The sequence below is a fragment of the Ranitomeya variabilis genome, chromosome 5 (genome assembly GCF_051348905.1).
Source record: "Ranitomeya variabilis isolate aRanVar5 chromosome 5, aRanVar5.hap1, whole genome shotgun sequence".
Lineage (NCBI taxonomy): Eukaryota > Metazoa > Chordata > Amphibia > Anura > Dendrobatidae > Ranitomeya > Ranitomeya variabilis.
The window spans coordinates 8,237,162-8,381,340 of record NC_135236.1 but is presented as its reverse complement, the minus strand read 5'-3'; the positions used below and the strand labels follow the sequence as shown (position 1 = coordinate 8,381,340).

The 144,179-nt window shown below is 45.0% G+C and overlaps 1 protein-coding gene across 2 annotated transcripts; it reads right to left on the bottom strand.

Annotated features, from left to right (window-relative positions):
* Window positions 1–46,290: 46,290 nt before the first annotated feature.
* LOC143774178 (N-acetyllactosaminide beta-1,3-N-acetylglucosaminyltransferase 3-like) lies at window positions 46,291–138,124 on the bottom strand. Of its 2 annotated transcripts, none has more exons than XM_077261537.1 (3): window positions 137,951–138,124; window positions 51,384–51,947; window positions 46,291–47,001 (listed from the first exon to the last, which is right to left on the bottom strand). In XM_077261537.1, exons 2-3 carry the CDS (start codon window positions 51,940–51,942, stop codon window positions 46,544–46,546), a joined length of 1,017 nt encoding a protein of 338 aa, XP_077117652.1. In that variant the 5' UTR covers window positions 51,943–51,947; window positions 137,951–138,124; the 3' UTR covers window positions 46,291–46,543. The 2 variants fall into 2 exon arrangements, with proteins under 2 accessions (XP_077117652.1, XP_077117651.1); XM_077261536.1 differs by having other exon boundaries at window positions 137,838–138,040.
* Between the last annotated feature and the right edge of the window lie 6,055 nt (window positions 138,125–144,179).

Sequence of the window (144,179 nt, the reverse complement as noted above, 5' to 3'; positions counted from 1 at the left end):
TGTGTGTCATCTCCTCCTGTATATAGTATATACCTGTATGTCATCTCCTCCTATACATAGCATATACCTGTATGTCATCTCCTCCTGTATATACTATATACCTGTAGGTAATCTGTTCCTGTATATAGTATATACCTGTGTGTAATCTCCTCCTGTATATAGTATATACCTGTATGTCATCTCCTCCTGTATGTAGTATGTACCTGTATGTCATCTCCTCCTCTATATAGTATATACCTGTGTGTCATCTCTCCTGTATATAGTATATATCTGTGTGTCATCTCCTCCTGTATATAGTATATACCTGTGTGTCATCTCCCCTGTAAACAGTATATACCTGTGTGTCATCTCCTCCTGTATATAGTATATACCTGTATGTCATCTAGTCCTGTATATACTTTATACCTGTGTTTCATCTCTCCTGTATATAGTATATACCTGTGTGTCATCTCTCCTGTATATAGTATATATCTGTGTGTCATCTCCTCCTGTATATAGTATATACCTGTGTGTCATCTCCCCTGTAAACAGTATATACCTGTGTGTCATCTCCTCCTGTATATAGTATATACCTGTATGTCATCTCATCCTGTATATACTTTATACCTGTGTGTCATCTCTCCTGTATATAGTATATGCCTGTGTGTCATCTCCCCTGTATATAGTATATACCTGTGTGTCATCTCTCCTGTATATAGTATATATCTGTGTGTCATCTCCTCCTGTATATAGTATATACCTGTATGTCATCTCCCCTGTATATAGTATATACCTGTATGTCATCTCCTCCTGTATATAGTATATATCTGTATGTCATCTCCTCCTGTATTAGACCTCGTTCACACGTTATTTGGTCAGTATTTTTACCTCAGTATTTGTAAGCTAAATTGGCAGCCTGATAAATCCCCAGCCAACAGTAAGCCCACCCCCTGGCAGTATATATTAGCTCACACATACACATAATAGACTGGTCATGTGACTGACAGCTGCCGGATTCCTATATGGTACATTTGTTGCTCTTGTAGTTTGTCTGCTTACTAATCAGATTTTTATTTTTGAAGGATAATACCAGACTTGTGTGTGTTTTAGGGCGAGTTTCGTGTGTCAAGTTGTGTGTGTTGAGTTGCGTGTGGCGACATGCATGTAGGGACTTTTGTGAGATGAGTTTTGTGTGGCGACATGCGTGTAGCAATTTTGTGTGTCGAGTTGCATGTGACAGGTTAGTGTAGCAAGTTGTGTGCAGCAAGTTTTGCGCATGGCGAGTTTTGCGCGTGGCGAGTTTTATGTGTGGTGCGTTTTGAGTATGTGCAAGTTTTGTGTGAGGCAACTTTTGCATGTGTTGCAACTTTTGTGCATGTGGCATTTTTTCTGCGTGTGCAAGTTTTGCGTGTGGCGAGTTTTCCATGTGGTGAGTTTTGCACGTGTGGCGAGTTTTGCATGTGGAGAGTTTTGCGCGTGGCGAGTTTTGAGCGGCGACTTTTGTGTTTCGACTTTTATGTGGCGAGGTTGGTGTATGTGTGGGGAAATGTGCGCTGAGGGTGGTATATGTGTTCGAGCACGTGGTAGTGTGTGGCGCATTTTGTGTGTGTGTTCATATCCCCGTGGTGGTGTGGTGATTATCCCATGTCGCGGCCCCACCTTAGCAACTGTACAGTATATACTCTTTGGCGCCATCGCTCTCATTCTTTAAGTCCTCATTGTTCACATCTGGCAGCTGTTAATTTGCCTCCAACACTTTTCCTTTCATTTTTTCCCCATTATGTAGATAGGGGCAAAATTGTTTGGTGAATTGGAAAGCGCGGGGTTAAAATTTCACCTCACAATATAGCCTATGACGCTCTCGGGGTCCAGACGTGTGACTGTGCAAAATTTTGTGGCTGTAGCTGCGACGGTTCAGATGCCAATCCCGGACATACACACACACATACATACACACATACATACACACATTCAGCTTTATATATTAGATGTATCTTAGTTATTGTCATGTAAAGTATTTTCATTTTATTTAATAAAAGACCTGGAGGATAAGACACAATGTAACAGCAGAATAGTGAGTGCAGCTCTGGAGGTGACTGGAGGATAAGACACGATGTAACAGCAGAATAGTGACTGCAGCTTGATGACGAGGGACCAGTAGTAGGATGAGCGTACCTATAATGCATATTGATGAGTATACGGCTGCGATGTTGATGATAACAACTACAGATATAAAAGGGCCGTGTGAAATAACTAATGCTAGAATCGTGGAATGAGGCATTGTCTGGTGCTGGTGATACAGTGTACTGGGGATATCAGTGTGAATAAGGAGTAAGAGCTGTACTGTATGAGAATATTGTTGTAAGGTAGACAAACTAAAGAGCAGCCGGGTAAGGAAAAGAGGGATGAGGGGAGTCCAAGGGGAGCGAGGGACCGGGAGGTGATTTGCAAGAAGATATCAATACAGGCGACTCTGTAAAAAGAGACAAATACAATAATATCATATCATAAGCACAAGGGATAGTGCTTTGCAGGAATACACATCTATAAGCGAGAGTACGAAAGGCACACATCTGTATATAACACTGTACATCATAGATCCATGATATATATATAGTAGTAATGGAGCATCGTAGAGCAGCCTAGAAGTAGGTAAAGACAGGAACCCTAATGAGGGTATATATTCATGAAATAATACATCATTGTTGTGAAATTGGATTCTGGGCTCCCCCGGTGGCCACTTGTGGAATTGTACTTGTGTGCATCATCCCCTCTGTTCACCTGCTCCTATCAGGATGTGGGAGTCGCTATATAACCTTGCTCCTCTGTCAGTTTCATGCCGGTCAACAATGTAATCAGAAGCCTTCTGTGCATGTTCCTGCTACTAGACAACTCCTAGCTAAGTTGGACTTTTGTCCTTGTGTGTTTTTGCATTTTGTTCCTGTTCACAGCTGTTTTTTCGTTACTGTGTCTGGAAAGCTCTTGTGAGCGGAAATTGCCACTCTGGTGTTATGAGTTAATGCTAGAGTCTTAAAGTAATTTCTGGATGGTGTTTTGATAGGGTTTTCTGCTGACCATGAAAGTGCCCTTTCTGTCTTCATGCTATCTAGTAAGCGGACCTCGATTTTGCTAAACCTATTTTCATACTACGTTTGTCATTTCATCTAAAATCACCGCCAATATATGTGGGGGCCTCTGTCTGCCTTTTGGGAAAATTTCTCTAGAGGTGAGCCAGGACTGTCTTTTCCTCTGCTAGGATTAGGTAGTTCTCCGGCTGGCGCTGGGCATCTAGGGATAAAAAACGTAGGCATGCTACCCGGCCACTTCTAGTTGTGCGGCAGGTTTAGTTCATGGTCAGTATAGTTTCCATCTTCCAAGAGCTAGTTCTCATATATGCTGGGCTATGTTCTCTCGCCATTGAGAATCATGACAGTTTGACCGGCCCAAAAAAGGGTTAAATTACTGGCTGAGAAAGGAGAGAAAAAAGAAGTCTGCTACAATTTTTTTTTTTTTTTTTTTTTTCCTCTAGTTCTGAGTGTGCTCTTAATTGAATCACTTGCTAGTCTGCCTATACTGCAGCCTTCCTCTCTTTCTCTCCTTCTAATCCTTGAATGGCTCTGTGTTCACCTGTTTCAAATGGATCTTCAGAGTGTAGCTACAGGTTTGAATAATCTCGCCACAAAGGTACAAAATTTGCAAGATTTTGTTGTTCATGCACCTATGTCTGAGCCTAGAATTCCTTTGCCTGAATTCTTCTCGGGGAATAGATCTCACTTTCAAAATTTTAAAAATAATTGCAAATTGTTTTTGTCCCTGAAGTCTCGCTCTGCCGGAGACCCTGCACAGCAGGTCAGGATTGTAATTTCCTTGCTCCGGGGCGACCCTCAGGACTGGGCTTTTGCATTGGCACCAGGGGATCCTGCGTTGCTCAATGTGGATGCGTTTTTTCTGGCCTTGGGGTTGCTTTATGAGGAACCTCATTTAGAGCTTCAGGCGGAAAAGGCCTTGATGTCCTTGTCTCAGGGGCAAGATGAAGCTGAAATATACTGCCAAAAATTCCGCAAATGGTCTGTGCTTACTCAGTGGAATGAGTGCGCCCTGGTGGCGATTTTCAGAGAAGGTCTCTCTGATGCCATTAAGGATGTTATGGTGGGGTTCCCTGTGCCTGCGAGTCTGAATGAGTCCATGACGATGGCTATTCAGATCGATAGGCGTCTGCGGGAGCGCAAACCTGTGCACCATTTGGCGGTGTCTACTGAGAAAACGCCAGAAAATATGCAATGTGATAGAATTCTGTCCAGAAGCGAGCGGCAGAATTTTAGACGAAAAAATGGGTTGTGCTTCTATTGTGGTGATTCAACTCATGTTATATCAGCATGCTTTAAGCGTACTAAGAAGCCTGACAAGTCTGTTTCAATTAGCACTTTACAGTCTAAGTTTATTCTATCTGTGACCCTGATTTGTTCTTTGTCATCTATTACCGCGGACGCCTATGTCGACTCTGGCGCTGCTTTGAGTCTTATGGATTGGTCCTTTGCCAAACGCTGTGGGTATGATTTGGAGCCATTGGAGGCTCCGATACCTCTGAAAGGGATTGACTCCACCCCATTGGCTAGTAATAAACCACAATACTGGACACAAGTGACTATGCGTGTTAATCCGGATCACCAGGAGGTTATTCGCTTTCTGGTGCTGTATAATCTACATGATGTTTTGGTGCTGGGATTGCCATGGCTGCAATCTCATAACCCAGTCCTCGACTGGAGAGCTATGTCTGTGTTAAGCTGGGGATGTAAAGGAACTCATGGGGACGTACCTTTGGTTTCCATTTCATCATCTATTCCCTCTGAGATTCCTGAATTCTTGTCTGACTTTCGTGACGTTTTTGAAGAACCCAAGGTTGGTTCACTACCTCCGCACCGGGAGTGCGATTGTGCCATAGATTTGATTCCGGGTAGTAAATACCCTAAGGGTCGTTTATTTAATCTGTCTGTGCCTGAACACGCTGCTATGCGAGAATATATAAAGGAGTCCTTGGAAAAGGGACATATTCGTCCTTCGTCATCTCCCTTAAGAGCCGGTTTTTTCTTTGTGTCTAAGAAAGACGGCTCTTTGAGGCCGTGTATTGATTATCGACTTTTGAATAAAATCACGGTTAAATATCAATATCCGTTACCACTGCTTACTGATTTGTTTGCTCGTATAAAGGGGGCCAAGTGGTTCTCTAAGATTGATCTCCGTGGGGCGTATAATTTGGTGCGAATCAAGCAGGGGGATGAGTGGAAAACCGCATTTAATACGCCCGAGGGCCATTTTGAGTATTTGGTGATGCCTTTTGGTCTTTCAAATGCCCCTTCAGTCTTCCAGTCCTTTATGCATGACATTTTCCGCGATTATTTGGATAAATTTATGATTGTGTATCTGGATGATATTCTGATTTTTTCGGATGACTGGGACTCTCATGTCCAGCAGGTCAGGAGGGTTTTTCAGGTTTTGCAGTCTAATTCCTTGTGTGTGAAGGGTTCTAAGTGTGTTTTTGGGGTTCAAAAGATTTCCTTCTTGGGATACATTTTTTCCCCCTCTTCCATCGAGATGGATCCTGTCAAGGTTCAGGCTATTGGTGATTGGACGCAACCCTCTTCTCTTAAGAGTCTTCAGAAATTTTTGGGCTTTGCTAACTTTTATCGTCGATTTATTGCTGGTTTTTCTGATGTTGTTAAACCATTGACTGATTTGACTAAGAAGGGTGCTGATGTTGCTGATTGGTCCCCTGATGCTGTGGAGGCCTTTCGGGAGCTCAAGCGCCGCTTTTCTTCCGCCCCAGTGTTGCGTCAGCCTGATGTTGCTCTTCCTTTTCAGGTTGAGGTCGACGCTTCTGAAATCGGAGCTGGGGCGGTGTTGTCGCAGAGAAGTTCCGACTGCTCCGTGATGAGACCTTGTGCCTTTTTTTCCCGTAAATTTTCGCCCGCCGAGCGGAATTATGATATTGGGAATCGGGAGCTTTTGGCCATGAAGTGGGCTTTTGAGGAGTGGCGTCACTGGCTTGAGGGGGCCAGACATCAGGTGGTGGTATTGACTGACCACAAAAATTTAATTTACCTTGAGTCTGCCAGGCGCCTGAATCCTAGACAGGCGCGCTGGTCGTTGTTTTTCTCTCGGTTTAATTTTGTGGTGTCTTACCTACCGGGTTCTAAGAATGTTAAGGCGGATGCCCTTTCTAGGAGTTTTGAGCCTGACTCCCCTGGTAATTCTGAGCCCACAGGTATCCTTAAAGATGGAGTGATATTGTCTGCCGTTTCTCCAGACCTGCGGCGGGCCTTGCAGGAGTTTCAGGCGGATAGACCTGATCGTTGCCCACCTGGTAGACTGTTTGTTCCTGATGATTGGACCAGTAGAGTCATCTCTGAGGTTCATTCTTCTGCGTTGGCAGGTCATCCTGGAATCTTTGGTACCAGGGATTTGGTGGCAAGGTCCTTCTGGTGGCCTTCCCTGTCACGAGATGTGCAAGGCTTTGTGCAGTCTTGTGACGTTTGTGCTCGGGCCAAGCCTTGTTGTTCTCGGGCTAGTGGATTGTTGTTACCCTTGCCTATCCCGAAGAGGCCTTGGACGCACATCTCGATGGATTTTATTTCGGATCTGCCTGTTTCTCAGAAGATGTCTGTCATCTGGGTGGTGTGTGACCGTTTCTCTAACATGGTCCATCTGGTTCCCTTGCCTAAGTTGCCTTCTTCTTCCGAGTTGGTTCCTCTGTTTTTTCAAAATGTTGTTCGTTTGCATGGTATTCCGGAGAATATCGTTTCTGACAGAGGGACCCAATTCGTGTCTAGATTTTGGCGGGCATTCTGTGCTAGGATGGGCATAGATTTGTCTTTTTCGTCTGCTTTCCATCCTCAGACTAATGGCCAGACCGAGCGGACTAATCAGACCTTGGAGACATATTTGAGGTGTTTTGTGTCTGCGGATCAGGATGATTGGGTTGCTTTTTTGCCTTTGGCGAAGTTCGCCCTCAATAATCGGGCCAGCTCTGCCACCTTGGTGTCCCCGTTTTTCTGTAATTCGGGGTTTCATCCTCGATTTTCCTCCGGTCAAGTGGAATCTTCGGATTGTCCTGGAGTGGATGCTGTGGTGGAGAGGTTGCATCAGATTTGGGGGCAGGTGGTGGACAATTTGAAGTTGTCCCAGGAGAAGACTCAGCTTTTTGCCAACCGCCGTCGTCGTGTTGGTCCTCGGCTTTGTGTTGGGGACTTGGTGTGGTTGTCTTCTCGTTTTGTCCCTATGAGGGTTTCTTCTCCTAAGTTTAAGCCTCGGTTCATCGGCCCGTACAAGATATTGGAGATTCTTAACCCTGTGTCCTTCCGTTTGGACCTCCCTGCATCCTTTTCGATTCATAATGTTTTTCATCGGTCATTGTTGCGCAGGTATGAGGTACCGGCTGTGCCTTCCGTTGAGCCTCCTGCTCCGGTGTTGGTTGAGGGTGAGTTGGAGTACGTTGTGGAAAAGATCTTAGACTCTCGTGTTTCCAGACGGAAACTCCAGTATCTGGTCAAATGGAAGGGATACGGTCAGGAGGATAATTCTTGGGTCACTGCCTCTGATGTTCATGCCTCCGATCTTGTCCGTGCCTTTCATAGGGCTCATCCTGATCGCCCTGGTGGTTCTGGTGAGGGTTCGGTGCCCCCTCCTTGAGGGGGGGGTACTGTTGTGAAATTGGATTCTGGGCTCCCCCGGTGGCCACTTGTGGAATTGTACTTGTGTGCATCATCCCCTCTGTTCACCTGCTCCTATCAGGATGTGGGAGTCGCTATATAACCTTGCTCCTCTGTCAGTTTCATGCCGGTCAACAATGTAATCAGAAGCCTTCTGTGCATGTTCCTGCTACTAGACAACTCCTAGCTAAGTTGGACTTTTGTCCTTGTGTGTTTTTGCATTTTGTTCCTGTTCACAGCTGTTTTTTCGTTACTGTGTCTGGAAAGCTCTTGTGAGCGGAAATTGCCACTCTGGTGTTATGAGTTAATGCTAGAGTCTTAAAGTAATTTCTGGATGGTGTTTTGATAGGGTTTTCTGCTGACCATGAAAGTGCCCTTTCTGTCTTCATGCTATCTAGTAAGCGGACCTCGATTTTGCTAAACCTATTTTCATACTACGTTTGTCATTTCATCTAAAATCACCGCCAATATATGTGGGGGCCTCTGTCTGCCTTTTGGGAAAATTTCTCTAGAGGTGAGCCAGGACTGTCTTTTCCTCTGCTAGGATTAGGTAGTTCTCCGGCTGGCGCTGGGCATCTAGGGATAAAAAACGTAGGCATGCTACCCGGCCACTTCTAGTTGTGCGGCAGGTTTAGTTCATGGTCAGTATAGTTTCCATCTTCCAAGAGCTAGTTCTCATATATGCTGGGCTATGTTCTCTCGCCATTGAGAATCATGACACATCATATTATCAGGTGAAAGCTAGTGGATCATATTCCCTATTTAAACCTCTCGGTGCAAGGGTCTGTAGCTCGTGGATCCAAAAAGCTTCCCTTTTCTTCAGAAGGTGAATCCTATCGCCCCCCGTCTAGGAATAGAGATGTATGCTATCACCTGAAATTTGAGTTGTGATATACCATGTCCTAGAGAAATGAAATGGTGTGGGAGTGGTAGCAGCATGTTCTTACAACAGATAGTGGACTTGTGTTTGGCGATGCGGTCCTTAATGGATTGGGTAGTTTCCCCAATATAAAGAAGGCCGCAGGGACACTTAATTAGGTAAACAACGAATGTGGTGTCGCAAGTTGAAAATTTCTAATCTTGCATTTTTTACCCGTGTGGATGAAACAAGGAATCACCCCTGATAACATTATTACACTGATTACAGTGTAAGCACGGAAAAGTGCCGTGCTTTGGTTTGCTAAGAAATCGTTGAGTAGAATCGCGACTCTTACCGCCAAAGTCAGCTTTGACCAGGGAATCCCGAATATTGGGGGACGTTTATAGCACGGTAAGAAATGTTCTTGAAATTCAGGGATGTCAGGATGAGCTGTCTGGAGCATATTCCAATGTCGCCTAATTGTGTGATGTAGAATATGTACGTATGGATGATACACATGGACAAATGGAATTCTCTTGTTTACTGGTGAACGTGGTGTTGACATGGGATTGATGGCATCAGACAGTAAATTAGGAGGGTAACCACGTTCCCTGAACTTGTACATTTCATCAGTTCTGGTCCTGATGAGAGTGGGTTCTGTCATGATCCTTTGAATTCTTTTGAATTGGGACCGGGGAATAGATTTCTTAGTAGAGAAGGGGTGGAGACTTTGGAAATGTAGAAGGCTGTTTTTGTCAGTAGGTTTCGTGTATAAATCCATTTTTAGGGCTCCTGATGCATTTTTCATGACTAGAGTGTCTAGGATGTTAACCTGTTGTGTACTACTAGTGATCGTAAATGTTAAGTTAGGCCATGCTGTATTAAGATTGTGAAAGAAGAGATCAAGTGTATCTGAAGTACTCATCCATATGCAAAATACATCATCATTGTACCGTGTCCAGACTGGACAGTAGGCTTTGGAATAATGGATCTGGATATACTACTTCCTCTTCAAAAAGGGCCATATAACTGTTTGCATAAGGTGGGGCTACATTAGAGCCCATCGCGGTGCCTTTTGTCTGCAAAAGAAACGATCTTCAAACATGAAGAAGTTTTTAGTAAGTACCAGTGTCAATAAATCTAGACAAAGATCTATGATGTCAGGGTTAACCTGTGAGTTTATCAATAAGTGTCTCACACTAGAGATACCTCGAGAATTTGGAATCGAGGTATAGAGGTCTTTAACATCAAGGGAGACTAGTATGGAGTCCCCAGGAATGGACTCCAATTTCCGTAGTTCGTGTAAGAACTCACCTGTGTGGAGTAAAAATGAAGGTATCTTCCGTATAATAGGAGTTAGGATTTTCTCCAAGAAAATCGCTAAAGGTGCAAGGATTGACTCCGTTAATATGATGTATTATTTCATGAATATATACCCTCATTAGGGTTCCTGTCTTTACTTCTAGGCTGCTCTACGATGCTCCATTACTACTATATATGTCATGGATCTATGATGTACAGTGTTATATACAGATGTGTGCCTTTTGTACTCTTGCTTATAGATGTGTATTCCTGCAAAGTACTATTCCTTTTGCTTATGATATGATATTATTGTATTTGTCTCTTTTTACAGAGTCGCCTGTATTGATATCTTCTTGCAAATGGGCTGGTGAGGACCCAGCAGTCATGGTGCACATTGGCACAAATGACAAAGTTAGAGGTAGGTGGAAGGTCCTTAAAGATGATTTCAGGGAATTAGGCTGCAAGCTGAAAGCAAGGACCTCCAACGTGGTATTTTCCGAAATACTGCCTGTACCACGTGCCACGCCAGAGAGGCAACGGGAGATTAGGGAGGTTAATAAGTGGCTCAAGAATTGGTGTAGGAAGGAGGGGTTTGGGTTCCTGCAGAACTGGGCCGACTTCTCAGTGGGCTACAGGCTCTACGCTAGGGATGGGCTGCACCTCAATGGGGAAGGGGCAGCTGTGCTGGGGGAGAAAATGGTTAGAAGGTTGGAGGAGTGTTTAAACTAGGGATTGGGGGGGAGGGTATTCATTTTATAGGAGGGGAAGATAGTGCAGATAGAGAGCTGGGCACAAATAAGGAAGTTGGGGGTGGCGGTGGCATGGGGGGTGGGGTTAGAACAGTTAATAATTTAAGAAAGAATAGAGGTACAGAGAGGAACATCAAGTGCATGTATACTAATGCCAGAAGCCTCGCCAACAAAATGGACGAATTAGAACTAATGTTGTTGGAGCATAATTATGACATGGTGGGGATATCTGAGACGTGGCTGGATGAGAGCCATGACTGGGCTGTTAACTTGCAGGGCTATAGCCTGTTCAGAAATGACCGTACAGATAAGCGAGGGGGAGGGGTGTGTCTATATGTAAAATCTTCCTTAAAACCCATCCTGCGTGATAATATAGGTGAATCTAATGAAAATGTGGAGTCGCTGTGGGTGGAGATAAGGGGAGGGGGAAAAAATAATAAATTACTGATAGGGGTTTGTTATAAATCTCCAAAAATAATGGAAGCAATGGAGAATATCCTCGTAAAGCAAATAGATGAAGCTGCGACTCAAGGAGAAGTCATTATTATGGGGGACTTCAACTACCCTGAAATAGATTGGGGAACAGAAACCTGCAGTTCCAGCAAAGGTAATCGGTTTTTGACAACTATGAGAGACAATTACCTTTCACAGCTGGTTCAGGACCCAACAAGGAGGGGGGCACTGCTAGACCTAATATTAACCAACAGGCCAGACCGCATATCAAATATAAGGGTTGGGGGTCACTTGGGGAATAGTGATCATAAAATAATAAGTTTTCATGTAACCTTTAATAAGATGGGTAGTAGGGGGGTGACAAGGACACTAAACTTCAGGAGGGCAAATTTCCAACGGATGAGAGAGGATCTTGGTGCAATTAACTGGGACGATATCCTGAGACACAAAAATACACAAAGAAAATGGGAGACGTTCATTAGCATCCTGGATAGGACCTGTGCACAGTATATACCGTATGGGAATAAACATACTAGAAATAGGAGGAAACCAATATGGCTAAATAGAGCTGTTAGGGGTGCAATAAGGAACAAAAAGAAAGCATTTAGAGAATTAAAGGAAGTAGGTAGTGAGGAGGCATTAAATAAATACAGAAAATTAAATAAATTCTGTAAAAAGCAAATCAAGGCAGCAAAGATTGAGACAGAGAGACTCATTGCCAGAGAGAGTAAAAATAATCCCAAAATATTCTTTAACTATATAAATAGTAAGAAACTAAAAAATGACAGTGTTGGCCCCCTTAAAAATATTCTGGGGGAAATGGTGGATGAGGATGAGGAAAAAGCCAATATGCTAAATGACTTTTTTTCATCAGTATTTACAAAAGAAAATCCCATGGCAGACAATATGACTAGTGATAAAAATTCCCCATTAAATGTCACCTGCTTAACCCAGCAGGAAGTACAGCGGCGTCTAAAAATCACTAAAATTGACAAATCTCCGGGCCCGGATGGGATCCACCCCCGAGTACTGCAGGAACTAAGTACAGTCATTGATAGACCGTTATTATTAATCTTTAAAGACTCCATAATAACAGGGTCTGTATCACAGGACTGGCGTATAGCAAATGTGGTGCCAATATTCAAAAAAGGGGCAAAAACTGAACTCGGTAATTATAGGCCAGTAAGTTTAACCTCTACTGTGGGTAAAATCCTGGAGGGCATTCTAAGGGATGCTATACTGGAGTATCTGAAGAGGAATAACCTCATGACCCAGTATCAGCACGGGTTTACTAGGGACCGATCATGTCAGACTTATTTGATCAGCTTCTATGAAGAGGTAAGTTCCGGACTGGACCAAGGGAACCCAGTGGACGTAGTGTATATGGACTTTTCCAAAGCTTTTGATACGGTGCCACACAAAAGGTTGTTACATAAAATGAGAGTAATGGGGATAGGGGAAAATATGTGTAAGTGGGTTGAGAGCTGGCTCAGGGATAGGAAACAAAGGGTGGTTATTAATGGAGCACACTCGGACTGGGTCGCGGTTAGCAGTGGGGTACCACAGGGGTCAGTATTGGGCCCTCTTCTTTTTAACATATTTATTAATGACCTTGTAGGGGGCATTCAGAGTAGAATTTCAATATTTGCAGATGACACTAAACTCTGTAGGGTAATCAATACAGGGGAGGACAATTTTATATTACAGGATGATTTATGTAAACTAGAAGCTTGGGCTGATAAATGGCAAATGAGCTTTAATGGGGATAAATGTAAGGTCATGCACTTGGGTAGAAGTAATAAGATGTATAACTATGTGCTTAATTCTAAAACTCTGGGCAAAACCATCAATGAAAAAGACCTGGGTGTATGGGTGGATGACAGACTCATATTCAGTGGCCAGTGTCAGGCAGCTGCTACAAAGGCAAATAAAATAATGGGATGTATTAAAAGAGGCATAGATGCTCATGAGGAGAACATAATTTTACCTCTATACAAGTCACTAGTGCGACCACACTTAGAATACTGTGCACAGTTCTGGTCTCCGGTGTATAAGAAAGACATAGCTGAACTAGAGCGGGTGCAGAGAAGAGCGACCAAGGTTATTAGAGGACTGGGGGGTCTGCAATACCAAGATAGGTTATTACACTTGGGGCTATTTAGTTTGGAAAAACAAAGACTAAGGGGTGATCTTATCTTAATGTATAAATATATGAGGGGACAGTACAAAGACCTTTCTGATGATCTTTTTGATCATAGACCTGAGACAGGGACAAGGGGGCATCCTCTACGTCTGGAGGAAAGAAGGTTTAAGCATAATAACAGACGCGGATTCTTTACTGTAAGAGCAGTGAGACTATGGAACTCTCTGCCGTATGATGTTGTAATGAGTGATTCATTAATTAAATTTAAGAGGGGACTGGATACCTTTCTGGAAAAGTATAATATTACAGGGTATATACACTAGATTCCTTGATAAGGCGTTGATCCAGGGAACTAGTCTGATTGCCGTATGTGGAGTCGGGAAGGAATTTTTTTCCCCATGGTGGAGTTACTCTTTGCCACATGGGTTTTTTTTGCCTTCCTCTGGATCAACATGTTAGGGCATGTTAGGTTAGGCTATGGGTTGAACTAGATGGACTTAAAGTCTTCCTTCAACCTCAATAACTATGTAACTATGTAACTATGTAACTAAATCACCTCCCGGTCCCTCGCTCCCCTTGGACTCCCCTCATCCCTCTTTTCCTTACCCGGCTTGTTATGGTTCTCAATGGCAAGAGAACATAGCCCAGCAAACATAAGAACTAGCTCTTGGAAGGATGGAAACTAAACTGACCATGAACTAAACCTGCCGCACAACTAACAGTAGCCGGGTAGCGTAGCCTGCGTTTTATCCCTAGACGCCCAGCGCCGGCCGGAGGACTAACTAATCCTGGCAGAGGAAAATATAGTCCTGGCTCACCTCTAGAGAAATTTCCCCGAAAGGCAGACAGAGGCCCCCACAAATATTGGCGGTGATTTTAGATGAAATGACAAACGTAGTATGAAAATAGGTTTAGCAAAATTGAGGTCCGCTTACTAGATAGCAGGAAGACAGAAAGGGCACTTTCATGGTCAGCTGAAAACCCTATCAAAACATCATCCTGAAATTACTTTAAGACTCTAGTATTAACTCATAACATCAGAGTGGCAATTTCAGATCACAAGAGCTTTCCAGACACAGAAACGAAACTACAGCTGTGAACTGGAACAAAATGCAAAAACAAACAAGGACAAAAGTCCAACTTAGCTGGGAGTTGTCTAGCAGCAGGAACATGCACAGAAAGGCTTCTGATTACAATGTTGACCGGCATGGAAGTGACAGAGGAGCAAGGTTAAATAGCGACTCCCACATCCTGATGGAAACAGGTGAACAGAGAGGATGATGCACACCAGTTCAATTCCACCAGTGGCCACAGGGGGAGCCCAAAATCCAATTTCACAACACCGGCTGCTCTTTAGTTTGTCTACCTTACAACAATATTCTCATACAGTACAGCTCTTACTCCTTATTCACACTGATATCCCCAGTACACCGTATCACCAGCACCAGACAATGCCTCATTCCACGATTCTATCATTAGTTTTTTCACACGGCCCTTTTATATCTGTAGTTGTTATCATCCACATCGCAGCACATAGCGATCATGTGACCACGTTTGGTCACGTGCCTTGTTCCTCCCTGCACCGCAATCCCTAGTCACTATGACTACGACGCACTTCCGTTTTCGGCTAATTCCACGGCCCCGCCCCCAGCTCACATAAGCGCGCTGTAAGATTGCGCTTACTGAGTGTATTGGGGGACACTCGCTTGGCACAGGATTCAAGCACACGGGCACGGGTTTTTCACACAAAAACAGTCTATTTGGTTTATTAAAGACTCATAAACCATATCATGAACAGTCCATTACACATTCCATCAGGACAGCACATTAAAGGGAACCTGTCACCTGAATTTGGCGGGACCAGTTTTGGGTCATATGGGTGGGGTTTTCGGGTGTTTGATTCACCCTTTCCTTACCCGCTGGCTGCATGCTGGCCGCAATATTGCCCTGCGCAGGCGTGTACTCCGGAGGACAGAGAATGAACTTCAATCCAATATTGCGGCCAGCATGCAGCCAGCGGGTAAGGAAAGGGTGAATCAAACACCTGAAAACCCCGCCCATATGACCCAAAACCGGTCCCGCCAAATTCAGGTGACAGGTTCCCTTTAAGTCTCAGATCCTTAGTCTGTGGCAACTAAGCATGCTGGTCCTCTCCTGACCAGTTGCCGTGGGTAACCACACAGTTCATAGAAACAATTAGCACCAACAGACTATGGTACCTTATGGGAGCTCCTGCCCCACCTGCTGACTCCTTGTCAGTCCTGTCTCTTCGGAAAGCTGCCTCACGGGGATCACCAACTTGCCTGGTTGGCACACATTAGTCAGTCCAGACCCACCGAAGGACTGTAGCTTCCCCACACAGTTTCACTGTGCGCTTCTCAGGGATCCGGTCCTACTCCCAGGACCTCCCAGCACACAAGAATGTGGCCTGTCCAGGTGCTATTCAGGACTTCATCCAACACCCCAGGCACCAAGTCCAAAGCCCCACCACGTGCTGTTCAGGAATCCTACTCCCTGGACTTCCAACATGGGCTTCCAGGACCTTGTACTTGGACCCTTCAGCTCCAAACACTGGAACCACAGAGGAACCATGTGACCCACACCCTGGTCACATTATATACCTTTTAACCACTCCCCTGGGTGGGAGTGTGGGTGTGTGTGGCTAGTTTGTCCCGCCCATCTCACATAACTAGCCCTGCCAGCCTCCCATGATAAACATACAACACTATAACTATAGGACTACAGGTCCCAGAACACCACATCGCTTCAGGCTGGCAGTGCAGAGTCTTCTCCTCTGCGACACACGTATCGGCCATTCACAATACTGCCGGACTTTATCACATTACCACAGTCATGCCTGCGATTGCCATGCATTCCTATGGCCTCAATACGCCTCCGTGCGTATACTGGGGAGGCCATGCGGCGCCCCCTACCTGTTACAGGGGTCACTGCATCACAGCGCACATGGGAGACTAACACTGACTAACCAGCGGCGGACACGGCGTTAGATACGCTGCCCCCTGACTACATTTGGGTAAGGTATATTTCACCAGCATTTATCCCTTTTTAATATAAGCCGTCTACTCATCAATATGCATTATAGGTACGCTCATCCTACTACTGGTCCCTCCTCATCAAGCTGCAATCATTACGTGAGCTATATACTTTACTAATTACACTCACTAATTAACTCTTACTGTAGACTCTATTGTACTGTATAGATACGGTTTAGGGTGCACCCTCATATCTCCTCTGTGACGCCCACACTTGTAAGATTCCCAGTGCCCCATCTTCTCGGGATACTATACACACTATATGTGATAGGGTCCTTACGGGTCTCTATAGGTGTAATTACAGCCTTCTCTTCCAAGAATAAACTGAAGGTCTACTCCAAATGGTCTTTCTAGACGTAGAGTTACATCTGGTCAGTGCATTACCTTTTCTGTTACATCTTTATGTGATCTGTACCCTGGTACTTATCTCATACCCGTATCCTTATCTTTCAGGGGGATCACTCTCCCATGAGCTTCTACAGAGTGAGCCCTTCATATGCATTTTGGCTGTGATTGGGGTACAGTGACACCCATCTAGTGACACCACAAGAGCAGTCGGGTCTGTCATTACTTCCTTATTTGTTCCTACCCTCACTTCCACCACCATGCACCCATTTGCTATAACATTAGTTTGAGATTCATTCTGTATTGTTATTTGTACCTTTTCCACATACATTTTGATGTTTGTACAATATTTGATGCAGTTTACTGAGGAAGGTCGTGTTTAGACAGAAACGTCTACATGTATTTGGACTGCAATGAAAATACTACTTTCTAAGCAACAGACGCATATAAGCTGAGTGCCAATTTATTGTATTATATACTCATTAAATAGACCGACAGATGAGAACCTTCTTGCTGCACTACCTGCAACATGATCCTCATATAGTTGTGATTAGAAATAGTGCCGACTACAGGGTTTCCACTCTACTAGATCCACGATACAAAAGTAAATTTTGCAATATGTTTCCCGCCCTGGAATGGGACCCGCGAATGCTGGAGTATCGAAACACGCTTTTACACAACCTTAAGAGAGGTTCTCCCCAAGACAGCAGTGAGGCGCACAGTTCACCTCATAGCTCTAGACTTCCAACCCCGCGAACGTCAAGGATTCACCGCAAAAATATAGCAGAAGCAGCAGCAGTGTAAGCGGCATAAGCAAATTCTGTGAGTCGTTTCACACATTTTTTCGACCAGTCCGTGCACCAGCACAACAAAGTCCAAGTCTGAAATGTTGTGAAGGCTTGAAAGTATGGTGCAGGAGTATCTAGAACTGAATACAACACCATCAGGGAGGGCTTGGACCCTTTTGCATTTTGGTCTTCAAAAATAGATGAGTGGCCTGAGCTCGCTTCGCTCACCTTAGAGGTTTTATCGTGCCTGACAGCCAGCGTTCTCTCAGAACATGTCTTCAGCGCTGCTGGTGGTGTCCTGACGGATAAACGCAGCCGGCTGCCCCCTGAAAGTGTAGACCGCCTAGCTTTCATCAAGATGAACAAGACATGGATCTCCAAGGATGCACCCCAGACGCAGACTGTACAGACTAGGCCATGGTGCAGTTTTTAGTGTCATGCACTGATCTCATCTTTGTGGAGTCTTCTCTGCCATCTTTGTGGTGTCTTCTGTGCCATCTTTGTGGTGTCTTCTGTGCCATCTTTGTGCTGTCTTCTGTGCCATCTTTGTGGTGTCTTCTGTGCCATCTTTGTGGTGTCTTCTGTGACATCTTTGTGGTGTCTTCTGTGCCATCTTTGTGCTGTCTCCTGTGCCATCTTTGTGGTGTCTTCTGTGCCATCTTTGTGGTGTCTTCTGTGACATCTTTGTGCTGTCTTCTGTGCCATCTTTGTGGTGTCTTCTGTGCCATCTTTGTGGTGTCTTCTGTGCCATCTTTGTGCTGTCTTCTGTGCCATCTTTGTGATGTCTTCTGTGCCATCTTTGTGATGTCTTCTGTGCCATCTTTGTGGTGTCTTCTGTGCCATCTTTGTGGTGTCTTCTGTGCCATCTTTGTGGTGTCTTCTGTGCCATCTTTGTGGTGTCTTCTGTGCCATCTTTGTGGTGTCTTCTGTGCCATCTTTGTGGTGTCTTCTGTGCCATCTTTGTGGTGTCTTCTCTGCCATCTTTGTGGTGTCTTCTGTGCCATCTTTGTGGTGTCTTCTGTGCCATCTTTGTGGTGTCTTCTGTGCTATCTTTGTGGTGTCTTCTGTGCCATCTTTGTGGTGTCTTCTGTGCCATCTTTGTGGTGTCTTCTGTGCTATCTTTGTGGTGTCTTCTGTGCCATCTTTGTGATGTCTTCTGTGCCATCTTTGTGGTGTCTTCTGTGCCATCTTTGTGGTGTCTTCTGTGCCATCTTTGTGGTGTCTTCTGTGCCATCTTTGTGGTGTCTTCTGTGCCATCTTTGTGGTGTCTTCTGTGCCATCTTTGTGGTGTCTTCTGTGCTATCTTTGTGGTGTCTTCTGTGCCATCTTTGTGGTGTCTTCTGTGCCATCTTTGTGGTGTCTTCTGTGCCATCTTTGTGGTGTCTTCTGTGCTATCTTTGTGGTGTCTTCTGTGCCATCTTTGTGGTGTCTTCTGTGCTATCTTTGTGGTGTCTTCTGTGCCATCTTTGTGGTGTCTTCTGTGCCATCTTTGTGGTGTCTTCTGTGCCATCTTTGTGGTGTCTTCTCTGCCATCTTTGTGGTGTCTTCTGTGCCATCTTTGTGGTGTCTTCTGTGCCATCTTTGATGTGTCTTCTGTGCCTGCTGTTGCTCCTGCGGCCCCACATGTATCGCTGCGGTGCAGCTTTGTGTATGAATGGACTTCCCCTGATGAAGCTGCACTGCAGCGATACGCGTGGGGCTCTCCCACACTCCCAGCTTTCCACGCCGTCCATCTCCCTCCAGGGGCCCCCTGCTGCCATTATCTCTATTAGGGACCCTCTAGCTATTTACATGGGCTCTCCCCTGTGATGACCACCTGGCATATCTAATTGACATTGCAGGTATTTAATATTGGATAATAACTTTGTCCACTATAATACGTTTTTTCTTGTTGCAATCTGTATAGTGCGATCTTGCATGTATGAGGGTTTCAGGATGGCCTCCTGGCACAGTATGTGACCCCCTCTTCAGACACGGAGCTCACACCTGAGGGGACGCCCACATTCCAGGGTCCATGGTACGTGCACTCAGCAAACTAGATTGACTTGATTGTGATTTTATTATTTACGGCTGGATTGTTATGACCTGATGATGACCTTTTGGTGTTTCTATTATTCATACATATTGCACTTCCATTATGAGTGCCTGTGTGGCTACGGTATCATGTCCTAGGGTCACATAGATGTATTATTGTATGTGGATGGGGGTGTTATCATTGTTGTTTTTAATCATGTTTGTGCTTTGGTGATAATAAAGTCGTTTTTTCTGTACCTCGGGTGTGCACTTTCTACATACGCATTAGTCTTTCCTCCAGTTATTGCTGCTCCTTCCTATGCGTTAGTAGCACCCTGTGATTATTAGAATTGCATTTGAAATATATATTGTGGGGCACCCTGCCCTTTGTTGTGTAGCCATACTAAATGGGTATGTAGCACCCCAAGTAACCGGTTGTTACAGTGATGTTGCCTTCCTTTCGGGGAGGGTGATATCATGTTTGGAGGCAAGGAGGATTCTTTTTACCAGGTTAGCACCTACATTCAACACATTCTGAATCCAGGCCAGAAGGGGGAGCTCAGGACCCGCATTCAGGGGAGCTTCCTTAGCTGTATGTATTCTGGGCTGGAGGAGGAGTTAGCTAGTTGGTCCAGGGAGACCGAGAGAGAAGGAAGTCTGGAGAGACAGTGGAAGAGAGAGGAGAGACAGCAGACAGTGAAACCATGCAGCCAGGACTGAGCTGCAGCTCCTGGAAAGAGAGATAACCCGAGAGGTTGAACGTTAGTGAAGCATCAGAGGAAAGGAGTACAGAAGAAGGAAAGGGGCTCAGAGGGGAACTGTGACCGGGCACCCTCAGAGCCAAAGTGCACGAAGCGGGCATCAGGAGCCCGAGGTCGTGTTGTACTCCAGGTCACACGGCAGAACCGGAGGGCATAGAACTGTATGTGATTTGCCCACACCACACCTGGAGATGAAGCAGTACTTTATGAGCCCAGGTCGTGATAGAGACCCTATAAAAATGCTTGCATTGCCCACAATACAGGTACCTGTCCCAGGACAGGAGACAGAGGACTTTGCCAGCAAGCTACAGGCAGCAAGTTCCTCGCATACGAGCGTGAGTAGGAAGGCTTACGGACCTCACCTGAGAGAGGGATCCACTATTGCCTCCAAGCTGGATAGACCACATCACCACCTGTTCCTGGTACCCTGGACTGTGGCCTGCTACCACCAGTAAACCAGGACGCTATAACCTTGTGTCCTCCATTTATTTGCTGTCATCCACCACACCATCTGTGCCATACACCTTGGGAGCCCTGGGGACCCCGTTTCACCTGTGGGAAGCATCACCATCTTACTGCAGTAACATCACCCCAGAGGATCCCTTTAAGCAGTGTCGGTCACCTCTGACCGAGAACCACAGGTGGCGTCACGAACTTATACAAACTTTATAAAACCCATTAAAGACCTTTCCCCTTTAGCTTGAGTGCCCAGGGCCACAGACGGGGTCGGAGCCACCGTGACATCCCCTTTAATTGCGAATGGACCCAGTACCGAGTACCCCACTGCCTAGGCGGGCAACTCAGGTACACCGTCCGAGTACCGCACCAAGTGCACGGGGGATCCACACTGGGAAGGAGAGGGCGCAACTGAGGGGACCGGCCACCTCCTTACATTACTATCCTTACATTTTTCTAACAATAGTAGTCTACCAAGCTGATATTTGTGCCAGTTAAAATGCCAGTTGCAAGAAGCAGTACAGAGCAGAAAACCCATGCCTCTTGCACCAGGGTAAAACAAATGCTCAGAAAGCGGCCATTCATCATGTGGGACATTGTCCAGCAGTATCCTGATGTGTTGCTGTGAATCCAGCACTGAGGGGAAATAAACATTTACTAGAAGCATGGGAAAAGGGGTTGTACTTAGTAGTAGATGTATAAAGAAAAGCTCTGCTGCAAATATGACAACAACGACACCGTTGTCAAAATATATAGTGTATTATAATAAAAATGTATTTGCGCTAGAAAACCTTTTCCAAGCGGGTGTTAAATGAACCTAAGCAGGTACAGAGCCCACTAAAATCCTGTACAACAGTGGAATGTAATTCACGGATTGCCCAATGAAAGACCAGCATAGCAGCTGGATCTATGAGGCGCAAGAAATGTCTAAAGTGCACATAGGGCTCACATATATGATGAGGTACATTCAGTTAGAGGTCAGTAGAGGGGCAGTACAGTCCAAAAAATGTAGTATAGGGAAAGTCAATTACCGTTCCCGTAGTGGACTGATGTCCACAATGTGAGGTCCCAGACGGTGTTTAGATGCCATGTACGGAGGAAGACCAGGCTGCAAGTAACTGTATTGAGCCGGGTCTGGAACTGCTGAGGCTGCGTCTCTTGTTTCCTGGGGAAAGGCAAAAAGGACCGGACTGGGGCTCTGACCCGGAAGCTGAGGGCGCAGTTATAAGTGAAAGCACGCGCAGCGTTGGACAGTTTCCCGCCGGCAGTGAGAGAGGCAAGGTGAGTGCGCAGTGGGCTCCAAGGGGTGCGCAGCCAGGCCGCAACGACACGCGGCCGATCCAAAGCGGGGTGCTGACAGAGCCCACCACAGTAATAAAGAAAAGAGCCGGGTGCCCTGTTCAGCTAAGTGCCGCACACCAGCCTAAGAGCCAGGGCAGAGTTCAGGACTGTTCGATGTTGCCCTTGTTGTCAGACAATGGTCAACAACGCGCCAGTGGTTGTCAGCGCTTCAGTCTTGGTGGGAACAGGCAGCACGCATGTCTGGAAATAGGAAGAAGTTCTGATTACTTCAATTACACATACAGAGCTCTCGGCTGCAGTTTCCTCTGCCTGTCAGCACAGGCTGGAATTCTCAGCCATTCTTCCTCCCTCCCCCTTGCTATATAGCTGTAATGTGAGACCAGTGTGCTAGCAACATTCACTGAGGAATTTTTATGGCTTTGTGCTGGGAAAGACAGTTTTCTGTATAAACCCCTCATCCCCCCTCCCGCCTGATACCAGCTAGAACTGGTACAGCAACTTTAAAACTGCATGGGACTCTTTTGTTCTTGAAAAGTTATGTATAATGGCACCAATCAGGGATAGAAATATAAGGGTTACATATTACGAATGTCCATCGAGAAATCTATAACTCACTGAAATCGCTAGGATCTAAACCCAACGAGATGCAAGGAAAGGGTTTCTCCGTAAGTGGATCACATGTCTATGCCGTGTTTATAACCCCCATGATGTGGTGAGCATCCTGATCTTTGTGTCGTTCTTCTACAAGGTTCAAACAGCAAGTTATATATAGAAATAGCTTGTCATAACTCTAAGAAAGGGGAATATTCAGCCTCTGAGTGAGGTCACCACAGGGGGAGTGCCTTGGTTGTTGGGCATGGAGATAAGTGGGGGAGACATCAGTTTTCACGAGTCTTTTGTCCAAGGAACGAGCTGAGAGGCAGATCTGACATGCACTGGGATATATATCCATCCCCCACAGCACATGGTCTGCCATGAGATGAAATGACATAAGGAACTGTAAGTGTTTTTTCAAAGTTAATGCCATTTTATTTGTAATTGTACTGTACATACGATACTTGTCTTCACTTTATAATATCTTTTTACCCTTTTATAAACACTGCCTACCTTTTGGAGTAAAATATATAAAATTACTAGCTTCATTCCTCCTTGCTCTATAACGTACTGTCACGTCCTCTGAAGTGAATTACACTACTGGTTTGGGTTGGCTCCGGACCCGTTATTAATTAAGAAATCAGAGCTGGTGGCAGTGGATTTGTCCTGTGCATTTGGGAGACTCGGTAGTGATGGACGGCGTTGATAATTATTGTTCCCGCCTGAGTGGGAGTAGTTATATCGCCCTCGCTGCAGTGTGCCCACTAGCCAGTACAAAGTAAGGAAGCCTTTCTGGTGACTAATTATCCTAGGTGCAGTACCTAGTCTGACCTGAGGGTAAGGGGGCACCAGAGAGCTGCAAGTTCCAAACCGGAACTTGGAAGTGGGATATAGGTAAATCTCCTTCAGAAAAGAACTGGGCAACCAAACAACCCTGGTTTATGACATATTAGTGTGCGCGGTGGGGATGATAAAGTTATCCTCCCTGGGGTCCGTGACAGCATAGAGAGAAAAATGCTGCGCGCCCAGTATCTGACAGAGATCAAGGATCCGTGGGCTTCATGACCATGAGTACAGCGCACGTGCCGCAAAGAGAGAACCAAGTACTGGATAGACTTTTGTAACCCACCTTACCAGCATATACCGTATTTTTTGGACTATAACACGCACTTTTTCCCCCAAAAAAATGTGAGGAAAATGGGGGGTGCATCTTATAGTTGAAATGCAGGCTTACCGGCAGTGGTGTGGCGGCGGCAGAGGTGCGGCGCACTTATTCTACGGTGAGGAGATGAATAAAATCGTCGCTCTGTCCCGGCCGGTGACAGCTGCTCCGTGCGACTCCTCCAGCCGTCAGCGGGGATGCGGCCACTGTGTTCAGGTCCTGCGTGCTGGCAGCGTGTAGCTGGTGCAGGACCTGTGTGACGTGGATGCTCACGTGATGCCGCGTGACTGGCAAACGGTACGAGGCGCTGAGCGGACCACCTTCCTACGCGTTTCGGAGACTCCGGTTTCCTTCCTCGGGGATGGTCCTGCTCATGGTGGAAAGACTTTAAGTTAAGTCAACAGGTGTGTATTAGTAAAAGCGAAGCAGTTCTGCTTCACTGTTTAACCCCTTAGGTATCAAGGCATCCAACATACAGATCCACCGGATGAAGGCTCAGGACATCAGATTTCTATACTTCCCTTTTCTCCAATGTTGGTGGACAATTCATATTCCCATTCCCGCCATTTCCTGCACAGAGCCCCGCGGTGTTCCACAAAGTGTCGTGACCAGGGAGGACCTGTGAATTGTTTCTATTTCCGAAGTGTTCATTAATTCTCACATTCGTTGGACGTTTTCTGCGCTCTTGTGAATTCCGTTCTCGATCTCCCTCCTGTGGTCATGAATGGTACTTCGGTGAGTTCTGTCCGTGGACTCCCTCTGGTGGCTGTGAGTGGAGCTGCTGGTTCTGAGATTCCTTCCCCACCTGCCCTCGTTTAGGGCTAGGCTGGATTCTCTATTTAACTCCACTCAGATCATTACTCCATGCCAGCTGTCAATGTTCTAGTACTGGTTCAGATCTCTCCTGGATCTTTCTGAGGACCTGACTACTCCAGCAAAAGCTAAGTTCCGGCTTGTTCATTTGTTACTTATGGTTTTTCTTGCTAAGTTCTAGTCCAGCTTGCTATCATTAACCCCTTCCCGACCTTTGACGCCACGTAGGCGTCATGAAAACCCGTGCCAATCCGACCCATGACGCCTATGTGGCGTCATGGAAAGATCGCATCCCTGCAGATCGGGTGAAAGAGTTAACTCCATTTTCACCCGATCTGCAGAGACAGGGGGAGTGATACTTCAGCCCAGGGGGGGTGGCTTCACCCCCCCGTGGCTACGATCGCTCTGATTGGCTGTTGAAAGTGAAACAGCCAATCAGAGCGATTTGTAATATTTCACCTATGAAAATGGGGAAATATTACAATCCAGCCATGGCCGATGCTGCAATAGCATCTGCCATGGCTGGAGACCCCGATCTGCCCCCCCCACCCCACCAATCGCCCCCCCAGTCGTCCTTTCTGCCCCGATCTCCTGTCCGCTCCCCTCCTCCCTCCTGTCCGCTCCCCCGGTCCTCTTGTCCGCTCCCCCGGTCCTCCGATCCCCCCCCCCGTGTTCCGATCCCACCCCCCCCATACTTACCTAGCTTCGATGTCCCCCCCGGTGTCCGGCCGTCTTCTCCATGGGCGCCGCCGCAGATTCATTACAAGTACATTTTGATCGCTGTGGTAGGTTCTATCGCAGCGATCAAAATAAAAAAATAATAAATAAACCCCCCCCTTTATCACCCCCATAGGTAGGGACAGTAATAAAATAAAGAAATTTTTTTTTTTCTTTTTCCACTAGGGTTAGGGTTAGAACTAGGGTTAGAACTAGGGGTAGGGTTAGGGGTAGGGTTAGGGTTACGGGTAGGGTTAGGGTTAGGGGTAGGGTTATGGTATGTGTACACAGTGCGGATTTGGCCGCGGATCGGCCGCGGATCCGCAGCGGATCGGCAGCGGATCGGCCGCGGATCGGCAGCGGATCGGCAGCGGATCGGCAGCGGATCGGCCGCGGATCCGCAGCGGATCGGGGGTGGATCGGCCGCGGATCCGCAGCGGATCGGCCGCGGATCGGCAGCGGATCCGCAGCGGATCGGCAGCGGATCCGCAGCGGATCGGCCGCGGATCCGCAGCTGATCGGTCGCGGATCCGCAGCGGATCGGCCGCGGATCCGCAGCGGATCGGCCGCGGATCCGCAGCGGATCGGCCGCGGATCCGCAGCGGATCGGCCGCGGATCCGCAGCGGATTGGCCGCTGCGAATTCGAAGCAGTTTTCCATCAGGTTTACAGTACCATGTACACCTATGGAAAACCAAATCCGCTGTGTCCATGGTGCGGAAAATTCCGTGCAGAAACGCTGCATTGTATTTTCCGCAGCATGTCAATTCTTTGTGCGGATTCCGCAGCGTTTTACACCTGTTCCTCAATAGGAATCCGCAGGTGAAATCCACACAAAAAAACACTGGAAATCTGCTGTAAATCCGCAGGTAAAACGCAGTGCCTTTTACCTGCAGATTTTTCAAAAATCGTGCGGAAAAATCTCACACGAATCCGCAACGTGGACACATAGCCTTAGGGTTAGGGTTGGAATTAGAGTTAGGGTTGGAATTAGGGCTAGGGTTTGAAATAGGGTTAAGATTAGGCTTGTGGTTAGGGTTACGGATAGGGTTAGGGGTGTGTTGGGGTTACAGTTGTGGTTAGGGTTGGGATTAGGGTTACGGTTGGGATTAGGGTTAGGATTAGGGTTGGAATTAGGGTTACGGGTGTGTTGCGGTTAGGGTTGTGGTTAGGGGTGTGTTGGGGTTAGGGTTGTGATTAGGGTTATGGCTACAGTTGGGATTAGGATTAGGGGTGTGTTAGGGTTAGTGTTGAAGTAAGAATTGAGGGGTTTCCACTGTTTAGGCACATCAGGGGTCTCCAAACGCAACATGGCGCCACCATTGATTCCAGCCAATCTTGCGTTCAAAAAGTCAAATGGTGCTCCCGCCCTTCCAAGCCCCGACGTGCGCCCAAACAGTGGTTTACCCCCACATTTGGGGTACCAGCGTACTCAGGACAAACTGGGCAACAACTGTTGGGGTCCAATTTCTCCTGTTACCCTTGCAAAAATAAAAAATTACTTGCTAAAACATAATTTTTGAGGAAAGAACAATTATTTTTTATTTTCACGGCTCTGCGTTATAAACTTCTGTGAAGCACTTGTGGGTTCAAAGTGCTCACAACACATCTAGATAAGTTCCTTCGGGGGTCTAGTTTCCAAAATGGGGTCACTTGTGGGGGTTTCTACTGTTTAGGCACATCAGGGGCTCTGCAAATGCAATGTGACGCCCGCAGACCATTCCATCAAAGTCTGCATTTCAAATGTCACTACTTCCCTTCCGAGCCCTGATGTGTGCCCAAACAGTGGTTTACCCCCACATATGGGGTATCAGCGTACTCAGGAGAAACTGGACAACAACTTTTGGGGTCCAATTTCTCCTGTTACTCTTGCAAAAATAAAAAATTCTGGGCTAAAAAAATATTTTTGAGAAAAGGAAACACATTTATTATTTTCACGGCTCTGCGTTATAAACTTCTGTGAAGCACTTGGGGGTTCAAAGTGCTCACTACACATCTAGATAAGTTCCCTTGGGGGTCTAGTTTCCAAAATGGAGTCACTTGTGGGGAGTTCCTACTGTTTAGGCACATCAGGGGCTCTGCAAACGCAACCTGATGCCCGCAGAGCATTCCATCAAAGTCTGCATTTCAAAACGTCACTACTTCCCTTCCGAACCCCGACGTGTGCCAAAACAGTGGTTTACCCCCACATATGGGGTATCAGCGTACTCAGGAGAAACTGGACAACAACTTTTGTGGTCCAATTTCTCCTGTTACCCTTGGGAAAATAAAAAATTGTGGGCTAAAAAATCATTTTTGAGAAAAGAAAAATTATTTTTTATTTTCATGGCTCTGCGTTATAAACTTCTGTGAAGCACTTGGGGGTTCAAAGTGCTCACCACACATCTAGATTAGTTCCTTGGGAGGTCTAGTTTCCAAAATGGGGTCACTTGTGGGGGAGCTCCAATGTTTAGGCACACAGGGGCTCTCCAAACGCGACATGGTGTCCGCTAATGATTGGAGCTAATTTTCCATTCAAAAAGCCAAATGGCGTGCCTTCCCTTCCGAGCCCTGCCATGCGCCCAAACAGTGGTTTACCCCCACATATGGGGTATCATCGTACTCAGGACAAACTGGACAACAACATTTGGGGTCCAATTTCTCCTATTACCCTTGGGAAAATAAAAAATTCTGGGCTAAAAATCATTTTTGAGGAAAGAAAAATTATTTTTTTATTTTCACGGCTCTGCGTTATAAACTTCTGTGAAGCACCTGGTGGTTATAAGTGCTCACTATGCATCTACATAAGTTCCTTGGGGGGTCTAGTTTCCAAAATGGGGTCACTTGTAGGGGAGCTCCAATGTTTAGGCACACAGGGGCTCTCCAAACGCGACATGGTGTCCGCTAACGATTGGAGCTAATTTTCCATTCAAAAAGTCAAATGGCACGCCTCCCCTTCCGAGCCTTGCCGTGCACCCAAACAGTGGTTTACTCCCACATATGAGGTATCGGCATATTCAGGAGAAATTGCCCAACAAATTTTAGGATCCATTTTATCCTGTTGCCCATGTGAAAATGAAAGAATTGAGGCTAAAAGAAATTTTGTGTGAAAAAAAAGTACTTTTTCATTTTTGCGGATCAATTTGTGAAGCACCTGGGGGTTTAAAGTGCTCACTATGCCTCTAGATGAGTTCCTTGGGGGGTCTAGTTTCCAAAATGGGGTCACTTGTGGAGGAGCTCCAATGTTTAGGCACACAGGGGCTTTCCAAACGCGACATGGTGTCCGCTAACGATGGAGATAATTTTTCATTCAAAAAGTCAAATGGCGCTCCTTCCCTTCCGAGCCTTACCATGTGCCCAAACAGTGGTTTACCCCCACATGTGAGGTATCAGTGTACTCAGGAGAAATTGCCCAACAAAATTTAGGATCCATTTTATCCTGTTGCCCATGTGAAAATGAAAAAATTGAGGCTAAAATAATTTTTTTGTGAAAAAAAAGTACTTTTTCATTTTTACGGATCAATTTGTGAAGCACCTGGGGGTTTAAAGTGCTCACTATGCTTCTAGATAAGTTCCTTGGGGGGTCTATTTTCCAAAATGGGGTGACTTGTGGAGGAGCTCCAATGTTTAGGCACACAGGGGCTTTCCAAACGCGACATGGTGTCCGCTAACGATGGAGATAATTTTTCATTCAAAAAGTCAAATGGCGCTCCTTCCCTTCCGAGCCTTACCATGTGCCCAAACAGTGGTTTACCCCCACATGTGAGGTATCAGTGTACTCAGGAGAAATTGCCCAACAAAATTTAGGATCCATTTTATCCTGTTGCCCATGTGAAAATGAAAAAATTGAGGCTAAAATAATTTTTTTGTGAAAAAAAAGTACTTTTTCATTTTTACGGATCAATTTGTGAAGCACCTGGGGGTTTAAAGTGCTCACTATGCTTCTAGATAAGTTCCTTGGGGGGTCTAGTTTCCAAAATGGGGTCACTTGTGGGGGAGCTCCAATGTTTAGGCACACAGGGGCTCTCCAAACGCGACATGGTGTCCGCTAAAGATTGGAGCCAATTTTTCATTCAAAAAGTCAAATGGCACTCCTTCCCTACCGAGCCCTGCCGTGCGCCCAAACAGTGGTTTACCCCCACATATGAGGTATCAGCGTACTCAGGACAAATTGGACAACAACGTCCGTGGTCCAGTTTCTCCTTTTACCCTTGGGAAAATAAAAAAATTGTTGCTAAAAGATCATTTTTGTGACTAAAAAGTTAAATGTTCATTTTTTACTTCCATGTTGCTTCTGCTGCTGTGAAACACCTGAAGGGTTAATAAACTTCTTGAATGTGGTTTTGAGCACCTTGAGGGGTGCAGTTTTTAGAATGGTGTCACTTTTGGGTATTTTCAGATACATAGAACCCTCAAAATGACTTCAAATGTGAGGTGGTTCCTAAAAAAAATGGTTTTGTAAATTTTGTTGTAAAAATGAGAAATCACTGGTCAAATTTTAACCCTTATAACTTCCTAGCATAAAAAAAAATTGTTTCCAAAATTGTGCTGATGTAAAGTAGACATGTGGGAAACGTTATTTATTAACTATTTTGTGTCACATAACTCTCTGGTTTAACAGAATAAAAATTCAAAATGTGAAAATTGCGAAATTTTCAAAATTTTCGCCAAATTTCTGTTTTTTTCACAAATAAACTCAGAAATTATCGACCTAAATTTACCACTAACATGAAGCCCAATATGTCCCGAAAAAACAATCTCAGAATCGCTAGGATCCGTTGAAGCGTTCCTGAGTTATTACCTCATAAAGGGACACTGGTCAGAATTGCAAAAAACGGCAAGGTCATTAAGGCCAAAATAGGCTGGGTCATGAAGGGGTTAAACTGCCTGGCTACCTGGAAGCTCTGGGGGTGCAGAGTGGCACCACCGCACCGTGAGTCGGTGCGGGGGTATTTTTTGCACACTCTTCGTGGTTTTTGTAGTTTGTTGTGTTAACCGCAAAGATCCCTTTTCTATCCTCAATCTGTTTAGTTAGACTGGCCTCGCTTTGCTAAAGCCTATTTCATCCTGTGTTTGTGATTTCCTCTTAACTCACAGTCAATACTTGTGGGGGGCTGCTTTTACCTTTGGGGAAATTTCTCTGAGGCAAGTGAGGCTTTGTTTCCTTTCTTTAGGGGTAGTTAGCTCTTAGGCTGTGAAGAGGCGTCTAGGCAGAGTCAGGCACGCTCCACGGCTATTTCTAGTTGTGTTGATAGGAGTAGGGTTTGCGGTCAGCAGAGTTCCCATTTCCCCAGAGCTCGTCCCGATTCCGTGTTTAACTATCAGGTCATTCCTGGTGCACCTAACCACCAGGTCCATAACAGTACAGCTGGGCACAAAGTGTTAATGCATCTCAATAGAGGGAAAAGAGAAGTTCTGAGACCATTTTTTTTTTTCTCTGCAGTGTGTTTTGCCTTTCTTTTCCCCTTAAACTCTGGGTGGTTCAGAACTCAGGTGTGGATATGGACATTCAAGGTCTGTCCTCTAGTGTAGATCAACTCGCTGCAAGGGTACAAAACATTCAAGATTATGTAGTTCAGAATCCTATGTTGGAGCCTAGAATTCCAATTCCTGATTTGTTTTCTGGGGATAGATCTAAATTTGTGAGTTTCAAAAACAATTGTAAACTGTTTCTTGCTCTGAAACCCCGCTCTTCTGGTGACCCTATTCAGCATGTGAGAATCATTATTTCTTTGTTGCGTGGCGACCCTCAAGACTGGGCATTCGCCCTGGCGCCAGGAGATCCTGCATTGCGTAATGTAGATGCGTTTTTTCTGGCGCTGGGATTGCTTTATGATGAACCGAATTCTGTGGATCAGGCAGAGAAAATTTTGCTGGCTTTGTGTCAGGGTCAGGATGAAGCGGAGGTATATTGCCAGAAGTTCAGAAAGTGGTCTGTGCTTACTCAGTGGAATGAGTGTGCCCTGGCAGCAATTTTCAGAAAGGGTCTTTCTGAAGCCCTTAAGGATGTTATGGTGGGGTTCCCCACGCCTGCTGGTCTGAATGAATCAATGTCCTTGGCCATACAGATCGATCGGCGCTTACGTGAGAGCAAAACTGTGCACCATTTGGCGGTATCCTCTGAGCAGAGGCATGAGCCTATGCAATGTGATAGGACTTTGACCAGAGCTGAACGGCAAGAACATAGACGTCAGAAGGGGCTGTGTTTTTACTGTGGTGACTCCACTCATGCTATCTCTGATTGTCCTAAGCGCACTAAGCGGTTCGCTAGGTCTGTCACCATTGGTACTGTACAGCCTAAATTTCTTTTGTCCGTTACTCTGATTTGCTCTTTGTCATCCTATTCTGTTATGGCATTTGTGGATTCAGGCGCTGCCCTGAATTTGATGGACTTAGAGTTTGCCAGGCGCTGTGGTTTTTTCTTGGAGCCCTTGCAGCATCCCATTCCTTTGAGGGGAATTGATGCTACGCCTTTGGCCAAGAATAAGCCTCAGTACTGGACCTAGTTGACCATGTGCATGGCTCCTGCGCATCAGGAGGATATTCGCTTTTTGGTGTTGCATAATCTGCATGATGTGGTCGTGTTGGGTTTGCCATGGCTGCAGGTCCATAATCCAGTATTGGATTGGAAATCAATGTCGGTGTCCAGTTGGGGCTGTCAAGGGGTACATGGGGATGTTTCATTGTTGTCAATTTCTTCCTCCACTCCTTCTGAAGTCCCTGAGTTTTTGTCGGATTACCGGGATGTATTTGATGAGCCCAAGTCTAGTACCCTACCTCCTCATAGGGATTGTGATTGTGCTATTAATTTGATTCCTGGTAGCAAGTTCCCTAAGGGACGACTTTTCAATTTGTCTGTGCCAGAACACGCTGCTATGCGGAGTTATATAAAGGAGTCCTTGGAGAAAGGGCATATCCGCCCGTCGTCGTCACCATTGGGAGCAGGGTTCTTTTTTGTGGCCAAGAAAGATGGTTCTCCGAGACCTTGTATAGATTACCGCCTTCCTAATAAAATCACGGTCAAATTTCAGTACCCTTTGCCTCTACTGTCTGATTTATTTGCTCGGATTAAGGGGGCTAGTTGCTTCACCAAGATAGACCTTCGAGGGGCGTATAATCTCGTGCGTATTAAACAGGGCGATGAATGGAAAAAAGCATTTAATACGCCCGAGGGCCATTTTGAGTACCTGGTGATGCCATTCGGCCTTTCTAATGCTCCCTCTGTGTTCCAGTCCTTTATGCATGACATCTTCTGAAAGTATCTGGATAGATTCATGATCGTATATTTGGATGATATTTTGGTCTTTTCGGATGATTGGGAGTCCAATGTGAAGCAGGTCAGAATGGTGTTCCAGGTCCTTCGTGCTAATTCCTTGTTTGTGAAGGGATCTAAGTGTCTCTTTGGAGTTCAGAAGGTTTCCTTTTTGGGTTTCATTTTTTCCCCTTCTACTATCGAGATGGATCCTGTTAAAGTCCAAGCTATTTATGATTGGACTCGGCCTACATCTGTGAAGAGCCTTCAGAAATTTCTGGGCTTTGCCAATTTTTACCGTCGCTTCATCGCTAATTTTTCTGGTGTTGTTAAACCGTTGACTGATTTGACCAAGAAGGGTGCTGATGTGGTGAATTGGTCCTCTGTGGCCGTTGAGGCTTTTCAGGAGTTGAAACGTCGTTTCTCTTCGGCTCCTGTGTTGTGTCAGCCAGATGTTTCGCTCCCTTTTCAGGTCGAGGTTGATGCTTCTGAAATTGGAACAGGGGCTGTTTTGTCTCAGAGAAGTTCTGATTGCTCTGTAATGAAGCCATGCGCTTTCTTTTCAAGAAAGTTTTCGCCTGCTGAGCGTAATTATGATGTTGGCAATCGGGAGTTGTTGGCTATGAAGTGGGCATTCGAGGAGTGGCGACATTGGCTGGAAGGAGCCAAGCATCGCGTGGTGGTCTTGACAGATCACAAGAATCTGACTTATCTCGAGTCTGCCAAGCGGTTGAATCCTAGACAGGCTCGTTGGTCGCTGTTTTTCTCCCGTTTCAATTTTGTGGTTTCGTACCTTCCGGGTTCTAAGAATGTGAAGGCTGATGCCCTTTCAAGGAGTTTTGTGCCTGATTCTCCTGGGGTTCCTGAGCCAGCTGGTATTCTCAGAGAGGGGGTAGTTCTGTCTGCCATCTCCCCTGATTTGCGGCGGGTGCTGCAGGAGTTCCAGGCTGATAGACCTGACCGTTGTCCAGCAGAGAAACTGTTTGTCCCTGATAGATGGACTAATAGAGTTATCTCTGAGGTTCATTGTTCGGTGTTGGCTGGTCATCCTGGGATTTTTGGTACCAGAGATTTTGCGGGATGTGCGTTCTTTTGTGCAGTCTTGTGGGACTTGTGCTCGGGCTAAGCCCTGCTGTTCTCATGCCAGTGGGTTACTTTTGCCCTTGCCGGTCCCGAAAAGGCCCTGGACGCATGTTTCCATGGATTTTATTTCAGATCTTCCTGTTTCTCAAAGGATGTCGGTCATCTGGGTGGTTTGTGATCGCTTCTCTAAAATGGTCCATTTGGTACCCTTGCCTAAATTGCCTTCTTCCTCTGATTTGGTTCCATTATTTTTCCAACATGTGGTTCGTTTGCATGGCATTCCGGAGAACATCGTGTCTGACAGAGGTTCCCAGTTTGTTTCAAGGTTTTGGCGTTCCTTTTGTGCTAAGATGGGCATTGATTTGTTTTTTTCTTCGGCTTTCCATCCTCAGACAAATGGCCAAACCGAACGAACCAATCAGACTTTGGAAACCTATCTGAGATGCTTTGTTTCTGCGGATCAGGATGATTGGGTGACCTTCTTGCCGTTGGCTGAGTTCGCCCTTAATAATCGGGCCAGTTCGGCTACTTTGGTTTCGCCTTTTTTTTGTAATTCTGGTTTTCATCCTCGTTTTTCTTCAGGGCAGGTTGAGCCTTCGGACTGTCCTGGTGTGGATTCTGTGGTGGACAGGTTGCAGCAAATTTGGACTCATGTGGTGGACAATTTGACCTTGTCCCAAGAGAAGGCTCAACGTTTCGCTAACCGCCGTCGCCGTGTTGGTCCCCGACTTCGTGTTGGGGATTTGGTTTGGTTATCATCTCGTTATGTTCCTATGAAGGTTTCTTCTCCTAAGTTTAAGCCTCGTTTCATTGGTCCTTATAGGATTTCTGAAATTCTTAATCCTGTATCATTTGGTTTGGCCCTTCCTGCTTCTTTTGCCATCCATGTGTTCCATAGGTCGTTGCTGCAGAGATATGTGGCGGCTATGGTTCCCTCCGTTGATCCTCCTGCTCCGGTGTTGGTCGAGGGGGAGTTGGAGTATGTGGTGGAGAAGATTTTGGATTCTCGTATTTCGAGACGAAAACTTCAGTACTTGGTCAAATGGAAGGGCTATGGTCAGGAGGATAATTTCTGGGTTGTTGCCTCTGATGTCCATGCTGCCGATTTAGTTCGTGCCTTTCATTTGGCTCGTCCTGATCGGCCGGGGGGCTCTGGTGAGGGTTCGGTGACCCCTCCTCAAGGGGGGGTACTGTTGTGAATTCCGTTCTCGAACTCCCTCCTGTGGTCATGAATGGTACTTCGGTGAGTTCTGTCCATGGACTCCCTCTGGTGGCTGTGAGTGGAGCTGCTGGTTCTGAGATTCCTTCCCCACCTGCCCTCGTTTAGGGCTAGGCTGGATTCTCTATTTAACTCCACTCAGATCATTACTCCATGCCAGCTGTCAATGTTCTAGTACTGGTTCAGATCTCTCCTGGATCTTTCTGAGGACCTGACTACTCCAGCAAAAGCTAAGTTCCGGCTTGTTCATTTGTTACTTATGGTTTTTCTTGCTAAGTTCTAGTCCAGCTTGCTATCATTAAACTGCCTGGCTAGCTGGAAGCTCTGGGGGTGCAGAGTGGCACCACCGCACCGTGAGTCGGTGCGGGGGTATTTTTTGCACACTCTGCGTGGTTTTTGTAGTTTGTTGTGTTGACCGCAAAGATCCCTTTTCTATCCTCAATCTGTTTAGTTAGACTGGCCTCGCTTTGCTAAAGCCTATTACATCCTGTGTTTGTGATTTCCTCTTAACTCACAGTCAATACTTGTGGGGGGCTGCTTTTACCTTTGGGGAAATTTCTCTGAGGCAAGAGAGGCTTTGTTTCCTTTCTTTAGGGGTAGTTAGCTCTTAGGCTGTGAAGAGGCGTCTAGGCAGAGTCAGGCATGCTCCACGGCTATTTCTAGTTGTGTTGATAGGAGTAGGGTTTGCGGTCAGCAGAGTTCCCATTTCCCCAGAGCTCGTCCCGATTCCGTGTTTAACTATCAGGTCATTCCTGGTGCACCTAACCACCAGGTCCATAACACTGCGCCCTACGTACAGCTTATTACAGGGGTATGTGATTGTGTATATCACCCCAGGGGCGGCACACATAATGAAATCACCAATATTATATTCAGTAGATTGGCCTCCTTGTTCAGGTCTGGAGGTTTGGAGAAGTTCCGGTGAAGCCGCATAAATTGGCTTTTAGGGACGTTAATCGGCCAACATGGCAGATGGCAGCCGTCTATTGGAGTGAAGCCATGGGAGTCTGGGCTTGTGGAAGGTGCGGCTGTGAAGGGCGAGGTCCCCTATAAAGATCTTGATTGTTTCAACACTGATAGTGGATGTGAATCTAAAAAAAAACAAATCATTTTTATTAGCCTCAGTTAAAACTCTTTCAGTGATTCATGGCCTCCTTACCGTATAAATAAAACACCGTCTATAAAACGCTGGCAGAAGAGCAGGTTCGCGTGCAGCACGTCCCCAGGGTAGATGGTGTCATCTTCCCATCTCCCTACATATAGGTTAGCGTAACTGGGCGCGGACCTGGTCCCCATGGCTGTGCCATGCTGCTGGGTGTAGTAGTGCGCCTCAAATTTGATATAGTTGTGTGTTAAAGTAAAAAACATACAATCTCTTATAAAATTGATGCGATGCAAATTTGTAGAAAAAATGTATATGTGCCTAGAATGTAATGATCGCGCCACTGCATGTCCTTAGGTGGTTGTAGCACGAGTGTTGCCTTTTAGATAAGCTGGCAATAAAGGTACAAGTTTTTGAAGATGGCAATCTTCGAATCTTGACAAATTGGTTGTGAGGCATTGAGTACCGTATATTATTGGACGCCCCGGTGGATCCATCATATTTTTATGAATTTTAGGTAAATAATAAAAAATAACTGTCCTGGGAAATGTTGTATTAATAAATTCTTATTCATTTTTGTCAGCCCTCTGCTAGTTAATACTTTCATTTCCCCAATAAAACTGTCTGTGGGGTCTACATCTATTTTTTTTATAGGTGCGTGTATCGCTTAGGAGTATGGTACTGATCCTGGTCTAATAGTACGATCCCCCTTATCTGCTGGACGTATCACTATCTTTTGTTGTCTTGTAAAGATCTGACAGCTCTTTGTCCATGAAATGTTAGATTGTACTTGTATGTAGAGCATCTCTTATCACTGATTTTACGTATATCGTCCATTACGGGTTTTTTTAAGTTTCAAATGGTTCCGAGTATTCATTGAGGGGGTGAAAATGTGATTTATTTCGTAAGTTGGTATGTACGTAGGCATTGATTTGGGCTTGGTCATTGAATCCTTTATTAGTATTATTTTAAAAAGTTTTGAATATCCAGATTTCTCATAAAGAGTTTAATGCCTATGAAATCCTGGAATTTGTCGAATTGACTGGCAGGGACGCACTTGAGGCCTTTGTCCAGCGAGGCTACTTCACTCTGATCTAGAGTATGCTTCTCCAATTATAAATAGACTGTTCCTTCGAATTGGTTCTATTTCATTTCTTTTGGGTGAATTTCGCCCCTCGGCAGCCTCCTCCTACGTGTCTTCTTGGGCCGACTTAGTAATTTGTTTTTTTGCGGATCTGTTGGCTAGAGGTTGCATTTCCTGTACTTTTCGATTTCTCCCTAGTTGTATTTTGTGTAGGGTCTTTGTTTCTATTGATTCTTACAGTGGATGTGCCCTCATTTGATTCCAATGGTTGAATAACTGTAGGTGTGGACGGTGGTATTAGAGGGGGATTCTCCCTATCCATAGGACCGTCAGAGGGTAAGTTGTCAGTAATAGATGGAGTTTGGGTTCTTTGTGGTTAGAAGATCTGGAAGTAGATGGACGAGGGGAAAAGGAATTGTTCCCTTCTGAAGTAGGGTACACGGAAAATCTGTCTCCCGATGGAGTGTCAGTTATTGGACTTCCATCCACTTCGTCGATAACTTAAAATTTGTTCGGTTCTCAAAGTATTACGAAATTCACATTCTGGAATAGTCTCTCCCAAATTTCCTCCGTTTTTTAGTTGATAATGCCTCTTTATTTTGTATTATTCGGTAAGGGGCAAGGGTGGTAGTCGTGGCAACGAGCTTTAGTGTTCCCACACCCTGGGGCCCCACAGATGAAATACTATGTCCCTTCCGCTGCATGTGCAGCGGGCGCAGCAGAACACTCACATCAGTTGCTGACGTCCCCTCGTTCTCTGTCACTCCGGCTTTAGATCTACGGATCCCACAAATCACTCCAGGCTCTATGTTCATGCTGAACAGTACAACTTTACTTAAACATAGGGTTTTCGTCACTGATGATATACAATTCCTTTGCAGTGTCAATCCTGAGGCTTTCCCTGACAATCTCTGTTCTTCCTGTTGATCAGCTCAGTCCCCCTGGATAATCCCTGTCCCATCAGGCAATCTCTTGGTCTTCTTGCAATCTCTATTTCTCTCTCCCGGACAATCTCTGTCTCGTCTATGACACCCGCACCCCTAGGTCCACCATCTTCCTCTTATTCCCCTCATCCGGACTCTGAAGGAGAAGGTAGAAGGCTTGCCATCTCAGCTGTGCCCAATCCCTACCTTAGGCCCCGGATCCTCTTGCGGTGGGACCGTTAGCACATTCCTCAGCCGGGGGCCCCTTCCTGCCGTAGCAGCTTTATCCCCATGGCTGGCAGACTATCACTGTTCACTGCTACATCCTGACTGAGCTAAACCAGGAGGTGCTTCACTATATCCTCAATGCTCTGCACTGTACTGCATCATAACATCTCCCCACTGGAAAACCCCTATGCTGTCTATTCCTAAACTAATGTGCCTATTCCCTATCTCTAATGTGCCTATCCCTACTTCTATACATAACACACATCACATTACAGTACATAAAGTCTACAGCAACAATACATTAACATTAGTAAACGATAAGGTGCCGCACGTGATACATGTGTACAGTGTCCACGGGGGGGAAGACACCTGACGGACTCTGTCACCTCCTTACACTTTCCTCAATAATAGATAAAACAGTCTATTTGGGGAAAGTTCTGAACATTGAATCCCATTTTGACAATGTGTTTTGGTCTCCAATATCCCCGATAGAGATTTGTAAGCAATTAACCCTTTGGGATACAGTCATTGGCTATGTAGCGCTGTAACGAGGCAACTACCCACATTCTTTTTTTCTTTTAATAACAGTTGCTCCAATATTTGTAAAGATTCTTGTATTTTATTGATATTTTCTTTGTTGGGATCAGGAGCAGCTTGTCGGTCTTTTCTGTTTGATCATAAGTCGCCCATTGTAAGGTCAATACACCGCTGCCAAGTAAAATAGTGTTTTTGGTTAAAGTTTGTGAACAGGGGTTGCACTTAGTGGCGCTGATGTATTGTTGGAATAAGTTTAAATGCAACAACTCCATTCCTGTTGTAGTCTGCATTGAATGTCTATGAGTGTTCATTTGTCAGCTATGCTGTGATTGTTAAAGTTTGTAAAAAAAAAAAAAAAGGGTCAGAGGACACTCACTGATTGCATCAGTCTGCTGCTGTTTCCTTCACAGAGAGACATGTGTTACATGGACTAGATTATATCGGTAGTTACTGTCAAAGCTTTCTTATTTTGTTCCAGTTCAAGCTGCATATATTAAACACAGTTTGCCTTACGTTGGATTCTGCTGCTTATATGAAGTAACACGCGCTGCTGTGGTAATACTCCGGCTAACAGGTTATGGGCCCAGCCACCGGAAAGTAAATGGTAAAAAGCCCAGTCACCGGAATAAGCAGCGAGCCAAGCGCAGACAGCACAGAGGAACCCCCGGAATACAAGGACACCGGAACGCAAAGGTACCGCAGTGTACAGAGCACCGGACAGCGCAGCTTAAAGGGCCAGTAACAAACAAAAAAAAAAGAGGTACAAGAGACAAGAATGTCTACAGAAAGGAATGCAGTGAAGTACACAGTGCCAAGTCTCACAAATCACAATTACAGCTCCTGGAAATTCAAGGTAAAGATGTTACTTATAAGAGAGGGTACATGGAAATGTATTGAACAGCCTGTGCCTGACCCAGTACCGGGTGATTGGCTAGAGACTGATCAGAAAGCACAAAGCACTATTTCCCTCAGCATAGATGATAACCAGATTGTACATGTATGCAAATGTGATACTGCAAAGAAAATGTGGGAAGAATTACAGAAAGTGCATGAAAGGTCAAATCTCAGCAATAAGCTATATCTTATGAGAAAGCTGTATCAGTCTAAATTAAGTGATGGCCAGCATATGCAGGACTATATCAGAAACACCCTAGAGATTGTGGAACGCCTAAGGGGTATTGGTGAAGAAATTAAAGATTTTCATGTTGCTGCATTACTATTAAGTGGTCTTCCAGAAAGTTATGACACGCTTGTGACTGCATTAGATGCCAGACCAGATGATGAACTCACACTAGAATATGTGAAAGGGAAACTTGCAGATGAATACAAGAGAAAGTCAGAGACTATTAGCAATAATATATGCAAAGCAGAAACAGCATTAAAGACACAGTACTTTTCTAAAGCTCAGAGTCATTTAAAGGAAACTCGTGAATGTTTTGTCTGTAAAAAGCCTGGTCACCTTAAAGCAGACTGCAGAGTGTGGAAAGCAAGAATGAATCAGTTTAAAAAGCAGGACAGTCATCAAAAGGTTAAAACAGCTGTAAAGAAGGAAGATGCATGTATTGCGACTGCATTTGGGGTCAGCACAAGCCCATATGCAAACCATGTTTGGTGTATTGACTCTGGAGCGACTGCTCACATGACACGTGATAAGGATTTCTTCATTAATCTAGATGAAAGCAAGTCTGAAAAGGTAATTTTAGCTAATGGTCACTATATGACATCAGAAGGAATAGGAGATGGTTATTTCCATTGTCAAGTTCAATCCTCAGCACAAGTCAGAAAAATCCCAGTTAAAGACGTGCTGTATGTTCCCAAACTTGAAAGTAACCTTTTATCTGTAAAGAAGCTTGCACAACAAGGAAATATAGTTACATTTAAGGATGACAGATGCATCATTTCAAAGAAGGGTCATACCCTTGCCGAAGGAAAAATCAAAGATGAACTTTATCAGCTGAAATGCAATGAAACTGTTTACAGTGCTAGACAAGATTTTCATAAGGACTGTATTCATGTGTGGCACAGACGCCTAGGCCACAGAGATCCAGAAGCAGTAAAGAAACTAGCTCAACTTGCAAATGGTATTGCAATCAACCAGTGTAATCAAACAATGAAGTGCACAAGTTGCCTAAAAGGGAAAATGTCCAGAAAATCGTTTCCTAAAGTAAGCACTACTAAATCTGCACAGATACTGGATTTGATACATACAGATGTGTGTGGTCCAATGAGTGTTCTTACTCCCAGCAAGAAGAGATATTTTCTCACATTCATTGATGATTATTCCAGATATACTGTTACTTACCTACTTCAAAGTAAAGATGAAGTTCCACAGAAACTTGAAGAATATCTTGCTGCAGTTCTTAACAAATTTGGAAGAATACCAAAGGTACTGCGAGCAGATAATGGAACTGAATATACAAGTGGTAAAGTGCAAACCATCCTGAAAAAGAATGGAATCGTGTTCCAGACAACCGTTCCATACAACCCAGAGCAGAATGGCACAGCAGAGAGAAAGAACCGAACTCTTTGTGAAAGTGGAAGAAGTATGCTATTTGATGGAAACCTACCTACAACATATTGGGGAGAAGCCATCATGACTGCTACCTATCTTCAAAATCGACTGCCAAGTAAAGCTACAAGTAAAACTCCATATGAGCTATGGAACTGTGAGAAGCCCAACCTGAAGCATCTCAGGATATTCGGAAGCAAAACTTTTGTGCATGTTCCCAAAGAAAAACGTTCTAAGTGGGAATCTCATGCAAAGGAAGGAGTTCTTGTGGGGTACAGTGAAACTCAGAAAGGATACAGAATCCTGCATCCACAGACCAACACAGTAACAATCAGCAGAGATGTAGTGATTGATGAAAACTCAGTATCGCTCAAATTTCATGAGGTTACGCAAATAATTCAACCTAAGGAACAAGAATTTCAGTCAGTGATTCCAGACATTGAAGAGAATCTCAAAGAAAATACTGAAGTCTGGATATGCTCTGAAAGTACTGAAAAAGAAACAGAAGAACCAAGCCAACCTCAGGAGATCAGAAGATCAGAAAGATCAAATAAAGGAATTCCAGCTAAACGCCTTTCTTATATGGTCAGATCAATTCCAGAAGAAGAGCCACAGTCATGGCAGGAAATGCAAAAACTGCCTATTCATAAGAAGCAAAAATGGATAAAAGCTGCTGATGAAGAAATGGAATCCCTTCATAAGCTCAAAACATGGGAGCTCACAGAGCTACCTCAAGGCAAGAAAGCAATTGGATGTAAGTGGGTCTTTAAGAACAAATATGACTCCGAAGGTAATATTCACCGTTTTAAAGCAAGATTGGTCGCAAAAGGATATTCACAAAAATATGGTGAAGATTATGATGCTACTTTTGCTCCAGTTGCCAAGCAAACTACATTCAGAACTTTATTATCCATAGCTGCTGTTCAGCAGATGAAAGTAAGACATTTTGACATCAAAACAGCCTTTCTACATGGAGACATTGAAGAAGAGCTGTACATGACTCAACCAGAAGGCTATGTTAAAAGGGGTAAAGAGAACCTTGTTTGCAGAATGCAAAAATCTCTCTATGGCCTTAAGCAATCAGCAAGAGCATGGAACACTAAGATGAACAAAGTGTTAATCGACGAAGGATTTAAAAGGTCTCAAGCGGATCCATGTTTGTATACAAAAAGTGTATCACAAGATTGGATGTATGTTATTCTATATGTGGATGATGTAATAATAGCGCATCAAGAAGAGAGAGAAATTTCAAAACTAGGTCAAATTCTGAACAAGCATTTCGAGACCAAGGACCTTGGAGATGTGACATACTATTTGGGAATCCAAATCCAGAGAGAGGAAGATGGAAGTTTTCTTCTTAATCAAAATTCTAAAATCTCCACAGTTCTAAACCAGTTTGGAATGTCAGAAGCCAAAGGCATATCAACTCCAATGGATCCATCTTACCTAAAATTGGAAGGAGAAGAAGATCTGCTACCCACAAATGACAGTTACAGACAAGCAGTGGGGGCACTTCTATACATAGCAACCACAACCCGTCCAGATATCTCAGCCACAGTGGGAATTCTCTGCCGACGTGTAAGCAAGCCACGCCAAAGAGATTGGAATGCAATTAAGAGACTTCTTCAGTATCTTAAGGCAACCCAAGAGTTAAGTCTAAAGATTTCTGCATCAGGAGATCTAATTCTCAGAGGATATGTAGATGCAGATTGGGCTGGAGACTCAAGTGATCGAAGATCAACAAGTGGTTACTTGTTCAAGTTAGGACACACTTCAATCTCATGGTCGAGTAGAAAACAAGTGTCAGTTGCATTGTCTTCTACAGAAGCAGAATATACATCAGCTGCTCATGCAAGTCAAGAGTTAATTTGGTTGAAGCAACTTTTGGAAGAATTCGGCAAACCACTAGCTGAACCAACTGTTATCTATGAGGACAACCAAGGATGTATCAAGCTCGCCAGCAGTGAAAGGATAAGTGCAAGAACAAAGCACATTGATGTTAAACATCATCACTTGCGTGACTTAGTAGAGCGTGAAGTTCTAAAGTTTGTTTACTGTGAATCTGACAAGATGTTAGCAGATGTTTTGACAAAGCCATTGTCAAGAGCCAAGTTTGAAGAATTCAGAACTGCAATGGGACTAACAGGATAAGCAGTTGTTGAGTGGGGGTGTTGGAATAAGTTTAAATGCAACAACTCCATTCCTGTTGTAGTCTGCATTGAATGTCTATGAGTGTTCATTTGTCAGCTATGCTGTGATTGTTAAAGTTTGTAAAAAAAAAAAAAAAGGGTCAGAGGACACTCACTGATTGCATCAGTCTGCTGCTGTTTCCTTCACAGAGAGACATGTGTTACATGGACTAGATTATATCGGTAGTTACTGTCAAAGCTTTCTTATTTTGTTCCAGTTCAAGCTGCATATATTAAACACAGTTTGCCTTACGTTGGATTCTGCTGCTTATATGAAGTAACACGCGCTGCTGTGGTAATACTCCGGCTAACATGTATAAAGAAAGGTTCTGCTGCAAATATGACAACAACCACACCGTTATCAAAATAGATATTATAATAAGAAAATTCACATCCACTATCAGTGTTGAAACAATCAATTCTTTAGACCTGAAGATCGTTGTGGAGGACTTCGCCCTTCACAGCCGCACCTTCCACAAGCCCAGAGTCCCGTATCTTCACTCCAATAGATGGCTGCCATCTGCCATGTTGGCCGATTAACGTCCCTAAAAGCCAATTTATGCGTCTTCACCGGAACTGCTCCAAACCTTGGGACTTCAGCACGGAGGCCGATCTATTGAATATAATATTGGGGATTTCATTACGTGCCCCACCCCTGGGGCGATATACACAATCACATACCCCTGTAATAAGCTGTATGTAGGCCGCACAAAATGTCCGACGAATGTGAGATTTAATGAACACATCAGAAATAGAAAGAAAATATTCACAGGTCCTCCCTTGTCACAACTCTTTGTGGAACATCGCGGGGCTCAGTGCAGGACATGGCGGGAATGGGAATAGAAATTGTCCACCAACATTGGAGAAAAGGGAAGTATAGAAATCTGATGTCCCGAGCAGAGAGCCGGTGGATCTGTATGATGGACGCCTTGATACCTAAGGGGTTACACAGTGAAGCAGAACTGCTTGGCTTCTACTAATACACACCTGTTGATCATTAGCAAAGGAACTTAAAGTCTTTCCACCATGAGCAGGACCATCCATGAGGAAGGAAACCGGAGTTTCCGAAACGTGTAGGAAGGAGGTCCGCTCAGCGCCTCGTACCGTTTGCCAGTCACGCGGCATCACATGAGCATCCACGTCACACAGGTCCTGCACCAGCCACACACTGCCAGCACGCAGGACCTGAACACAGTGGCCGAATCCCCGCTGATGGCTGGAGGAGTCGCCGATTTTATTCATCTCCTCACTGTAGAATAAGTGTGAGGCCACAGCTTGGAAGATCAGCACCGCGTGTCGTTGCGGCCTGGCTGCGCACCCATTGGAGCTCGCTGCGCACTCACCTTGCCTCTCTCACTGCCATCTGGAAACTGCCCGACACTGCGCGTGCTTTCACTTATAACTGCACCCCCAGCTTTCGGGTCAGACCCCCAGTCCTTTTTGCCTTCCCCCAGGAAACAAGAGACGCAGCCTCAGCAGTTCCAGACCCGGTCCAATACAGGTACTTGCAGCCTGGTCTTCCTCCGTACATAGCATCTAAACACCGTCTGGGACCTCACATTGTGGACATCAGTCCACTACGGGAACGGTAAATGACTTTCCCTATACTACATTTTTTGGACTGTACTGCCCCTCTACTGACCTCTAACTGAATGTACCTCATCATATATGTGAACCCTATGTGCACTTTAGACATTTCTTGCGTCTCATAGATCCAGCAGCTATACTGGTCTTTCATTGGGCAATCCGTGAATTACATTCCCACTGTTGTACAGGTTTTTAGTGGGCTCTGTACCTGCTTAGGTTCATTTAACTCCCGCTTGGAAAAGATATGCTAGAAGCAGCATGAGGGACATTTGTATAGGAGTAGTATGGACAGTAGCTGTGAATCCAGCACCGGAGTGACATAAAACACATATTAAAAGCAGCAGTATTAAGTAGTGTAGCTGTGAATTCATCACTGAGTTGATATAAAACACTTAAAAGAAGCAGCATGGGGGGACATTGTACAGAAGTATTATGAACTGCAGCTGTGAATTCAGAACTAGAGTGCGATAAAACAATTGCTAGAAGCAGCATGGGGGGACATTGTACAGAAGTATTATGAACTGTAGCTGTGAATCCAGAACTGGGGTGAGATAAAACACTTACTAGAAGCAGCATGGGGGAACATTGTACAGAAGTATTATGAACTGTAACTGTGAATCCAGAACTGGAGTGAGATAAAACACTTAATAGAAGCAGCATGGAGGGACATTGTATAGAAGTATTATTAACTGTAGCTGTGAATCCAGCACTGGGGTGAGATAAAACACTTAATAGAAGCAGCATGGAGGGACATTGTACAGAAGTATTATGAACTGTAGCTGTGAACCCAGCACTGGAATGAGATAAAACACATATTAGAAGCAGCAGTATTAAGTAGTGTAGCTGCGAATACATCACTGGATACGATAAAACACCTAGTCGAAGCAGCACACAGTACAGCAATGTAACTGTGAACATAGGTTCAGTGTGAGATAAAACACTTACTAGAAAGCAGCAGCTCCTGTGTATGTGTCCCTCTGCCTCTCTCTGCTCCTTCCTCATGCTCTTGGTCAATATGAATTATAAAGGGTAAATTTTACCAAATAGTTTTATGTCAAAATTATTACAGAAATGGCACGGTAGCTACTGAAAACAGAGCGATTCTTCAATAGCTTGGAATTTTTTTTAATTAGAGATGTACCTAAAAACATACAACATGAAGCTGCTCGGGTGGGACGGGGGTCTCCCCACATCTGACCAAATCTATGCTATTCAGTAGTGTCTGGTACACTCAGGCTCATTCAGTGTCAGTCAGCTGCTGCAAAAGTCCAGACTGTAAAACATCAAACCACCATATAAATCCCTGATCCATTGATACATAGTGCAGTGGAAATGGAGATTGGAATAAATAAGCCTTTGTCCCAAATTAATATTTTACCCACAAAACTCAAGGCAGCCGACAGATAAAACCCAAATCCTTTATTGTTTCCAGGCTTCCAGCCTTAGTTCACGAGTCCTAAAGACAAGTCTGTGCAGCACTGAGCGAGATCATCCAGTGACCTACGGAGATAACCCTGAAGACTCCGATAAACAGGTCCTATGATGAGCCATGAGCTCTGATGTGAGCACTAACACGCGGGGTCTGTGCTCTCAGCTGGATTTCCAGTCATTGGGCCCCTCCATCCGTCTTATCGCTTCATGTTTCCGATTGACCCCATCACTTGATGTTGGGTCCGGTCAGGCAGTGCGCTTCTTGGACCTGATTCCAGATTTGTAGCAGGTACCCAGGATCCACTCTGTGCACCACAAGAGCTCGCTGGTAGTTACAAGGGTCAAACCTCAGTCCAAAAACATAAAAGAGATTGTTATGGCGGAGAGTGAGATTTGCAGCCAAACACAAGAAGCCTAAATAAACATCATCCAGTGGAAAGACAGGAAGCCGCAGGGAGGCGTGATACAGGGACCGGACCGAAGCTGCCGAGAAAAGGAAGCCTCCTCCAGAAAGGAAGTAAGGATATTTCACGTTGGGGAACAAGGTATAGGAGATTTTGTATTTGGAGTATCGAAGGACAACAGAGTGCCTCTGTAGGGCCCCGTGCAGCTGGAACGGAGACGACGCATTCTCATTTATATATCGAACCAAGGAGGATGGATTCACAAACAGATCATCATCACCTAAAAGATAAAACATTGTCATCACCAAACGATAAACCATGTTATAATCAAGATTATTCACCTAGAAGAGAACACACAAGCATCATCAACAACAAGAAAAAACAACACACAGTAACAAGCATCAACAGATATCAACACCAAGAAAACAACACCAACAAAACCTAGGCATGGTCATCACCTAAACAACAACATACAGGCATCAGTATCACCTAGGAAAGAACAAACAAGTATCATCATGATCATCAAGAAAACAGCACGCAGTGACAAGTATCAACAGACATCAACACCAAGAAAACAAGACACAGTGACAAGCATCAGCAAGCATCAACACCAAGAGAAAAACACACAGGGAGAAACATCTACAGGCATCAAACCAAGAAAACAAACAAAACAAAACAAAGGCATCGTCATCACCTAAACAACAACACCCAGGCATCAGCATCACCTAGGAGACAGCACACAAGTATCATCATCACCAAGAAAACAGCACACAGTGACAAGTATCAACAGACATCAACACCAAGAGAACACACAGTGACGAGCATCAAAAGGCATCAACACCAACAGAACAACACACAGGCATGAACATGACCTAGGAGAGAACACACAAGTTTAATCAGCACTAAGAAAACAACACACAGTGACAAGTATCAACAGACATCAACACCAAGAAAACAACACTAACAAAACAAAGGCATTGTCATCTCTTAAGCAATAACAATACCCAGGCACCAGCAATACCTAGGAGAGAACACATAGGCATCTTCATCACCCAGAAGACAATACAGAGACATTGCCATCACCTAGAAGACAGCACACAGGCATCGTCATCACCTAGAAGACAACACACAGACATTGTCATCACAGAAATGACAACACACAGACATTGTCATTATCGAGAGGACAGCATACAGGCATTGTCATCACCAAGAGGACAACACACAGGCATTGTCATCACCGAGAGGACAACACAATGGCATTGTCATCACTGAGAGGACAACACACAGGCATTAAAATTGGTAATTACGGCACTCTTGTGGATGGTGCCAAGTAGGATCCTAACCCATAAAAATCTTGCCGAAAACTTGGCACTCAAGTAAATGTTGCAAGCAGAATTTTATTTTGTGCAGACAATCCAATAATAAAGAAACGTTTGGGTCCTACAATGACCTTCATCAGTCAGACAGATTGCAGTATGCATGGGGTGACAGGCAGAAACAAACGCATGTGTTGCGTATCCTGAGTGTTCATTTCTACCTGTCTTTTTTTTTTATTGACTGCACAAAATAAAATTATCTGCTTACAACATTTACCTGAAAACACACAGGCATTGTCGTCACCGAGAGGACAACACACAGGCATTGTCATCACCGAGAGGACAACACACAGGCATTGTCATCACTGAGAGGACAACACACAGGCATTGTCATCACTGAAAGGACAACACACAGGCATTGTCATCACCGGGAGGAGAACACATAGGCAATGTCATCACCGAGAGGACAACACACAGGCATTGTCATCACCGAGAGGACAACACACAGGCATTGTCGTCACCGAGAGGACAACACACAGGCATTGTCATTACCGAGAGGACAACACACAGGCATTGTCATCACTGAAAGGACAACACACAGGCATTGTCATCACCGAGAGGAGAACACATAGGCAATGTCATCACCGAGAGGACAACACACAGGCATTGTCATTACCGAGAGGACAACACACAGGCATTGTCATCACTGAGAGGACAACACACAGGCATTGTCATCACCGAGAGGACAACACACAGGCATTGTCATCACCGAGAGGACAACACACAGGCATTGTCATCATTGAGAGGACAACACACAGGCATTGTCATCACTGAGAGGACAACACACAGGCATTGTCATCACTGAGAGGACAACACACAGGCATTGTCATCACCCAGAGGAGAACACATAGGCAATGTCATCACCGAGAGGACAACACACAGGCATTCTCATCACTGAGAGGACAACACACAGCCATTGTCATCACCGAGAGGACAACACACAGGATTTGTCTTCACTGAGAGGACAACACACAGCCATTGTCATCACCGAGAGGACAACACACAGGATTTGTCTTCACCGAGAGGACAACACACAGGCATTGTCATCACCAAGAGGACAACACACAGGCATTGTCATCACTGAGAGGACAACACACAGGCATTGTCATCACTGAAAGGACAACACACAGGCATTGTCATCACCGAGAGGACAACACACAGGATTTGTCATCACCGAGAGGACAACACACAGGCATTGTCATCATCGAGAGGACAACCCACAGCCATTGTCATCACGGAGAGGACAACGCACAGGCTTTGTCATCACCGAGAGGACAACACACAGGCATTGTCATCATCGAGAGGACAACACATAGGCATCGTCATCACCGAGAGGACAACACACAGGCATTGTTATCACCGAGAGGACAACACATAGGCATTGTCATCACCGAGAGGACAACACACAGTTATTGTCATCACCAAGAGGACAACGCACAGGCATTGTCATCACCGAGAGGACAACACACAGGCATTGTCATCACCGAGAGGGCAACATACAGGCATTGGCATCACCGAGAGGACATAGGCATTGTCATTCACGAAAGGACAACACACAGACATTGTCATCACTGAGAGGACAGCACACAGCCATTGTCATCACCAAGAGAACAACACACAGGCATTGTCATCACTGAGAGGGCAACATACAGGCATTGGCATCACCGAGAGGACAACACACAAGTATTGCCATCACCGAGAGGACAACACATAGGCATCGTCATCACCGAGAGGACAACACATAGGCATTGTTATCACCGAGAGGACAACACATAGGCATTGTCATTCACGAAAGGACAACACACAGACATTGTCATCACTGAGAGGACAGCACACAGCCATTGTCATCACCAAGAGAACAACACACAGGCATTGTCATTATCGAGAGAACAACACATGGGCATTGTAATCATTGAGAGGACAGCACACAGCCATTGTCATCACCAAGAGAACAACACACAGGCATTGTCATCACCGAGAGGACAACACACAGGCATTGTCATCACCGAGAGGACAACACACAGGCATTGTCATCACCGAGAGGACAACACACAGGCATTGTCATCACCGAGAGGACAACACACAGCCATCGTCATATACTAGAAGACAACAAATATACAGATTAATCTTGCAGTATGGTCAGGTGTCTAAATTCAATTTGGGGCTTCTTCTACGGTCTTATATATTTTGGGGCTTGGTTTAGGGTCCTAATTAATATCGGTGTCTGCTCTGGATTCTGAGATGTTCTGTAATCTGGGGTTTAATTATTTTAGAACATTATGTGTGACGTTTCCTGATGTGGGGACCTGCACAGGTGTATTCCCTCACTTTTGGACAGAGCCTACATGGTGGGAGTGGGTGAGAGACATGCATCCTATTAGGACTGGAGCAGTTATTTAATCTCGCATGTGAAGTATACTGTGTATATATATATATATATATATATATATATATATATATATATATATATATATATATATATATATTTTATAAATATACACACAGTGGGGAAAATAAGTATCTGATACTCTGCCGATTTTGCAAGCTTTCCCACCTACAAAGAATGGAGGGGTCAGTATTTTTTATCGTAGGTACACTTCACCTGTGAGAGACAGAATCTAAAAATAAAATACAGAAACTCACATTGCAGGATTATTGCACAATTAATTTGCATTTTATTGCATGAAAGAAGTATTTGATCACGACAAACCTGAAAGAATTCTGAACTTATTTTGGGGTCTGAATTTATTATGGTGTCTGAAGTTATTATGGGGTCTGGTTTGGGGTCTGATTTTATTAAGGAGACTGAATTTATTATTGGGTCTGAAATTATTATGAGGTCTAGGTCCAATTTTTTTTTCATGTGGTCTGGTCTGAGGTCTGATTTTTTTATTGGGCCTAGCATGGGATGATTTTATTATGTGGTCTAGTTAAAAATTTTTTATTGGGTCTGGTCTGAGGTCTGCTTTTGTTATTGGGCCTGGACTGGGATGATTTTTTTATTTGGTCTAGTTCCATTTTTTATAAGGTCTGGTCTAGGGTCAGAAATTATGTCGTCTGGTCTTCATTCTGATTTTATTATGGGGTCAGGAGTCTACTTTAATTTTCCCGAATATCTCAGCTCTGTTGGCAGTTTGTATGTTTTCAGATATTTTACAATGACTCCACAGGTGAAGGTGGCCTCACTCTTTTTCTCTCATGGTTAGGGTAAATGCGCAGATGGGTAGGGGTGTTGGGTCTTTCTACGGTTTAGTGTATTTTACTTATACTCCTTAAAATTACGTACCTTTGAATATAAAATCGGCCTGTTGAGGGTTGTTGTGCAGCCACTCCAGGAAACATCGCTCCTTGAGGGACAGGTTGTTGTGTCCTTCTGTGAAGTCCCACAGTAAGATGTCCCGGTATTCCTCCTCCTCCACCTTCACGATCTCCATGTGCTGCTCACGATCACTTAGTCCCATCAGGAAGACGGGTCTAAGCCTGTACCCCATCACTTCCACCTGTTTGGCCCAGGTTTCTCTTACGGCGGCTCTCCTACTGTTGGACCTAGGGTGAGATTTGATAGCAAGCAGCAGTATAGGGGACAGACCCAAATCTGGTTGTGGGGTGTACAGCAGGGAGCAGCGGTAACTCTGAAGGTAGGGAAACTCCTCCTGGAAGCGTGAGAAGTTCAGATGGTAAATGTGGACCCCATCATCCAGTGTCACGGACTGTCTCTTTGGCTCAGGGGACATTTTAAGAAACACAGGGATTTTGAATGAAAGCTTCAGACCTGCTATAGAGAGGAGAACAAATACTCCCAAAAACAGAAGAGTGTGGAACCGAACTACAATCCGGGAACTCATGATGTCTACAAAAAAAAAACACAGAGAGATAGATGAGACAGAGTCCTACTCATACATAACTCCCACTGACTGTCGCGCTACAACCCCTATACGCACACATGACTTCTCCTGACCATCGTCTTACAACCCACATACACATAAATGACACCTGATGACTGTCGTTCTACAACCACCATACCTATACATGACTCTTGCTGACCATTGTCCTACAATCCCCATACTCATATATGGCACCTGATGACTATCGTCCAATAACCCCCATACTCACACATACCTCCTACTATCCATCGTCCTTCAACCCCAATACTCACACATGACTCCTGATGACAGTCATCCTGTAACTCAAACATGGCTGCCACCAGGAATTTCAGGGCCCCATAATGGCAAAATTTTTTGGCCTCCTAGAGACCAGGCTCCCCTCCCGCTCCGTCTGCACCCCTCGAACCTTCCACAGTCCCACCACCCACAAACTCTACTTTTGCGCCACGTCTTCACCAGTCACACATTAACAGTTCCCATTGAACATCATATCACATACATAGCCATCAGCCTTTGTTTTGGCCAAAAGATTTTTTTAAGCCACCACCACGACAAGGTAGTCTCTTTTGGTTGAACTTTACTCTAACCTATTAAACATTTCTTAAAATATCCAAAACTCTTTTTAGGTATATTTTTATTTATTTTTATTCAAGGGAATGTGTCACATACATCATTTAAAATTACCAATACAAAATTACCACCACATAGAGACCGAATAATACCACATACAATGGACAAATACAGCCATACCATGACCAGATCCCATATTACCACCATATAATGGCCAAAAAAATACCACAAACAGGGATCAAATACCACCACATCATGAAACAGACCACACATTACCACCACATAGTGACTGGACAATATCACATACAGGGAACAAATGCCGTCACTCCAGACCACAAATTACCACCACATAGTGACCAAATAATATCACATGCAGGGGACAAATACTGTCACAACATGACTAGACCACATACTACTATCACTTAGTGACCGAATAATACCACATATAAGGGACAATACCGCCACACTATGACCAGACTACATATTACCACCACATAATAAAACAAACCCAAGAAGAACAATAACCATCTAGTGTCCCTCCACATGCTCACAGCCCCAGTGGGGGAGCCTACAGGAAAGGGGGACAAAAGATCAAAACAGGACACCCCCGCTACTAAGAGAACCACGAAAAATTGGAGTATATGTCCATAGATTATATCAAAGTTTTATTAAGTTACATAAATAACATCGACACATGTATAACAATACTTAAAAAACATGTAGAAAGAATCAGACAAGTTTAGGTAGCACAGATCAAACTAACGGCGCTGTCCATCACCGACGCCTATATATAATGGTCAAATGCACAGTGCAAAGGATAATAGAGTAGGTTCAGAGACCAGGAGACAGTGGGGTAGTATAAGAAAGACACAGCATAGCCCTGTACATAGGCTAATGCCTCAGTATCAAGTGTTCAAACCCTCCCCTGTACTCTTACCGCAATCCTGGCGTCAGACCTGGACAGCACCGTTGCCCCATCCTACCTAAACTTGTCTGATTCTTTCTACATGTTTTTTAAGTATTGTTATACATGTGTCGATGTTATTTATGTAACTTAATAAAACTTTGATATAATCTATGGACATATACTCCAATTTTTCGTGGTTCTCATATTACCACCACATAGTGACAGAATAACACATACAAGGGACAAATACAGTCACACCATGACCATACCCCATATTACCACCACATAGTGACTGAATAATACAACAAACAAGGAATAAATATAGTCACACCATGACCAGACCTCATATTACCACCACATAGTGACAGAATAATATCACATACAAGGAGCAAATACCACCACACTGTGACCAGACCGCATATTACCACCACATAGTGACAGAATAATACCACATACAAGGAGCAAATACCACCACACTGTGACCAGACCACATATTACCACCACATAGTGACTGAACAATACCTACATAATCATCAACATTAACAGAAATAAAAACTTGAAATAGATCACTCAGTTTGTAATGACTGTATATAATTTATGAGTTTCACTTTTTGTATTGAAGAACTGAAATAAATTAACTTTTTGATGATATTCTAATTTTGTGAGAAGCACCTGTATGTTCTCCCATCCTGCCCCATATGTCCTCCATTCTGGCCCCATATGTTTTCCCATCCTGGCCCTATATGTCTCCATCCTGCCCCCATATGTTCTCCCATCCTGCTCCCATTTATTCTCTCATCCTGCCCCATATGGTCTCCCATGCCGGCCCACATATTCTCCATCCTGGCCCCATGTGTCTCCATTCTGCCCCATATTCTGGCTTTCAGTACAAAAAAAGTTTATCCTTACCTGACCATGGTTCAGCATATTTCCTCCCATCCTAGCCCAATATGTTTTCCCATCCTGGCCTTATAGGACTCCATCCTGCCTCCATATGTTCTCCCATCCTGCCCCCAATTATTCTCTCATCCTGTCCCATATGGTATCTCATCCTGGCCCCATATATTCTCCATCCTGGCACCATGTGTCTCCATTCTGCCCCATATTGCGACTTTCAGTAAAAAAAATAAGTTTCTCCTTACCTGGCCGCGGTCCAGCATATTTCCTCCCATAATAGCTCCATGTTTTCCCATCCTGGTCCTATATGTTCTCCCAACCTACCCCATATGTCCTCCCATTTTGGCCCCATATATTTTCCCATCCTGGCCCTATAAGTCTCCATCCTGCCTCCACACGTCATCTGATCCTGCCCTCATATGTTCTCCCATCCTGCCCCCATTTTTCTCCCATCCTGTCCCATATGGTCTACCATGCTGGCCCCATATATTCTCCTTCCTGGCCCCATGTGTCTCCATTCTGCCCCATATTGCGGCTTTCAGTTCAAAAAAGTTTCTCCTTATCTGGCTGTGGTCCAGCATATTCCTCCCATCCTAGCCCCATCCTATCGCCAAGAGACTTCAGTTCAAAACCCTTACAATGACATACAAAGCCATCCACAACCTGTCTCCTCCATACATCTGTGACCTCGTCTCCCGGTACTTACCTACACGCAACCTTCGATCCCCACAACATCTCCTCCTCTACTCCCCTCATCTCTTCTTCCCACAACCGCATCCAATACTTCTCCCGTGCTTCCCCCATACTCTGGAACTCTGTACCACAACACACCAGACTCTCGCCTACCATCGAAACCTTCAAAAAGAACCTGAAGACCTACCTCTTCCGACAAGTCCACAGCCTGCAGTGATCCTCAACCTACTGAACCGCCGCAAACCAGCTCTACCCTCTCCTAGTGTATCCTCACCCATCCCCTGCAGACTGTGAGCCCTCGCGGGCAGGGTCCTCCCTCCTTATTTACCCGTGTGCCTTGTTTTTTGCTCATGTTTAAAGTATTTGCCTATATTTGCCCCCTTTTCACATGTAAAGCGCCATGGAATAAATGGCGCTATAAAATGTATAATAATAATAATATGTTTTCCCATCCTAGCCTTATATGTCTCCATCCTGCCCCATATGTTCTCCCATCCTGCCCCATATGTTCTCCCATCCTGCCCCATATGTTCTCCCATCCTGCCCCATATGTTCTCCCATCCTGCCCCATATGTTCTCCCATCCTGCCCCATATGTTCTCCCATCCTGCCCCATATGTTCTCCCATCCTGCCCGATATGTTCTCCCATCCTGCCTCCATTTGTTCTCCCATCCCGGCCCCATATATTCTTCATTCTGGCCCCTTCTGTCTCCATTCTGCCCCATGGTGTGGCTTTCAGTACAAAAGAAAAGTTTCTCCTTACCTGGCCGTGGTGCAGTATATTTCCTCCCATCCTAGCCCCATGTTTTCCCATCCCGACCCATATGTTCTCCCATCCTGGCTCCATATGTTTTCCCATCATTGCCCTATATGTCTCCATCCTGCCCCCATATGTTCTCCTGTCCGATTTATTCTGCCATCCTGCCCCATATGGTCTACCATCACGGCCCCATATATTATCCATCCTGGCCCCACGTGTCTTCATTCTGCCCCATATTGCAGCTTTCAGTACTAAAACAAAAGTTTCTTCTTACGAGGCCGAGGTCCAGTATATTTCCTCCCATCTTAGCCCCATATGTTCTCCCATCCTCACCCCATATGTTCTCCCATCCTGCTCCATATGTTCTCCCATCCTGCTCCATATGTTCTCCCATCCTGCTCCGTATGTTCTCCCATCCTGCTCCATGTGTCTTAATCGTTCCCATACTGCTGCTTTCAGTACAAAAAAAGGAACATTTTTCATGACCTGGCTGCGGTCTAGCAGTGTCCTCTCCCTCATCCATTTGAGGCATGGTTGAGCCGGTGCATGGCAATGACATCATACGCTGGCAACATGGGGCTGATGCCAGCTGCCGGCCTCTGACTGATGGCTTTTAACTATTGTTAACTATCAGTGACCTCCTGCATGACAATAAATTTCAGCTGAATGTGTGTCTGCGGGCACACATTAAGTTACTGAACTGGCAGAATCCTGCCTATGGGACCAGGTGAGCAAAAGCATAAAGAGGGGGGACTCGGTTCTTGCTCCTGCTCACCAGGCCCAATACACCTTTAAGGGCAGTAATGCCCTGATGGTGGCCGTGAACACAAATACTACATATCAGCAAATTAGGACAGAGATGTATGCATAGGACAGGTTATAAATTGGGAAAAATTAAATTATATCAGTGATGTATGGAGAGGACAGGTCTAGGAGGAGGAGCATAGAAAAATGTAGAAGGCAGACGACAGGTCCAGGAGGAAGAGGATAGAGAAGGAAGGTAGAACGCAGAGGACAGGTCTATGACTAGGAGCACAGAGTAATATAGAAGGTAGAGGACAGGTCTAGGAGGAGGAGCAGAGTAATATAGAAGGTAGAGGACAGGTCCAGGAGGGGGAGCACAAACTAATGTACAAGGCAGAGGACAGGTCTAGAAGGAGGAGCACAGAGTAATGTAGAAGGCAGAGGACAGGTCTAGAAGGAGGAGCACAGAGTAATGTAGAAGGCAGAGGACAGGTCTAGAAGGAGGAGCACAGAGTAATGTAGAAGGCAGAGGACAGGTCTAGGAGGAGGAGCACAGAGTAATGTAGAAGGCAGAGGACAGGTCTAGAAGGAGGAGCACAGAGTAATGTAGAAGGCAGAGGACAGGTCTAGAAGGAGGAGCACAGAGTAATGTAGAAAGAAGAGGACAGGTCTAGGAGGAGGAGCACAGAGTAATGTAGAAGAAAGAGGACGGGTTTAGGAGTAGTACCAAATATTAATGGAGAAGTAAGAGGACTGATCTAGGAGGAGGAGAACAGAGTAATGTAGAAGGCAGAGGACAGGTCTAGGAGAGGAGCACATAGTAATGTAGACGGCAGAGGACATATCTAGGAGAGGAGCACATAGTAATGTAGAAGGCGGAGGACACATCTAGGAGGAGGGGAACAGAGTAATGTAGAAGGCAGAGGACAGGTCTGGGAATAGGAGCACAGAGTAATATAGAAGGCAGAGGACAGGTCGAGGTGGAGGGGAACAGAGTAATGCAGAAGGCAGAGGACAGGTCTAGGAGAGGAGCACATAGTAAGGTAGAAGGCAGAGGACATGTCTAGGAGGAGGGGCACAGAGTAATGTAGAAGGCAGATGACAGGTCGAGGAGGAGAGGAACAGAGTAATGCAGAAGGCTGAGGACAGGTCTAGGAGAGGAGCACAGAGTAATGCAGAAGGCAGAGGACAGGTCTAGGAGGAGGGGCACAGAGTAATGTAGAAGGCAGAGGACAGGTCTAGGAGTAGGAGCACAGAGTAATGTAGAAGGCAGAGGACAGGTCGAGGAGGAGGGGAACAGAGTAATGCAGAAGGCAGAGGACAGGTCTAGGAGGGGGAGCACATAGTAATGTAGAAGGGTAGAGGAGACAGGTCTAGGAGGAGGGGCACATAGTAATGTAGAATGCAGAGGACAGGTCTAGGAGAGGAGCACAGAGTGATGCAGAAGGCAGAGGACAGGTCTAGGAGGAGGGGCACAGAGTAATGTAGAAGGCAGAGGACAGGTCTAGGAGTAGGAGCACAGAGTAATGTAGAAGGCAGAGGACAGGTCGAGGAGGAGGGGAACAGAGTAATGCAGAAGGCAGAGGACAGGTCTAGGAGGGGGAGCACATAGTAATGTAGAAGGGTAGAGGAGACAGGTCTAGGAGGAGGGGCACATAGTAATGTAGAAGGCAGAGGACAGGTCTAGGAGGAGGAGCACATAGTAATGTAGAAGGCAGAGGAGACAGGTCTAGGAGGAGGGGCACATAGTAATGTAGAAGGCAGAGGACAGGTCTAGGAGGAGGAAAACAGAGTAATGCAGAAGATAGAGGACGGGTCTAGGAAGAGGAGCACATAGTAATGTAGAAGGCAGAGGAGACAGGTCTAGGAGGAGGGGTACAGAGTAATGTAGAAGGCAGAGGATAGGACTAGTAGGAGGAGCACAGAGTAATATAGAAGCCAGATTACAAGTCTAGGAGGAGGACTAGAGCAATGTAGAAGGTAGAGGACAGGTTTAGGAGTAGGAACACAAATTAATGGAGAAGGAAGAGGACAGGTGTAGGAGGAGGAGAACAGAGTAATGTAGAAAGCAGAGGACATATCTAGGAGGAGGAGCACATAGTAATGTAGGAGGCAGAGGACTGGTCTAGGAGGAGGAGCACAGGGTAATGTAGAAGGCAGAGGACTGGTCTAGAAGGAGGAGGACAGAGCAATGTGTGACGCCTCAGGGTCCTGGTCGTCACAGTGGCATTACTTTCCCCTTGGGGAGAGGGATGTCATGCTTGGAAGCGATGAAGGATATATTTCACCAGGTAAATCTCGCATACAACACATTCACACTCCAGGCCAGAAGGGGGAGCTCTGAACCCGGATTAGTGGGAACTTCTCTGATATATTCTGGCTGGAGGGGAAGTTAGAGAGCAGAGTGTCAGAGGACAGTGACAAGAGCAGACGGACATATAGTGTCGGAAGGTCTGAGGGAGCCGTGTAGTCCGAGGAACTACAGCTCCTGGGAGAAGAAAACAGAAAGTACGAACAACTTGTAGAACGAGAGCAGGAGGGAGAAAGCACAGGAGAGAAGCACTAGTGGAGCAGAGCTGAGAAGAGGCTACCTCCCTGGTTAGTGCAGATTCCGGTAGCCGGAAAACTGTGGCCGTGCTGAACTCTACAGTGGAATAGCAGAAACCGGCAGGGCAGCTGGATTGTATGTCATCTGTCCGCATTGATACACAGGAGACACAGTGATAATTATAGGGCACGGCTCATGCTAGAGACCCTGTAAAAAGGCCCAGTTCACCTGTCATACGGGTTGTGTCCTAACCTTCATGGGGGACAGAGAGGAACTGTGAGGACCTTATGTGATGCTTTAGGCAGTAAGCCTGGTAAAGGGGACTCTGGATTCGCTTCTAAGCTGGCCGAACCCTGCCTGTACCTGTTGTGTGGTGCCCTGGACTGCGGTTGCCTGAAGCTACAGTAAACCAGGTAAAGACTGCAAACCTGTGTCCTCGTTCTTCATTGAACTTCTCACCATCTTCACTTATACACCGGGAGCCCTGGGGACCTACTTCACCTGTGGGAAGTTATACCATCTAGCTGCCATACCATCACCCCAGAGGACCCCTTTAAGCAGCATCGGTCCCTACTGACCAAATGCCACAGGTGGCGTCACGAACAACAGACTTTATTCATTATTCCCCTTAAAAGACCTTTCCCCCTTTTATTGGGTGCCCAGGGCCACGGGCCAGGTTGCAGCCATCGTGACATCCCCTTTAAGACTGGACCCGGTGCCGAGTACCCCACGACCCTGGCGAGCGACTCAAATGTAGGAGGCAGAGCACAGGTCTAGTAGGAGGAGCACAGAGTAATATAGAAGGCAGAGGACAGGTCTAAGAGGAGGGGCACAGAGTGATGTAGACGGCAGAGGACAGGTCCAGGAGTAGGAACACATTAATGGAGAAGGAAAAGGATAGGTCTAGGAGGAGGGGCACAGAGTGATGTAGACGGCAGAGGACATGTCTAAGAGTAGGAACAAATTAATGGAGAAGGAAGAGGACAGGTCTAGGTCTAGGAGGAGGGGCACAGAGTGATTAGAAGGCAGAAGACAGGTCTAGGAGGAGGAGCATAGAGTAATATAGAAGGCAGAGGACAAGTCCAGGAGGAGGTGCACAGAGTGATGTAGACGGCAGAGGACATGTCTAGGAGTAGGAACACATATTAATGGAAGATGACAGTTGTAAGGAAAAACACATGAGAGAGCTGGGGGATACAGATGTCCCCCGCCATCACCAATCTGTGATGGAGCTTTCACAGTCACAGCTCTCTGACGCCCCTTACCCTCAGGTCAGTCAAGGAACTGCACCTAGGATAAGTAGTTGCCCGAGAGGCTGCCCTGTCATGTACTGGTTATTGGGGCACTCTGCTGTGAGGGCGGTATATGTATCACCAGTCCCAGGCCGGGAATATATTGTAGATATTAACATTCTGATCTGTCACTGCCAGGATCCCCCAATAACATCAGAGCAGTATGCTGTCACCAGTTCCTCATTAGATATAAGCCCAGTCCGTTAATAAGCTTATATCAGGTCAGAAACCAACCCCAGGTAGCATATCAGTACTCACGAGTCTCATGGACGTGGGAAATCGGGTTTCAAGATAAAAGAGCAGCCCAAAATTAATTGATATTTTAATTGCTGAAAGGTACACTAGATATTACAAATATATACAGAATAATATACAGATATTACAGCCAGAAGTACAGATAGGAATGGACAGCAGTCCAATGAGATCCACAGCTACCCTCCTGAAAGGCACCTAAATGATGGGCAGAGTCACCAGTGGGCCTTTGGGGCGTGGCCCCGCCTTCCCCACCCTCTGACAAGTGTCACATGAACGTCAGTAAGCAGCCACATCGGCTCCTATTTTAGGCCAGTAGAAATGCTGGGCTAGCCTGGCCTTGGTTTTAGCAATCCCTAGGTGTCGGGCCATCGGAATCTTGTGTGCGATCCGCAACAATTCCACCCTGAATGGATGGGGGACCACTAACTGTCAGTTGCTGGGCCACACCTCCAGTGCACTCTGCTTAACCGTTACTCAGTACAGCCATCCCTGGTCCCAGACCACTCACTCGAGGTCTGACTCCATGGGAGGCTGTGCCACCTGCTCCTTAAGAGCTTTCAGGCTGTCATCTGCTTCTAACGCCACCTGAAACCCCTGACTAGACGTGGCCAGAATAGACAAAACTGTCACGTCTTCCATCAGTTCCACGGGAACTGTCTCCTGGCCTCTGTCTGACTCGGAAGTCACTTGGTCGGAGATGGGGAAGCCGTCGGACCTCCTGGAGGTTACTTGAGCTCTGGCACTACCATTACTGGTGACAGTGGCCACAACCGCTGAGACCGTGAGTAGTGCCCACTTCCCCTCAGCTCCTGACCAAGTTGCAGGGTCAGGCTGACTTACCTGGCCTTCTGACATCCAGAAGGCAGTGATCTCCTGCCCTGGGGCCTAACCTTGTGGCTCCACGCCTCCTGCGACATCTCCACTCCCCAGAGTCTGTTCCTCTCTTTCACGTTAATGTATAAAATGGAGTAGGATTTTTCATTTTCCCCTGTTATCACACACGCTGTGGGCTCCAACCCCCCTTCTCACAGCCTTCGCTTGCCTAGGCACAATTCCTGTGTAACTGAAACCCAGTGGGGATCCTTGAAACTCCTCTCTGCTCTTTTCCCCCTCCTGTCGGAATGTTAATTAACACAGAGTTGGCTCTGTCCACAAGAAACATATGCTTTCATTTGTAGATATGAGAGATGGTAAAAAGGGCATATCTCGGGCCCAATCAATGATAGGAAATGTCTTCCTGGAGCAGAACAATATTGTATCATACAATTATTAGGTTCTGTAGAAGGACGTAGATCTGGGGATTTATTATGATGGAATATAGGCTGAACTGGATGGACAAATGTCTTTTTTCGGCCTTACTAACTATGTTAATATGTTACTATGTAAAACGATGGATGCATATTCGGAATGTGATTTAATAGAGATTCACAACAGGCCTCTTACTGGAGTCTGGCCCCAAGAGAACCAGAGAAATGGATTTCTCCTGAACAGTGTGGGATAGTTAGTCCAAGTTTAGATTCATTAGAAAGCTAGTTTTAATATAAGATGAATGATGTGTGTGCTGTGAATCTGCAAAGTTCTCAAGCCAAGATATGAGAATTATAAGCTTTGCAAGCAAATCTGTAGCTCTGAGGAAAGGGGAGGGCAATGGGAACTCAACCCCTTTAGTGATGTCACAAGCCTGCAAGTATAAGTCACTGCATTCATCCCAGCCTTCATTCTTGCCTGGAACTTCACTACAGAAAGACTCCCTGATGAATTGGGTCATCTGGCTCCACCCACCAGCATGGTTAGCTGAAATGATCTAAGCAAATGTGAGTTTAATCTTTCTTTAATCCATTTTTTTTATAATTGCTGTACATACTTTAAATTGTCTCATATTGTAAAATCTTTATATACCTTTTATAAACACTACCTATGTCTTTTTACAGAGTAAAATATAAAATTTACTAGTTCCAAAACCCTAAGTCCTCTGGAGTTAATTACGCTACTGATTTGGGTTGGCTCAAACCCCTCTATGAAAAATCTGAGCTGGTGGCAGCGAAGTGTGTTCTGGGTAGGTGGGTACCACTGGCAGCGACGGAACGAGGTTTTATAAGCTATTTTCTGGCTGTGGCCTGAGCATTTATAATTTCCTCGCTGCGGCATGCCTGCTAGCCAGTCCACAGTGAAGCGGCCCGTCCGGTGACTAATTATCCTAGGTGTAGTTCCCTGACTGACCTGAGGGTAAGGGGGGCTCCGGAGAGCTGCAAGTTCCAAAGCGGAACTAGAAAGCGGTATATACATAAATCCCTGCAGTTTCATGACATATTGTAGCAGCAGTGGGATAACTAAAATAAGCCCCTGCGGTAAATTGATAGGGTCAATAGCCTTGTTTGTGTTTTCATCACATTGTAGCAGTGGTGGGATAACTAAGATAAGCCCCCAGCACATGTGATAGCTGTGTGCTGACCAAAGGTCACCCGATCTGTGACACTCTCCCTGCAGTGGTTCTGAACTCAGCAGCCTGGATTCATCTAGGGGCCCTGCACTTCCCGTTGCAGCCCCCCTCCAACTCTTAAGGCCCCGTCTCACATAGCGAGATCGCTAGCGAGATCGCTGCTGAGTCACAAGTTTTGTGACGCAACAGCGACCTCAGTAGCGATCTCGCTATGTGTGACACGTACCAGCGATCAGGCCCCTGCTGCGAGATCGCTGGTCGTGTCGGAGTGGCCTGGACCTTTTTTTGGTCGTTGAGGTCCCGCTGACATCGCTGAATCGGTGTGTGTGACACCGATCCAGCGATGTCTTCACTGGTAACCAGGGTAAACATCGGGTTACTAAGCGCAGGGCTGCGCTTAGTAACCCGATGTTTACCCTGGTTACCAGCGTAAATGTAAAAAAAAACAAACAGTACATACTCACCATCTGATGTCCGTCAGGTCCCTTGCCGTCTGCTTCCTGCTCTGACTGAGTGCCGCCGTACAGTGAGAGCACAGCAGAGTGGTGACATCACCGCTGCGCTCTGCTCTCAGTGTACGTCGGCTCAGTCAGAGCAGGAAGCAGACGGCAAGGGACCTGACGGACATCAGATGGTGAGTATGTACTGTTTGTTTTTTTTGGTAACCAGGGTAAACATCGGGTTACTAAGCGCGGCCCTGCGCTTAGTAACCCGATGTTTACCCTGGTTACCCGGGTGCTGCAGGGTGACATCGGCATCGTTGAAGACAGTTTCAACGATGCCGAAGTCGTTCCCCTGATCGTTGGTCGCTGGAGAGCGGTCTGTGTGACAGCTCCCCAGCGACCACACAACGACTTACCAACGATCACGGCCAGGTCGTATCGCTGGTCGTGATCGTTGGTAAATCGCTATGTGTGCCGGGGCCTTTAGTCTCACCCCTTAGCTCCATGACCCCTGTCTCTCCCACTAGAGGACAATAGATCCCAGTACATTGGCTGATCACACCTGAGGGCATCTTCACACCTCTTGCCTGTCACAGCTGCCTTCCCTGTGCATGTGTGGCACCGCAGGAGTCTGGATGCCACAGTGGCAATGCCTCCCTCACAGGGTGTGATGTCATGCCTGGAAGCAAGAAGGGATTTCCTTAGCAGGTACATCAGCATGCAGCACCTTTCCCAGAAGGGGGAGCTCTAAACCCAGTTTCGGGGGAGCTTCCCTGATAAGTTCTGGTCAGGAGGCAGAGTTAGTTAGTCAGTCAGAGCTAGTCTGAGGAAGAAGCAAGTGAGGAGAGCCTGGGATTAGAGCTGCGACTGTGCTCACCCTAGGACTGAACGCGAAAGATCAGACACCGTAATCCATGGTTGTTTGGGAACTGCAGGCTCAGCAAATAAAACCGGAGAACCGGAGTTTGCAGGTCTCCTGGTCCCATCTGACACCTGAAGGCACAGCAGCAGATCAGAGCCCGGAGTCACCACGAGGGAGTGACACCTGAACAGGCTCAAGCTGCATGCCATGCAGGTAGTGTACCATTTAATGGACAGACAGTAAGAGGTACTTGAATAGAGCATAAAGCATCAGGAACCCAGAGAACAGCGCAGCAGGGAGGCTTCCATCCCTACCTCGCTAGGGGAATTCCGAATTGTTTCCAGGCTGCCCAGATCTCCAACACCACCTGTTACCTGTGCTCCGGACTGCACCTTTGGCCAGGAATTAAAGGTAAAGAAAACTGCAGCCCTTGTGTCCTCTACTCCTTTTTCCGCACCCTCAGTCCTGCACCCCAACGTCCACCATCCCTCATAAACTGTACTGGTAGCCTTGCGGCCCCGCTCCACCTGTGGGGAGCACAACCATCCCAGCTGCATCACCATTGGTACCAGTGGACTCCCTATGCAGCGTCGGCCATTTATAGCCGAATACTACAGGTGGCGTCACAAACAATCCCCTACAAAATTCCTTCATCCCTTTTATTGTGTGCCCAGGGCCACGGACTGGGTCACCGCTGCCGCGACCACCCCTTTAAGAGCCATGCGACCCGGTCCCTAGTGATTGGGAAAGTTTCAGATTTCGCTTCCCCCTCCACAGCAGGAGGCACATTCAATACATCAACATCGACAGATGTAGCAGTGGACATTTCAAGACAGTCTATGGGAGCTGAATTTGGGGGTTCAGTGGCCACATACAGGGACACTAGCTGCCTCAAATTGGTTGCAAGCAAAACATTGGTGGGAATATTTGCTGATACCCCCACCTCCCACATTCCCCTCCCGGCGCCCCAGTCCAAATATACTTTGGCATTGGGCAGCGCCAGTTCAACGCCACCAATCCTAGAGATGGAAAGGGTATTTCCAGGTGACAAATCCCGGGGAGGCACCATCTCAGGCCATATAAGGGTCATCTGAGCGCCGATGTCCCGCAGTCTGCGCGGCTGATGGTAACGAGTTGGTAATTGTCAAGGGACCTACCACCACCCCGTCCCACACAGAAAGCAGTGGACGATTTTTGGGATGAGGACGGGGCCTTATGGCACTGGGGACACGTGGCATTGAAGTGTCCTGGTTGGTTGCAATGATGACATCGGTAGGGTTCCATCCCTGGCCTGGAGAGGGGAGCAGAGGTGTGCGCACCCTGCATTCTAGGGGCTGTGGAAACAGGGGCAGGATTTGTCTTACCCCCTCTCTAGGTGCTGCTGGCGGCCCTCTTGGCCTCAGGTGCCCTATTGGTGTATTCATCTGCCATGGTGACTGTACCAGAGGCCCCCTTTGGTTTCCGATCATGGATGAACTGCTGGAGGTCCTCCAGGCAGTTCCACAAAAACTGCTCAGTTGCGATGAGCTACTTCAGCTGCTGGACGGTGGTGAGCTCCAGTCCTGTGGTCCATTGGTCAACTGCTCTCAGTAAGGTACGCATGTAATTGGCCCAAATATCTGCAGGACCCCGCTGTAATATTATTATTTATTTATATAGCACCATTGATTCTATGGTGCTGTACAAGAGAAGGAGTTATATACAAATTACAGATTTTACTTACAGTAAACAAACTAACAATGACAGACTGATACAGAGGGAAGAGGACCCTGCCCTTGCGGGCTTACATTCTACTGGATGGTGCGGAAGGAGACAGTAGGTTGGGGGTTGCAGCAGCTCCGATGTTGGTGAGGCAGTAGCTTCAGTAATGGTGAGGAGGCAGCGGGGTCAGTGCAGGCTGTAGGCTTTCCTGAAGAGGTGGGTTTTCAGGTTCCATCTGAAGGATCCGAATATGGTTGATAGTCGGAAGTGTTGGGTCACAGAATTCCAGAGGTTGGGGGATATTCGGGAGAAGTTTTGGGGGCGAATAGGTGAGGAGCGAATAAGTGTGGAGAAGAGAAGGAGGTCTTGGGAGGACTGGAGATTACGTGAAGGAAGATATCGGGAGATTAGTTCAGAGATATATGGAGGAGCCAGGTTATGGATGGATTTGTAGGTCAGTGTTAGTAATTTGAACTTGATACGCTGAGGGAATGGGAGCCAGTGAAGAGATTTGCAGAGGGGAGAAGCGGAGGAGTAGCGAGGAGAGAGATTAATTAGTCGGGCAGCAGAGTTAAGGATGGACTGGAGAGGTGCAAGGGTGTTAGCAGGGAGGCAACAGAAAAGGATGTTGCAGTAGTCAAGGCGGGAGATGATGAGGGCATGCACAAGCATTTTAGTAGATTGACGGTTGAGGAAAGGACGGATTCAGGAGATATTTTTGAACTGGAGACGACAGGATGTGGAAAGAGCTTGGATGTGCGGTTTGAAGGACAGGGCAGAGTCAGGGTATGTGCACACGTCAGGATTTCTTGCAGAAATTTCCTGAAGAAAACCAGAAATTTTCTGCAAGAAATCCGCATTTTTTTTTTGCGTTTTTTTCCCGTTTTTTTCGCATTTTTTTTTAGCATTTTGCAAGCGAAATTAGCTTGCAGAATGCTAAAGTTTTCCAAGCGATCTGTAGCATCGCTTGGAAAACTGACTGACAGGTTGGTCACACTTCCCTTGTCAAACATAGTGTTTGACAAGTGTGACCAACTTTTTACTATAGATGCTGCCTATGCAGCATCAATAGTAAAAGATAGAATGTTTAAAAATAATAAAAAAATTTAAAAAATGGTTATACTCACCTGCAGACAGCCGATCTCCTCAGCGGCATCCGTTCCTATAGATGGTGTGTGTGTGCGTGCAGGACCTTCGATGACGTCGCGGTCACGTGAGCGGTCACATGAGCGGTCTCCCGACCAATCACAAGACCGCGACGTCATCGCAGGTCCTTCACACACACCATCTATAGGAACGGAAGCAGCAGCATGCACCTGAGAGGCGGAAGACAAAGTTCCCAACACAAGGACCCGAACCAAATGAGAACAAGACAGGGAATGTTGAATTATTTAATTTATTAATAGATAGCAATAGTGACAGTCATTTATTGGAAGCAAGAAAATAAAAATTAATTAAAATACATATATTAATAATTTACAAAAAATTGTGCACATTAAAAAAACCGCAAGATCATAGGGCAAGCCAAATACTATAAAAATACATATGGCAATTGATCTCAATATATATACTAAAAGAGATAAAAAATAAAAATAATAAAAATATGTGTCAGTGATAAGAATCTCATAAAAAACTGCAATTAATTCACTCACAAATCTCACAAATCTCAAGGTGACCTCGTGAAAAAAATATATTTATATAAGGTGCTATGTGCAACAATACCAGTTACCACAAAAAACTCATGAAATATAAGAAAAATGGCCAGAAGGCCAAAAAGGTGCAGTGTACCAATATAGATGAGAAATTGCCAGACGGCCAAACAAAGTGCAGTGTGCCAATGAAAAATATCAATTACTTACAATAATCAATAGAGGGAATGACCCCAGGCTGCCAGCGGTTTAATATTGTGCACCCCGACGCGCGTTTCAGACACGCAGTCCTTCGTCAGGGGTAGTGTGTGTTAACTACATGACCAGAGGCGTTTATATACTAGAGCTAATAATAGTGTTGATGTGAATCCCCGCCGTCTTAGCGGCGCATGAGCCGCCCGAGCAGACCGGAAATCCAGGACGCAGCGTCATGTGACCGGACGCACATGATGAGAACATGGCGTTGCCAAGGACACAGAGACGCCGCGGCCCCGACACCAGACCGTCGAGCGCTCATGCGCACAACAACAGAGACAACATGGACACAGTAACGATCTAAAAAGTGTTACTGACAAAAAACTAAGTGATCGGTGATAATTAGATACTGCAGCGCAAATACCAGTGTCCCATATTTGGTAAGATGCTGCAGTATTATCTAATAAATAAATAATCATTGCCATATTGCTAGTGCTTTGTTATGATTTGTAATATATCACATAGTTGGGAAATATATATAAAAACCAATGATAGTGGTGTGTAAATAACAATTAATAAGTGAAAAAATATATAAAAAATATATATATAAAAAAATATAAAAATATAGTGTCAGTAACAACAACAAATATTATCAATATCTTAGGGTAATATATATAAAGAACATTCGGAATAATATTACATATTTTCTCTAGCAGACACAAAGAGAGGAAATAAATATAATTATATAAGAAAGATACAATTGACATAAAAAAAACATTATTTCTTTATATATCTAGTCCGTATGGATCCAATATAAGCGGAGCTTCGTTCCATCAGAGCCGCAAAAGAGCAAAAGAGCCAACATTCCCTGTCTTGTTCTCATTTGGTTCGGGTCCTTGTGTTGGGAACTTTGTCTTCCACCTTTTAATGGTTTTCCATTACAACTAGCACATAGTGGGTGACCCATTAATTATGGTTTATGGTATATATTCAATTTTATATTGATAATTAGAGTTTGGTGTCACTACTGTGTTTTTCTTACCTGAGAGGCGGGAAGACTCCGGGGCCATCGAAGGTGAGTATATCACTATTCTTAATTTTAATTTTTTTTTTTACCAATTATACGGTGCCCAGTCTGTGGAGGAGAGTCTCCTCTCCTCCACCCTGGGTACCAACCGCACATGATCTGCTTACTTCCCACATGGTGTGCACAGCCACATGCGGAAAGTAAGCAGATCAATGCATTCCTAGTTGTGCGGAATTCCCGCAATTCCGCAAATTTAATGAACATGTTGCTTTTTTTTCCGCGATGCGATTTTTTCGCGGAAAAAAATGCAACATTTGCACAAGAAATGCAGAATACACTGTAAATAATAGAAGGCATATGTAAGCGTTTTTTTCGCATTTTTATCACGTTTTTATAGCGAAAAAACGTGAAAAAACCGCGAAAAATACTGAACGTGTGCACATGGCCTCAAGGGTTACTCCGAGGCAGTAGACGTCCGGTACAGGAGAAAGCGTGATGTCATTGATTGCGATAGATAGGTCAGGTAAGGAAGATCTATGGGATGGAGGAAAGATGATGAGTTCAGATTTGTCTACATTGAGTTTGAGGAAGCGAGAGGAGAAGGAGGATATGGCTGATAGACACTCTGGGATTCTGGATAGCAGAGCGGTGACATCTGGGCCAGAGTGGTAGATCTGAGTGTCATCAGCATAGAGGTGGTACTGGAATCTATGGGACTTTATGAGTTGTCCAGGCCAAGTGTATAGATTGAGAAGAGTAAGGGTCCTAGAACAGAGCCTTGGGGGACACCAACAGAGAGAGGGTGGGATGAGGAAGTAGTGTGGGAGTGGGAGACCCTGAATATGCAGTTGGAAAGGTATGAGGAGATCCAGGATAGGGCGAGGTCTTTGATGCCAAAGGAGGAGAGAATCTGTAGTAGGAGGCAGTGGTCAACTGTGTTGAAAGCAGAGGACAGGTCTAGAAAGAGGAGTATAGAGTATTGACTGTTATCTTTGGCTGTAAGTAGGTCATTAGTAATTTTGGTCAGGACAGTCTCAGTGGAATGATGGGGATGGAAACCAGATTGCAGATTGTCAAAGAGCATGTTACTGTAGATGAGAGGTGGGAGGAAAGTTCAGCATGGACGTGCTGCTCCAGGAGTTTGGAAGCGAATGGGAGCAGCGATATTGGGTGTGATTGTGGCATGTTTGCAAGCAGAAGGGAAGGTACCAGAAGTTAGTGATACAGTAGGTTGAAGAGATTGGTTAGGGATGGGATAAGTGTGGGGGTGAGGTTGGCAATGAGGTGGGATGGTATGGGATCTAGTGCACAAGTGGTGAGGTGTGAGTTGGAGACAATTAAGCCCCCCTTCAGTGATGTCGGAGAGGGAGGTTATGGGGGAAGGGCATGGGTCTGGTATACAAAGGGGTTGTGGTGGTTGAACAATGAAGACTTGCCTTGTTTTGTGGATCTTATTTTTGAAGTGTGGGGCAAAGTCCTCTGCAATGGGTGAGGTTGGAGGGGGCAGTGGTGGGCAGAGGAGAGAGTTAAAAGTTTTGAATAACTGTTTGGGGTTGTAGGATAGGGAAGATACGAAGGCTGTGAAGTCGGCCTGTTTAGCAGAGGTGAGGGCAGATTTGAAAGAGAGTGTTGCATGTTTGAGTGCAGTGAAATTTGTTTTCTTCCAACGCCGCTCTGCAACCCTGGACACTTGCCAGAGCTTTTTAGTGATGCTATTGTGCCAGGGTTGTCTATTGGTTCGTCGCACTCTGCTATGCATGACAGGGGCGACCGTGTCAATAGCTGGTGCAAGAGTGGCATTGTAGAAAGCAGCGGCAGTGTCTGTGTCGTGGAGTTAACAAGCTTATATACAGTAGGGTGAGAAACCAACCCCAGATTGCGTACAAGAACTAGCTGGACTCACGGATGTGGGAAATAGGGTTTCGAGATAAAAGAGCAGCCCAAAATTAATTGATATTTTAATTGCCGAAAGGCGCAGTAGATAATACAAATATATACAGAGTATACACAGATATTACAGCCAGAAAATGCACAACACCCAAAAACAAGGTAGAAACTAGAAAGTAATTATGAACAAATAATTACTGTACATAGATCAGTGATAATGACTACCCTTGGTGTTAAAGCAAAATGGGAAAATGACAACCACTCACAACCAGAAACCAAACCAACCACCAGACCTAAGGATGCACCAGGAAGACCAGACTGAATCATATCAAATAATATCTTTATTAATAGCAGCGATACAGAATAATAAAATCAATAGATAAACAAACTGTGTGTGCGAAACAGGACACGTGGCATGACGCGGCTTCCATGGTAGAATAATGACAAAGGCTAAAGGTGTGTAGCTAGCTTTTAACCCCTAGCTCGCCCCCTCCCATATTTGCCACGACCCCTCTGGGTTGGACTGAATTCTCCTCCCTTGACCTCCTGGCTGAAATAATTCCCAATATCTAGGATGGGTCATAACTTCTTAGGGAGGTCCCAAACGGGACAGCTGACATCTCAATGGGTTCGTTGGGGCTGGACCTCTGCGGAGAGACCAAACTTGGGTTGGTTAAGAGGTTCTAGAGAGCCACTCTCGATAGCTCGGTATCCGGGAATGCTAGAGCAAGATGAAATGCAGGGGTGTGTGCGGAGGGCTCCCAGGGTTCTGGTGGTATATTGGACCTAACCCTGAGATGCACATTGCTAGGCTGGCGGCTGGCACTAGTATTGCTGTGCAGAGAGCCGGTCTCTGTGCAGCAATACACTACACTACAGCGCGGATGTCGGCGGCTGCTGGACCGGGCTGCGATCATCAAGGGGTCTGTGTGCCTGCGGCCACAGGAGCAGAAAGGACGCCGAGGGAATGGAGGACAGGTGAGAAGAATCTTTTTTTTTTTCTTCTCTGTTATGTCTATGTGAAAATGGGGGGGGGACCTGGATGGGGCACATGTCTGCAATATATGGGGGACCTGGATGGGGCACAGGTCTGAAATATATGGGGGACCTGGATGGGGCACATGTCTGCAATATATGGGGGAACCTGGATGGGACACATGTCTGCAATATATGGGGGAACCTGGATGGGGCACATGTGTGCAATATATGGGGGAACCTGGATGGGGCACATGTCTGCAATATGGGGGGGACTTGGATGGGGACATGTCTGCAATATATGGGGGGGACCTGGATGGGGCACATGTCTGCAATATATGGGGGAACCTGGATGGGGCACATGTCTGCAATATGGGGGGGACTTGGATGGGGACATGTCTGCAATATATGGGGGGGACCTGGATGGGGCACATGTCTGCAATATATGGGGGAACCTGGATGGGGCACATGTCTGCAATATATGAGGGAACCTGGATGGAGCACATGTCTGCAATATATGAGGGAACCTGGATGGAGCACATGTCTGCAATATATGAGGGAACCTGGATGGAGCACATGTCTGCAACATGGGGACATGGATGGGGACATAACGCCAAGAATGGGACCTGAATGGGGCCATATCTACAAGATGGGGACCTGGATTAGGCACATTACTACAAGATAGGGACCGGCATGGGGCACATTACTGCAAGATAGGGACCGGCATAGGGCACATTACTGCAAGATAGGGACCGGCATGGGGCACATTACTGCAAGATAGGGACCGGCATGGGGCACATTACTGCAAGATAGGGACCGGCATGGGGCACATTACTGCAAGATAGGGACCGACGTGGGGCACATTGCTACAAGATAGGGACCAGCATGGGGCACATTACTACAAGATAGGGACCAGTTCAAAAAATGTTATCACTAAAAATGTCATTTTGTCATGCAAATAATTCGGCCCCCGAAATTAAATGTTTTCCTGTGTATGGCCCATATACCAAGCCGAGTTTGAGACCCCTGGTCTAGAGCTTTACCTTGATGTTGGCTTACTTGCACAAAAGACATCAGGGGGTCCCAGCTCTGCTCCTCCTGGCCTCTAATTCTCTGGCCAAATGGAGAAGTTCTTTTCTTTTGGGGATATGTGTACTTATCCCAAGGGTGGGGGACACTTCAGGAGTGGAGGAAGATCTCTAGATAATCTATGGGGTCTGAGTTAATAAATGCAAAATGGAGTCTCCCTCGGCCTTCACACAGGTCTAGGAGGAGGGACACAGAGTGATGTACAAGGCAGAGGACAGGTCTAGGAGGAGGAGCACAGAGTAATGTAGAAGGCAGAGGACAGGTCTAAGAGGAGGGGCACATAGGGATGTAGACGGCAGAGGGCATGTCAAGGAGGAGGAACACAGAGTAATGTAGAAGGCAAAGGACATGTCTAGTAGGAGGAGGACAGAGTAATGTAAAAGGTAGAGGACAGGTGTCACGATAATGTAAAAATGTCATAATGTGAGATTAGTTCTAGAAAGTACCATGTCACACACACACTGCAGCTTCGACCCCCCTTTCTCCCCCCTGCATTAGCTCATACCACAAACAAAGCCCTATGGCAGAGACACTGCAACTTGATACTAATGTGTGAGCAGGGTGTGGCTTTTAAACTGCAGGCGACCAATCCTGTAAAGCCACTCACCCTCCCTCTCCCCTGCTATATATAGTGTAATGGGAGACCAATGTGCAGAAGCCCCTCCCCCCTCCCAGGAATGCCTTTGTCTGGGACTCTTAAGTAAGCAGAAGAGCAGTGCATGTCATTACTCAGCCCACTTAGTGATGTCACAACAAGAGGGCATATCTTTACCCCTGCTGACTTGGGTGTTAGTCTTGGTCCAGGAAGCGAGCTAACAACAGCTCAGCAAAGCTGTGCTAATGCACCTGGATGTATCTCCTGAGCACACGGCCGCCATACGGATATGAAATGATCTGAACAACCTGTAAGTGTCCTTTTTTCAATGTTAATCCTATTTTATTTTTTAATCTGCAATGTACACATGAATTTGTCTTCTTTGTAATATCTTTTATACTTTGTAAACACTGCCTAACTTTTTATGGAGTAAAATATATAATTTACTAGCTGTCTCTTCCTGCTCTATGAACGAGCTGTCGCTTCCTCTGAAGTGAATTACGCTACTGATTTGGGTTGGCTCCGGACCCGATAACCTTTGGTGCAATCAGAGCTGGTGGCAGCATACTTTGTTCTGTGCAATTGGGAATCTTTGCAGCGACCGGCGGCATTAATAATTATTGTTCCCGCCTGAGTGGGGGTAGTTAAGTCGCCCTTACTGCAGTGAGCCCAATAGCCAGTACATAGCAGGCAGCCTTTCTGGCAACTAATTACCCTAGGTGCAGTACCTAATCTTACCTGAGGGTAAAGGGGGCACCAGAGAGCTGCAAGTTCCATACCTGAACTGGGAAGTGGGATATAGATAAATCCCCTTTAGAAGAAACCAGGGGAAACCAAACAACCCCGGTTCGTCACAAATTGGTGTGAGTGGTGGGGACAATAAAGATATCTTCCGCGGGGTCCCTGACATATTGTTGGGATCCGTGACATATTGTTGGCAGCACAGTGTGAACCGTTACAACAGGTCTAGAAGGAGGAGCACAGAGTGATGTAGATGACAGAGGACAGATCTAGGAGGAACACAGAGTAATGTAGAAGGCAAAGAACAAGTCTAGGAGAAGGAGCGCAGACAAAATGTAGAAGGTAGAGGACAGGTCTAGGAGGAGGAGCACAGAGCTATGTAGAAGGCAAATGACATGTCTAGTAGGAGCAGCACAGAGTAATGTAGAAGGTAGAGGACAGGTCTAGAAGGAGGAGCACAGAGTAATGTAGAAGGTAGAGGACAGGTCTAGGAGGAGGAGCACAGAGCAATGTAGAAGACAAATGACATGTCTAGTAGGAGCAGCACAGAGTAATGTAGAAGGTAGAGGACAGGTCTAGTAGGAGCAGCACAGAGTAATGTAGAAGGTAGAGGACAGGTCTAGGAGGAGGAGCACAGAGCAATGTAGAAGGCAAATTACATGTCTAGTAGGAGTAGCACAGAGTAATGTAGAAGGTAGAGGACAGGTCTAGGAGGAGCAGCACAGAGTAATGTAGAAGGTAGAGGACAGGTCTAGAAGGAGGAGCACAGAGTAATGTAGAAGGTAGAGGACAGGTCTAGGAGGAGGAGCACAGAGCAATGTAGAAGACAAATGACATGTCTAGTAGGAGCAGCACAGAGTAATGTAGAAGGTAGAGGACAGGTCTAGTAGGAGCAGCACAGAGTAATGTAGAAGGTAGAGGACAGGTCTAGGAGGAGGAGCACAGAGCAATGTAGAAGGCAAATTACATGTCTAGTAGGAGTAGCACAGAGTAATGTAGAAGGTAGAGGACAGGTCTAGAAGGAGGAGCACAGAGTAATGTAGAAGGTAGAGGACAGGTCTAGAAGGAGGAGCACAGAGTAATGTAGAAGGTAGAGGACAGGTCTAGAACGAGCAGCACAGAGTAAAGCAGGAGGCAGAAGACAAGTCTAGGACAAGGAGCACAGATTGATGTAGAAGATGGGGACAGGTCTAGGAGAAAGAGGATGGACCATTGTTATTTATCTTTGGCAGGTTGGTTGTGACTTAGGTTTGGGCAGTCTCAATTGTAGCTGGTTGTAAGTAGTACAGTACTAGTGGGCATAGTAACGGGACAGCTGGACACAAAGGACAGGTCAAAGGGTGGATTTTAGATAATGGGTGTTGTGGCACCTGTTTACAATGATGATAAGACGCCCGTGGTTGGTGACCAGTTGCGGATGGATTGTTGCTGGGGTGAACCCAGTAGTGAAACGTAAAGCTGAGAACTGCTTGTTCATATAGGATAGTGATTTCCATTTTCTTCCAGTATTAATATTTACACATCCTGAAGATATAATTGTGCAAATATGCAAATCCTGGTCAAGCAATTAGAAGGCAAGAACCGTCCAAAATAAGCGGTGAGAGATCAGTGATATCATGAACCCACATAGATAAAATGTGCTGCATGGTCATAATCCCTGGGCTGCACATTGTCCTCTTTACACGGATAGCTGATATGTACCAGAATATTCAGATGGTCAGATAATTCACGTCTAAAACCCAGAAGTAGAAGCCCCTACTTCAGCATCGCTCTCCTTCGGGACTGAAGAAGGACTCTATGGACTCTATTAATCCCGTCCTCAGTGTGGGATGTGAGCAGTGATCCACTCAGTGTGTCTTTTTCATTTATTTAGGAATCTTATGGGGTTCTCGGTGGCAGGACCCCCATGGATTTAAACATTTGAACTGTCCAGTTACATTCTTCGTACTGAGGTCGGCAGTTTCGGGACAGCTCATTCACCATCATATTAAATACCAAATCATATCAGACATACCGCACACCACACCACAGTACAATACCGTAATCAGGGTCGGTGTTAGGGGGTGGACACTGGGGAATTGCCCCAGCTTCTACAGCAGGAGCTGCACTGATAATAGCATGAAAACAATTAAAACAAATAAAAATACATATATCTGGTATCACCCATCCTACATCCATAGACATTAACATGGAGCTGCACCTCTGCAGATATGGGAAGGATTTCTACTAGATTTTGGAGGCGTCTATAGGAATTTTTGTCCTTTCATCCAACATTTGTGAGGTCAGAGCCTGACGTTGGGGGGAGGCCGGGTTCACAGTCTCCATTATAGGTGTTGGATGGAGGTCCGGGATCTGTGCAGCCAATTAAGTTATATTAAATTAAGTCATATTTTATAGAGAGTCATTACAGAGTGATCTATTTCACGTGTTTATTTCTGTTAATGTTGATGATTATGGCTTACAGCCAATGAAAACCCAAAGTCATTATCTCAGTAAATTAGAATACTTTATAACATCAGCTTGAAAAATGATTTTAAAATCCGAAATGTTCCCTACTGAAATGTATATTCAGTAAATGCCCTCAGTACTTGGTCGGGCTCCTGGAAAAACTTTGTGGAAGCTTCACACTAGACCTTGGAAATCAAGGTCCCAGAGTCTGGAGGAAGAGTGGAGAGGCCACAATCCAGGCTGCTGGAGGTCTAGGGTAAAGTCTCCACAATCAGTGATGGTTTGGGGAGCCATGTCATCTGCTGGTGTAGGTCCACTGTGTTTTATCAAGGCCAAAGTCAGCGCAGCCGTCTACCAGGACATTTTAGAGCACTTCATGCTTCCCTCTGTCGACAAGCTGTTTGGAGATGGAAATGTCATTCTCCAGCAGGACTTGGCCCCTGTCCACACTGCCAAATGTACCAATACCTGGTGTAAAAACAACAGTATCACAGCATCGCCTGACCTTAACCCCATAGACAATCTATGGAGTATTGTCAAGAGGAAGAGGAGACACCAGACCCAATAATGCAGGCGAGCTGAAGGCTGCTATCAAAGCAACCTGGGCGTCCATAACCCCTCAGCAGTGCCACAGGCTGATCGCCTCCATGCCACGCCGCATTGATGCAGTAATTGATGCAAAAGGAGCCCGACCAAGTATTGAGTACATTTATTGAACATACATTTCAGTAGTGAACATTTCAGATTTCAAAATAATTTTTCAAGCTGGTGTTCTAAAGTATTTTAATTTACTGAGATAATGTCCCCTTCATCTCCTCAGCCCACCGTCACCACAGCCCTCAGTTCCCACCTGATCTCTCTGACCCCTTGTGCTCCATAAGCACAGCAGCCTCCTCTGTCCCATCCGGACATTCCCTGCTACATCCCCCTCCTGATCTGCTGCATCCCCCTCCTGATCTGCTGCATCCCCTCACCACAGCTGCCCCTCTGTCAGGCCTCTGAGTCCCCATCCTCTCTCTCCTGCTCCAGTAGCTCCCCCAGCCCAGGATCAGCCTCGTCTACAGATTGGGCTAAGTGTCAGTGTTATTAACCCATTGATCGCTGTAAGGATAGTAACTGATAGGTGGGTAGGCTGTAGTCATCTAGTATTTTGTAAGGAACCAGAAAGCATTATAACAGGTCAGGTATTAGCCTGGACTCCTGGAGTCATCAAACCCAGACTCCTCCATCACTGCACAGAACACGTCTCCTCCAGAGTCCAGTGATGGCGGCGGCTTTATACCACTCTATCTGATGCTTGGCATTGTGCTTGGTGATGTAAGGCTGCGTGCAGCTGCTCAGCCATGAAGCTCCTATTTGTGCTGATACTAGAGGAGGTCTGTACTCTGCAGTTATAGGTTCAGCAGTGGTGGTGACTCTTCTGCCCTCTGCTCCTCAGCACTCGGCCCCCCACTTTATACCATTATGGGGTATCCTCTTCATGGCTGAGTTGCTGCAGTTCTTTCCACCTCTCTATAATATCACACACGAGTGATGGGGAAAATCCAGGAGAAATGTCATGGACGGACTTGTTTCCCCAGTGGCCCCTATTACAGGACCGCGCTGGTATTACTGGTTAGTACCTTTCTAAGTATAGAGGGCATCACTGTGTACCACAAGTCTCAGGAATATTGCATCATTTTAATATATACTTACCTTGTAATGTCTTCACATCCTGTTCTGTCCAGATGTGTGTGGATCCCAGAATTCCAAGCGGCGGAAGTTCACCGACCACCATATTTGGACACCCAAGTGATGGGTGTCTCAATATGGAAACTGCTGGTGGTACCAGCCTATTGTGCGGTACCACCAGCGGAACACTATCGCACCACACACACTGTATACACGTCCGCACCACGCACACTGTATACGCCATCCACACCACATACACACACTGTTTACGCCATCCGCACCAGACACACACACTCTATACGCCGTCCACACCATACACACACTGTATACGCTGTGTTCTGTCTCCGCCATCTAATTTGTTACCTCTTATTATCTGTTTGCATAATTTGCAGTTCTCTCAGCCAGTACACAGCATTTTTATTTGTAGTGTTTTGGCTCCCTCTAGCGGTCAGAGTCATGTTCACACTTCTATTTCTGTTTTCTCTATTTTTTCCATGTCTGATTCTCCTCCCCTTTTGCAAAGCATTATGGTAGCTCAGCCTACATCTCCCTCCATTTTCTTTTCACTTCCTTCAGTCTGCTTTCAAGGAAAGACGCTTGCACTTCATCCCCCTTGCGATTGCATTCCCGGTATGTCTATGCTTTCTGTAGATAATTTCTGCTCTATATTAGCCTAGCTTAGTCAGTTGTACTCCTAGTTGTTACTAGCCTTCTAAATGTTATGTGTAATGTACATCATGTGTAGTATGTACTTCTTCTATACCATGCACTGATTGTATGTATATGATTGTTTACAGTTTCACCGCATCAATATACCACTACATTTAATAAAGCACAGACTCAACCACAGTCTCCTTATTGGACTCCGGTATAGTGGTTTAGCTGCCTGTATAGCTACGTGAGCCTGCCTCATTTAGTGAGGACAGAACAGTGAAATGGCAGCCGTCCAACTAGTGGGAGTGAAGTCACCGGCTACTCAGAGACTAAATACAGCTACAGCAATCTCTGCACAGCCAAGCACTTTCCCAAGACACCATGTCTCACACAGGACAAGATCTGTTACTTCCGTCACCTCAAAGACAACATCCATCAGCAGCGCGGTCACCATTGCCTGCGCAAATGCTGAAGCCGCTAAAATGCGAGCGAGCTTTGCTGACCAAGAGATGAAACTTAAATTAGAGAAAGCACGCGTGGATGATGAGAGAGCCGATCAAGAGAGAAGGTTGCAGTTAGAGAAGGCACATGTGGATGCTACCTTAGAAAGCCTAACAGCTAAAAGGTAAGCTGCCGTAGCTCTCGCCGAACAGAATCGCTAGAATCTGCACAAAACCCCAAGCTGCATAGCCGGAGCAGTATGTCGAGTCTGGAGTTTCCACTGCAAGACTCCCCACAACGCACATCTCAGTATGTTAATGAACTTCCTGATCCAAATTATAACCCTGAACCAGTACCAAAACAAGAATACGACGTCTCCAGCGAAGTGAGCGAGAGTCATCACGAGGCTCAGCTCCAGGACAGAAACAAACTCGAAAACGTGAGGCAAAACAACTCTGCTAATGACTACCTTGCCCCTCACCAGGTAACCAACGTGGATCACCCTGCTGACACACCGTACGTCAGACCGAAGCAATACGACACCGGCTGGCGCAACCCTGAGGACACTAGCAGGTACGAACGCACCTCATCACTATCAGGGCGACCCATCACCAGTATACTCTGCTGACAATCGGTTCATTACAGAATTTGCCAAGTTCTTCACACGGCGTGAACTGGTTGCCAAGGGACTCATGAAATTCACTGACCAAGCTGAAGGTTACAGGGCTTGGAAAGCTTCCTTCCCAAATGTCACTAGAGACTTGGGGCTACAACACAGGGAAGTGTTAGACCTCTTTGGTCAAATACCTGGGAGAAGAGTCAGTCAAACACGCAGTAAGGATCAGAGACATTAATATAAACCGCCCTGAGACCAGCCTCAAAGAGATCTGGAAGAGGCTGGATGAGTGTTATGGCTCAGCAGAGGTAATAGAAAAGGCCTTGTTCAAAAGAATCGATGACTTCCCTAAAATATCTAACAAAGGTCTCCATAAGCTTAGAGAACTAAGCAACCTGCTAATGGAAGTCCAAGTTGCCAAATACGAAGACGACCTACAGGGACTTGCATTCCTCAACACAGCCAGAGGTGTTAACTCTATAGTCCAAAAGTTGCCCAACAATCTACAGGAGAGGTGGTTCACACATGGTTCCTCGTACAAATACAGTGTTCCATTCCCTCCCTTCTCCGATTTTGTAGACTTTATACACCAACAAGCGAGAATTAGAAACGATCCCAGTTTTGACTTTGCAATACCATATGCCACAACGTCACCACCTGCAAATCCACGCAGAACATCTGTGGCAGTACACAAGATTTATGTTTCTTCTTCAGGTTCTAATTACAGGTCTGCTAGCTGCTCCCAATCAGAGACAAAGGTGCAGGACCCTGACAAGCAGTGCCCACTTCATCAGAAGCCTCATCCTCTCCTGAAATGCAGAGCCTTCAGAGGAAAATCTAAGCCAGATCGCAGAAGCTTCCTGAAAGAAAACGGTATCTGCTACAAGTGCTGCTCGTCCACAACTCATCTCGCCAAGGATTGCAAGGTCAGTATAAAATGCACAGAATGTGGCACCACAGACCAGAACACCGCTCTACACCCTGGCCCAGCTCCATGGAGTACACAAAACACGCCGGCTGACAGTGAGCATGGCGGGGAGGAAAGGAACACTGATACAGCTACGCCAGAGATCACTTCACAATGTACCGAGGTCTGCAAAGGGACAATAGACAGTAGGTCCTGTTCAAAAATATGCCTCGTCAGAGTGTACCCAAAAGGCCATAGAGACCAAGCTGTAAGACTGTATGCTATCTTGGATGATCAAAGTAATCGATCCTTGGCTAGATCAACGTTCTTTGACCTATTCAACATCAAAGGGCCAAGCACTCCATACTCATTAAAGACGTGTGCAGGTACTGTGACAACAGCAGGCAGGAAAGCTACAGACTACCAAATCGAGTCATTAGACGGACAATTCTGCCTACAACTACCTACGATCATCGAATGTAACCAGATCCCAGACAACAGATCTGAAATCCCTATGCCAGATGTAGCAATCCATCACGCTCACTTGAAACAAATAGCACACCTTATACCGGAACTCGACCATTAGGCCCAGATAATTCTGCTGTTGGGGAGAGATATCCTGCAGGTTCATAAACTGAGACGTCATATCAATGGACTCCACAACGCTCCCTATGCCCAAAGGCTAGACCTAGGATGGGTCATAATTGGCAACGTATGCTTGGGACGCATGCACGCCCCATCTTCTGTGACAAGCATGCTGACAAATACATTGGAGAAAGGATGACCATCTCTGTTTCAACCTTGTATCGATGAGTTCCATGTCGGGGAACTGCCACACAGCATCCAACTGCCCAAACCATTCAATAGACTTTACTCATGACAGCAGTATAGTGTCGGGAAGCTATGAGGATCAGTTAGGGTGCACAGTCTTCCAGAGAACTAAGCAGGACAACCAAGTGGCAATGTCGGTAGAGGACAAGTTGTTCTTAGAGATAATGGACAAGGGACTTGTTAAAGATGAGACCAACAGCTGGGTCGCACCTCTTCCCTTCAAAACCCACCGACCACGTCTACCGAACAACAGAAATCAGGCATTACAATGTTTCTCCTCTCTCAAACATAATCCACAAAAGAAACCAGAGATGAAAGATCAATTTTTCTCCTTTATGTCAAAGATTTTTTAAAACTGTCACGCAGAACTAGCTCCCACTCTTAGAGACTCTGAAGAATGCTGGTTCCTACCCATGTTTGGAGTATATCACCCTAGGAAACCAGGCTAGATTAGAGTCGTGTTCGATTCCAGTGCTAAGTTTAATGATGTCTCCCTGAATGACAGGACCAGACCTCAATAACAAACTGCTGGGGGTACTTATGCGCTTCCGTAAGGATTCTATTGCATTCATCGCTGACATCCAGCAAATGTTCCATTGTTTCCTTGTGAGAGAGAGAGACAGGAACTTCCTAAGATTCTTCTGGTACAGAGACAATGATCTTACTAAAGAAGTCACAGAGTATCGCCTGAGAGTGCACATCTTTGGCAACAGTTCTTCACCTGCAGTCGCCATTTACGGACTCAAAAGGTCGGCTCAAGAAGGAAAAGCAGAATATGGAGTAGATGTCAGACAATTAGCAGGAAAAGACTTTTATGTCGATGACTGTCTGAAAGCCATGCCTTCAAATGAGACTGCCATCAGTCTTCTCAGGAGAGCCCAGGACATGCTTGCCTGCTCGAACCGTAGGCTTCATAAAATAGCCTCAAACAGCCAAGAACTCATGGAAGCATTCCCTTCTCAGGACCTAAGTAATGGTCTCAGAGACCTGGACCTGGGGTCAGACCCTTCACCAATGCAACTGCAGCCTCGGGCTTCTCTGGAATCTACCATCAGACACTTTAATCTTTCAAGTCAGCCAGGAAGAAAGGCCTTTCACATGTACAGGTGTCCTGTCTACCATCAACAGTCTGTACAATCCCTTGGGTTTTGCAGCTCCTGTTACTACACAAGGCAAGGCCCTACCAAGAGACTTAACTAGGGAAACATCTCACTGGGATGCACCTCTGCCACCTGATAAGAGGATCCAGTGGGAAGGGTGGAAACTCGTTAGCAGCCCTCTCCAACCTAATCGTGCCAAGACCATACACCCCTGTGCCATCTACACAAATACAAAGCCAAAGACTGTATGTATTTGCAGATGCTTCTGTCAAAGTGATTGCCGCTGTTGCCTACCTCAAAACTGTACACTCCAAATGTCAGTGCCACATTGGGTTCATTATGGGGAAGGCCAAACTCGCACCACAACCAGAGCACACTATACCCAGGTTAGAGCTTTGTGCCGCAGTCTTAGCCGTTGAGTTAGCGGAGAACATCACATCCAAAATGGATATCGACCTGACCGAGGCCAAGTTCTACTCAGACAGCAAAGTACTCCTGGAATATATCCACAACGAAACCAGGCAATTCTATGTTTATGTCAATAACAGAGTGCTACAAATCAGGAGATCAGTTCATCCGAAGCAATGGCATTATATACCCAGGGACCAGAATCCCGCAGATCATGCAACTAGGGCAGTTAACGCAAGTCAACTAGGAAGCACAACATGGCTCTCAGGTCCCAAACTATTGTACATTGAGGAATGTTTTCCAGACACCTTTGAACTAGTAGGAGAGGACTCAGATGCTGAAATCCGCCCTCAGGTGTCTACCTTTCATACAATGACCTCTGTTATCCTGCTTGGATCTTGCAGGTTCGACAGATTCTCAAATCAAATTCTCAAATTCTCAGATTCTCTTGGAAGTCGCTTATTCGAGCCATTACCTGCCTGACTCATATAGCTCGCTCATTCAGGACCACCAGAACTTGTGGCACAGAAAAATGTAAAGGTTGGCAATGGCATCTTTGTAAAAATACCTATGTTACTTCCGACTTAGAATTCTCTAGAAATCATATCATCCTCACTGTTCAAAGAGAAACCTACTTTGCAGAAATTCAATGTCTTATTAACAAAGCTCCAATACCAGTGAGCAGCATATTGAGAAAACTCAACCCATTCATCGACAACAGCGGCCTGCTGAGAGTAGGAGGCCGACTCAAAGAAGCTGAAATGGAGTTTGCGGAGAAAGTCCCTCTTATACTTCCTGGAAAATATCATGTTGCCTACCTAATCGTACAACACTACCACAATCCGGTCAAACACCAAGGAAGACTATTTACAGAAGGAGCCATCAGAACTGCTGGCGTGTAGATCGTCGGTGCAAAGAGACTCATCAGTAGTGTCATCTACAAATGTATTACCTGTCGTAAGCTTCGTGGTTCGACTCAAACCCAAAAGATGGCTGACCTACCAGCAGATAGACTCAGCCCAGACCCTCCTGTAACCAGCGTTGGTCTCGATGTGTTTGGGCCTTGGTCAGTTGTTACACGTCGTATGAAAGGTGGCCAAGCCAATAGTAAACGTTGGGCAGTCATGTTCACTTGCATGTCAATCAGAGCCGTCCACATAGAGGTCATCGAGTCCCTTGACACGTCAAGCTTCATCAATGCTTTAAGACGTTTTATTGCCATCCGTGGTCCTATCAAGCATATACGTTCAGACAGAGGCACTAACTTTGTCGGTGCAGCAAAGGAATTAGGAATACCTTCAAATCTAGACTATCAGATTCTCGAGAGGTTCCTCAGTGACCAAAGTTGCACATGGTCATTCAACCCACCTCACTTTTCACATATCGGAGGATCTTGGGAATGATTGATTTGTCTAGTATGTAGTATTCTTGACTCCACTCTTCCTCAAGAAGGAACAGCGAGGCTCACCCTCGAAAGCCTAATGACCTTCATGGCAGAAGCTGCAGCTATAATCACCGCAAGACCCTTGGTTCCAGTTCCTAACGACCCTGAGGAGCCCTTGTTATTAACTCCAGCTACTCTCCTTACCCAGAAAACGGGACTGTCCAGTGCCCCTCCAGGAGGATTCGACGCTAAGGACCTCTACAAGCGCCAATGGAGACAGGTACAAAGTCTTGCAAATACTTTCTGGGACAGGTGGCGCAAACAATATTTGTCTACCCTGCAGCCACGGATCAACATGTTAGGGCATGTTAGGTTAGGCTATGGGTTGAACTAGATGGACTTAAAGTCTTCCTTCAACCTTAATAACTATGTAACTATGTTACTATGTAATCTGAGCGTAGGTGACCTTGTTCTTGTGAAAGACTGTCAAATTCACCAGAACCAGTGGCCACTTGGTCTAGTCACCACAACATTCCCGAGCAATGACGGCAACATCCACAAAGTTGAACTAAGGATGACCAAAGGGAATGAACCTAAGACATTTTTCAGACCGGTATCTGAACTACTGTAGTCCTATTGTTGCCTTCAGAAGAAAGGAGTAGTGACATCCGTTGATGTCAGACAGGGAGTGTTCTGTCTCCGCCATCTAATTTGTAACCTCTGATTATCTGTTTGCATAATTTGCAGTTTTCTCAGCCAGTATACAGCAACTGATATATTCATACCTTTATTTGTAGCGTTTTGGCTCCCTCTAGCGGTCAGAGTCATGTTCACACTTCTATTTCTGTTTTTTCTATTTTTTCTATGTCTGATTCTCCTCCCCCTTTGCAAAGCATTGTGGTAGCTCAGCCTACATCTCCCTCCATTTTCTTTTCACTTCCTTCAGTCTGCTTTCAAGGAAAGACGCTTGCACTTCATCCCCTTGCGATTGCATTGCCGGTATGTCTTTATGCTTTCTGTAGATAATTTCAGCTCTATATTAGCCTAGCTTAGTCAGTTGTACTCCTAGTTCAGTTACTAGCTTTCTAAATGTTATGTATAATGTACATCATGTGTAGTATGTACTTCTGCTATACCATGCACTGATTGTATGTATATGATTGTTTACAGTTTCACCGCATCAATATACCACTACGTTTAATAATGCACAGACTCAACCACAGTCTCCTTATTGGACTCCGGTATAGTGGTTTAGCTGTCTGTATAGCTACATATGAGCCTGCCTCATTTAGTGAGGAAAGAACACGCCGTATGCAGCCTCTTGCGCGGTAACACCAGTGGAACACCGTCGCGAACATGCCGCAGCCGGGATTAGCCGCATGATTCACTGACTGCCCCCATCTTTGTACAGGAGCAGTGCATGCGCAGTTTTAATGTGACCGAACTATCTGTCTGCACAAAGATGGCGGTGGTCTGATTTACTGCGAATTATACGCGGGTGCAGTGAATCATTTGGCTGATCCCGGTGGCAGATGCGCAACGAGTCTACAGGCAGAGGAATCGGTCACATTAAAGGGGTTTTCCCACAAACAAAATTTTATTTTAAAAATTGTCTGTGTCTGACCGTGTACGGAGCATACCACATCTCCTGGGCAGGGGAGGAAGCAAAAGACAATACTGACATTACATCAGGGGATCACAGTGGATTCATTTTGTCAGGCAAATATTTCACTGTTTTTAAACAATATTTTTTCTCGCAAAATGTATCCTCTGCGATCTCCTGCTTTCATTTTAACACACAGGGAGGAGTGAGTGCATATATGAAAAAGGACACACGGGGGGGAGACAGCTCAAATGAGAGAACACATGAGGGAAGAAGACAGCACAGGAAGAGGAGAGAGAGAGAAGACAAAGGGAGAGCACATGGGGTAGACGGGTCAAAGAAGAGATGACATGAAAGGAGAAGACAGCAGATGGGGAGAGAGAAAGTGCACAGGGGTGAAAGAGACAGAGCACAGGGGGGTGTCACGATATGGTATGAAATGTATAAGTTTAGTTTCTCTGCCAGCACACATAGGGTGGGCGCTGACCCCCCCTTCACTGTGTTTTAGCTTGTCTTGTCAATGAGTGTAGAAGGGTTTATTGCTTCTTGCCGCACATTCCTGACTTTCAGCTCACAAGCCTTCATCCCCCTTGCCAAGGTATTTATGACCGGCATTTCCTGTAGTGGAAAGTGACCAGCGTTAACTGGATTAGAAACTTCCAGAATCATGAAAGTCCTTTGTTCTGGTTTTGTAAGATATTAGGCCAACCATTTAAGATAGGACCACGAAAATATATATTTTTAATCTCCATCAGAGCATCTATCCAGCACTTTAAACATGAGCGTCTAACTCCATCAGGTAAAGAAGTAGGGATTTCTCTGTAAATATACATCCCAAATAGGACATATTTGATTTAACTAGAATGCCAGCGATAATACGAGATGAATGCTGGGTGTGGTATGATTGTTACATGTTCTGTAGCGAAGTTACGGGCATCAGATATATTTAATGCACAGTTAGTAAAACTGAAGAGGTAGGAGGGTTTGGAAAAGCCAGCCCTTTTTTGTGATGTCACCAAGCTGAGCTATAACTGTCTTGGCCAGACTCAAACAGGGAGTCTGTTGCTGGAAGAACATGTGAGTCTGATCTGAAGAGCTGTACCTCATGCATTGGGATTTTTGGGAGCTCTGCCCACCAGCATGGTTTTTGCCTGAACTGATATGAACTAAGAACATGTGAGTGTTATCTTTTCTCCTTTAATCCTCTTTATGTTATAATTACCTTGTACATATTTGCAATTGTCTCATTTGTAACATCTTTGTAAAATATTTTTATAAAGCACTGCCTAAACTTTACGGAGTATAATATTTAATACTAGTTCATTCTCCATGCTCTAAACGTACCCTGTCTCCTGAAGGGAATTACGCTACTGTGTTGGGTTAGCTTCGGACCCGTTTAATCGGAGCTGGTGGCAGCGATAGTGTGCAGGCTTTTGGGTGATGTGTAACGACTGCGGCATTTATAATTATTGTTCCTGCCTGAGCGGGAGTAGTTTATCGCGTTGCTGCAGCGTGCCCAATAGCCAGTACATAGCAGGCAGCCTTTCTGGTGACTAATTACCCTAGGTGCAGTACCTAATCTGACCTGACAGTAAGGGGGGTGCCAGAGAGCTGCAAGGGTTAAGTGGAACTGTAAGCGGGATACATAAGTCCCTGCAGTTCATGGTATATTGAAGAGCAGTGGGATACCTAGAATAAACCCCTGCTGTAAACTAAGAGGTCCCTAGCCTTGTGTGTGTCTTTTTATCACATTGTGGAGTGGAGGGATAGCTAAGATAAGCCCCCCTGCACATGTGATAGCCGTCTGTTGGCCTAAAGTCACCCCGATCCGAGACGTAGGGGTGACAGTCACGGTGTGGATCCCTGACATATTGGTGGAAGCGGTCAAGGGATCGTGACTGGGAGACAGCTCAAATGAGAGAACACATGAGGGAAGAAGACAGCACAGGAAGAGGAGAGAGAGAGAAGACAAGGGGAGAGCACATGGGGTAGACAGGTCAAAGAAGAGATGACATGAAAGGAGAAGACAGCAGATGGGGAGAGAGAAAGTGCACAGGGGTGAAAGAGACAGAGCACAGGGGGGAGACTACTCAAACAGGACAGCACATGAGGGGAGAACACAGCACAGGAGGGAGAGAGACAGCAGACAAGGGGGAGAGCACATGGGTACACAGGTCAAAGAAGAGATGACATGAGAGAAGACAGCAGATGGGGAGAGAGAAAGTATACAGGGGTGAGAGACAGAGCAAAGAGGGAGACAGCTCAAACAGGACAGCACATGAGGGGAGAACACAGCACAGGAAGGAGAGAGACAGCTGACAAGGGGGAGAGCACATAAGGGAAGAACACAGCACAGGAAGGAGAGAGACAGCTGACAAGGGGGAGAGCACATGGGTAGACCGGTCAAAGAAGAGAGCACAGACGGGAGAAGTCAGAACATGGGGAAAGAGATAGTGGATAGGTAGGTGAGCACATTCAAATTTCGGGGCCATTATTACCTTCCTCAGGCACAGACGACCCAAAAACATCATGCAAGAGAAAGGCAAATAGTAGCCCATGAGATCACAAAGAAGCCCAAGGTCACCTCTAAGCAACTAAAGGACTCTCTGACGCGAATGTTGATGAGTTCACCATGAGGAGGCTACAAGACAACAATGGTGTGCATGGCAGCATTGCAAGCTGCTGCTCTCCATGAGAATGTTGCTGCCCTGGAGAAGACAGAAGATCCTGCACCAATGTTCTGTGGACGAGACCAAAATGGAGACTTTTGGTATAAGAGTTATGTCTGTCAAAGAAAAACTGCATAACAGGATACAACCTCCTTCATCTGTGACTCATGGTGGTGGTGGCATCAAGGTCTGGGCCGGTTGTATCTGGACCCATACAGCGGCCATCACTGATGGAGCAATGAATATATACTAGTAAGTTGTAAAGCAAAATGTCCGGACATCTGTCCATGAGCCGAATCTCAGGAGATATGTGAGATTGCAGCATTTTCTTCAATAAAAAATGCCAGTGTCTCAGATTTCTGATTCATTTCTGTCATTTGCTTCTTTTTCTACATTTAGAACTTTTGAAAATCTGATGTAATTTCAGGTGAAATTTAGGCAGAAATATGGAAAATTCTGAAGGGCTCACAAACTTTCATGAAGCCCCATATATCATCCTATGTATTTCATAGCAGCATTATTTATGCTTTGTGTTTCCCTGAATGATGGGAATCGCAGGTCACCGGCGTAGCATGCTTCTACCACTGGTCCTGAGAAGATGAGACGACCGGTTCATGCTTAGGTTCTCGTCAGGGGTGAACTGAGGATTCTCGCCGTCACCTCCTGACGCTAAAGTCTCTGGTCTGTAGAGAAGGCATGTGGCCATGGAATGGTGGAGGGACTCAGAGGGGAGATATCAGAGCTGCAAGTGAGGGTCTGCAGGGAACGTTGTACCAATAGCCGCAGTCAGCAAGTCTATTAAACTCCTAATAATTGTGGCGCCAGGCATGGGCCCCAGCATATGAGAGCCATACCATCAGGCCACAGTGATCACCTGAAGTGCGTCAGCAGGTCTACCACTAATTCACAGTCTCCAGGATCCAAGAAAAGCTGTAAACATGATGCAATGGTGATGGAGCCTGAATGACTCCTGGGAACACAGACGCTCGCACCTTGTTCACCAGAGACAATATGAAGTCATCTCAACATGTAGATAAGCGGCGCCCGACACCACAACGATGCCATAGAAGAGTGGAGGGAAACACTACAAACTGTTATTAGTAGGAAAACTATGGGGGGGACAACCAAACATAACTCATGGAGAAGTCTGGCCAGGGAACTACTCACTGCTCTTACAGAAAAGAACCAGCTCCTGAGTTATTCCTCAGTAACAACATCGAGGATACACCAGGTCTGTATATACTATATATCCACAGCTCCTCTGTAATCACACGGAGGATACACCGGGTCTGTATATACTATATATCCACAGCTCCTCTGTAATCACACGGAGGATACACCGGGTCTGTATATACTATATATCCACAGCTCCTCTGTAATCACACGGAGGATACACCGGGTCTGTATATACTATATATCCACAGCTCCTCTGTAATCACACGGAGGATACACCAGGTCTGTATATACTATATATCCACCGCTCCTCTGTAATCACACGGAGGATACACCCGGTCTGTATATACTATATATCCACAGCTCCTCTGTAATCACACGGAGGATACACCGGGTCTGTATATACTATATATCCACAGCTCCTCTGTAATCACACGGAGGATACACCAGGTCTGTATATACTATATATCCACAGCTCCTCTGTAATCACACGGAGGATACACCAGGTCTGTATATACTATATATCCACAGCTCCTCTGTAATCACACGGAGGATACACCAGGTCTGTATATACTATATATCCACAGCTGCTCTGTAATCACACGGAGGATACACCGGGTCTGTATATACTATATATCCACAGATCCTCTGTAATCACACGGAGGATACACCGGGTCTGTGTATACTATATATCCACAGCTCCTCTGTAATCACACGGAGGATACACCAGGTCTGTATATACTATATATCCACAGCTCCTCTGTAATCACACGGAGGATACACCAGGTCTGTATATACTATATATCCACAGCTCCTCTGTAATCACACGGAGGATACACCGGGTCTGTATATACTATATATCCACAGCTCCTCTGTAATCACACGGAGGATACACCAGGTCTGTATATACTATATATCCACAGCTCCTCTGTAATCACGGAGGATACACCAGGTCTGTATATACTATATATCCACAGCTCCTCTGTAATCACACGGAGGATACACCAGGTCTGTATATACTATATATCCACAGCTCCTCTGTAATCACACGGAGGATACACCGGGTCTGTATATACTATATATCCACAGCTCCTCTGTAATCACACGGAGGATACACCGGGTCTGTATGTACTACGGTATATATCCACAGCTCCTCTGTAATCACACGGAGGATACACCGGGTCTGTATATACTATATATCCACAGCTCCTCTGTAATCACACGGAGGATACACCGGGTCTGTATATACTATATATCCACAGCTCCTCTGTAATCATACGGAGGATACACCGGGTCTGTATATACTATATATCCACCGCTCCTCTGTAATCACACGGAGGATACACCAGGTCTGTATATACTATATATCCACAGCTCCTCTGTAACCGCTCCTCTGTAATCATACGGAGGATACACCAGGTCTCTATATACTATATATCCACAGCTCCTCTGTAATCACACGGAGGATACACCAGGTCTGTATATACTATATATCCACAACTCCTATGTAATCACACGGAGGATACACCAGGTCTGTATATACTATATATCCACAGCTCCTCTGTAATCACACGGAGGATACACCAGGTCTGTATATACAATATATCCACAGCTCCTCTGTAATCACACGGAGGATACACCGGGTCTGTATATACTATATATCCACAGCTCCTCTGTAATCACACGGAGGATACACCGGGTCTGTATATACTATATATCCACAGCTCCTCTGTAATCACACGGAGGATACACCAGGTCTGTATATACTATATATCCACAGCTCCTCTGTAATCACACGGAGGATACACCAGGTCTGTATATACTATATATCCACAGCTCCTCTGTAATCACACGGAGGATACACCAGGTCTGTATATACTATATATCCACAGCTCCTCTGTAATCACACGGAGGATACACCGGGTCTGTATATACTATATATCCACAGCTCCTCTGTAACCACACGGAGGATACACCGGGTCTGTATATACTATATATCCACAGCTCCTCTGTAACCACACGGAGGATACACCGGGTCTGTATATACTATATATCCACAGCTCCTCTGTAATCACACGGAGGATACACCTGGTCTGTATATACTATATATCCACAGCTCCTCTGTAATCACACGGAGGATACACCTGGTCTGTATATACTATATATCCACAGCTCCTCTGTAATCACACGGAGGATACACCTGGTCTGTATATACTATATATCCACAGCTCCTCTGTAATCACACGGAGGATACACCAGGTCTGTATATACTATATATCCACAGCTCCTCTGTAATCACACGGAGGATATACCCGGTCTGTATATACTATATATCCACAGCTCCTCTGTAATCACACGGAGAATACACCGGGTCTGTATATACTATATATCCACAGCTCCTCTGTAATCACACGGAGGATACACCGGGTCTGTATATACTATATATCCACAGCTCCTCTGTAATCACACGGAGGATACACCAGGTCTGTATATACTATATATCCACAGCTCCTCTGTAATCACACGGAGGATACACCGGGTCTGTATATACTATATATCCACAGCTCCTCTGTAATCACACGGAGGATACACCGGGTCTGTATATACTATATATCCACAGCTCCTCTGTAATCACACGGAGGAGACACCAGGTCTGTATATACTATATATCCACAGCTCCTCTGTAATCACACGGAGGAGACACCAGGTCTGTATATACTATATATCCACAGCTCTGTAATCACACGGAGGATACACCAGGTCTGTATATACTATATATCCACAGCTCCTCTGTAATCACACGGAGGATACACCAGGTCTGTATATACTATATATCCACAGCTCCTCTGTAATCACACAGAGGATACACCAGGTCTGTATGTACTACAGTATATATCCACAGCTCCTCTGTAATCACACGGAGGATACACCCGGTCTGTATATACTATATATCCACAGCTCCTCTGTAATCACACGGAGGATACACCGGGTCTTTATATACTATATATCCACAGCTCCTCTGTAATCACACGGAGGATACACCGGGTCTGTATATACTATATATCCACAGCTCCTCTGTAATCACACGGAGGATACACCAGGTCTGTATATACTATATATCCACAGCTCCTCTGTAATCACACGGAGGATACACCCGGTCTGTATATACTATATATCCACAGCTCCTCTGTAATCACATGGAGGATACACCCGGTCTGTATATACTATATATCCACAGCTCCTCTGTAATCACACGGAGGATACACCGGGTCTGTATATGCTATATATCCACAGCTCCTCTGTAATCACACAGAGGATACACCGGGTCTGTATATACTATATATCCACAGCTCCTCTGTAATCACTCGGAGGATACACCACGTCTGTATATACTATATATCCACAGCTCCTCTGTAATCACACGGAGGATACACCGGGTCTGTATATACTAAATATCCACAGCTCCTCTGTAATCACACGGAGGATACACCGGGTCTGTATATACTATATATCCACAGCTCCTCTGTAATCACACGGAGGATACACCGGGTCTGTATATACTATATATCCACAGCTCCTCTGTAATCACACAGAGGATACACCGGGTCTGTATATACTATATATCCACAGCTCCTCTGTAATCACACGGAGGATACACCAGGTCTCTATATACTATATATCCACAGCTCCTCTGTAATCACACGGAGGATACACCAGGTCTCTATATACTATATATCCACAGCTCCTCTGTAATCACACGGAGGAGACACCAGGTCTGTATATACTATATATCCACAGCTCCTCTGTAATCACATGGAGGATACACCAGGTCTGTATATACTATATATCCACAGCTCCTCTGTAATCACACGGAGGATACACCAGGTCTGTATATACTATATATCCACAGCTCCTCTGTAATCACACGGAGGATACACCGGGTCTGTATATACTATATATCCACAGCTCCTCTGTAATCACATGGAGGATACACCCGGTCTGTATATACTATATATCCACAGCTCCTCTGTAATCACACGGAGGATACACCGGGTCTGTATATACTATATATCCACAGCTGCTCTGTAATCACACGGAGGATACACCGGGTCTGTATATACTATACATCCACAGCTCCTCTGTAATCACACGGAGGATACACCGGGTCTGTATATACTATATATCCACAGCTCCTCTGTAATCACACGGAGGATACACCGGGTCTGTATATACTATATATCCACAGCTCCTCTGTAATCACACGGAGGATACACCGGGTCTGTATATACTATATATCCACAGCTCCTCTGTAATCACACGGAGAGTACACCAGGTCTGTATATACTATATATCCACAGCTCCTCTGTAATCACACGGAGGATACACCAGGTCTGTATATACTATATATCCACAGCTCCTCTGTAATCACACGGAGGATACACCAGGTCTGTATATACTATATATCCACAGCTCCTCTGTAATCACACGGAGGATACACCGGGTCTGTATATACTATATATCCACAGCTCCTCTGTAATCACACGGAGGATACACCAGGTCTGTATATACTATATATCCACAGCTCCTCTGTAATCACACGGATGATACACCAGGTCTGTATATACTATATATCCACAGCTCCTCTGTAATCACACGGAGGATACACCCGGTCTGTATATACTATATATCCACAGCTCCTCTGTAATCACACGGAGGATACACCGGGTCTGTATATACTATATATCCACAGCTCCTCTGTAATCACACGGAGGATACACCGGGTCTGTATATACTATATATCCACAGCTCCTCTGTAATCACACGGAGGATACACCGGGTCTGTATATACTATATATCCACAGCTCCTCTGTAATCACACGGAGGAGACACCAGGTCTGTATATACTATATATCCACAGCTCCTCTGTAATCACACGGAGGATACACCAGGTCTGTATATACTATATATCCACAGCTCCTCTGTAATCACACGGAGGATACACCCGGTCTGTATATACTATATATCCACAGCTCCTCTGTAATCACACGGAGGATACACCGGGTCTGTATATACTATATATCCACAGCTCCTCTGTAATCACACGGAGGATACACCGGGTCTGTATATACTATATATCCACAGCTCCTCTGTAATCACACGGAGGATACACCGGGTCTGTATATACTATATATCCACAGCTCCTCTGTAATCACACGGAGGAGACACCAGGTCTGTATATACTATATATCCACAGCTCCTCTGTAATCACACGGAGGATACACCAGGTCTGTATATACTATATATCCACAGCTCCTCTGTAATCACACGGAGGATACACCGGGTCTGTATATACTATATATCCACAGCTCCTCTGTAATCACACGGAGGATACACCGGGTCTGTATATACTATATATCCACAGCTCCTCTGTAATCACACGGAGGATACACCAGGTCTGTATGTACTATATATCCACAGCTCCTCTGTAATCACACGGAGGAGACACCAGGTCTGTATATACTATATATCCACAGCTCCTCTGTAATCACACGGAGGATACACCGGGTCTGTATATACTATATATCCACAGCTCCTCTGTAATCACACGGAGGATACACCGGGTCTGTATATACTATATATCCACAGCTCCTCTGTAATCACACGGAGGATACACCGGGTCTGTATATACTATATATCCACAGCTCCTCTGTAATCACACGGAGGATACACCAGGTCTGTATATACTATATATCCACAGCTCCTCTGTAATCACACGGAGGATACACCGGGTCTGTATATACTATATATCCACAGCTCCTCTGCAATCACACGGAGGATACACCGGGTCTGTATATACTATATATCCACAGCTCCTCTGTAATCACACGGAGGATACACCGGGTCTGTATATACTATATATCCACAGCTCCTCTGTAATCACACGGAGGATACACCGGGTCTTTATATACTATATATCCACAGCTCCTCTGTAATCACACGGAGGATACACCGGGTCTGTATATACTATATATCCACAGCTCCTCTGTAATCACACGGAGGATACACCGGGTCTGTATATACTATATATCCACAGCTCCTCTGTAATCACACGGAGGATACACCAGGTCTGTATATACTATATATCCACAGCTCCTCTGTAATCACACGGAAGATACACCCGGTCTGTATATACTATATATCCACAGCTCCTCTGTAATCACACGGAGGATACACCCGGTCTGTATATACTATATATCCACAGCTCCTCTGTAATCACACGGAGGATACACCAGGTCTGTATATACTATATATCCACAGCTCCTCTGTAATCACTCGGAGGATACACCACGACTGTATATACTATATATCCACAGCTCCTCTGTAATCACACGGAGGATACACCGGGTCTGTATATACTATATATCCACAGCTCCTCTGTAATCACACGGAGGATACACCGGGTCTGTATATACTATATATCCACAGCTCCTCTGTAATCACACGGAGGATACACCGGGTCTGTATATACTATATATCCACAGCTCCTCTGTAATCACACGGAGGATACACCGGGTCTGTATATACTATATATCCACAGCTCCTCTGTAATCACACGGAGGATACACCAGGTCTGTATATACTATATATCCACAGCTCCTCTGTAATCACACAGAGGATACACCAGGTCTGTATATACTATATATCCACAGCTCCTCTGTAATCACACGGAGGATACACCAGGTCTGTATATACTATATATCCAACGCTCCTCTGTAATCACACGGAGGATACACCAGGTCTGTATATACTATATATCCACAGCTCCTCTGTAATCACACGGAGGATACACCGGGTCTGTATATACTATATATCCACAGCTCCTCTGTAATCACACGGAGGATACACCAGGTCTGTATATACTATATATCCACAGCTCCTCTGTAATCACACGGAGGATACACCAGGTCTGTATATACTATATATCCACAGCTCCTCTGTAATCACACGGAGGATACACCAGGTCTGTATATACTATATATCCACAGCTCCTCTGTAATCACACGGAGGATACACCGGGTCTGTATATACTATATATCCACAGCTCCTCTGTAATCACACGGAGGATACACCGGGTCTGTATATACTATATATCCACAGCTCCTCTGTAATCACACGGAGGATACACCGGGTCTGTATATACTATATATCCACAGCTCCTCTGTAATCACACGGAGGATACACCCGGTCTGTATATACTATATATCCACAGCTCCTCTGTAATCACATGGAGGATACACCCGGTCTGTATATACTATATATCCACAGCTCTTCTGTAAACACACGGAGGATACACCGGGTCTGTATATACTAAATATCCACAGCTCCTCTGTAATCACACGGAGGATACACCGGGTCTGTATGTACTATATATCCACAGCTCCTCTGTAATCACACGGAGGATACACCCGGTCTGTATGTACTATATATCCACAGCTCCTCTGTAATCACACGGAGGATACACCAGGTCTGTATATACTATATATCCACAGCTCCTCTGTAATCACACGGAGGATACACCAGGTCTGTATATACTATATATCCACAGCTCCTCTGTAATCACACGGAGGATACACCAGGTCTGTATATACTATATATCCACAGCTCCTCTGTAATCACACGGAGGATACACCAGGTCTGTATATACTATATATCCACAGCTCCTCTGTAATCACACGGAGGATACACCAGGTCTGTATATACTATATATCCACAGCTCCTCTGTAATCACACGGAGGATACACCAGGTCTGTATATACTATATATCCACAGCTCCTCTGTAATCACACGGAGGATACACCAGGTCTGTATATACTATATATCCACAGCTCCTCTATAATCACACGGATGATACACCAGGTCTGTATATACTATATATCCACAGCTCCTCTGTAATCACACGGAGGATACACCCGGTCTGTATATACTATATATCCACAGCTCCTCTGTAATCACACGGAGGATACACCAGGTCTGTATATACTATATATCCACAGCTCCTCTGTAATCACACGGAGGATACACCAGGTCTGTATATACTATATATCCACAGCTCCTCTGTAATCACACAGAGGATACACCAGGTCTGTATATACTATATATCCACAGCTCCTCTGTAATCACACGGAGGATACACCAGGTCTGTATATACTATATATCCACAGCTCCTCTGTAATCACACGGAGAATACACCGGGTCTGTATATACTATATATCCACAGCTCCTCTGTAATCACACGGAGGATACACCGGGTCTGTATATACTATATATCCACAGCTCCTCTGTAATCACACAGAGGATACACCAGGTCTGTATATACTATATATCCACAGCTCCTCTGTAATCACACGGAGGATACACCGGGTCTGTATATACTATATATCCACAGCTCCTCTGTAATCACACGGAGAATACACCGGGTCTGTATATACTATATATCCACAGCTCCTCTGTAATCACACGGAGGATACACCGGGTCTGTATATACTATATATCCACAGCTCCTCTGTAATCACACGGAGAATACACCGGGTCTGTATATACTATATATCCACAGCTCCTCTGTAATCACACGGAGGATACACCAGGTCTGTATATACTATATATCCACAGCTCCTCTGTAATCACACGGAGAATACACCGGGTCTGTATATACTATATATCCACAGCTCCTCTGTAATCACACGGAGGATACACCGGGTCTGTATATACTATATATCCACAGCTCCTCTGTAATCACTCAGAGGATACACCAGGTCTGTATATACTATATATCCACAGCTCCTCTGTAATCACACGGAGGATACACCGGGTCTGTATATACTATATATCCACAGCTCCTCTGTAATCACACGGAGGAGACACCAGGTCTGTATATACTATATATCCACAGCTCCTCTGTAATCACACGGAGGATACACCAGGTCTGTATATACTATATATCCACAGCTCCTCTGTAATCACACGGAGAATACACCGGGTCTGTATATACTATATATCCACAGCTCCTCTGTAATCACACGGAGGATACACCGGGTCTGTATATACTATATATCCACAGCTCCTCTGTAATCACACAGAGGATACACCAGGTCTGTATATACTATATATCCACAGCTCCTCTGTAATCACACGGAGGAGACACCAGGTCTGTATATACTATATATCCACAGCTCCTCTGTAATCACACGGAGGATACACCGGGTCTGTATATACTATATATCCACAGCTCCTCTGTAATCACACAGAGGATACACCAGGTCTGTATATACTATATATCCACAGCTCCTCTGTAATCACACGGAGGATACACCGGGTCTGTATATACTATATATCCACAGCTCCTCTGTTTTCACACAGAGGATACACCAGGTCTGTATATACTATATATCCACAGCTCCTCTGTAATCACACGGAGGATACACCAGGTCTGTATATACTATATATCCACAGCTCCTCTGTAATCACACGGAGGATACACCAGGTCTGTATATACTATATATCCACAGCTCCTCTGTAATCACACGGAGAATACACCGGGTCTGTATATACTATATATCCACAGCTCCTCTGTAATCACACAGAGGATACACCAGGTCTGTATATACTATATATCCACAGCTCCTCTGTAATCACACGGAGGATACACCGGGTCTGTATATACTATATATCCACAGCTCCTCTGTAATCACACGGAGGATACACCGGGTCTGTATATACTATATATCCACAGCTCCTCTGTAATCACACGGAGGAGACACCAGGTCTGTATATACTATATATCCACAGCTCCTCTGTAATCACACGGAGGAGACACCAGGTCTGTATATACTATATATCCACCGCTCCTCTGTAATCACACGGAGGATACACCAGGTCTGTATATACTATATATCCACAGCTCCTCTGTAATCACACGGAGGATACACCAGGTCTGTATATACTATATATCCACAGCTCCTCTGTAATCACACAGAGGATACACCAGGTCTGTATGTACTACGGTATATATCCACAGCTCCTCTGTAATCACACGGAGGATACACCCGGTCTGTATATACTATATATCCACAGCTCCTCTGTAATCACACGGAGGATACACCGGGTCTTTATATACTATATATCCACAGCTCCTCTGTAATCACACGGAGGATACACCGGGTCTGTATATACTATATATCCACAGCTCCTCTGTAATCACACGGAGGATACACCAGGTCTGTATATACTATATATCCACAGCTCCTCTGTAATCACACGGAGGATACACCCGGTCTGTATATACTATATATCCACAGCTCCTCTGTAATCACACGGAGGATACACCCGGTCTGTATATACTATATATCCACAGCTCCTCTGTAATCACACGGAGGATACACCAGGTCTGTATATACTATATATCCACAGCTCCTCTGTAATCACTCGGAGGATACACCACGTCTGTATATACTATATATCCACAGCTCCTCTGTAATCACACGGAGGATACACCGGGTCTGTATATACTATATATCCACAGCTCCTCTGTAATCACACGGAGGATACACCGGGTCTGTATATACTATATATCCACAGCTCCTCTGTAATCACACAGAGGATACACCGGGTCTGTATATACTATATATCCACAGCTCCTCTGTAATCACACGGAGGATACACCAGGTCTCTATATACTATATATCCACAGCTCCTCTGTAATCACACGGAGGATACACCTGGTCTGTATATACTATATATCCACAGCTCCTCTGTAATCACACGGAGGATACACCAGGTCTGTATATACTATATATCCACAGCTCCTCTGTAATCACACGGAGGATACACCAGGTCTGTATATACTATATATCCACAGCTCCTCTGTAATCACACGGAGGATACACCGGGTCTGTATATACTATATATCCACAGCTCCTCTGTAATCACACAGAGGATACACCAGGTCTGTATATACTATATATCCACAGCTCCTCTGTAATCACATGGAGGAGACACCAGGTCTGTATATACTATATATCCACAGCTCCTCTGTAATCACACGGAGGATACACCAGGTCTGTATATACTATATATCCACAGCTCCTCTGTAATCACACGGAGGATACACCAGGTCTGTATATACTATATATCCACAGCTCCTCTGTAATCACACGGAGGATACACCGGGTCTGTATATACTATATATCCACAGCTCCTCTGTAATCACACGGAGGATACACCCGGTCTGTATATACTATATATCCACAGCTCCTCTGTAATCACACGGAGGATACACCGGGTCTGTATATACTATATATCCACAGCTGCTCTGTAATCACACGGAGGATACACCAGGTCTGTATATACTATATATCCACAGCTCCTCTGTAATCACACGGAGGATACACCGGGTCTGTATATACTATATATCCACAGCTCCTCTGTAATCACACGGAGGATACACCAGGTCTGTATATACTATATATCCACAGCTCCTCTGTAATTACATGGAGGATACACCGGGTCTGTATATACTATATATCCACAGCTCCTCTGTAATCACACGGAGGATACACCGGGTCTGTATATACTATATATCCACAGCTCCTCTGTAATTACATGGAGGATACACCGGGTCTGTATATACTATATATCCACAGCTCCTCTGTAATCACACGGAGGATACACCAGGTCTGTATATACTATATATCCACAGCTCCTCTGTAATTACATGGAGGATACACCGGGTCTGTATATACTATATATCCACAGCTCCTCTGTAATCACACGGAGAGTACACCAGGTCTGTATATACTATATATCCACAGCTCCTCTGTAATCACACGGAGGATACACCAGGTCTGTATATACTATATATCCACAGCTCCTCTGTAATCACACGGAGGATACACCAGGTCTGTATATACTATATATCCACAGCTCCTCTGTAATCACACGGAGGATACACCAGGTCTGTATATACTATATATCCACAGCTCCTCTGTAATCACACGGAGGATACACCGGGTCTGTATATACTATATATCCACAGCTCCTCTGTAATCACACGGAGGATACACCAGGTCTGTATATACTATATATCCACAGCTCCTCTGTAATCACACGGATGATACACCAGGTCTGTATATACTATATATCCACAGCTCCTCTGTAATCACACGGAGGATACACCCGGTCTGTATATACTATATATCCACAGCTCCTCTGTAATCACACGGAGGATACACCAGGTCTGTATATACTATATATCCACAGCTCCTCTGTAATCACACGGAGGATACACCGGGTCTGTATATACTATATATCCACAGCTCCTCTGTAATCACACGGAGGATACACCAGGTCTGTATATACTATATATCCACAGCTCCTCTGTAATCACACGGAGGAGACACCAGGTCTGTATATACTATATATCCACAGCTCCTCTGTAATCACACGGAGGATACACCAGGTCTGTATATACTATATATCCACAGCTCCTCTGTAATCACACGGAGGATACACCCGGTCTGTATATACTATATATCCACAGCTCCTCTGTAATCACACGGAGGATACACCGGGTCTGTATATACTATACATCCACAGCTCCTCTGTAATCACACGGAGGATACACCGGGTCTGTATATACTATATATCCACAGCTCCTCTGTAATCACACGGAGGATACACCAGGTCTGTATATACTATATATCCACAGCTCCTCTGTAATCACACGGAGGAGACACCAGGTCTGTATATACTATATATCCACAGCTCTTCTGTAATCACACGGAGGATACACCAGGTCTGTATATACTATATATCCACAGCTCCTCTGTAATCACACGGAGGAGACACCAGGTCTGTATATACTATATATCCACAGCTCCTCTGTAATCACACGGAGGAGACACCAGGTCTGTATATACTATATATCCACAGCTCCTCTGTAATCATACGGAGGATACACCAGGTCTGTATATACTATATATCCACAGCTCCTCTGTAATCACACGGAGGAGACACCGGGTCTGTATATACTATATATCCACAGCTCCTCTGTAATCACACGGAGAAGACACCAGGTCTGTATATACTATATATCCACAGCTCCTCTGTAATCACACGGAGGATACACCGGGTCTGTATATACTATATATCCACAGCTCCTCTGTAATCACACGGAGGATACACCCGGTCTGTATATACTATATATCCACAGCTCCTCTGTAATCACACGGATGAGACACCAGGTCTGTATATACTATATATCCACAGCTCCTCTGTAATCACACGGAGGAGACACCAGGTCTGTATATACTATATATCCACAGCTCCTCTGTAATCACACGGAGGATACACCGGGTCTGTATATACTATATATCCACAGCTCCTCTGTAATCACACGGAGGATACACCCGGTCTGTATATACTATATATCCACAGCTCCTCTGTAATCACACGGAGGATACACCAGGTCTGTATATACTATATATCCACAGCTCCTCTGTAATCACACGGAGGATACACCGGGTCTGTATATACTATATATCCACAGCTCCTCTGTAATCACACGGAGGATACACCGGGTCTTTATATACTATATATCCACAGCTCCTCTGTAATCACACGGAGGATGCACCGGGTCTGTATATACTATATATCCACAGCTCCTCTGTAATCACACGGAGGATACACCAGGTCTGTATATACTATATATCCACAGCTCCTCTGTAATCACACGGAAGATACACCCGGTCTGTATATACTATATATCCACAGCTCCTCTGTAATCACACGGAGGATACACCCGGTCTGTATATACTATATATCCACAGCTCCTCTGTAATCACACGGAGGATACACCAGGTCTGTATATACTATATATCCAACGCTCCTCTGTAATCACACGGAGGATACACCAGGTCTGTATATACTATATATCCACAGCTCCTCTGTAATCACACGGAGGATACACCGGGTCTGTATATACTATATATCCACAGCTCCTCTGTAATCACACGGAGGATACACCAGGTCTGTATATACTATATATCCACAGCTCCTCTGTAATCACACGGAGGATACACCAGGTCTGTATATACTATATATCCACAGCTCCTCTGTAATCACACGGAGGATACACCAGGTCTGTATATACTATATATCCACAGCTCCTCTGTAATCACACGGAGGATACACCGGGTCTGTATATACTATATATCCACAGCTCCTCTGTAATCACACGGAGGATACACCGGGTCTGTATATACTATATATCCACAGCTCCTCTGTAATCACACGGAGGATACACCGGGTCTGTATATACTATATATCCACAGCTCCTCTGTAATCACACGGAGGATACACCCGGTCTGTATATACTATATATCCACAGCTCCTCTGTAATCACACGGAGGATACACCCGGTCTGTATATACTATATATCCACAGCTCTTCTGTAAACACACGGAGGATACACCGGGTCTGTATATACTAAATATCCACAGCTCCTCTGTAATCACACGGAGGATACACCGGGTCTGTATGTACTATATATCCACAGCTCCTCTATAATCACACGGAGAATACACCAGGTCTGTATATACTATATATCCACAGCTCCTCTGTAATCACACGGAGGATACACCAGGTCTGTATATACTATATATCCACAGCTCCTCTGTAATCACACGGAGGATACACCAGGTCTGTATATACTATATATCCACAGCTCCTCTGTAATCACACGGAGGATACACCAGGTCTGTATATACTATATATCCACAGCTCCTCTGTAATCACACGGAGGATACACCAGGTCTGTATATACTATATATCCACAGCTCCTCTGTAATCACACGGAGGATACACCAGGTCTGTATATACTATATATCCACAGCTCCTCTGTAATCACACGGAGGATACACCAGGTCTGTATATACTATATATCCACAGCTCCTCTGTAATCACACGGATGATACACCAGGTCTGTATATACTATATATCCACAGCTCCTCTGTAATCACACGGAGGATACACCCGGTCTGTATATACTATATATCCACAGCTCCTCTGTAATCACACGGAGGATACACCAGGTCTGTATATACTATATATCCACAGCTCCTCTGTAATCACACGGAGGATACACCAGGTCTGTATATACTATATATCCACAGCTCCTCTGTAATCACACAGAGGATACACCAGGTCTGTATATACTTTATATCCACAGCTCCTCTGTAATCACACGGAGGATACACCAGGTCTGTATATACTATATATCCACAGCTCCTCTGTAATCACACGGAGGATACACCAGGTCTGTATATACTATATATCCACAGCTCCTCTGTAATCACACGGAGGATACACAAGGTCTGTATATACTATATCCACAGCTCCTCTGTAATCACACGGAGGATACACCAGGTCTGTATATACTATATATCCACAGCTCCTCTGTAATCACACGGAGAATACACCGGGTCTGTATATACTATATATCCACAGCTCCTCTGTAATCACACGGAGGATACACCGGGTCTGTATATACTATATATCCACAGCTCCTCTGTAATCACACAGAGGATACACCAGGTCTGTATATACTATATATCCACAGCTCCTCTGTAATCACACGGAGGATACACCGGGTCTGTATATACTATATATCCACAGCTCCTCTGTAATCACACGGAGAATACACCGGGTCTGTATATACTATATATCCACAGCTCCTCTGTAATCACACGGAGGATACACCGGGTCTGTATATACTATATATCCACAGCTCCTCTGTAATCACACGGAGAATACACCGGGTCTGTATATACTATATATCCACAGCTCCTCTGTAATCACACGGAGGATACACCAGGTCTGTATATACTATATATCCACAGCTCCTCTGTAATCACACGGAGAATACACCGGGTCTGTATATACTATATATCCACAGCTCCTCTGTAATCACACGGAGGATACACCGGGTCTGTATATACTATATATCCACAGCTCCTCTGTAATCACTCAGAGGATACACCAGGTCTGTATATACTATATATCCACAGCTCCTCTGTAATCACACGGAGGATACACCGGGTCTGTATATACTATATATCCACAGCTCCTCTGTAATCACACGGAGGAGACACCAGGTCTGTATATACTATATATCCACAGCTCCTCTGTAATCACACGGAGGATACACCAGGTCTGTATATACTATATATCCACAGCTCCTCTGTAATCACACGGAGAATACACCGGGTCTGTATATACTATATATCCACAGCTCCTCTGTAATCACACGGAGGATACACCGGGTCTGTATATACTATATATCCACAGCTCCTCTGTTTTCACACAGAGGATACACCAGGTCTGTATATACTATATATCCACAGCTCCTCTGTAATCACACGGAGGATACACCAGGTCTGTATATACTATATATCCACAGCTCCTCTGTAATCACACGGAGGATACACCAGGTCTGTATATACTATATATCCACAGCTCCTCTGTAATCACACGGAGAATACACCGGGTCTGTATATACTATATATCCACAGCTCCTCTGTAATCACACAGAGGATACACCAGGTCTGTATATACTATATATCCACAGCTCCTCTGTAATCACACGGAGGATACACCGGGTCTGTATATACTATATATCCACAGCTCCTCTGTAATCACACGGAGGATACACCGGGTCTGTATATACTATATATCCACAGCTCCTCTGTAATCACACGGAGGAGACACCAGGTCTGTATATACTATATATCCACAGCTCCTCTATAATCACACGGAGGATACACCAGGTCTGTATATACTATATATCCACAGCTCCTCTGTAATCACACGGAGGATACACCAGGTCTGTATATACTATATATCCACAGCTCCTCTGTAATCACACGGAGGATACACCAGGTCTGTATATACTATATATCCACAGCTCCTCTGTAATCACACGGAGAGTACACCAGGTCTGTATATACTATATATCCACAGCTCCTCTGTAATCACACGGAGGATACACCAGGTCTGTATATACTATATATCCACAGCTCCTCTGCAATCACACGGAGGAGACACCAGGTCTGTATATACTATATATCCACCGCTCCTCTGTAATCACACGGAGGATACACCAGGTCTGTATATACTATATATCCACAGCTCCTCTGTAATCACACGGAGGATACACCAGGTCTGTATATACTATATATCCACAGCTCCTCTGTAATCACACGGAGGATACACCAGGTCTGTATATACTATATATCCACAGCTCCTCTGTAATCACACAGAGGATACACCAGGTCTGTATGTACTACGGTATATATCCACAGCTCCTCTGTAATCACACGGAGGATACACCCGGTCTGTATATACTATATATCCACAGCTCCTCTGTAATCACACGGAGGATACACCGGGTCTTTATATACTATATATCCACAGCTCCTCTGTAATCACACGGAGGATACACCGGGTCTGTATATACTATATATCCACAGCTCCTCTGTAATCACACGGAGGATACACCAGGTCTGTATATACTATATATCCACAGCTCCTCTGTAATCACACGGAGGATACACCCGGTCTGTATATACTATATATCCACAGCTCCTCTGTAATCACACGGAGGATACACCCGGTCTGTATATACTATATATCCACAGCTCCTCTGTAATCACACGGAGGATACACCAGGTCTGTATATACTATATATCCACAGCTCCTCTGTAATCACTCGGAGGATACACCACGTCTGTATATACTATATATCCACAGCTCCTCTGTAATCACACGGAGGATACACCGGGTCTGTATATACTATATATCCACAGCTCCTCTGTAATCACACGGAGGATACACCGGGTCTGTATATACTATATATCCACAGCTCCTCTGTAATCACATGGAGTCTACACTGGGTCTGTATATACTATATATCCACAGCTCCTCTGTAATCACACGGAGGATACACCAGGTCTGTATATACTATATATCCACAGCTCCTCTGTAATCACACGGAGGATACACCAGGTCTGTATATACTATATATCCACAGCTCCTCTGTAATCACACAGAGGATACACCGGGTCTGTATATACTATATATCCACAGCTCCTCTGTAATCACACGGAGGATACACCAGGTCTCTATATACTATATATCCACAGCTCCTCTGTAATCACATGGAGGAGACACCAGGTCTGTATATACTATATATCCACAGCTCCTCTGTAATCACACGGAGGATACACCAGGTCTGTATATACTATATATCCACAGCTCCTCTGTAATCACACGGAGGATACACCAGGTCTGTATATACTATATATCCACAGCTCCTCTGTAATCACACGGAGGATACACCGGGTCTGTATATACTATATATCCACAGCTCCTCTGTAATCACACGGAGGATACACCCGGTCTGTATATACTATATATCCACAGCTCCTCTGTAATCACACGGAGGATACACCGGGTCTGTATATACTATATATCCACAGCTGCTCTGTAATCACACGGAGGATACACCAGGTCTGTATATACTATATATCCACAGCTCCTCTGTAATCACACGGAGGATACACCGGGTCTGTATATACTATATATCCACAGCTCCTCTGTAATCACACGGAGGATACACCAGGTCTGTATATACTATATATCCACAGCTCCTCTGTAATTACATGGAGGATACACCGGGTCTGTATATACTATATATCCACAGCTCCTCTGTAATCACACGGAGGATACACCAGGTCTGTATATACTATATATCCACAGCTCCTCTGTAATCACACGGAGGATACACCAGGTCTGTATATACTATATATCCACAGCTCCTCTGTAATCACACGGAGGATACACCAGGTCTGTATATACTATATATCCACAGCTCCTCTGTAATCACACGGAGGATACACCAGGTCTGTATATACTATATATCCACAGCTCCTCTGTAATCACACGGAGGATACACCGGGTCTGTATATACTATATATCCACAGCTCCTCTGTAATCACACGGAGGATACACAGGGTCTGTATATACTATATATCCACAGCTCCTCTGTAATCACACGGAGGATACACCAGGTCTGTATATACTATATATCCACAGCTCCTCTGTAATCACACGGAGGATACACCGGGTCTGTATATACTATATATCCACAGCTCCTCTGTAATCACACGGAGGATACACCAGGTCTGTATATACTATATATCCACAGCTCCTCTGTAATCACACGGAGGATACACCGGGTCTGTATATACTATATATCCACAGCTCCTCTGTAATAACACGGAGGATACACCTGGTCTGTATATACTATATATCCACAGCTCCTCTGTAATCACACGGAGGATACACCCGGTCTGTATATACTATATATCCACAGCTCCTCTGTAATCACACGGAGGATACACCCGGTCTGTATATACTATATATCCACAGCTGCTCTGTAATCACACGGAGGATACACCAGGTCTGTATATACTATATATCCACAGCTCCTCTGTAATCACACGGAGGATACACCAGGTCTGTATATACTATATATCCACAGCTACTCTGTAATCACACGGAGGATACACCAGGTCTGTATATACTATATATCCACAGCTCCTCTGTAATCACACGGAGGATACACCCGGTCTGTATATACTATATATCCACAGCTGCTCTGTAATCACACGGAGGATACACCAGGTCTGTATATACTATATATCCACAGCTCCTCTGTAATCACACGGAGGATACACCGGGTCTGTATATACTATATATCCACAGCTCCTCTGTAATCACACGGAGGATACACCAGGTCTGTATATACTATATATCCACAGCTCCTCTGTAATCACACGGAGGATACACCAGGTCTGTATATACTATATATCCACAGCTCCTCTGTAATCACACGGAGGATACACCAGGTCTGTATATACTATATATCCACAGCTCCTCTGTAATCACACGGAGGATACACCAGGTCTGTATATACTATATATCCACAGCTCCTCTGTAATCACACGGAGAGTACACCAGGTCTGTATATACTATATATCCACAGCTCCTCTGTAATCACACGGAGGATACACCAGGTCTGTATATACTATATATCCACAGCTCCTCTGCAATCACACGGAGGAGACACCAGGTCTGTATATACTATATATCCACCGCTCCTCTGTAATCACACGGAGGATACACCAGGTCTGTATATACTATATATCCACAGCTCCTCTGTAATCACACGGAGGATACACCAGGTCTGTATATACTATATATCCACAGCTCCTCTGTAATCACACGGAGGATACACCAGGTCTGTATATACTATATATCCACAGCTCCTCTGTAATCACACAGAGGATACACCAGGTCTGTATGTACTACGGTATATATCCACAGCTCCTCTGTAATCACACGGAGGATACACCCGGTCTGTATATACTATATATCCACAGCTCCTCTGTAATCACACGGAGGATACACCGGGTCTTTATATACTATATATCCACAGCTCCTCTGTAATCACACGGAGGATACACCGGGTCTGTATATACTATATATCCACAGCTCCTCTGTAATCACACGGAGGATACACCAGGTCTGTATATACTATATATCCACAGCTCCTCTGTAATCACACGGAGGATACACCCGGTCTGTATATACTATATATCCACAGCTCCTCTGTAATCACACGGAGGATACACCCGGTCTGTATATACTATATATCCACAGCTCCTCTGTAATCACACGGAGGATACACCAGGTCTGTATATACTATATATCCACAGCTCCTCTGTAATCACTCGGAGGATACACCACGTCTGTATATACTATATATCCACAGCTCCTCTGTAATCACACGGAGGATACACCGGATCTGTATATACTATATAACCACAGCTCCTCTGTAATCACACGGAGGAGACACCCGGTCTGTATATACTATATATCCACAGCTCCTCTGTAATCACACGGAGGATACACCAGGTCTGTATATACTATATATCCACAGCTCCTCTGTAATCACACGGAGGATACACCGGGTCTGTATATACTATATATCCACAGCTCCTCTGTAATCACACGGAGGATACACCCGGTCTGTATATACTATATATCCACAGCTCCTCTGTAATCACACGGAGGATACACCCGGTCTGTATATACTATATATCCACAGCTCCTCTGTAATCACACGGAGGATACACCGGGTCTGTATATACTATATATCCACAGCTCCTCTGTAATCACACGGAGGATACACCGGGTCTGTATATACTATATATCCACAGCTCCTCTGTAATCACACGGAGGATACACCGGGTCTGTATATACTATATATCCACAGCTCCTCTGTAATCACATGGAGTCTACACTGGGTCTGTATATACTATATATCCACAGCTCCTCTGTAATCACACGGAGGATACACCAGGTCTGTATATACTATATATCCACAGCTCCTCTGTAATCACACGGAGGATACACCGGGTCTGTATATACTATATATCCACAGCTCCTCTGTAATCACACGGAGGATACACCAGGTCTCTATATACTATATATCCACAGCTCCTCTGTAATCACATGGAGGAGACACCAGGTCTGTATATACTATATATCCACAGCTCCTCTGTAATCACACGGAGGATACACCAGGTCTGTATATACTATATATCCACAGCTCCTCTGTAATCACACGGAGGATACACCAGGTCTGTATATACTATATATCCACAGCTCCTCTGTAATCACACGGAGGATACACCGGGTCTGTATATACTATATATCCACAGCTCCTCTGTAATCACACGGAGGATACACCCGGTCTGTATATACTATATATCCACAGCTCCTCTGTAATCACACGGAGGATACACCGGGTCTGTATATACTATATATCCACAGCTGCTCTGTAATCACACGGAGGATACACCAGGTCTGTATATACTATATATCCACAGCTCCTCTGTAATCACACGGAGGATACACCGGGTCTGTATATACTATATATCCACAGCTCCTCTGTAATCACACGGAGGATACACCAGGTCTGTATATACTATATATCCACAGCTCCTCTGTAATTACATGGAGGATACACCGGGTCTGTATATACTATATATCCACAGCTCCTCTGTAATCACACGGAGGATACACCAGGTCTGTATATACTATATATCCACAGCTCCTCTGTAATCACACGGAGGATACACCAGGTCTGTATATACTATATATCCACAGCTCCTCTGTAATCACACGGAGGATACACCAGGTCTGTATATACTATATATCCACAGCTCCTCTGTAATCACACGGAGGATACACCAGGTCTGTATATACTATATATCCACAGCTCCTCTGTAATCACACGGAGGATACACCGGGTCTGTATATACTATATATCCACAGCTCCTCTGTAATCACACGGAGGATACACCGGGTCTGTATATACTATATATCCACAGCTCCTCTGTAATCACACGGAGGATACACCAGGTCTGTATATACTATATATCCACAGCTCCTCTGTAATCACACGGAGGATACACCAGGTCTGTATATACTATATATCCACAGCTCCTCTGTAATCACACGGAGGATACACCGGGTCTGTATATACTATATATCCACAGCTCCTCTGTAATCACACGGAGGATACACCAGGTCTGTATATACTATATATCCACAGCTCCTCTGTAATCACACGGATGATACACCAGGTCTGTATATACTATATATCCACAGCTCCTCTGTAATCACACGGAGGATACACCCGGTCTGTATATACTATATATCCACAGCTCCTCTGTAATCACACGGAGGATACACCAGGTCTGTATATACTATATATCCACAGCTCCTCTGTAATCACACGGAGGATACACCGGGTCTGTATATACTATATATCCACAGCTCCTCTGTAATCACACGGAGGATACACCAGGTCTGTATATACTATATATCCACAGCTCCTCTGTAATCACACGGAGGAGACACCAGGTCTGTATATACTATATATCCACAGCTCCTCTGTAATCACACGGAGGATACACCAGGTCTGTATATACTATATATCCACAGCTCCTCTGTAATCACACGGAGGATATACCCGGTCTGTATATACTATATATCCACAGCTCCTCTGTAATCACACGGAGGATACACCGGGTCTGTATATACTATATATCCACAGCTCCTCTGTAATCACACGGAGGATACACCGGGTCTGTATATACTATATATCCACAGCTCCTCTGTAATCACACGGAGGATACACCAGGTCTGTATATACTATATATCCACAGCTCCTCTGTAATCACACGGAGGAGACACCAGGTCTGTATATACTATATATCCACAGCTCTTCTGTAATCACACGGAGGATACACCAGGTCTGTATATACTATATATCCACAGCTCCTCTGTAATCACACGGAGGAGACACCAGGTCTGTATATACTATATATCCACAGCTCCTCTGTAATCACACGGAGGAGACACCAGGTCTGTATATACTATATATCCACAGCTCCTCTGTAATCACACGGAGGATACACCGGGTCTGTATATACTATATATCCACAGCTCCTCTGTAATCACACGGAGGATACACCCGGTCTGTATATACTATATATCCACAGCTCCTCTGTAATCACACGGAGGATACACCAGGTCTGTATATACTATATATCCACAGCTCCTCTGTAATCACACGGAGGATACACCGGGTCTGTATATACTATATATCCACAGCTCCTCTGTAATCACACGGAGGATACACCGGGTCTTTATATACTATATATCCACAGCTCCTCTGTAATCACACGGAGGATGCACCGGGTCTGTATATACTATATATCCACAGCTCCTCTGTAATCACACGGAGGATACACCAGGTCTGTATATACTATATATCCACAGCTCCTCTGTAATCACACGGAAGATACACCCGGTCTGTATATACTATATATCCACAGCTCCTCTGTAATCACACGGAGGATACACCCGGTCTGTATATACTATATATCCACAGCTCCTCTGTAATCACACGGAGGATACACCAGGTCTGTATATACTATATATCCACAGCTCCTCTGTAATCACTCGGAGGATACACCACGTCTGTATATACTATATATCCACAGCTCCTCTGTAATCACACGGAGGATACACCGGGTCTGTATATACTATATATCCACAGCTCCTCTGTAATCACACGGAGGATACACCGGGTCTGTATATACTATATATCCACAGCTCCTCTGTAATCACACGGAGGATACACCGGGTCTGTATATACTATATATCCACAGCTCCTCTGTAATCACACGGAGGATACACCGGGTCTGTATATACTATATATCCACAGCTCCTCTGTAATCACACGGAGGATACACCGGGTCTGTATATACTATATATCCACAGCTCCTCTGTAATCACACGGAGGATACACCGGGTCTGTATATACTATATATCCACAGCTCCTCTGTAATCACACGGAGGATACACCGGGTCTGTATATACTATATATCCACAGCTCCTCTGTAATCACACGGAGGATACACCAGGTCTGTATATACTATATATCCACAGCTCCTCTGTAATCACACGGAGGATACACCAGGTCTGTATATACTATATATCCACAGCTCCTCTGTAATCACACGGAGGATACACCAGGTCTGTATATACTATATATCCACAGCTCCTCTGTAATCACACGGAGGAGACACCAGGTCTGTATATACTATATATCCACAGCTCCTCTGTAATCACACGGAGGATACACCAGGTCTGTATATACTATATATCCACAGCTCCTCTGTAATCACACGGAGGATACACCGGGTCTGTATATACTATATATCCACAGCTCCTCTGTAATCACACGGAGGATACACCCGGTCTGTATATACTATATATCCACAGCTCCTCTGTAATCACACGGAGGATACACCGGGTCTGTATATACTATATATCCACCGCTCCTCTGTAATCACACGGAGGATACACCAGGTCTGTATATACTATATATCCACAGCTCCTCTGTAATCACACGGAGGATACACCCGGTCTGTATATACTATATATCCACAGCTCCTCTGTAATCACACGGAGGATACACCCGGTCTGTATATACTATATATCCACAGCTCCTCTGTAATCACACGGAGGATACACCGGGTCTGCATATACTATATATCCACAGCTCCTCTGTAATCACACGGAGGATACACCAGGTCTGTATATACTATATATCCACAGCTCCTCTGTAATCACACGGAGGATACACCGGGTCTGTATATACTATATATCCACAGCTCCTCTGTAATCACACGGAGGATACACCGGGTCTGTATATACTATATATCCACAGCTCCTCTGTAATCACACGGAGGATACACCGGGTCTGTATATACTATATATCCACAGCTCCTCTGTAATCACACGGAGGATACACCAGGTCTGTATATACTATATATCCACAGCTCCTCTGTAATCACACGGAGGATACACCAGGTCTCTATATACTATATATCCACAGCTCCTCTGTAATCACATGGAGGATACACCAGGTCTGTATATACTATATATCCACAGCTCCTCTGTAATCACACGGAGGATACACCAGGTCTGTATATACTATATATCCACAGCTCCTCTGTAATCACACGGAGGATACACCGGGTCTGTATATACTATATATCCACAGCTCCTCTGTAATCACATGGAGGATACACCCGGTCTGTATATACTATATATCCACAGCTCCTCTGTAATCACACGGAGGATACACCCGGTCTGTATATACTATATATCCACAGCTCCTCTGTAATCACACGGAGGATACACCAGGTCTGTATATACTATATATCCACAGCTCCTCTGTAATCACACGGAGGAGACACCAGGTCTGTATATACTATATATCCACAGCTCTTCTGTAATCACACGGAGGATACACCAGGTCTGTATATACTATATATCCACAGCTCCTCTGTAATCACACGGAGGAGACACCAGGTCTGTATATACTATATATCCACAGCTCCTCTGTAATCACACGGAGGATACACCAGGTCTGTATATACTATATATCCACAGCTCCTCTGTAATCACACGGAGGATACACCAGGTCTGTATATACTATATATGCACAGCTCCTCTGTAATCACACGGAGGATACACCGGGTCTGTATATACTATATATCCACAGCTCCTCTGTAATCACACGGAGGAGACACCAGGTCTGTATATACTATATATCCACAGCTCCTCTGTAATCACACGGAGGATACACCGGGTCTGTATATACTATATATCCACAGCTCCTCTGTAATCACACGGAGGATACACCCGGTCTGTATATACTATATATCCACAGCTCCTCTGTAATCACACGGAGGATACACCGGGTCTGTATATACTATATATCCACAGCTCCTCTGTAATCACACGGAGGAGACACCAGGTCTGTATATACTATATATCCACAGCTCCTCTGTAATCACACGGAGGATACACCAGGTCTGTATATACTATATATCCACAGCTCCTCTGTAATCACACGGAAGATACACCCGGTCTGTATATACTATATATCCACAGCTCCTCTGTAATCACACGGAGGATCCACCAGGTCTGTATATACTATATATCCACAGCTCCTCTGTAATCACTCGGAGGATACACCACGTCTGTATATACTATATATCCACAGCTCCTCTGTAATCACACGGAGGATACACCACGTCTGTATATACTATATATCCACAGCTCCTCTGTAATCACACGGAGGATACACCGGGTCTGTATATACTATATATCCACAGCTCCTCTGTAATCACACGGAGGATACACCGGGTCTGTATATACTATATATCCACAGCTCCTCTGTAATCACACGGAGGATACACCGGGTCTGTATATACTATATATCCACAGCTCCTCTGTAATCACACGGAGGATACACCGGGTCTGTATATACTATATATCCACAGCTCCTCTGTAATCACACGGAGGATACACCGGGTCTGTATATACTATATATCCACAGCTCCTCTGTAATCACACGGAGGATACACCGGGTCTGTATATACTATATATCCACAGCTCCTCTGTAATCACACGGAGGATACACCAGGTCTGTATATACTATATATCCACAGCTCCTCTGTAATCACACGGAGGATACACCAGGTCTGTATATACTATATATCCACAGCTCCTCTGTAATCACACGGAGGATACACCAGGTCTGTATATACTATATATCCACAGCTCCTCTGTAATCACACGGAGGATACACCACGTCTGTATATACTATATATCCACAGTTCCTCTGTAATCACACGGAGGATACACCGGGTCTGTATATACTATATATCCACAGCTCCTCTGTAATCACACGGAGGATACACCGGGTCTGTATATACTATATATCCACAGCTCCTCTGTAATCACACGGAGGATACACCAGGTCTGTATATACTATATATCCACAGCTCCTCTGTAATCACACGGAGGATACACCAGGTCTGTATATACTATATATCCACAGCTCCTCTGTAATCACACGGAGGATACACCGGGTCTGTATATACTATATATCCACAGCTCCTCTGTAATCACATGGAGGATACACCCGGTCTGTATATACTATATATCCACAGCTCCTCTGTAATCACACGGAGGATACACCAGGTCTGTATATACTATATATCCACAGCTCCTCTGTAATCACACGGAGGAGACACCAGGTCTGTATATACTATATATCCACAGCTCCTCTGTAATCACACGGAGGATACACCAGGTCTGTATATACTATATATCCACAGCTCCTCTGTAATCACACGGAGGATACACCAGGTCTGTATATACTATATATCCACAGCTCCTCTGTAATCACACGGAGTCTACACTGGGTCTGTATATACTATATATCCACAGCTCCTCTGTAATAACACGGAGGATACACCAGGTCTGTATATACTATCTATCCACAGCTCCTCTGTAATCACATGGAGTCTACACTGGGTCTGTATATACTATATATCCGCAGCTCCTCTGTAATCACACGGAGGATACACCAGGTCTGTATATACTATATATCCACAGCTCCTCTGTAATCACACGGAGGATACACCAGGTCTGTATATACTATATATCCACCGCTCCTCTGTAATCACACGGAGGATACACCAGGTCTGTATATACTATATATCCACCGCTCCTCTGTAATCACACGGAGGAGACACCTGGTCTGTATATACTATATATCCACAGCTCCTCTGTAATCACACGGAGGATACACCAGGTCTGTATATACTATATATCCACAGCTCCTCTGTAATCACACGGAGGATACACCCGGTCTGTATATACTATATATCCACCGCTCCTCTGTAATCACACGGAGGATACACCTGGTCTGTATATACTATATATCCACCGCTCCTCTGTAATCACATGGAGGATACACCAGGTCTGTATATACTATATATCCACAGCTCCTCTGTAATCACACGGAGGAGACACCAGGTCTGTATATACTATATATCCACAGCTCCTCTGTAATCACACGGAGGAGACACTGGGTCTGTATATACTATATATCCACAGCTCCTCTGTAATCACACGGAGGATACACCAGGTCTGTATATACTATATATCCACAGCTCCTCTGTAATCACACGGAGGATACACCGGGTCTGTATATACTATATATCCACAGCTCCTCTGTAATCACACGGAGGATACACCGGGTCTGTATATACTATATATCCACAGCTCCTCTGTAATCACACGGAGGATACACCGGGTCTGTATATACTATATATCCACAGCTCCTCTGTAATCACACGGAGGATACACCGGGTCTGTATATAATATATCCACAGCTCCTCTGTAATCACACGGAGGATACACCAGGTCTGTATATACTATATATCCACAGCTCCTCTGTAATCACACGGAGGATACACCAGGTCTGTATATACTATATATCCACAGCTCCTCTGTAATCACACGGAGGATACACCAGGTCTGTATATACTATATATCCACAGCTCCTCTGTAATCACACGGGGGTTACACCGGGTCTGTATATACTATATATCCACAGCTCCTCTGTAATCACACAGAGGATACACCAGGTCTGTATATACTATATATCCACAGCTCCTCTGTAATCACACGGAGGATACACCAGGTCTGTATATACTATATATCCACAGCTCCTCTGTAATCACACGGAGGAGACACCGGGTCTGTATATACTATATATCCACAGCTCCTCTGTAATCACACGGAGGAGACACCGGGTCTGTATATACTATATATCCACAGCTCCTCTGTAATCACACGGAGGATACACCAGGTCTGTATATACTATATATCCACAGCTCCTCTGTAATCACACGGAGGATACACCAGGTCTGTATATACTATATATCCACAGCTCCTCTGTAATCACACGGAGGATACACCGGGTCTGTATATACTATATATCCACAGCTCCTCTGTAATCACACGGAGGATACACCGGGTCTGTATATACTATATATCCACAGCTCCTCTGTAATCACACGGAGGATACACCGGGTCTGTATATACTATATATCCACAGCTCCTCTGTAATCACACGGAGGATACACCGGGTCTGTATATAATATATCCACAGCTCCTCTGTAATCACACGGAGGATACACCAGGTCTGTATATACTATATATCCACAGCTCCTCTGTAATCACACGGAGGATACACCAGGTCTGTATATACTATATATCCACAGCTCCTCTGTAATCACACGGAGGATACACCAGGTCTGTATATACTATATATCCACAGCTCCTCTGTAATCACACGGGGGTTACACCGGGTCTGTATATACTATATATCCACAGCTCCTATGTAATCACACAGAGGATACACCAGGTCTGTATATACTATATATCCACAGCTCCTCTGTAATCACACGGAGGATACACCCGGTCTGTATATACTATATATCCACAGCTCCTCTGTAATCACACGGAGGATACACCAGGTCTGTATATACTATATATCCACAGCTCCTCTGTAATCACACGGAGGATATACCCGGTCTGTATATACTATATATCCACAGCTCCTCTGTAATCACACGGAGAATACACCGGGTCTGTATATACTATATATCCACAGCTCCTCTGTAATCACACGGAGGATACACCGGGTCTGTATATACTATATATCCACAGCTCCTCTGTAATCACACGGAGGATACACCGGGTCTGTATATACTATATATCCACAGCTCCTCTGTAATCACACAGAGGATACACCGGGTCTGTATATACTATATATCCACAGCTCCTCTGTAATCACACGGAGGATACACCAGGTCTCTATATACTATATATCCACAGCTCCTCTGTAATCACACGGAGGATACACCTGGTCTGTATATACTATATATCCACAGCTCCTCTGTAATCACACGGAGGATACACCAGGTCTGTATATACTATATATCCACAGCTCCTCTGTAATCACACGGAGGATACACCAGGTCTGTATATACTATATATCCACAGCTCCTCTGTAATCACACGGAGGATACACCAGGTCTGTATATACTATATATCCACAGCTCCTCTGTAATCACACGGATGATACACCAGGTCTGTATATACTATATATCCACAGCTCCTCTGTAATCACACGGAGGATACACCAGGTCTGTATATACTATATATCCACAGCTCCTCTGTAATCACACAGAGGATACACCAGGTCTGTATATACTATATATCCACAGCTCCTCTGTAATCACACAGAGGATACACCAGGTCTGTATATACTATATATCCACAGCTCCTCTGTAATCACACGGAGGATACACCAGGTCTGTATATACTATATATCCACAGCTCCTCTGTAATCACACGGAGGATACACCAGGTCTGTATATACTATATATCCACAGCTCCTCTGTAATCACACGGAGGATACACCGGGTCTGTATATACTATATATCCACAGCTCCTCTGTAATCACACGGAGGATACACCCGGTCTGTATATACTATATATCCACAGCTCCTCTGTAATCACACGGAGGATACACCGGGTCTGTATATACTATATATCCACAGCTGCTCTGTAATCACACGGAGGATACACCAGGTCTGTATATACTATATATCCACAGCTCCTCTGTAATCACACGGAGGATACACCGGGTCTGTATATACTATATATCCACAGCTCCTCTGTAATCACACGGAGGATACACCAGGTCTGTATATACTATATATCCACAGCTCCTCTGTAATTACATGGAGGATACACCGGGTCTGTATATACTATATATCCACAGCTCCTCTGTAATCACACGGAGAGTACACCAGGTCTGTATATACTATATATCCACAGCTCCTCTGTAATCACACGGAGGATACACCAGGTCTGTATATACTATATATCCACAGCTCCTCTGTAATCACACGGAGGATACACCAGGTCTGTATATACTATATATCCACAGCTCCTCTGTAATCACACGGAGGATACACCAGGTCTGTATATACTATATATCCACAGCTCCTCTGTAATCACACGGAGGATACACCGGGTCTGTATATACTATATATCCACAGCTCCTCTGTAATCACACGGAGGATACACCAGGTCTGTATATACTATATATCCACAGCTCCTCTGTAATCACACGGATGATACACCAGGTCTGTATATACTATATATCCACAGCTCCTCTGTAATCACACGGAGGATACACCCGGTCTGTATATACTATATATCCACAGCTCCTCTGTAATCACACGGAGGATACACCAGGTCTGTATATACTATATATCCACAGCTCCTCTGTAATCACACGGAGGATACACCGGGTCTGTATATACTATATATCCACAGCTCCTCTGTAATCACACGGAGGATACACCAGGTCTGTATATACTATATATCCACAGCTCCTCTGTAATCACACGGAGGAGACACCAGGTCTGTATATACTATATATCCACAGCTCCTCTGTAATCACACGGAGGATACACCAGGTCTGTATATACTATATATCCACAGCTCCTCTGTAATCACACGGAGGATACACCCGGTCTGTATATACTATATATCCACAGCTCCTCTGTAATCACACGGAGGATACACCGGGTCTGTATATACTATATATCCACAGCTCCTCTGTAATCACATGGAGTCTACACTGGGTCTGTATATACTATATATCCGCAGCTCCTCTGTAATCACACGGAGGATACACCAGGTCTGTATATACTATATATCCACAGCTCCTCTGTAATCACACGGAGGATACACCAGGTCTGTATATACTATATATCCACCGCTCCTCTGTAATCACACGGAGGATACACCAGGTCTGTATATACTATATATCCACCGCTCCTCTGTAATCACACGGAGGAGACACCTGGTCTGTATATACTATATATCCACAGCTCCTCTGTAATCACACGGAGGATACACCAGGTCTGTATATACTATATATCCACAGCTCCTCTGTAATCACACGGAGAATACACCGGGTCTGTATATACTATATATCCACAGCTCCTCTGTAATCACACGGAGGATACACCCGGTCTGTATATACTATATATCCACCGCTCCTCTGTAATCACACGGAGGATACACCTGGTCTGTATATACTATATATCCACCGCTCCTCTGTAATCACATGGAGGATACACCAGGTCTGTATATACTATATATCCACAGCTCCTCTGTAATCACACGGAGGAGACACCAGGTCTGTATATACTATATATCCACAGCTCCTCTGTAATCACACGGAGGAGACACTGGGTCTGTATATACTATATATCCACAGCTCCTCTGTAATCACACGGAGGATACACCAGGTCTGTATATACTATATATCCACAGCTCCTCTGTAATCACACGGAGGATACACCGGGTCTGTATATACTATATATCCACAGCTCCTCTGTAATCACACGGAGGATACACCGGGTCTGTATATACTATATATCCACAGCTCCTCTGTAATCACACGGAGGATACACCGGGTCTGTATATACTATATATCCACAGCTCCTCTGTAATCACACGGAGGATACACCAGGTCTGTATATACTATATATCCACAGCTCCTCTGCAATCACACGGAGGATACACCAGGTCTGTATATATTATATATCCACCGCTCCTCTGTAATCACACTGAGGATACACCAGGTCTGTATATACTATATATCCACAGCTCCTCTGTAATCACACGGAGGATACACCGGGTCTGTATATAATATATCCACAGCTCCTCTGTAATCACACGGAGGATACACCAGGTCTGTATATACTATATATCCACAGCTCCTCTGTAATCACACGGAGGATACACCAGGTCTGTATATACTATATATCCACAGCTCCTCTGTAATCACACGGAGGATACACCAGGTCTGTATATACTATATATCCACAGCTCCTCTGTAATCACACGGGGGTTACACCGGGTCTGTATATACTATATATCCACAGCTCCTCTGTAATCACACAGAGGATACACCAGGTCTGTATATACTATATATCCACAGCTCCTCTGTAATCACACGGAGGATACACCAGGTCTGTATATACTATATATCCACAGCTCCTCTGTAATCACACGGAGGAGACACCGGGTCTGTATATACTATATATCCACAGCTCCTCTGTAATCACACGGAGGAGACACCGGGTCTGTATATACTATATATCCACAGCTCCTCTGTAATCACACGGAGGATACACCAGGTCTGTATATACTATATATCCACAGCTCCTCTGTAATCACACGGAGGATACACCAGGTCTGTATATACTATATATCCACAGCTCCTCTGTAATCACACGGAGGATACACCGGGTCTGTATATACTATATATCCACAGCTCCTCTGTAATCACACGGAGGATACACCGGGTCTGTATATACTATATATCCACAGCTCCTCTGTAATCACACGGAGGATACACCGGGTCTGTATATACTATATATCCACAGCTCCTCTGTAATCACACGGAGGATACACCGGGTCTGTATATAATATATCCACAGCTCCTCTGTAATCACACGGAGGATACACCAGGTCTGTATATACTATATATCCACAGCTCCTCTGTAATCACACGGAGGATACACCAGGTCTGTATATACTATATATCCACAGCTCCTCTGTAATCACACGGAGGATACACCAGGTCTGTATATACTATATATCCACAGCTCCTCTGTAATCACACGGGGGTTACACCGGGTCTGTATATACTATATATCCACAGCTCCTATGTAATCACACAGAGGATACACCAGGTCTGTATATACTATATATCCACAGCTCCTCTGTAATCACACGGAGGATACACCCGGTCTGTATATACTATATATCCACAGCTCCTCTGTAATCACACGGAGGATACACCAGGTCTGTATATACTATATATCCACAGCTCCTCTGTAATCACACAGAGGATACACCAGGTCTGTATATACTATATATCCACAGCTCCTCTGTAATCACACGGAGGATACACCAGGTCTGTATATACTATATATCCACAGCTCCTCTGTAATCACATCGAGGAGACACCAGGTCTGTATATACTATATATCCACAGCTCCTCTGTAATCACACGGAGGATATACCGGGTCTGTATATACTATATATCCACAGCTCCTCTGTAATCACACGGAGGATACACCGGGTCTGTATATACTATATATCCACAGCTCCTCTGTAATCACACGGTGGATACACCAGGTCTGTATATACTATATATCCACAGCTCCTCTGTAATCACACGGAGGATACACCAGGTCTGTATATACTATATATCCACAGCTCCTCTGTAATCACACGGAGGATACACCAGGTCTGTATATACTATATATCCACAGCTCCTCTGTAATCACACGGAGGATACACCAGGTCTGTATATACTATATATCCACAGCTCCTCTGTAATCACACGGAGGATACACCCGGTCTGTATATACTATATATCCACAGCTCCTCTGTAATCACACGGAGGATACACCAGGTCTGTATATACTATATATCCACAGCTCCTCTGTAATCACACGGAGGATATACCCGGTCTGTATATACTATATATCCACAGCTCCTCTGTAATCACACGGAGAATACACCGGGTCTGTATATACTATATATCCACAGCTCCTCTGTAATCACACGGAGGATACACCGGGTCTGTATATACTATATATCCACAGCTCCTCTGTAATCACACGGAGGATACACCGGGTCTGTATATACTATATATCCACAGCTCCTCTGTAATCACACAGAGGATACACCGGGTCTGTATATACTATATATCCACAGCTCCTCTGTAATCACACGGAGGATACACCAGGTCTCTATATACTATATATCCACAGCTCCTCTGTAATCACACGGAGGATACACCTGGTCTGTATATACTATATATCCACAGCTCCTCTGTAATCACACGGAGGATACACCAGGTCTGTATATACTATATATCCACAGCTCCTCTGTAATCACACGGAGGATACACCAGGTCTGTATATACTATATATCCACAGCTCCTCTGTAATCACACGGAGGATACACCGGGTCTGTATATACTATATATCCACAGCTCCTCTGTAATCACACAGAGGATACACCAGGTCTGTATATACTATATATCCACAGCTCCTCTGTAATCACATGGAGGAGACACCAGGTCTGTATATACTATATATCCACAGCTCCTCTGTAATCACACGGAGGATACACCAGGTCTGTATATACTATATATCCACAGCTCCTCTGTAATCACACGGAGGATACACCAGGTCTGTATATACTATATATCCACAGCTCCTCTGTAATCACACGGAGGATACACCGGGTCTGTATATACTATATATCCACAGCTCCTCTGTAATCACACGGAGGATACACCCGGTCTGTATATACTATATATCCACAGCTCCTCTGTAATCACACGGAGGATACACCGGGTCTGTATATACTATATATCCACAGCTGCTCTGTAATCACACGGAGGATACACCAGGTCTGTATATACTATATATCCACAGCTCCTCTGTAATCACACGGAGGATACACCGGGTCTGTATATACTATATATCCACAGCTCCTCTGTAATCACACGGAGGATACACCAGGTCTGTATATACTATATATCCACAGCTCCTCTGTAATTACATGGAGGATACACCGGGTCTGTATATACTATATATCCACAGCTCCTCTGTAATCACACGGAGAGTACACCAGGTCTGTATATACTATATATCCACAGCTCCTCTGTAATCACACGGAGGATACACCAGGTCTGTATATACTATATATCCACAGCTCCTCTGTAATCACACGGAGGATACACCAGGTCTGTATATACTATATATCCACAGCTCCTCTGTAATCACACGGAGGATACACCAGGTCTGTATATACTATATATCCACAGCTCCTCTGTAATCACACGGAGGATACACCGGGTCTGTATATACTATATATCCACAGCTCCTCTGTAATCACACGGAGGATACACCAGGTCTGTATATACTATATATCCACAGCTCCTCTGTAATCACACGGATGATACACCAGGTCTGTATATACTATATATCCACAGCTCCTCTGTAATCACACGGAGGATACACCCGGTCTGTATATACTATATATCCACAGCTCCTCTGTAATCACACGGAGGATACACCAGGTCTGTATATACTATATATCCACAGCTCCTCTGTAATCACACGGAGGATACACCGGGTCTGTATATACTATATATCCACAGCTCCTCTGTAATCACACGGAGGATACACCAGGTCTGTATATACTATATATCCACAGCTCCTCTGTAATCACACGGAGGAGACACCAGGTCTGTATATACTATATATCCACAGCTCCTCTGTAATCACACGGAGGATACACCAGGTCTGTATATACTATATATCCACAGCTCCTCTGTAATCACACGGAGGATACACCCGGTCTGTATATACTATATATCCACAGCTCCTCTGTAATCACACGGAGGATACACCGGGTCTGTATATACTATATATCCACAGCTCCTCTGTAATCACACGGAGGATACACCGGGTCTGTATATACTATATATCCACAGCTCCTCTGTAATCACACGGAGGATACACCAGGTCTGTATATACTATATATCCACAGCTCCTCTGTAATCACACGGAGGAGACACCAGGTCTGTATATACTATATATCCACAGCTCTTCTGTAATCACACGGAGGATACACCAGGTCTGTATATACTATATATCCACAGCTCCTCTGTAATCACACGGAGGAGACACCAGGTCTGTATATACTATATATCCACAGCTCCTCTGTAATCACACGGAGGAGACACCAGGTCTGTATATACTATATATCCACAGCTCCTCTGTAATCACACGGAGGATACACCGGGTCTGTATATACTATATATCCACAGCTCCTCTGTAATCACACGGAGGATACACCCGGTCTGTATATACTATATATCCACAGCTCCTCTGTAATCACACGGAGGATACACCAGGTCTGTATATACTATATATCCACAGCTCCTCTGTAATCACACGGAGGATACACCGGGTCTGTATATACTATATATCCACAGCTCCTCTGTAATCACACGGAGGATACACCGGGTCTTTATATACTATATATCCACAGCTCCTCTGTAATCACACGGAGGATGCACCGGGTCTGTATATACTATATATCCACAGCTCCTCTGTAATCACACGGAGGATACACCAGGTCTGTATATACTATATATCCACAGCTCCTCTGTAATCACACGGAGGATACACCAGGTCTGTATATACTATATATCCACAGCTCCTCTGTAATCACACGGAGGATACACCGGGTCTGTATATACTATATATCCACAGCTCCTCTGTAATCACACGGAGGATACACCAGGTCTGTATATACTATATATCCAACGCTCCTCTGTAATCACACGGAGGATACACCAGGTCTGTATATACTATATATCCACAGCTCCTCTGTAATCACACGGAGGATACACCGGGTCTGTATATACTATATATCCACAGCTCCTCTGTAATCACACGGAGGATACACCAGGTCTGTATATACTATATATCCACAGCTCCTCTGTAATCACACGGAGGATACACCAGGTCTGTATATACTATATATCCACAGCTCCTCTGTAATCACACGGAGGATACACCAGGTCTGTATATACTATATATCCACAGCTCCTCTGTAATCACACGGAGGATACACCGGGTCTGTATATACTATATATCCACAGCTCCTCTGTAATCACACGGAGGATACACCGGGTCTGTATATACTATATATCCACAGCTCCTCTGTAATCACACGGAGGATACACCGGGTCTGTATATACTATATATCCACAGCTCCTCTGTAATCACACGGAGGATACACCCGGTCTGTATATACTATATATCCACAGCTCCTCTGTAATCACACGGAGGATACACCCGGTCTGTATATACTATATATCCACAGCTCTTCTGTAAACACACGGAGGATACACCGGGTCTGTATATACTAAATATCCACAGCTCCTCTGTAATCACACGGAGGATACACCGGGTCTGTATGTACTATATATCCACAGCTCCTCTATAATCACACGGAGAATACACCAGGTCTGTATATACTATATATCCACAGCTCCTCTGTAATCACACGGAGGATACACCAGGTCTGTATATACTATATATCCACAGCTCCTCTGTAATCACACGGAGGATACACCAGGTCTGTATATACTATATATCCACAGCTCCTCTGTAATCACACGGAGGATACACCAGGTCTGTATATACTATATATCCACAGCTCCTCTGTAATCACACGGAGGATACACCAGGTCTGTATATACTATATATCCACAGCTCCTCTGTAATCACACGGAGGATACACCAGGTCTGTATATACTATATATCCACAGCTCCTCTGTAATCACACGGAGGATACACCAGGTCTGTATATACTATATATCCACAGCTCCTCTGTAATCACACGGATGATACACCAGGTCTGTATATACTATATATCCACAGCTCCTCTGTAATCACACGGAGGATACACCCGGTCTGTATATACTATATATCCACAGCTCCTCTGTAATCACACGGAGGATACACCAGGTCTGTATATACTATATATCCACAGCTCCTCTGTAATCACACGGAGGATACACCAGGTCTGTATATACTATATATCCACAGCTCCTCTGTAATCACACAGAGGATACACCAGGTCTGTATATACTTTATATCCACAGCTCCTCTGTAATCACACGGAGGATACACCAGGTCTGTATATACTATATATCCACAGCTCCTCTGTAATCACACGGAGAATACACCGGGTCTGTATATACTATATATCCACAGCTCCTCTGTAATCACACGGAGGATACACCGGGTCTGTATATACTATATATCCACAGCTCCTCTGTAATCACACGGAGGATACACCAGGTCTGTATATACTATATATCCACAGCTCCTCTGTAATCACACGGAGGATACACCGGGTCTGTATATACTATATATCCACAGCTCCTCTGTAATCACACGGAGGAGACACCAGGTCTGTATATACTATATATCCACAGCTCCTCTGTAATCACACGGAGGATACACCAGGTCTGTATATACTATATATCCACAGCCCCTCTGTAATCACACGGAGGATACACCGGGTCTGTATATACTATATATCCACAGCTCCTCTGTAATCACACAGAGGATACACCAGGTCTGTATATACTATATATCCACAGCTCCTCTGTAATCACACGGAGGATACACCGGGTCTGTATATACTATATATCCACAGCTCCTCTGTAATCACACGGAGAATACACCGGGTCTGTATATACTATATATCCACAGCTCCTCTGTAATCACACGGAGGATACACCGGGTCTGTATATACTATATATCCACAGCTCCTCTGTAATCACACGGAGAATACACCGGGTCTGTATATACTATATATCCACAGCTCCTCTGTAATCACACGGAGGATACACCAGGTCTGTATATACTATATATCCACAGCTCCTCTGTAATCATACGGAGGATACACCAGGTCTGTATATACTATATATCCACAGCTCCTCTGTAATCACACGGAGGAGACACCGGGTCTGTATATACTATATATCCACAGCTCCTCTGTAATCACACGGAGGATACACCGGGTCTGTATATACTATATATCCACAGCTCCTCTGTAATCACACGGAGGATACACCCGGTCTGTATATACTATATATCCACAGCTCCTCTGTAATCACACGGAGGATACACCAGGTCTGTATATACTATATATCCACAGCTCCTCTGTAATCACACGGAGGATACACCGGGTCTGTATATACTATATATCCACAGCTCCTCTGTAATCACACGGAGAACACACCGGGTCTGTATATACTATATATCCACAGCTCCTCTGTAATCACACGGAGAATACACCGGGTCTGTATATACTATATATCCACAGCTCCTCTGTAATCACACGGAGGATACACCGGGTCTGTATATACTATATATCCACAGCTCCTCTGTAATCACTCAGAGGATACACCAGGTCTGTATATACTATATATCCACAGCTCCTCTGTAATCACACGGAGGATACACCGGGTCTGTATATACTATATATCCACGGCTCCTCTGTAATCACACGGAGGAGACACCAGGTCTGTATATACTATATATCCACAGCTCCTCTGTAATCACACGGAGGATACACCAGGTCTGTATATACTATATATCCACAGCTCCTCTGTAATCACACGGAGAATACACCGGGTCTGTATATACTATATATCCACAGCTCCTCTGTAATCACACGGAGGATACACCGGGTCTGTATATACTATATATCCACAGCTCCTCTGTTTTCACACAGAGGATACACCAGGTCTGTATATACTATATATCCACAGCTCCTCTGTAATCACACGGAGGATACACCAGGTCTGTATATACTATATATCCACAGCTCCTCTGTAATCACACGGAGGATACACCAGGTCTGTATATACTATATATCCACAGCTCCTCTGTAATCACACGGAGAATACACCGGGTCTGTATATACTATATATCCACAGCTCCTCTGTAATCACACAGAGGATACACCAGGTCTGTATATACTATATATCCACAGCTCCTCTGTAATCACACGGAGGATACACCGGGTCTGTATATACTATATATCCACAGCTCCTCTGTAATCACACGGAGGATACACCGGGTCTGTATATACTATATATCCACAGCTCCTCTGTAATCACACGGAGGAGACACCAGGTCTGTATATACTATATATCCACAGCTCCTCTGCAATCACACGGAGGAGACACCAGGTCTGTATATACTATATATCCACCGCTCCTCTGTAATCACACGGAGGATACACCAGGTCTGTATATACTATATATCCACAGCTCCTCTGTAATCACACGGAGGATACACCAGGTCTGTATATACTATATATCCACAGCTCCTCTGTAATCACACGGAGGATACACCAGGTCTGTATATACTATATATCCACAGCTCCTCTGTAATCACACAGAGGATACACCAGGTCTGTATGTACTACGGTATATATCCACAGCTCCTCTGTAATCACACGGAGGATACACCCGGTCTGTATATACTATATATCCACAGCTCCTCTGTAATCACACGGAGGATACACCGGGTCTTTATATACTATATATCCACAGCTCCTCTGTAATCACACGGAGGATACACCGGGTCTGTATATACTATATATCCACAGCTCCTCTGTAATCACACGGAGGATACACCAGGTCTGTATATACTATATATCCACAGCTCCTCTGTAATCACACGGAGGATACACCCGGTCTGTATATACTATATATCCACAGCTCCTCTGTAATCACACGGAGGATACACCCGGTCTGTATATACTATATATCCACAGCTCCTCTGTAATCACACGGAGGATACACCAGGTCTGTATATACTATATATCCACAGCTCCTCTGTAATCACTCGGAGGATACACCACGTCTGTATATACTATATATCCACAGCTCCTCTGTAATCACACGGAGGATACACCGGGTCTGTATATACTATATATCCACAGCTCCTCTGTAATCACACGGAGGATACACCGGGTCTGTATATACTATATATCCACAGCTCCTCTGTAATCACACAGAGGATACACCGGGTCTGTATATACTATATATCCACAGCTCCTCTGTAATCACACGGAGGATACACCAGGTCTCTATATACTATATATCCACAGCTCCTCTGTAATCACATGGAGGAGACACCAGGTCTGTATATACTATATATCCACAGCTCCTCTGTAATCACACGGAGGATACACCAGGTCTGTATATACTATATATCCACAGCTCCTCTGTAATCACACGGAGGATACACCAGGTCTGTATATACTATATATCCACAGCTCCTCTGTAATCACACGGAGGATACACCGGGTCTGTATATACTATATATCCACAGCTCCTCTGTAATCACACAGAGGATACACCCGGTCTGTATATACTATATATCCACAGCTCCTCTGTAATCACACGGAGGATACACCGGGTCTGTATATACTATATATCCACAGCTGCTCTGTAATCACACGGAGGATACACCAGGTCTGTATATACTATATATCCACAGCTCCTCTGTAATCACACGGAGGATACACCGGGTCTGTATATACTATATATCCACAGCTCCTCTGTAATCACACGGAGGATACACCAGGTCTGTATATACTATATATCCACAGCTCCTCTGTAATTACATGGAGGATACACCGGGTCTGTATATACTATATATCCACAGCTCCTCTGTAATCACACGGAGGATACACCAGGTCTGTATATACTATATATCCACAGCTCCTCTGTAATCACACGGAGGATACACCAGGTCTGTATATACTATATATCCACAGCTCCTCTGTAATCACACGGAGGATACACCAGGTCTGTATATACTATATATCCACAGCTCCTCTGTAATCACACGGAGGATACACCAGGTCTGTATATACTATATATCCACAGCTCCTCTGTAATCACACGGAGGATACACCAGGTCTGTATATACTATATATCCACAGCTCCTCTGTAATCACACGGAGGATACACCGGGTCTGTATATACTATATATCCACAGCTCCTCTGTAATCACACGGAGGATACACCAGGTCTGTATATACTATATATCCACAGCTCCTCTGTAATCACACGGATGATACACCAGGTCTGTATATACTATATATCCACAGCTCCTCTGTAATCACACGGAGGATACACCCGGTCTGTATATACTATATATCCACAGCTCCTCTGTAATCACACGGAGGATACACCAGGTCTGTATATACTATATATCCACAGCTCCTCTGTAATCACACGGAGGAGACACCAGGTCTCTATATACTATATATCCACAGCTCCTCTGTAATCACACGGAGGATACACCGGGTCTGTATATACTATATATCCACAGCTCCTCTGTAATCACACGGAGGATACACCAGGTCTGTATATACTATATATCCACAGCTCCTCTGTAATCACACGGAGGATACACCGGGTCTGTATATACTATATATCCACAGCTCCTCTGTAATCACACGGAGGATACACCAGGTCTGTATATACTATATATCCACAGCTCCTCTGTAATCACACGGAGGAGACACCAGGTCTGTATATACTATATATCCACAGCTCCTCTGTAATCACACGGAGGATACACCAGGTCTGTATATACTATATATCCACAGCTCCTCTGTAATCACACGGAGGATACACCCGGTCTGTATATACTATATATCCACAGCTCCTCTGTAATCACACGGAGGATACACCGGGTCTGTATATACTATATATCCACAGCTCCTCTGTAATCACACGGAGGATACACCGGGTCTGTATATACTATATATCCACAGCTCCTCTGTAATCACACGGAGGATACACCAGGTCTGTATATACTATATATCCACAGCTCCTCTGTAATCACACGGAGGAGACACCAGGTCTGTATATACTATATATCCACAGCTCTTCTGTAATCACACGGAGGATACACCAGGTCTGTATATACTATATATCCACAGCTCCTCTGTAATCACACGGAGGAGACACCAGGTCTGTATATACTATATATCCACAGCTCCTCTGTAATCACACGGAGGATACACCGGGTCTGTATATACTATATATCCACAGCTCCTCTGTAATCACACGGAGGATACACCCGGTCTGTATATACTATATATCCACAGCTCCTCTGTAATCACACGGAGGATACACCAGGTCTGTATATACTATATATCCACAGCTCCTCTGTAATCACACGGAGGATACACCGGGTCTGTATATACTATATATCCACAGCTCCTCTGTAATCACACGGAGGATACACCGGGTCTTTATATACTATATATCCACAGCTCCTCTGTAATCACACGGAGGATGCACCGGGTCTGTATATACTATATATCCACAGCTCCTCTGTAATCACACGGAGGATACACCAGGTCTGTATATACTATATATCCACAGCTCCTCTGTAATCACACGGAAGATACACCCGGTCTGTATATACTATATATCCACAGCTCCTCTGTAATCACACGGAGGATACACCCGGTCTGTATATACTATATATCCACAGCTCCTCTGTAATCACACGGAGGATACACCAGGTCTGTATATACTATATATCCACAGCTCCTCTGTAATCACTCGGAGGATACACCACGTCTGTATATACTATATATCCACAGCTCCTCTGTAATCACACGGAGGATACACCGGGTCTGTATATACTATATATCCACAGCTCCTCTGTAATCACACGGAGGATACACCGGGTCTGTATATACTATATATCCACAGCTCCTCTGTAATCACACGGAGGATACACCGGGTCTGTATATACTATATATCCACAGCTCCTCTGTAATCACACGGAGGATACACCGGGTCTTTATATACTATATATCCACAGCTCCTCTGTAATCACACGGAGGATACACCAGGTCTGTATATACTATATATCCACAGCTCCTCTGTAATCACACGGAGGATACACCAGGTCTGTATATACTATATATCCACAGCTCCTCTGTAATCACACGGAGGAGACACCAGGTCTGTATATACTATATATCCACAGCTCCTCTGTAATCACACGGAGGATACACCAGGTCTGTATATACTATATATCCACAGCTCCTCTGTAATCACACGGAGGATACACCCGGTCTGTATATACTATATATCCACAGCTCCTCTGTAATCACACGGAGGATACACCGGGTCTGCATATACTATATATCCACAGCTCCTCTGTAATCACACGGAGGATACACCAGGTCTGTATATACTATATATCCACAGCTCCTCTGTAATCACACGGAGGAGACACCAGGTCTGTATATACTATATATCCACAGTTCCTCTGTAATCACACGGAGGATACACCGGGTCTGTATATACTATATATCCACAGCTCCTCTGTAATCACACGGAGGATACACCGGGTCTGTATATACTATATATCCACAGCTCCTCTGTAATCACACGGAGGATACACCGGGTCTGTATATACTATATATCCACAGCTCCTCTGTAATCACACGGAGGATACACCAGGTCTCTATATACTATATATCCACAGCTCCTCTGTAATCACATGGAGGATACACCAGGTCTGTATATACTATATATCCACAGCTCCTCTGTAATCACACGGAGGATACACCAGGTCTGTATATACTATATATCCACAGCTCCTCTGTAATCACACGGAGGATACACCGGGTCTGTATATACTATATATCCACAGCTCCTCTGTAATCACATGGAGGATACACCCGGTCTGTATATACTATATATCCACAGCTCCTCTGTAATCACACGGAGGATACACCCGGTCTGTATATACTATATATCCACAGCTCCTCTGTAATCACACGGAGGATACACCAGGTCTGTATATACTATATATCCACAGCTCCTCTGTAATCACACGGAGGAGACACCAGGTCTGTATATACTATATATCCACAGCTCTTCTGTAATCACACGGAGGATACACCAGGTCTGTATATACTATATATCCACAGCTCCTCTGTAATCACACGGAGGAGACACCAGGTCTGTATATACTATATATCCACAGCTCCTCTGTAATCACACGGAGGAGACACCAGGTCTGTATATACTATATATCCACAGCTCCTCTGTAATCACACGGAGGATACACCGGGTCTGTATATACTATATATCCACAGCTCCTCTGTAATCACACGGAGGATACACCCGGTCTGTATATACTATATATCCACAGCTCCTCTGTAATCACACGGAGGATACACCAGGTCTGTATATACTATATATCCACAGCTCCTCTGTAATCACACGGAGGAGACACCGGGTCTGTATATACTATATATCCACAGCTCCTCTGTAATCACACGGAGGATACACCGGGTCTTTATATACTATATATCCACAGCTCCTCTGTAATCACACGGAGGATGCACCGGGTCTGTATATACTATATATCCACAGCTCCTCTGTAATCACACGGAGGATACACCAGGTCTGTATATACTATATATCCACAGCTCCTCTGTAATCACACGGAAGATACACCCGGTCTGTATATACTATATATCCACAGCTCCTCTGTAATCACACGGAGGATACACCCGGTCTGTATATACTATATATCCACAGCTCCTCTGTAATCACACGGAGGATACACCAGGTCTGTATATACTATATATCCACAGCTCCTCTGTAATCACTCGGAGGATACACCACGTCTGTATATACTATATATCCACAGCTCCTCTGTAATCACACGGAGGATACACCGGGTCTGTATATACTATATATCCACAGCTCCTCTGTAATCACACGGAGGATACACCGGGTCTGTATATACTATATATCCACAGCTCCTCTGTAATCACACGGAGGATACACCGGGTCTGTATATACTATATATCCACAGCTCCTCTGTAATCACACGGAGGATACACCAGGTCTGTATATACTATATATCCACAGCTCCTCTGTAATCACACGGAGGATACACCGGGTCTGTATATACTATATATCCACAGCTCCTCTGTAATCACACGGAGGATACACCGGGTCTGTATATACTATATATCCACAGCTCCTCTGTAATCACACGGAGGATACACCAGGTCTGTATATACTATATATCCACAGCTCCTCTGTAATCACACGGAGGAGACACCAGGTCTGTATATACTATATATCCACAGCTCCTCTGTAATCACACGGAGGATACACCTGGTCTGTATATACTATATATCCACAGCTCCTCTGTAATCACACGGAGGATACACCAGGTCTGTATATACTATATACCCTCAGTCCTGCTGACTACACTTGCACTCACCTCTTGCCATCCAGCTGTATGTGCCCATATCTCTGCACCACTCCTCGCCCTGGTTTCCCGCCCACCATGTCCTCACAATAGCAGGATCACGGTCGCCGTGGTCCGTGTCTTACCGATTTTCACATTTCCAGAAGCCGCGGTGTGAATAGAGCCACTTCCCTGGGTGTAGGCAGGTGATATTGCTGTAGTGTTGTGTCACATCTGTTACTTAGAAATGTGCACTAAGCAAAAGGGGAAATAAGAACGTCCGGTTGAGAGGAGAGACGGAGATCACTAGTCTGCAGCACAATGATATCTGTTTAATCAGAGATTTGAAAGGGCGTGAAAAGTATGTGATTAACCATTTACAACCTTATCAGATGAGTCAGGCTGCCCAACCTCCGGTCCTCTCACTATTGTACTCACGATGACTAGAGATGAGCGAGCACTAAAGTGGTCGGGTGCTCGTTTCGAGTAACCTACAAAGAGGTCTGGGGGCAGTGAAAATGTTTAAATGGATGGAAAAGACCCCTGGAGGCATCTCTGAGAATGCAAAGACACAGGATTGTCTGCATTCTCCACTGCGCCACCAATGACTCAAGACTGTATTCCCTGGAGACCGGCTCCGCCTGAACCATTGCTTACACTGGAGATTGACTCCACGGGCGACTATATGATAAAGGCCATCAATTGGCCGAAATGTCCTAATTAAATTGTCGCTTCACCTATCAGCATCAAATAAATACTCACCTGAAGCATTATTTTTCTTGTACGTGTGCAGTGATTTTTTTCTGAACTTATCCTGATCAATAGTTCCCATTTCTTAATACCATGTAGTTCCCTCTTTAACCCCTTCATGACCCAGCCTATTTTGACCTTAATGACCTTGCCGTTTTTTGCAATTCTGACCAGTGTCCCTTTATGAGGTAATAACTCAGGAACGCTTCAACGGATCCTAGCGATTCTGAGATTGTTTTTTCGTGACATATTGGGCTTCATGTTAGTGGTAAATTTAGGTCGATAATTTCTGAGTTTATTTGTGAACAAAAACGGAAATTTGGCGAAAATTTCGCAATTTTCACATTTTGAATTTTTATTCTGTTAAACCAGAGTTATGTGACACAAAATAGTTAATAAATAACATTTCCCACATGTCTACTTTACATCAGCACAATTTTGGAAACAATTTGTTTTTTTGCTAGGAAGTTATAAGGGTTAAAATTTGACCAGTGATTTCTCATTTTTACAACAAAATTTACAAAACCATTTTTTTTAAGGACCACCTCACATTTAAAGTCAGTTTGAGGGGTCTATATGGCTGAAAATACCCAAAAGTGACACCATTCTAAAAACTGCACCCCTCAAGGTGCTCAAAACCACATTCAAGAAGTTTATTAACCCTTCAGGTGTTTCACAGCAGGAGAAGCAACATGGAAGTAAAAAATGAACATGTAACTTTTTAGTCACAAAAATGATCTTTTAGCAACAATTTTTTTATTTTCCCAAGGGTAAAAGGAGAAACTGGACCACGAACTTTGTTGTCCAATTTGTCCTGAGTACGCTGATACCTCATATGTGGGGGTAAACCACTGTTTGGGCGCCCGGCAGGGCTCGGAAGGGAAGGAGCGCCATTTGACTTTTTGAATGAAAAATTGGCTCCATTCTTTAGCGGACACCATGTCGCGTTTGGAGAGCCCCCGTGTGCCTAAACATTGCAGCTCCCCCACAAGTGACCCCATTTTGGAAACTAGATCCCCCAATGAACTTATCTAGAAGCATAGTGAGCACTTTAAACCCCCAGGTGCTTCACAAATTGATCCGTAAAAATGAAAAAGTACTTTTTTTTCACAAAAAAATTATTTTAGCCTCAATTTTTTCATTTTCACATGGGCAACAGAATACAATGGATCCTAAAATTTGTTGGACAATTTCTCCTGAGTACACCGATACCTCACATGTGGGGGTAAACCACTGTTTGGGCACATGGTAAGGCTCAGAAGGGAAGGAGCGCCATTTGACTTTTTGAATGAAAAATTATCTCCATCGCTAGCGGACACAATGTCACGTTTGGAGAGCCCCTGTGTGCCTACACATTGGAGCTCCCCCACAAGTGACCCCATTTTGGAAACTAGACCCCCCAAGGAACTTATCTAGAAGCATAGTGAGCACTTTAAACCCTCAGGTGCTTCACAAATTGATCCGTAAAAATGAAAAAGTACTTTTTTTTCACACAAAATTTTTTTAGCCTCAATTTTTTCATTTTCACATGGGCAACAGGATAAAATGGATTCTAAAATTTGTTGGGCAATTTCTCCTGAGTACGCCGATACCTCATATGTGGGGGTAAACCACTGTTTGGGTGCACGGCAAGGCTCGGAAGGGGAGGCGTGCCATTTGACTTTTTGAATGGAAAATTAGCTCCAATCGTTAGCGGACACCATGTCGCGTTTGGAGAGCCCCTGTGTGCCTAAACATTGGAGCTCCCCTACAAGTGACCCCATTTTGGAAACTAGGCCCCCCAAGGAACTTATCTAGATGCATAGTGAGCACTTATAACCCCCAGGTGCTTCACAGAAGTTTATAACGCAGAGCCGTGAAAATAAAAAATAATTTTTCTTTCCTCAAAAATGATTTTTAGCCCAGAATTTTTTATTTTCCCAAGGGTAATAGGAGAAATTGGACCCCAAATGTTGTTGTCCAGTTTGTCCTGAGTACGATGATACCCCATATGTGGGGGTAAACCACTGTTTGGGCGCACGGCAGGGCTCGGAAGGGAAGGCATGCCATTTGGCTTTTTGAATGGAAAATTAGCTCCAATCATTAGCGAACACCATGTCGCGTTTGAAGAGCCCCTGTGTGCCTAAACATTGGAGCTCCCGCACAAGTGACCCCATTTTGGAAACTAGACCTCCCAAGGAACTAATCTAGATGTGTTGTTGTCCAGTTTCTCCTGAGTACGCTGATACCCCATATGTGGGGGTAAACCACTGTTTGGGCACATGCCGGGGTTCGGAAGGGAAGTAGTGACGTTTTGAAATGCAGACTTTGATGGAATGCTCTGCGGGCGTCAGGTTGCGTTTGCAGAGCCCCTGATGTGCCTAAACAGTAGGAACTCCCCACAAGTGACTCCATTTTGGAAACTAGACCCCCAAGGGAACTTATCTAAATGTGTGATGAGCACTTTGAACCCCCAAGTGCTTCACAGAAGTTTATAACGCAGAGCCGTGAAAATAATAAATGTGTTTCCTTTCCTCAAAAATATTTTTTTAGCCCAGAATTTTTTATTTTTGCAAGGGTAACAGAAGAAATTTGACCCCAAAAGTTGTTGTCCAGTTTCTCCTGAGTACGCTGATACCCGATATGTGGGGGTAAACCACTGTTTGGGCACATGCCGGGGCTCGGAAGGGAAGTAGTGACGTTTTGGAATGCAGACTTTGATGGAATGGTCTGCGGGCATCATGTTACGTTTGCAGAGCCCCTGATATGCCTAAACAGTAGAAACCCCCCACAAGTGACCCCATTTTGGAAACTAGACCCCCCAAGGAACTTATCTAGATGTGTGGTGAGCATGTTCAACCCCCAAGTGCTTCACAGAAGTTTACAACGCAGAGCCGTGAAAATAAAAAGTCATTTTTCTTTCCTCAAAAAAGATGTTTTAGCAAGCAATTTTTTATTTTCACAAGGGTAACAGGAGAAATTGGGCCCCAATATTTGTTGCCCAGTTTGTTGTGAGTATGCTGGTACCCCATATGTGGGGGTAAACCACTGTTTGGGCGCACGTCAGGGCTCGGAAGGGAAGTAGTGACATTTGAAATGCAGACTTTGATGGAATGGTCTGCGGGCATCACGTTGCATTTGCAGAGCCCCTGATGTGCCTAAACAGTAGAAACACCCCACAAGTGACTCCATTTTGGAAACTAGACCCCCCAAGGAACTTATCTAGATGTGTGGTGAGCACTTTCAACCCCCAAGTGCTTCACAGAAGTTTATAACGCAGAGCCGTGAAAATAAAAAATAATTGTTCTTTCCTCAAAAAATTATGTTTTAGCAAGTAATTTTTTATTTTTGCAAGGGTAACAGGAGAAATTGGACCCCAAAAGTTGTTGCCCAGTTTGTCCTGAGTATGCTGGTACCCCATATGTGGGGGTAAACCACTGTTTGGGCGCACGTCGGGGCTTGGAAGGGAGGGAGCACCATTTGACTTTTTGAACGCAAGATTGGCTGGAATCAATGGTGGCGCCATGTTGCGTTTGGAGACCCCTGATGTGCCTAAACAGTGGAAACCCCTTAATTCTAACTTCAACACTAACCCCAACACACCCCTAATCCTAATCCCAACTGTAGCCATAACCCTAATCACAACCCTAACCCCAACACACCCCTAACCACAACCCTAACCCCAACACACCCGTAACCCTAATTCCAACCCTAATCCTAATCCTAACCCTAATCCCAACCCTAACCCTAATCCCAACCCTAACCACAACTGTAACCCCAACACACCCCTAACCCTATCCGTAACCCTAACCACAAGCCTAATCTTAACACTATTTCCAACCCTAGCCCTAATTCCAACCCTAACTCTAATTCCAACCCTAACCCTAAGGCTATGTGCCCACGTTGCGGATTCGTGTGAGATTTTTCCGCACGATTTTTGAAAAATCTGCAGGTAAAAGGCACTGCGTTTTACCTGCAGATTTACAGTGGATTTCCAGTGTTTTTTTGTGCGGATTTCACCTGCGGATTCCTATTGAGGAACAGGTGTAAAACGCTGCGGAATCCGCACAAAAAATTGACATGCTGCGGAAAATACAACGCAGCGTTTCTGCACGGAATTTTCCGCACCATGGGCAAAGCGGATTTGGTTTTCCATAGGTGTACATGGTACTGTAAACCTGATGGAAAACTGCTACGAATTCGCAGCGGCCAATACGCTGCGGATCCGCGGCCAATCCGCTGCGGATCCGCGGCCAATCCGCTGCGGATCCGCGGCCAATCCGCTGCGGATCCGCGGCGGATCCGCAGCCAAATCCGCACTGTGTGCACATGCCATAACCCTAACCCTACCCCTAACCCTACCCCTAGTTCTAACCCTAGTTCTAACCCTAACCCTAGTGGAAAAAGAAAAAAAAATATTTTCTTTATTTTATTATTGTCCCTACCTATGGGGGTGATAAAGGGGGGGGTTATTTATTATTTTTTTTATTTCGATCGCTGTGATAGAACCTATCACAGCGATCAAAATGTACTTGCAACGAATCTGCCGGCCGGCAGATTCGGCGGGCGCACTGCGCATGCGCCCGCCATTTTGGAAGATGGCGGCGCCCATGGAGAAGACGGATGCATACCGGGAGCCTCGGTAAGTATAAGGGGGGGAGATCGGGGCACAGGGGGGCGTCGGAGCACGGGGGGGTGGCATAGGTGCACGGGGGGAGCGGACAGGAGGACGTGGGAGCGGAGCACAAGACGGAGAGGAGGGGAGCACAGATCGGTGGGGTGGGGGGGGTCACATAAGTGTTTCCAGCCATGGCCGATGATATTGCAGCATCGGCCATGGCTGGATTGTAATATTTCACCAGTTTTTTAGGTGAAATATTACAAATCGCTCTGATTGGCTGTTTCACTTTCAACAGCCAATCAGAGCGATCGTAGCCACGGGGGGGTGAAGCCACCCCCCCTGGGCTGAAGTACCACTCCCCCTGTCCCTGCAGATCGGGTGAAATTGGAGTTAACCCTTTCACCCGCTCTGCAGGGACGCGATCATTCCATGACGCCACATAGGCGTTATGGGTCGGATTGGCACCGACTTTCATGACGCCTATGTGGCGTCAAAGGTCGGGAAGGGGTTAACATCAATGACAGCTTGAAGTCTTTTGTGGTCGTTGTGGATGAGGTTCTTTACTTTCTCAGATGGTAAAGCTGCCCACTCTTCTTGGCAGAAAGCCTCCAGTTCCTGTAACTTCCTAGGCTGTCTAGCATGAACTGTGTGCTTGAGATCTCCCCAGAGTGACTCAATTATATTGAGGTCAGGAGACTGAGATGGCCACTCCAGAAGCCTTCACTTTGTTCTGCTGTAGCCAATGACTGTTCAACTTGGCCTTGTGTTTTGGATCGTTGTCATGTTGGAACGTCCAAGTGCGTCCCATGTGCAGCTTCCGGGCTGATGAGTGCAAATTTGCCTCCAGTATTTGCTAATAACGTGCTGCATTTATCTTTCCTTCAACTTTAACCAAGTTTCCTGTGCCTTTGTAGCTCACACATCCCAAAACATCAGCGATCCACCTCCATGCTTTACAGTAGGAATGGTGTTCCTTTCATCATAGGCCTTGCTGACCTCTCTCCAAATGTAACGCTTATGGTTGT

Bases quoted from the DNA above. Each gene is read 5' to 3' on its own strand.
- LOC143774178 (XM_077261536.1), bottom strand. From the start codon at position 137,865: ATGGGCACATACAGCTGGATGGCAAGAG. The intron at 51,948-137,837 runs GTGAGTGCAAGT...TTTTTTTTGTAG, and splicing joins ATACAGCTGGATGGCAAGAG to ACATCATGAGTTCCCGGATT. The intron at 47,002-51,383 runs GTACGTAATTTT...TTTATCTTTTAG, and splicing joins GGCCGATTTTATATTCAAAG to GTGATGATGATCTGTTTGTG.